We start from the raw sequence: 144,179 nt of genomic DNA on the forward strand, positions 1-144,179 counted from the left end.
AGGGAATGCTCAAAGCACCGACTGTAAGAAGAGTCTCTATTTTTGTACTTAAGGCGGCATTGTGCCTTTTGTATTTAATTCCGATGTAATTTCAGTGTTTCATCGTCAATGTGTATGACAAGGAATACATTGAACCTGCAGTGGTGTATCGGAAATTAATTCTGGCCTCACAGGGAATGCTCAAAGCACTAACTGTAAGAAGAGTCTGTATTCTTGTACTTAAGCCGGCATTGTGCCCTTTGTATTTAATTCCGATGCGATTTCTGTGATTCATAGTCAATGTGAAGATTCAAGGAATACTTCGAACCTGCAGTGGTGTATCGGAAACTAATATTGGACCCACAGGAAATGTTCAAAACACCGACAGTAAGAAGAGTCTTTATTCTTGTACTTAAGACGGCATTGTGCCTTTTGTATTTAATTCCGATGCGATTTCTGTGTTTCATCGTCAATGTGAAGGTCCAAGGAATACATTGAACCTGCAGTGGTGTATCGGAAACTAATACTGGTCTCACAGGAAAGGCTCAAAACACCGACTGTAAGAAGTATCTCTATTCTTGTACTTAAGGCGGCTTTGTGCCTTTTGCATTTACTTCCGATGCGATTACTGTGTTTCATAGTCAATGTGAAGGTCCAAGGAATACTTTGAACCTGCAGTGGTGTATCGGAAACTAATACTGGTCTCACAGGGTAAGCTCAATGCACCGGCTGTAAGAAGAGTCTCTATTCTTGTACTTAAGACGGCATTGTGCCTATTGTATTTAATTCCGATGCGATTTCTGTGTTTCATAGTCAATGTGAAGGTCCAAGGAATACCTTGAACCTGCAGTGGTGTATCGGAAATTAATACTGCTCTCAGAGGGAATGCTCAAAGCACCGACTGTAAGAAGAGTCTCTATTCTAGTAATTAAGGCGGCATTGTGCCTTTTGTATTTAGTTCCGATGCGATTTCTGTGTTTCATCGTCAATGTGTATGACAAGGAATACATTGAACCTGCAGTGGTGTATCGGAAACTCATACTGGTCTCACAGGAAAGGATCAAGGCACAGACTCTAAGAAGTCTCACTCTTCTAGCACTTAAGGCGGCATTGTGCCTTTTGTATTTAATTCGGATGTCATTTCAGTATTTCATCGTCATTGTGTATGTCCAAGGAATACATTGAACCTACAGTGGTGTATCGGAAACTAATACTGGTCTCACAGGGAATGCTCAAAGCACCGACTGTAAGAAGAGTCTCTATTTTTGTACTTAAGGCGGCATTGTGCCTTTTGTATTTAATTCCGATGTAATTTCAGTGTTTCATCGTCAATGTGTATGACAAGGAATACATTGAACCTGCAGTGGTGTATCGGAAATTAATTCTGGCCTCACAGGGAATGCTCAAAGCACTAACTGTAAGAAGAGTCTGTATTCTTGTACTTAAGCCGGCATTGTGCCCTTTGTATTTAATTCCGATGCGATTTCTGTGATTCATAGTCAATGTGAAGATTCAAGGAATACTTCGAACCTGCAGTGGTGTATCGGAAACTAATATTGGACCCACAGGAAATGTTCAAAACACCGACAGTAAGAAGAGTCTTTATTCTTGTACTTAAGACGGCATTGTGCCTTTTGTATTTAATTCCGATGCGATTTCTGTGTTTCATCGTCAATGTGAAGGTCCAAGGAATACATTGAACCTGCAGTGGTGTATCGGAAACTAATACTGGTCTCACAGGAAAGGCTCAAAACACCGACTGTAAGAAGTATCTCTATTCTTGTACTTAAGGCGGCTTTGTGCCTTTTGCATTTACTTCCGATGCGATTACTGTGTTTCATAGTCAATGTGAAGGTCCAAGGAATACTTTGAACCTGCAGTGGTGTATCGGAAACTAATACTGGTCTCACAGGGTAAGCTCAATGCACCGGCTGTAAGAAGAGTCTCTATTCTTGTACTTAAGACGGCATTGTGCCTATTGAATTTAATTCCGATGCGATTTCTGTGTTTCATAGTCAATGTGAAGGTCCAAGGAATACCTTGAACCTGCAGTGGTGTATCGGAAATTAATACTGCTCTCAGAGGGAATGCTCAAAGCACCGACTGTAAGAAGAGTCTCTATTCTTGTACTTAAGGCGGCATTGTGCCTTTTGTATTTCATTCCGATTCGATTTCTGTGTTTCATCGTCATGTGAAGGTTCTAGGAATACATTGAACCTGCAGTGGTGTATCGGAAACTATTACTGGCCTCACAGGGAATGCTCAAAGCACCGACTGTAAGAAGAGTCTCTATTCTTGTAATTAAGGCGGCATTGTGCCTTTTGTATTTAGTTCCGATGCGATTTCTGTGTTTCATCGTCAATATGTATGACAAGGAATACATTGAACCTGCAGTGGTGTATCGGAAACTCATACTGGTCTCACAGGAAAGGATCAAGGCACAGACTCTAAGAAGTCTCACTCTTCTTGCACTTAAGGCTGCATTGTGCCTTTTGTATTTAATTCCGATGTAATTTCAGTGTTTCATCGTCAATGTGTATGTCCAAGAAATACATTGAACCTACAGTCGTGTATCGGAAACTAATACTGGTCTCACAGGGAATGCTCAAAGCACTGACTGTAAGAAGAGTCTCTATTCTTGTACTTAAGGCAGCCTTGTGCCTTTTGTATTTAATTCCGATGCGATTTCTATGTTTCATAGTCAATGTGAAGGTCCAAGGAATACCTTGAACCTGCAGTGGTGTATCGGAAACATATACTGCTTTCAGAAGGAATGCTCAAAGCAGCGACTGTAAGAAGTGTCTCTATTCTTGTACTTAAGGCGGCATTGTGCCTTTTGTATTTAATTCCGATGTAATTTCAGTGTTTCATCGTCATTGTGTATGTCCAGGGAATACATTGAACCTGCGATGGTGTATCGGAAACTAATACTGGTCTCACAGGAAAGGATCAAGTCACAGACTGTAAGAAGTCTCACTCTTCTTGCACTTAAGGCAGCATTGTGCCTTTTGTATTTAATTCCGATGTAATTTCAGTGTTTCATCGTCAATGTGTATGTCCAAGGAATACATTGAACTTTCAGTGGTGTATCGGAAACTAATACTGGTCTCACAGGGAATGCTCAAAGCACCGACTGTAAGAAGAGTCTCTATTCTTGTAATTAAGGCGGCATTGTGCCTTTTGTATTTAATTCCGATGCGATTTCTGTGTTTCATAGTCAATGTGAAGGTCCAAGGAATACTTTGAACCTGCAGTGGTGTATCGGAGACTAATACTGGTCTCACAGGGAATGCTCAAAACACCGACTGTAAGAAGAGTCTCTATTCTTGTACTTAAGGCGGCATTGTGCCTTTTGTATTAAATTCCGATGCGATTTCTGTGTTTCATCGTCAATGTGAAGGTCCAAGGAATACATTGAACCTGCAGTGGTGTATCTGAAACTAATACTGGTCTCACAGGGAATGCTCAAAACACCGACGGTAAGAAGAGTCTCTATTCTTGTAATTAAGGCGGCATTGTGCCTTTTGTATTTAATTCCGATGCGATTTCTGTGTTTCTTCGTCAATGTGATGGTCCAAGGAATACATTGAACCTGCAGTGGTGTATCGGAAACTAATACTGGTCTCACAGGGAATGCTCAAAGCACCGACTGTAAGAGGAGTCTCTATACTTGTACTTAAGGCGGCATTGTGCTATTTGTATTTAATTCCGATGCGATTTCTGTGTTTCATAGTCAATGTAAAGGTCCAAGGAATGCCTTGAACCTGCAGTGGTGTATCGGAAACTAATACTGCTCTCAGAACGAATGCTTAAATCACCGACTGTAAGAAGTGTCTCTATTCTTGTACTTAAGGCGGCATTGTGCCTTTTGTATTTAATTCCGATGCGATTTCTGTGTTTCATCGTCAATGTGAAGTTCTAAGGAATACATTGTACCTGCAGTGGTGTATCGGATACTAATACTGGTCTCACAGGGAATGCTCAAATCACCGACTGTAAGAAGAGTTTCCATTCTTGTAATTAAGGCGGCATTGTGCCTTTTGTATTTAATTTCGATGCGATTTCTTTGTTTCATCGTCAATTTGAAGGTCCAAGGAATACATTGAACATGCAGTGGTGTATCCGAAACTAATAATGGTCTCACAGGAAAGGATCAAATAATGGACTCTAAGAAGTCTCACTCTTCTTGAATTAAGGCGGCATTGTGTCTTTTTTTTTTAATTCCGATGTAATTTCTGTGTTACATCGTCATTGTGTATGTCCAGGGAATACATTGAACCTGCAGTGGTGTATCGAAAACTAATACTGGTCTCACAGAGAATGCTCAAAGCACCGACTGTAAGAAGAGTCTCTATTCTTGTACTTAAGTCTTCCTTGTGCCTTTTGTATTTAATTCCGATGCGATTTCTGTGTTTCATAGTCAATGTGAAGGTCCAAGGAATACCTTGAACCTGCAGTGGTGTATCGGAAACTAAGAGTGCCCTCAGAGGCAATGCTCACAGCACCGACTGTAAGAAGTGTCTCTATTCTTGTTCTTAAAGCGGCATTGTGCCTTTTGTATATAATTCCGATGCGATTTCTATGTTTCATCGTTAATGTGAACGTCCAAGGAATACATTGAACTTGCAGTGGTGTATCGGAAACTATTACTGGTCTCACAGGGAATGCTCCAAGCACCGACTGTAAGAAGAGTCTCTATTCTTGTAATTAAGGCGGCATTGTGCCTTTTGTATTTAATTCCGATGCGATTTCTGTGTTTCATCGTCAATGTGAAGTTCCAAGGAATACATTGAACCTGCAGTGGTGTATCGGAAACTAATACTGGTCTCACAGGAAAGAATCGAGGCACAGACTCTAAGAAGTCTCACTCTTCTTTTAATTAAGGCGGCATTGTGCCTATAGTATTTAATTCCAATGCGATTTCTGTGTTTCATCGTCTATGTTAAGGTCCAAGGAATACATTGAACCTGCAGTGGTGTATCGGAAACTAATACTGGTCTCATAGGGAATGCTCAAAGCACCGACTGTAAGAAGAGTCTCTATTCTTGTAATTAAGGCGGCATTGTGCCTTTTGTATTTAATTCAGATGCGATTTCTGTGTTTCATCGTCAGTGTGATGGTCCAAGGAATACAATGAACCTGCAGTGGTGTATAGGAAACTCATACTGGTCTCACAGGGATTGCTCAAAGCACTGACGGTAAGAAGAGTCTCTATTCTTGTACTTAAGGCAGCCTTGTGCCTTTTGTATCTAATTCCGATGCGATTGCTGTGTTTCATCGTCAACGTGAAGGTCCGAGGAATACATTGAACCTGCAGTGGTGTATCGGAAACTAATGCTGGTCTCACAGGAAAAGATCAAGGCACAGACTCTAAGAAGTCTCACTCTTCTAGCACTTAAGGCGGCATTGTGCCTTTTGTATTTAATTCCGATGTAATTTCTGTGTTTCATCGTCAATGTGAAGGTCCAAGGAATACATTGAACCTGCATTGGTGTATCGAAAACCAATACTGGTCTCACAGAGAATGCTCAAAGCACCGACTGTAAGAAGAGTCTCTATTCTTGTACTTAAGGCGGCATTGTGCCTTTTGTATTTAATTCCGCTGCGATATCTGTGTTTCATACACAATGTGAATTTCCAAGGTATACTTTGAACCTGCAGTAGTGTATCGGAAACTAATACTGCTCTCAGAGGGAATGCTCAAAGCACCGACTGTAAGAAGTGTCTCTATTCTTGTACTTAAGGCGGCATTGTGCCTTTTGTATTTAATTCCGATGCTAATTCTGTGTTTCATAGTCAATGTGAAGGTCCAAGGAATACTTTGAACCTGCAGTGGTGTATCGGAAACTAATACTGGTCTCACAGGGAAAGCTCAAAGCACCGACTGTAAGACGAGTCTCTATTCTTGTACTTAAGTCTTCCTTGTGCATTTTGTATTTAATTCCGATGCGATTTCTGTGTTTCATAGTCAATGTGAAGGTCCAAGGAATACCTTGAACCTGCAGTGGTTTATCGGAAACTAATACTGCCCTTAGAGGCAATGCTCACAGCACCGACTGTAAGAAGTGTCTCTATTCTTGTACTTAAAGCGGCATTGTGCCTTTTGTATCTAATTCCGATGCGATTTCTGTGTTTCATAGTCAATGTGAAGTTCCAAGGAATACCTTGAACTGGCAGTGGTGTATCGGAAGCTAATACTGCTCTCAGAAGGAATGCTTGAATCACCGACTGTAAGAAGTGTCTCTATTCTTGTACTTAAGGCGGCATTGTGCCTTTTGTAATTAATTCCGATGCGATTTCTGTGTTTCATCGACAACGTGAAGGTCTAAGGAATACATTGTACCTGCAGTGGTGTATCGGATACTAATACTGGTCTCACAGGGAATGCTCAAAGCACCGACTGTAAGAAGAGTCTCTATTCTTGTAAGTAAGGCGGCATTGTGCCTTTTGTATTTAATTCAGATGCGATTTCTGTGTTTCATCGTCAGTGGGATGGTCCAATGAATACAATGAACCTGCAGTGGTGTATAGGAAACTCATACTGGTCTCACAGGGATTGCTCAAAGCACTGACGGTAAGAAGAGTCTCTATTCTTGTACTTAAGGCAGCCTTGTGCCTTTTGTATCTAATTCCGATGCGATTTCTGTGTTTCATCGTCAACGTGAAGGTCCGAGGAATACATTGAACCTGCAGTGGTGTATCGGAAACTAATGCTGGTCTCACAGGAAAAGATCAAGGCACAGACTCTAAGAAGCCTCACTCTTCTTGCATTAAGGCGGCATTGTGTCTTTTGTATTTAATTCCGATGTTATTTCTGTGTTTCATCGTCATTGTGTATATCCAGGGAATACATTGAACCTGCAGTGGTGTATTGGAAACTAATACTGGTCTCACAGGGAATGCTCAAATCACCGACTGTAAGAAGAGTCTCTATTCTTGTACTTAAGGCGGCATTGTGCCTTTTGTATTTAATTCCGATGCGATTTCTGTGTTTCATCGTCAATGTGAAGGTCCAATTAATACATTGAACCTGCAGTGGTGTATCGGAAACTAATACTGGTCTCACAGGGAATGCTCAAAGCTCCGACTGTAAGTAGAGTCGCTATTCTTGTACTTAAGGCGGCATTGTGCATTTTGTATTTAATACCGATGCGATTTCTGTGTTTCATCGTCAATGTGAAGGTCCGAGGAATACATTGAACCTGCAGTGGTGTATCGGAAACTAATGCTGGTCTCACAGGAAAGGATCAAGGCACAGACTCTACGAAGTCTCACTCTTCTAGCACTTAAGGCGGCATTGTGCCTTTTGTATTTAATTCCGATGTAATTTCTGTGTTTCATCGTCAATGTGAAGGTCCAAGGAATGCATTGAACCTGCAGTGGTGTATCGAAAACTAATACCGGTCTCACAGAAAATGCTCAAAGCATCGACTGTAAGAAGAGCCTCTATTCTTGTACTTAAGGCGGCATTGTGCCTTTTGTATTTAATTCCGATGTGATTTCTATGTTTCATAGTCAATGGGAAGGTCCAAGGAATACTTTGAACCTGCAGTGGTGTATTGGAAACTAATACTGGTCTCACAGGGAAAGCTCAAAGCACCGACTGTAAGAAGAGTCTCTATTCTTGTACTTAAGTCTTCCTTGTGCCTTTTGTATTTAATTCCGATGCGGTTTCTGTGTTTCATAGTCAATGTGAAGGTCCAAGGAATACCTTGAACCTGCAGTGGTGTATCGGAAACTAATACTGCCCTCAGAGGCAATGCTCAAAGCACCGACTATAAGAAGAGTCTCTATTCTTGTACTTAAGGCGGCATTGTGCCTTTTGTATTTAATTCCGATGCAATTTCTATGTTTCATCGTGAATGTGAACGTCCAAGGAATACATTGAACTTGCAGTGGTGTATCGGAAACTATTACTGGTCTCTCAGGTAATGCTCCAAGCACCGACTGTAAGAAGAGTCTCTATTCTTGTAATTAAGGCGGCATTGTGCCTTTTGTATTTAATTCCGATGCGATTTCTGTGTTTCATCGTCAATGTGAAGGTCCAAGAAATACATTGAACCTGCAGTGGTGTATCGGAAACTAATACTGGTCTCACAGGAAAGGATCAAGGCACAGACTCTAAGAAGTCTCACTCTTCTTGGAATTAAGGCGGCATTGTGCCTTTTTGTATTTAATCCGATGCGATTTCTGTGTTTCATCGTCAATGTGAAGGTCCAAGGAATACATTGAACCCGCAGTCGTGTATCGGAAACTAATACTGGTCTCACATTAAAGGATCAAAGCACAGATTCTAAGAAGTCTCACTCATCTTGCACTAAAGGCGGCATTGTGAATTTTGTATTTAATTACGATGTAATTTCAGTGTTTCATCATCAATGTTTAGGTCCAAGGAATACATTGAGCCTGCAGTGGTGCATCGGAAACTATTACTGGTCACACAGGGAGTGTTCAAGGCACAGACTGTAGAAGAGTTTCTGATCATGTACTTTACGCGGCATTGTGCTTCTTGTATTTAATTCCGATGCGATTTCTGTGTTTCATCGTCAATGTGAAGGTCCAAGAAATACATTGAACCTGCAGTGGTGTATCGGAAAATAATACTGGTCTCACAGGAAACGATCAAAGCACAGACACTAAGAAGTCTCACTCTTCTGGCACCTAAGGCGGCATTGTGCCTTTTGTATTTAATTCCGATGTAATTTGAGTGTTTCATCGTCAATGTGTATGTCCAAGGAATACATTGAACCTGCAGTGGTGTATCGGAAACTAATACTGGTCTCACAGGGAGTGTTCAAGGCCCAGACTGTAGAAGAGTTTCTGATCATGTACTTTACGCGGCATTGTGCTTCTTGTATTTAATTCCGATGCGATTTCTGTGTTTCTTCGTCAATGTGAAAGTCCAAGGAATACATTGAACCTACGGTGGTGTATCGCAAACTAATACTGGTCTCACAGGGAATGCTCAAAGCACCGACTGTAAGAAGAGTCTCTATTCTTATAATTAAGGCGGCATTTTGCCTTTTGTATTTAATTCTGATGCAATTTCTGTGTTTCATCGTCAATGTGATGGTCCAGGGAATACAATGAACCAGCAGTGGTGTATCGGAAACTTATACTGGTCTCACAGGAAAGGCTCAAAGAATGGACTCTAAGAAGTCTCACTCTTCTTGCATTAAGGCGGCATTGTGACTTTTGTATTTAATCCCGATGTAATTTCAGTGTTTCATCGTCATTGTGTATGTCCAAGAAATACATTGAGCCTGCAGTGGCGTATGGGAAACTAATACTGGTCTCACAGGGAATGCTCAAAGTACCGACTGTAAGAAGAGTCTCTATTCTTGTACTTAAGGCGGCTTTGTGCCTTTTGTATTTAAATCCGATGCGATTTATGTGTTTCATCGTCTATATGAAGGTCCAAGTAATACACTGAACCTGCAGTGGTGTATCGGAAACTAATACTGGTCTCACAGGGAATGCTCAAAGCACCGACTGTAAGAAGAGTCTCTATTCTTGTAGTTAAGGCGGCATTGTGCGTTTTGTATTTAACTCCAATGCGATTTCTGTGTTTCATAGTCAATGCGAAGGTCCAAGGAATACTTTGAACCTGCAGAGGTGTATCGAAAACTAATACTGGTCTCAAAAGGAATGCTCAAAGCACTGACTGTAAGAAGAGTCTCTATTCTTGTACTTAAGGCAGCCTTGTGCCTTTTGTATTTATTTCCGATGCGATTTCTGTGTTTCATAGTCAATGTGAAGGTCCAAGGAATACCTTGAACCTGCTGTGGTGTATCGGAAACTTATACTGCTCTCAGAAGGAATGCTCAAAGCACCGACTGTAAGAAGGGTCTCTCTGCTTGTACTTAAGGCGGCATTGTGCCTTTTGTATTTAATTCCGATGCGATTTCTGTGTTTCATCGTCAATGTGAAGGTCTAGGGAATACATTGTACCTGCAGTGGTGCATCGGATACTAATACTGGTCTCACAGGGAATGCTCAAAGCACCGACTGTAAGAAGAGTCTCCATTCTTGTAATTAAGGCGGTGTTGTGCCTTTTGTATTTAATTCCGATGCGATTTCTTTGTTTCATCGTCTATTTGAAGGTCCAAGGAATACATTGAACATGCAGTGGTGTATCAGAAACTAATACTGGTCTCACACGAAAGGATCAAAGAATGGACTCTAAGAAGTCTCACTCTTCTTGCATTAAGGCTGCATTGTGTCTTTTGTATTTAATTCCGATGTAATTTCAGTGTTTCATCGTCATTGTGTATGTCAAGGGAATTCATTGTATCTGCAGTGGTGTATTGCAAACTAATACTGATCTCACAGGGAATGCTCAAATCACCGACTGTAAGAAAAGTCTCTATTCTTTTACTTAAGGATGCATTGTGCATTTTGTATTTAATTCCGATGTAATTTCTGTGTTTCATCGTCAATGTGAAGGTCCAAGGAATACATTGAACCTGCAGTGGTGTATCGAAAACCAATACTGGTCTCACAGAGAACGCTCAAAGCACCGACTGTAAGAAGAGTCTCTATTCTTGTACTTAAGGCGGCATTGGGCCTTTTGTATTTAATTCCGCTGCGATTTCTGTGTTTCATACACAATGTGAAGGTCCAAGGTATATTTTGAACCTGCAGTAGTGTATCGGAAACTAATACTGCTCTCAGAGGGAATGCTCAAAGCACCGACTGTAAGAAGTGTCTCTATTCTTGTACTTAAGGCGGCATTGTGCTTTTTGTATTTAATTCCGATGCTATTTCTGTGTTTCATAGTCAATGTGAAGGTCCAAGGAATACTTTGAACCTGCAGTGGTGTATCGGAAACTAATACTGGTCTCACAGGGAAAGCTCAAAGCACCGACTGTAAGAAGAGTCTCTATTCTTGTACTTAAGTCTTCCTTGTGCCTTTTGTATTTAATTCCGATGCGATTTCTGTGTTTCATAGTAAATGTGAAGGTCCAAGGAATACCTTGAACCTGCAGTGGTGTATCGGAAACTAATACTGCCCTCAGAGGCAATGCTCACAGCACCGACTGTAAGAAGTGTCTCTATTCTTGTACTTAAAGCGGCATTGTGCCTTTTGTATTTAATTCCGATGCGATTTCTATGTTTCATCGCTAATGTGAACGTCCAAGGAATACATTGAACTTGCAGTGGTGTATCGGAAACTATTACTGGTCTCACAGGGAATGCTCCAAGCACCGACAGTAAGAAGAGTCTCTATTCTTGTAATTAAGGCGGCATTGTGCCTTTTGTATTTAATTCCGATGCGATTTCTGTGTTTCATCGTCAATGTGAAGTTCCAAGGAATACATTGAACCTGCAGTGGTGTATCGGAAACTAATACTGGTCTCACAGGAAAGAATCAAGGCACAGACTCTAAGAAGTCTCACTCTCCTTGGAATTCAGGCGGCATTGTGCCTTTTGTATTTAATTCCGATGCGATTTCTGTGTTTCATCGTCAATGTGAAGGTCCAATTAATACATTGAACCTGCAGTGGTGTATCGGAAACTAATACTGGTCTCACAGGGAATGCTCAAATCTCCGACTGTAAGTAGAGTCTCTATTCTTGTACTTAAGGCGGCATTGTGCATTTTGTATTTAATACCGATGCGATTTCTGTGTTTCATCGTCAATGTGAAGGTCCGAGGAATACATTGAACCTGCAGTGGTGTATCGGAAGCTAATACTGCTCTCAGAAGGAATGCTTAAATCACCGACTGTAAGAAGTGTCTCTATTCTTGTACTTAAGGCGGCATTGTGCCTTTTGTATTTAATTCCGATGCGATTTCTGTGTTTCATCGTCAATGTGAAGGTCTAAGGAATACATTGTACCTGCAGTGGTGTATCGGATACTAATACTGGTCTCACAGGGAATGCTCAAAGCACCGACTGTAAGAAGAGTATACATTCTTGTAATTAAGGCGGCATTGCGCCTTTTGTATTTAATTCCTATGCGATTTCTTTGTTTCATCGTCAATTTGAGGGTCCAAGGAATACATTGAGAATGCAGTGGTGTATCAGAAACTAATACTGGTCTCACAGGAAAGGATCAAAGAATGGACTCTAAGAAGTCTCACTCTTCTTGCATTAAGGCGGCATTGTGTCTTTTGTATTTAATTCCGATGTAATTTCTGTGTTTCATCGTCATTGTGTATATCCAGGGACTACATTGAACCTGCAGTGGTGTATTGGAAATTAATACTGGTCTCACAGGGAATGCTCAAATCACCGACTGTAAGAAGAGTCTCAATTCTTGTACTTAAGGCGGCATTGTGCCTTTTGTATTTAATTCCGATGCGATTTCTGTGTTTCATCGTCAATGTGAAGGTCCGAGGAATACATTGAACCTGCAGTGGTGTATCGGAAACTAATGCTGGTCTCACAGGAAAGGATCAAGGCACAGACTCTAAGAAGTCTCACTCTTCTAGCACTTAAGGCGGCATTGTGCCTTTTGTATTTAATTCCGATGTAATTTCTGTGTTTCATCGTCAATGTGAAGGTCCAAGGAATACATTGAACCTGCAGTGGTGTATCGAAAACTAATACTGGTCTCACAGAGAATGCTCAAAGCACCGACTGTAAGAAGAGCCTCTATTCTTGTACTTAAGGCGGCATTGTGCCTTTTGTATTTAATTCCGATGCGATTTCTGTGTCTCATAGACAATGTGAAGGTCCAAGGTATACTTTGAACCTGCAGTGGTGTATCGGAAACTAATACTGCCCTCAGAGGGAATGCTCAAAGCACCGACTGTAAGAAGTGTCTCTATTCTTGTACTTAAGGCGGCATTGTGCCTTTTGTATTTAATTCCGATGCGATTTCTATGTTTCATAGTCAATGGGAAGGTCCAAGGAATACTTTGAACCTGCAGTGGTGTATTGGAAACTAATACTGGTCTCACAGGGAAAGCTTAAACCACCGACTGTAAGAAGAGTCTCTATTCTTGTACTTAAGTCTTCCTTGTGCCTTTTGTATTTAATTCCGATACGGCTTCTGTGTTTCATAGTCAATGTGAAGGTCCAAGGAATACCTTGAACCTGCAGTGGTGTATCGGAAACTAATACTGCCCTCAGAGGCAATGCTCAAAGCACCGACTATAAGAAGTCTCTCTATTCTTGTACTTAAGGCGGCATTGTGCATTTTGTATTTAATTCCGATGCAGTTTCTATGTTTCATCGTGAATGTGAACGTCCAAGGAATACATTGAACTTTCAGTGGTGTATCTAAAACTATTACAGGTCTCTCAGGTAATGCTCCAAGCACCGACTGTAAGAAGAGTCTCTATTCTTGTAATTAAGGCGGCATTGTGCATTTTGTATTTAATTCCGATGCGATTTCTGTGTTTCATCGTCAATGTGAAGGTCCAAGAAATACATTGAACCTGCAGTGGAGTATCGGAAACTAATACTGGTCTCACAGGAAAGGATCAAGGCACAGACTCTAAGAAGTCTCACTCTTCTTGGAATTAAGGCGGCATTGTGCCTTTTGTATTTAATCCGATGCGATTTCTGTGTTTCATCGTCAATGTGAAGGTCCAAGGAATACATTGAACCTGCAGTCGTGTATCGGAAACTAATACTGGTCTCACATTAAAGGATCAAAGCACAGATTCTAAGAAGTCTCACTCATCTTGCACTAAAGGCGGCATTGTGCCTTTTGTATTTAATTCCGATGTAATTTCAGTGTTTCATCATCAATGTTTAGGTCCAAGGAATACATTGAGCCTGCAGTGGTGCATCGGAAACTAATACTGGTCACACAGGGAGTGTTCAAGGCACAGACTGTAGAAGAGTTTCTGATCATGTACTTTACGCGGCATTGTGCTTCTTGTATTTAATTCCGATGCGATTTCTGTGTTTCATCGTCAATGTGAGGGTCCAAGAAATACATTGAACCTGCAGTGGTGTATCGGAAAATAATACTGGCCTCACAGGAAACGATCAAAGCACAGACACAAAGAAGTCTCACTCTTCTGGCACCTAAGGCGGCATTGTGCCTTTTGTATTTAATTCCGATGTAATTTGAGTGTTTCATCGTCAATGTGTATGTCCAAGGAATACATTGAACCTGCAGTGGTGTATCGGAAACTAATACTGGTCTCACAGGGAGTGTTCAAGGCCCAGACTGTAGAAGAGTCTCTGATCTTGTACTTAACACGGCATTGTGCTTCTTGTATTTAATTCCGATGCGACTTCTGTGTTTCTTCGTCAATGTGAAAGTCCAAAAAATACATTGAACCTACAGTGGTGTATCGCAATCTAATACTGGTCTCACAGGGAATGCTCAAAGCACCGACTGTAAGAAGAGTCTCTATTCTTATAATTAAGGCGGCATTTTGCCTTTTGTATTTAATTCTGATGCAATTTCTGTGTTTCATCGTCAATGTGATGGTCCAAGGAATGCAATGAACCTGCAGTGGTGTATCGGAAACTAATACTGGTCTCACAGGAAAGGCTCAAAGAATGGACTCTAAGAAGTCTCACTCTTCTTGCATTAAGGCGGCATTGTGACTTTTGTATTTAATCCCGATGTAATTTCAGTGTTTCATCGTCATTGTGTATGTCCAAGGAATACATTGAGCCTGCAGTGGTGTATCGGAAACTAATACTGGTCTCACAGGGAATGCTCAAAGCACCGACTGTAAGAAGAGTCTCTATTCTTGTACTTAAGGCGGCATTGTGCCTTTTGTATTTAATTCCGATGCGATTTCTGTGTTTCATCGTCTATATGAAGGTCCAAGTAATACATTGAACCTGCAGTGGTGTATCGGAAACTAATACTGGTCTCACAGGGAATGCTCAAAGCACCGACTGTAAGAAGAGTCTCTATTCTTGTAGTTAAGGCGGCATTGTGCGTTTTGTATTTAACTCCAATGCGATTTCTGTGTTTCATAGTCAATGTGAAGGTCCAAGGAATACTTTGAACCTGCAGAGGTGTATCGAAAACTAATACTGGTCTCAAAAGGAATGCTCAAAGCACTGACTGTAAGAAGAGTCTCTATTCTTGTACTTAAGGCAGCCTTGTGCATTTTGTATTTAATTCCGATGCGATTTCTGTGTTTCATAGTCAATGTGAAGGTCCAAGGAATACCTTGAACCTGCAGTGGTGTATCGGAAACTTATACTGCTCTCAGAAGGAATGCTCAAAGCACCGACTGTAAGAAGTGTCTCTATTCTTGTACTTAAGGCGGCATTGTGCCTTTTGTATTTAATTCCGATGCGATTTCTGTGTTTCATCGTCAATGTGAATGTCTAGGGAATACATTGTACCTGCAGTGGTGCATCGGATACTAATACTGGTCTCACAGGGAATGCTCAAAGCACCGACTAAAAGAAGAGTCTCCATTCTTGTAATTAAGGCGGTGTTGTGCCTTTTGAATCTAATTCCGATGTGATTTCTTTGTTTCATCGTCCATTTGAAGGTCCAAGGAATACATTGAACATGCAGTGGTGTATCAGAAACTAATACTGGTCTCACACGAAAGGATCAAAGAATGGACTCTAAGAAGTCTCACTCTTCTTGCATTAAGGCTGCATTGTGTCTTTTGTATTTAATTCCGATGTAATTTCAGTGTTTCATCGTCATTGTGTATGTCCAGGGAATTCATTGTATCTGCAGTGGTGTATTGCAAACTAATACTGGTCTCGCAGGGAATGCTCAAATCACCGACTGTAAGAAAAGTCTCTATTCTTTTACTTAAGGCGGCATTGTGCATTTTGTATTTAATTCCGATGCGATTTCTGTGTTTCATCGTCAATGTGAAGGTCCAATTAATACATTGAACCTGCAGTGGTGTATCGGAAACTAATACTGGTCTCACAGGGAATGCTCAAAGCACCGACTGTAAGTAGAGTATTCTTGTACGTAAGGCGGCATTGTGCCTTTTGTATTTAATTCCGATGCGATTTCTGTGTTTCATCGTCAATGTGAAGGTCCAAGGAATACATTGAACCTGCAGTGGTGTATCGGAAACTTATGCTGGTCTCACAGGAAAGGATCAAGGCACAGACTCTAAGAAGTCTCACTCTTCTAGCACTTAAGGCGGCATTGTGCCTTGTGTATTTAATTCCGATGTAATTTCAGTAACTCATCGTCAATGTGTATGTCCAAGGAATACATTGAACCTACAGTGGTGTATCGGAAACTAATACTGGTCTCACAGGGAATGCTCAAAGCACCGACTGTAAGAAGAGTCTCTTTTCTTGTACTTATGGAGGCATTGTGCCCTTTGTATTTAATTCCGATGCGATTTCTGTGTTTCGTAGACAACGTGAATGTCCAAGGAATACTTTGAACCTGCAGTGGTGTATCGGAAACTAATACTGGTCTCAGAGGGAATGCTCAAAGCACCGACTGTAAGAAGTGTCTCTGTTCTTGTACTTAAGGCGGCATTGTGCCTTTTGTATTTAATTCCGATGCGATTTCTGTGTTTCATAGTCAATGTGAACGTCCAAGGAATACATTGAACCTGCAGTGGTGTATCGGAAACTATTACTGGTCTCACGGGTATGCTCCAAGCACCGACTGTAAGAAGAGTCTCTATTCTTGTAATTAAGGCGGCATTGTGCCTTTTGTATTTAATTCCGATGAGATTTCTGTGTTTCATCGTCAATGTGAAGGTCCAAGGAAGACATTGGACCTGCAGTGGTGTATCGGAAGCTAATACTGGTCTCACAGGAAATGCTCAAAACACCGACTGTAAGAAGAGTCTCTATTCATGTACTTAAGGCGGCTTTGTGCCTTTTGCATTTAATTCCGATGCAATTTCTGTGTTTCATAGTCGATGTGAAGGTCTATGGAATACTTTGAACCTGCAGTGGTGTATCGGAAACTAATACTGGTCTCACAGGGAATGCTCAAAGCACCGACTGTAAGAAGAGTCTCATTTCTTGTACTTAAGGCGCCATTGTGCCTTTTGTGTTTAATTCCGATGCGATTTCTGTATTTCATCGTGAATGTGAACGTCCAAGGAATACTTTGAACCTGCAGTGGTGTATCGGAAACTATTACTGGTCTCACAGGGAATGCTCAAAGCACCGACTGTAAGAAGAGTCTCTATTCTTGTACTTAAGGCGGCATTGTGCCTTTTGTATTTAATTCCGATGCAATTTCTGTTTTTTATCGTCAATGTGAGGGTCCAAGGAATACATTGAACCTGCAGTGGTGTATCGGAAACTAATACTGGACTCACAGGAAAGGATCAAAGAATGGACTCTATGAAGTCTCACTCTTCTGGCATTAAGGCGGCATTGTGTCTTTTGTATTTAATTCCGATGTAATTTCAGTGTTTCATCGTCATTGTATATGTCCAGGGAATACATTGAACCTGCAGTGGTGTATCGGAAACTAATACTGGTCTCACAGGGAATGCTCAATACTACGACTGTAAGAAGAGTCTCTATTCTTGTAATTAAGGCGGCATTGTGCCTTTTGTATTTAATTCCGATGCGATTTCTTTGTTTCATCGTCAATTTGAAGGTCCAAGGAATACATTGAACATGCAGTGGTGTATCGGAAACTAATGCTGGTCTCACAGGAAAGGATCAAGGCACAGACTCTAAGAAGTCTCACTCTTCTAGCACTTAAGGCGGCATTGTGAATTTCGTATTTAATTCCGATGTAATTTCAGTATCTCAACGTCAATGTGTATGTCCAAGGAATACATCGAACCTACAGTGGTGTATCGGAAACTATTACTGATCTCACAGGGAATGCTCAAAGCACCGGCTGTAAGAAGAGTCTCTTTTCTTGTACTTATGGCGTTATTGTGCCTTTTGTATTTAATTCCGATGCGATTTCTGTGTTTCATCGTCAATGTGAAGGTCCAAGGAATACAATGAACCTGCAGTGGTGTATCGAAAACTAATACTGGTCTCACAGGGAATGCTCAAAGCACCGACTGTAAGAAGAGTCTCTATTCTTGTACTTAATGAGGCATTGTGCCTTTTGTATTTAATTCCGATGCGATTTCTGTGTTTCATCGTCAATGTGAAGGTCCAACGAATACACTAAACCTGCAGTGGTGTATCGAAAACTAATACTGGTCTCACAGGGAATGCTCAAAGTACCGAATGTAAGAAGAGTGTCTACTCTTGTACTTAAGGCGGCATTGTGCCTTTTGTATTTAATCCCGATGCGATTTCTGTGTTTCATCGCCAATGTGAAGGTCCAAGGAATACATTGAACCTGCAGTGGTGTATCGGAAACTAATAATGGTCTCACAGGAAATGCTCAAAACACCGACTGTAAGAAGAGTCTCTATTCTTGTACTAAGGGCGGCTTTGTGCTTTTTGCATTTAATTCCGATGCGATTTCTGTGTCTCATAGTCAAAGTGAAGGTCCAAGGAATACTTTGAACCTGCAGTGGTGTATCGAAAGCTAATACTGGTCTCACAGGGAATGCTCAAAGCACCGACTGTAAGAAGAGTCTCTATTCTTGTACTTAAGGCGGCATTGTGGCTTTTGTATTTAATTCCCATGTAATTTCAGTGTTTCATCGTCAATGTTTACGTCCAAGGAATACACTGAACCTGCAGTGGTGTATTGGAATCTAATACTGGTCTCAGAGGGAATGCTCAAAGCACCAACTGTAAGAAGTGTCTCTACTCTTGTACTTAAGGCGGCATTGTGCCTTTTGTATTTAATTCCCATGCAATTTCTGTTTTTTATCGTCAATGTGAGGGTCCAAGGAATACATTGAACTTGCAGTGGTGTATCGGAAACTAAAACTGGACTCACAGGAAAGGATCAAAGAATGGACTCTATGAAGTCTCACTCTTCTTGCATTAAGGCGGCATTGTGTCTTTTGTATTTAATTCCGATGTAATTTCAGTGTTTCATCGTCATTGTGTATGTCCAAGGCATACATTGCACCTGCAGTGGTGTATCAGAAAGTAATACTGTTCTCACAGGGAATGCTCAAAGCACCGACTGTAGGAAGAGTCTCTATTCTTGTACTTAAGGCGGCATTGTGACTTTTGTATTTAATTCCGATGCGATTTCTGTGTTTCATCGTAAATGTGAAGGTCCATAGAATACATTGAACCTGCAGTGGTGTATCGGAAACTAATACTGGTTTCACAGGAAATGCTCAAAACACCAACTGTAAGAAAAGTCTCTATTCTTGTACTTAAGGCGGCATTGTGCCTTTTGTATTTAATTCCGATGCGATTTCTGTGTTTCTTCGCAAATGTGAAGGTCCAAGTAATACTTTGAAACTGCAGTGGTGTATCGGAAACTAATACTGGTCTCACAGGGAATGCTCAAAGCACTGACTGTAAGAAGAGTCTCTATTCTTGTACTTAAGGCGGCCTTGTGACTTTTGTATTTAATTCCGATGCGATTTCTGTGTTTCATAGTCAATGTGAAAGTCCATGGAATACATTGAACATGCGTTGGTGTATCGGAAACTAATACTGGTCTCACAGGAAAGGATCAAAGAATGGACTCTAAGAAGTCTCACTCTTCTTGCATTAAGGCGGCATTGTGTCTTTTGTATTTAATTCCGATGTAATCTCAGTGTTTCATTGTCATTGTGTATGTCCAGGGAATACATTGAACCTGCAGTGGTGTATCGGAAACTAATACTGGTCTCACAGGGAATGCTCAAAGCTACGACTGTAAGAAGAGTCTCTATTCTTGTAATTAAGGCGGCATTGTGCCTTTTGTATTTAATTCCGATGCGATTTCTTTGTTTCATCGTCAATTTGAAGGTCCAAGGAATACATTGAACATGCAGTGGTGTATCGGAAACTAATGCTGGTCTCACAGGGAATGCTCAGAGCACCGACTGTAAGAAGAGTCTCTATTCTTGTACTTAAGGCGGCATTGTGCCTTTTGTATTTAATTCCGATGCGATTTCTGTGTTTCATAGACAATGTGAAGGTCCAAGGAATACTTTGAACCTGCAGTGGTGTATTGGAAACTAACACTGCTCTCAGAGGGAACGCTCAACACACCGACTGTAAGAAGTGTCTCTATTTTTGTACTTAAGGCGGCATTGTGATTTTTGTATTTAATTCTGATGCGATTTCTGTGTTTCATAGTCAATGTGATGGTCCAAGGAATACTTTGAACCAGCAGTGGTGTATCGGAAACTAATACTGGTCTCACAGGGAAAGCTCAAAGCACCGACTGTAAGAAGAGTCTCTATTCTTGTACTTAAGTCTTCCTTGTGCCTTTTGTATTTAATTCCGATGAGATTTCTATGTTTCATAGTCAGTGAGAATGTGTAAGGAATACCTTGAACCTGCAGTGGTGTATCGGAAACTTATACTGCCCTCAGAGGCAACGCTCAAAGCACCGACCGTAAGAAGTGTCTCTGTTCTTGTACTTAAGGTGGCATTGTGCCTTTTGTATTTAATTCCGATGCAATTTCTATGTTTCATCGTGAATGTGAACGTCCAAGGAATACATTGAACATTCAGTGCTATATCGGAAACTAGTGCTGGTCTCACAGGGAATGTTCCAAGCACCAACTGTAAGAAGAGTCTCTATTCTTGTAGTTAAGGCGGCATTGTGCCTTTTGTATTTAATTCCGCTGCGATTTCTGTGTTTCATACTCAATGCGAAGGTCCAAGGAATACTTTGAACCTGCTGTGGTGTATCGGAAACTAATACTGGACTCATAGAAAATGCTCAAAACACCGACTCTAAGAAGAGTCTCTATTCCTGTACTTAAGGCGGCATTGTGCCTTTTGTATTTAATTCCGATGCGATTTCTGTGTTTCTTCGCAAATGTGAAGGTCCAAGGAATACATTGAACCTGCAGTGGTGTATCGGAAACTAATACTGGTCTCACATGAAAGGATCAAAGCACTGACTCTAAGAAGTCTCACTCTTCTTGCAATAAAGCGGCATTGTGCCTTTTGTATTTAATTCCAATGTAATTTCAGTGTTTGATCGTCAATGTGAATGTCCAAGGAATACATTGAACCTGCAGCTGTGTATCGGAAACTAATACTGGTCTCACAGGGAATGCTCAAAGCAACGACTGTAAGAAGAGTCTTCACTCCCGCACTTAAGGCGGTTTTGTGCCTTTTGTATTTAATTCCGATGCGATTTCTGTGTTTCATCGTCAATGTGAAGCTCCAAGGAATACATTGAATCTGAAGTGGTGTATCGGAAATTAATACTGGTCTCACAGGGAATGCTCCAAGCACCGACTGTAAGAAGAGTCTCTATTCTTGTACTTAAGGCTCCATTGTGCCTTTTGTATTTAATTCCGATGCGATTTCTGGGATTCATCGTCAATGTGAAGGTCCAAGGAATACATTGAACTTGCAGTGGTGTATCAGAAACTAATACTGGTCTCACAGGAAAGGATCAAAGCACAGACTCTAAGATGTCTCACTCTTCTTGCACTTAAGGCGGCGCTGTCCCTTTTGTATTTAATTCCGATGCGATTTCAGTGTTTCATCGTCAATGTGAAGGTCCAAGGAATACACTGAATCTCCAGTGGTGTATCGGAAACTAATACTGGTATCACAGGGAAAGCTCATAGCACCGACTGTAAGAAGAGTCTCTATTCTTGTACTTAGGGCGCCATAGTGCCTTTTTCATTTAATTCCGATGCGATTTCTGTGATTCATCGTCAATGTGAAGGTCCAAGTAATAGTTTGAAACTGCAGTGGTGTTTCTGAAACTAATACTGGTCTCACAGGATTGGATCAAAGCACAGACTCTAAGATGTCTCACTCTTCTTGCACTTAAGGCGGCGCTGTCCCTTTTGTATTTAATTCCGATGCGATATCAGTGTTTCATCGTCAATGTGAAGGTCCAAGGAATACACTGAATCTCCAGTGGTGTATCGGAAACTAATAGTGGTATCACAGGGAAAGCTCATAGCACTGACTGTAAGAAGAGTCTCTATTCTTGTACTTAGGGCGCCATTGTGCCTTTTGTATTTAATTCCGATGCGATTTCTGTGTTTCATCGTCAATGTGAAGGTCCAAGGAAAACATTGAACCTGAAGTGGTGTATCAGAAACTAATACCGGTCTCACAGGAATGCTGAAAGCATCGAGTGTAAGAAGAGTCTGTATTCTTGTACTTAAGGCGGCTTAGTGCCTTTTGAGTTTAATTCCGATACGATTTCTGTCTTTCGTATTCAATGTGACCGTCCAAGGAATACACTGAACGTGCAGTGGTGTATCGGAAACTAATACTGGTCTCACAGGAAAGGATCAAAGCACATATTCGAAGAAGTCTCACTCTTCTTGCAATTAAGGCGGCATTGTGCCTTTTGTATTTAATTCCAATGTAATTTCTGTGTTTGATCGTCAATGTGAATGTCCAAGGAATACATTGAACCTGCAGCTGTGTATCGGAAACTAATAGTTGTCTCACAGGGAATGCTCAAAGCAACGACTGTAAGAAGAGTCTCTATGCTTGTACTTAAGGCGGCTTTGTGCCTTTTGTATTTAATTCCGATGCGATTTCTATGTTTCACCTCAATGTGAAGATCCAAGGAATACAATGTACCTGCAGTGGTGTATCGGAATCTAATACTGGTCTCACAGGAAAGGATCAAAGCACTGACTCTAAGAAGTCTCACTCTTCTTGCAATTAAGGCGGCATTGTGCCTTTTGGATTTAATTGAAATGTAATTTCAGTGTTTGATCGTCAATGAGAATGTCCAAGGAATACATTGAACCTGCAGCTGTGTATCGGAAACTAATACTGGTCTCACAGGGAATGCTCGAACAACGACTGTAAGAAGAGTCTCTACTCCCTCACTTAAGGCGGTTTTGTGCCTTTTGTGTTTAATTCCGATGCGATTTCTGTGTTTCATCGTCAATGTGAAGCTCCAAGGAATACATTGATTCTGCAGTGGTGTATCGGAATCTAATACTGGTCTCACAGGGAATGCTCCAAGCACCGACTGTAAGAAGAGTCTCCATTCTTGTACTTAGGGCGCCATTGTGCCTTTTGTATTTAATTCCGATGCGATTTCTGTGATTCATCGTCAATGTGAAGGTCCAAGTAATAGTTTGAACCTGCAGTGGTGTATCAGAAACTAATACTGGTCTCACAGGAATGGATCAAAGCACACACTCTAAGAAGTCTTACTCTTCTTGCACTTAAGGCGGCATTGTCCCTTTTGTATTTAATTCCGATTCGATTTCAGTGTTTCATCGTCAATGTGAAGGTCCAAGCAATACATTGCACCTGCAGTGGTGTATCGGAAACTAATACTGGTCTCACTGGGAATACTCTTAGCACCGACTGTAAGAAAAGTCTCTATTCTTGTACTTAAGGCGGCATTGTGCCTATTGTATTTAATTCCGATGCGATTTCTGTGTTTCATCGTCAATGTGAACGTCCAAGGAATACATTGAACCTGCAGTGGTGTATCGGAAACTAATACAGGTCTCACAGGGAATGCTCAAAGCACCGACTCTAAGAAGAGTCTGTATTCTTGAACTTAAGGCAGCTTAGTACCTTTTGAGTTTAATTCCGATACGATTTCTGTCATTCATATTCAGTGTGATGGTTCAAGGAATACATTGAACGTGAAGTGGTGTATCGGAAAATAATACTGGTCTCACAGGAAAGGATCAAAGCACAGACTCTAAGAAGTCTCACTCTTCTTGCAATTAACGCGGCATTGTACCTTTTGTATTTAATTCCAATGTAATTTCAGTGTTTGATCGTCAATGTGAATGTCCAAGGAATTCATTGGCCCTGCAGCTGTGTATCGGAAACTAATACTGGTCTCACAGGGAAAGCTCATAGCACAGACTGTAAGAAGAGTCTCTATTCTTGTACTTAAGGCGGCATTGTGCCTTTTGTATTTTATTCCTATGCGATTTCAGTGTTTCATCGTCAATGTGAAGGTCCAAGGAATACATTGAACCTGCAGTGGTGTATCGGAAACTAATACTGGTCTCACAGGGAATGCTCAAAGCACCGACTGTAAGAAGAGTCTCTATTCTTGTACTTAAGGCGGCATTGTACCTTTTGTATTTATTTCTGATGCGATTTCTGTGTTTCATAGTCAATGTGAAGGTCCAAGGAATACTTTGAACCTGCAGTGGTGTATCGGAAACTAATACTGCTCTCAGAGGGAATGCTCAAAGCACCGACTGTAAGAAGTGTCTCTATTCTTGTACTTAAGGCGGCATTGTGCCTTTTGTATTTAATTCCGATGCGATTTCTGTGTTTCATAGTCAATGTGAAGGTCCAAGGAATACTTTGAACCTGCAGTGGTGTATCGGAAACTAATATTGGTCTCACAGGGAAAGCTCAAAGCACCGACTGTAAGAAGAGTCTCTATTCTTGTACTCAAGTCTTCCTTGTGCCTTTTGTATTTAATTCCGATGCGATTTCTATGTTTCATAGTCAATATGAAGGTCCAAGGAATACCTTGAACCTGCAGTGGTGTATCGGAAACTAATACTGGTCTCACAGGGAATGCTCAAAGCACCGACTGTAAGAAGAGCCTATATTCTTGTACTTAAGGCGGCTTTGTGCCTTTTGCATTTAATTCCGATGCGATTTCTGTGATTCATAGTCAATGTGAAGGTCCAAGGAATACTTTGAACCTGCAGTGGTGTATCGGAAACTAATACTTGTCTCACAGGGAATGCTCATGGCACCGACTGTAAGAAGAGTCTCTATTCTTGTTCTTAAGGTGGCATTGTGCCTTTTGTATTTAATTCCCATGTAATTTCAGTGTTTCATCGTCAATGTATTCGTCCAAGGAATACATTGAACCTGCAGTGGTGTATTGGAAACTAATACTGGTCTCACAGGGAATGCTCAAAGCACCGACTGTAAGAAGTGTCTCTATTCTTGTACTTAAGGCGGCATTGTGCCTTTTGTATTTAATTCCGATGCAATTTCTGTTTTTTATCGTCAATTTGACGGTCCAAGGAATACATTGAACCTGCAGTGGTGTATCGGAAACTAATACTGGACTCACAGGAAAGGATCAAATAATGGACTCTATGAAGTCTCACTCTTCTTGCATTAAGGCGGCATTGTGTATTTTGTATTTAATTCCGATGTAATTTCAGTGTTTCATCGTCAATGTTTACGTCCAAGGAATACATTGAACCTGCAGTGGTGTAACAGAAACTAATACTGGTCTCACAGGGAATGCTCAAAGCACCGACTGTAAGAAGAATCTTTATTCTTGTACTTCAGGCGGCATTGTGCATTGTGTATTTAATTCCCATGTAATTTCAGTGTTTCATCGTCAATGTTTACGTCTAAGGAATACATTGAACCTGCAAAGGTGTATTGGATACTAATACTGGACTCACAGGGAATGCTCAAAGCACCAACTGTAAGAAGTGTCTCTATTCTTGTACTTAAGGCGGCATTGTGCCTTTTGTATTAATTCCGATGTAATTGCTGTGTTTCATCGATAGTGTGAACGTCCAAGGAATACATTGAACCTGCAGTGGTGTATCGGAAACTATTACTGATCTCACAGGGAATGCTCAAAGCACCGACTGTAAGAAGAGTCTCTACTCTTGTTATTAAGGATGCATTGTGCCTTTTGTATTTAATTCCGATGCGATTTCTGTGTTTCATCGTCAATGTGAACGTCCAAGGAATACATTGACCCTGCAGTGGTGTATCGGAAACTAATACTGGTCTCACAGGAAAGGATCAAGGCACAGACCCTAAGAAGTCTCACTCCTGTAGCACTTAAGGCGGCATTGTGTCTTTTGTATTTAATTCCGATGTAATTTCAGTATTTCGTCGTCAATGTGTATGTCCAAGAAATACATTGAACCTTCAGTGGTGTATCGGAAACTAATACTGGTCTCACAGGGAATGCTCAAAGCACAACTGTAAGAAGAGCCTCTATTCTTGTACTTAAGGCGGCATTGTGCCTTTTGTATTTAAATCCGATGCGATTTCTGTGTTTCATCGTCAACGTGAAGGTTCAAGGAATACATTGAACCTGCAGTGGTGTATCGGAAACTAATACTGGTCTCACAGGGAATGCTCAAAACACCGACTGTAAGAAGAGTCTCTATTCTTGTACTTAAGGCGGCATTGTGCCTTTTGTATTTAATTCCGATGCAATTTCTGTTTTTTATCGTCAATGTGAGGATCCAAGGAATACATTGAACCTGCAGTGGTGTATCGGAAACTAATACTGAACTCACAGGAAAGGATCAAAAAATGGACTCTATGAAGTCTCACTCTTCTTGCATTAAGGCGGCATTGTGTCTTTTGTATTTAATTCCGATGTAATTTCAGTGTTTCATCGTCATTGTGTATGTCCAAGGAATACATTGAACCTGCAGTGGTGTATCGGAAACTAATACTGGTTTCACAGGGAATGCTCAAAGCACCGACTGTAAGAAGAGTCTCTATTCTTGTTCTTAAGGCGGCATTGTGCCCTTTGTATTTAATTCCGATGCGATTTCTGTGTTTCTTCGCAAATGTGAAGGTCCAAGGAATACATTGAACCTGCAGTGGTGTATCGGAAACTAATACTGGTCTCACAGGGAATGCTCAAAGCACAGACTGTATGAAGAGTCAGTGTTCTTGTACTTAAGGCGGCATTGTGCCTTTTGTATTTAATTCCGATGCGATTTTTGTTTTTCATCGTCAATGTGAAGGTCCAAGGAATACATTGAACCGGCAGTGGTGTATCGGAAACTAATACTGGTCTCACAGGAAAGGATCAAAGCACTGACTCTAAGAAGTCTCACTCTTCTTGCAATAAAGCGGCATTGTGCCTTTTGTATTTAATTCCAATGTAATTTCAGTGTTTGATCGTCAATGTGAATGTCCAAGGAATACATTGAACCTGCAGCTGTGTATCGGAAACTAATACTGGTCTCACAGGGAATGCTCAAAGCAACGACTGTAAGAAGAGTCTTCACTCCCGCACTTAAAGCGGTTTTGTGCCTTTTGTGTTTAATTCCGATGCGATTTCTGTGTTTCATCGTCAATGTGAAGGTCCAAGGAATACATTGAACTTGCAGTGGTGTATCAGATACTAATACTGGTCTCACAGGAACGGATCAAAGCACAGACTCTAAGATGTCTCACTCTTCTTGCACTTAAGGCGGCGCTGTCCCTTTTGTATTTAATTCCGATGCGATTTCAGTGTTTCATCGTCAATGTGAAGGTCCAAGGAATACACTGAATCTCCAGTGGTGAATCGGAAACTAATACTGGTATCACAGGGAAAGCTCATAGCATCGACTGTAGGAAGAGTCTCTATTCTAGTACTTAAGGCGGCTTTGTGCCTTTTGCATTTAATTAAGATGCGATTTCTGTGTTTCATAGTCAATGTGAAGGTCCAAGGAATACTTTGAAGCTGCAGTGGTGTATCGGAAACTAATACTGGTCTCACAGGGAATGCTCATAGCACCGACTGTAAGAAGAGTCTCTATTCTTGTTCTTAAGGCGGCATTGTGCCTTTTGTATTTATTTCCCATGTAATTTCAGTGTTTCATCGTCAATGTATTCGTCCAAGGAATACATTGAACCTGCAGTGGTGTATTGGAAACTAATACTGGTCTCACAGGGAATGCTCAAAGCACCGACTGTAAGAAGAGCCTCTATTCTTGTACTTAAGGCGGCATTGTGCCTTTTGTATTTAAATCCGATGCGATTTCTGTGTTTCATCGTCAATGTGACGGTCCAAGGAATACATTGAACATGCAGTGGTGTATCGGAAACTAATACTGGTCTCACAGGGAATGCTCAAAGCATCGACTGTAAGAAGAATCTCTATTCTTGTACTTAAGGCGGCATTGTGCATTTTGTATTTAATTCCCATGTAATTTCAGTGTTTCATCGTCAATGTTTACGTCTAAGGAATACATTGAACCTGCAGTGGTGTATTGGATACTAATACTGGACTCACAGGGAATGCTCAAAGCACCAACTGTAAGAAGTGTCTCTATTCTTGTACTTAAGGCGGCACTGTGCCTTTTGTATTTAATTCCGATGCGATTGCTGTGTTTCATCGATAGTGTGAACGTCCAAGGAATACATTGAACCTGCAGTGGTGTATCGGAAACTATTACTGGTCTCACAGGGAATGCTCAAATCACCGACTGTAAGAAGAGTCTCTATTCTTGTAATTAAGGCTGCATTGTGCCTTTTGTATTTAATTCCGATGCGATTTCTGTGTTTCATCGTCAATGTGAACGTCCAAGGAGTACATTAACCATGCAGTGGTGTATGGGAAACAAATACTGGTCTCACAGGAAAGGATCAAGGCACAGACTCTAAGAAGTCTCACTCCTGTAGCACTTAAGGCGGCATTGTGTCTTTTGTATTTAATTCCGATGTAATTTCAGTATTTCGTCGTCAATGTGTATGTCCAAGAAATACATTGAACCTGCAGTGGTGTATCGGAAACTAATACTGGTCTCACAGGGAATGCTCAAAGCACCGACTGTAAGAAGAGCCTCTATTCTTGTACTTAAGGCGGCATTGTGCCTTTTGTATTTAATTCCGATGCAATTTTTTTTTTTTTTTATCGTCAATGTGAGGATCCACGGAATACATTGAACCTGCAGTGGTGTATCGGAAACTAATACTGGACTCGCAGGAAAGGATCAAAAAATGGACTCTATGAAGTCTCACTCTTCTTGCATTAAGGTGGCATTGTGTCTTTTGTATTTAATTCTGATGTAATTTCAGTGTTTCATCGTCATTGTGTATGTCCAAGGAATACGTTGAACCTGCAGTGGTGTATCGGAAACTAATACTGGTTTCACAGGGAATGCTCAAAGCACCGACTGTAAGAAGAGTCTCTATTCTTGTTCTTAAGGCAGCATTGTGCCCTTTGTATTTCATTCCGATGCGATTTCTGTGTTTCTTCGCAAATGTGAAGGTCCAAGGAATACATTGAACCTGCAGTGGTGTATCGGAAACTAATACTGGTCTCACAGGGAATGCTCAAAGCACAGACTGTATGAAGAGTCTGTGTTCTTGTACTTAAGGCTACATTGTGCCTTTTGTATTTAATTCCGATGCGATTTTTGTGTTTCATCGTCAATGTGTAGGTCCAAGGAATACACTGAACCTGCAGTGGTGTATCGGAAACTAATACTGGTCTCACAGGAAAGGATCAAAGCACTGACTCTAATAAGTCTCACTCTTCTTGCAATAAAGCGGCATTGTGCCTTTTGTATTTAATTCCAATGTAATTTCAGTGTTTGATCGTCAATGTGAATGACCAAGGAATACATTGAACCTGCAGCTGTGTATCGGAAACTAATACTGGTCTCACAGGGAATGCTCAAAGCAACGACTGTAAGAAGAGTCTTCACTCCCGCACTTAAAGCGGTTTTGTGCCTTTTGTGTTTAATTCCGATGCGACTTCTGTGTTTCATCGTCAATGTCAAGGTCCAAGGAATACATTGAACTTGCAGTGGTGTATCAGAAACTAATACTGGTCTCACAGGAACGGATCAAAGCACAGACTCTAAGATGTCTCACTCTTCTTGCACTTAAGGCGGCGCTGTCCCTTTTGTATTTAATTCCGATGCGATTTCAGTGTTTCATCGTCAATGTGAAGGTCCAAGGAATACATTGAACCTGCATTGGTGTATCGGAAACTAATACTGGTCTCACAGGAAAGGATCAAAGCACTGACTCTAAGAAGTCCCACTCTTTTTGCAATTAAGGCGGCATAGTGCCTTTTGTATTTAATTCCGATGTAATTTCATTGTATCATCGTCAATGTGTATGTCCAAGGAATACATTGAACCTGCAGTGGTGTATCGGAAACTAATACTGGTATCACAGGGAAAGCTCATAGCATCGACTGTAAGAAGAGTCTCTATTCTAGTACTTAAGGCGGCATAGTGCCTTTTATATTTAATTCCGATGCGATTTCTGTGTTTCATCGTCAATGTGAAGGTCCAAGGAATACATTGAACCTGAAGTGGTGTATCGGAAACTAATACAGGTCTCACAGGAATGCTGAAAGCATCGACTGTAAGAAGAGTCTGTATTCTTGTACTTAAGGCGGCTTAGTGCATTTTGAGTTTAATTCCGATACGATTGCTGTCTTTCGTATTCAATGTGACCGTCCAAGGAATACATTGAACGTGCAGTGGTGTATCGGAAACTAATACTGGGCTCACAGGAAAGGATCAAGCACAGATTCTAAGCAGTCTCACTCTTCTTGCCATTAAGGCGGCATTGTGCCTTTTGTATTTAATTCCAATGTAATTTCAGTGTTTGATCGTCAATGTGAATGTCCAAGGAATACATTGAACCTGCAGCTGTGTATCGGAAACTAATACTGGTCTCACAGGGAATGCTCAAACAACGACTGTAAGAAGAGTCTCTACTCCCTCACTTAAGGCGGTTTTGTGCCTTTTGTATTTAATTCCGATGCGATTTCTGTGTTTCATCGTCAATGTGAAGCTCGAAGGAATAAATTGAATCTGCAGTGGTGTATCGGAATCTAATACTGGTCTCACAGGGAAAGCTCATAGCACAGACTGTAAGAAGAGTCTCTATTGTTGTACTTAAGGCGGCATTGTGCTTTTTGTATTTTATTCCTATGCGATTTCAGTGTTTCATCGTCAATGTGAAGGTCCAAGGAATACATTGAACCTGCATTGGTGTATCGGAAACTAATACTGGTCTCACAGGAAAGGATCAAAGCACTGACTCTAAGAAGTCCCACTCTTTTTGCAATTAAGGCGGCATAGTGCCTTTTGTATTTAATTCCGATGTAATTTCATTGTATCATCGTCAATGTGTATGTCCAAGGAATACATTGAACCTGCAGTGGTGTATCGGAAACTAATACTGGTCTCACAGGGAATGCTCAAAGCACCGACTGTAAGAAGACTCTCTATTATTGTACTTAAGGCGGCATTGTGCCTTTTGTATTTAATTCCGATGCGATTTCTGTGTTTCATCGTGAGTGTGAACGTCCAAGGAATACATTGAACCTGCAGTGGTGTATCATAAACTCTTACTGGTCTCACAGGGAATGCTCAAAGCACCGACTGTAAGAAGTGTCTCTATTCTTGTAATTAAGGCTGCATTGTGCCTTTTGTATTTAATTCCGATGCGATTTCTGTGTTTCATCGTCAATGTGAAGGTCCAAGGAATACATTGACCATGCAGTGGTGTATCGGAAACTAATACTGGTCTCTCAGGAAAGGATCAAGGCACAGATTCTAAGAAGTCTCACTCCTGTAGCACTTAAGGCGGCATTGTGTCTTTTGTATTTAATTCCGATGTAATTTCAGTATTTCGTCGTCAATGTGTATGTCCAAGAAATACATTGAACCTGCAGTGGTGTATCGGAAACTAATACTGGTCTCACAGGGAATGCTCAAAGCACCGACTGTAAGAAGAGTCTCTATTCTTGTAATTAAGGCTGCATTGTGCCTTTTGTATTTAATTCCGATGCGATTTCTGTGTTTCATCGTCAATGTGAAGGTTCAAGGAATACATTGCACCTGCAGTGGTGTATCGGAAACTAATACTGGTCTCACAGGGAATGCTCAAACTACGACTGTAAGAAGAGTCTCTACTCCCTCACTTAAGGCGGTTTTGTGCCTTTTGTATTTAATTCCGATGCGATTTATGTGTTTCATCGTCAATGTGAAGCTCCAAGGAATACATTGAATCTGCAGTGGTGTATCGGAATCTAATACTAGTCTCACAGGGAATGTTCCAAGCACCGACTGTTAGAAGAGTCTCCATTTTTGTACATAAGGTGCCATTGTGCCTTTTGTATTTAATTCCGATGCGATTTCTGTGATTCATCGTCAATGTGAAGGTCCAAGCAATAGATTGAACCTGCAGTAGTGTATCAGAAACTAATACTGGTCTCACTGGAATGGATCAAAGCACACACTCTAAGAAGTCTTACTCTACTTGCACTTAAGGCGGCAATGTCCCTTTTGTATTTAATTCCGATGCGATTTTTGTGTTTCATCGTCAATGTGAAGGTCGAAGGAATACATTGAACCTGCAGTGGTGTATCGGAAACTAATACTGGTCTCACAGGAAAGGATCAAAGCACTGACTCTAAGAAGTCGCACTCTTCTTGCAATAAAGCGGCATTGTGCCTTTTGTATTTAATTCACATGTAATGTCAGTGTTTGATCGTCAATGTGAATGTCCAAGGAATACATTGAACCTGCAGCTGTGTATCGGAAACTAATACTGGTCTCACAGGGAATGCTCAAAGCAACGACTGTAAGAAGAGTCTTCACTCCCGCACTTAAAGCGGTTTTGTGCCTTTTGTGTTTAATTCCGATGCGATTTCTGTGTTTCATCGGAAATGTGAAGCTCCAAGGAATACATTGAATCAGCAGTGGTGTATCGGAAATTAATTCTGGTCTCACAGGGAATGCTCCAAGCACCGACTGTAAGAAGAGTCTCTATTCTTGTACTTAAGGCTCCATTGTGCCTTTTGTATTTAATTCCGATGCGATTTCTGTGATTCATCGTCAATGTGAAGGTCCAAGGAATGCATTAAACTTGCAGTGGTGTATCAGAAACTAATACTGGTCTCACAGGAAAGGATCAAAGCACAGACCCTATGATGTCTCACTCTTCTTGCACTTAAGGCGGCGCTGTCCCTTTTGTATTTAATTCCGATGCGATTTCAGTGTTTCATCGTCAATGTGAAGGTCCAAGAAATACACTGAATCTCCAGTGGTGTATCGGAAACTAATACTGGTATCACAGGGAAAGCTCATAGCATCGACTGTAAGAAGAGTCTCTATTCTAGTACTTAAGGCGGCATTGTGCCTTTTGTATTTAATTCCAATGTAATTTCAGTGTTTGATTGTCAATGTGAATGTCCAAGGAATACATTGAACCTGCAGCTGTGTATCGGAAACTAATAGTTGTCTCACAGGGAATGCTCAAAGCAACGACTGTAAGAAGAGTCTCTATTCTTGTACTTAAGGCGGCTTTGTGCCTTTTGTATTTAATTCCGACGCGATTTCTGTGATTCATCGTCAATGTGAAGGTCCAAGCAATAGATTGAACCTGCAGTGGTGCATCAGAAACTAATACTGGTCTCACAGGAATGGATCAAAGCACACACTCTAAGAAGTCTTACTCTTCTTGCACTTATGGCGGCATTGTCCCTTTTGTATTTAATTCCGATGCGATTTCAGTGTTTCATCGTCAATGTAAAGGTCCTAGCAATACATTGCACCTGCAGTGGTGTATCGGAAACTAATACTGGTCTCACAGGGAATACTCATAGCACCGACTGTAAGAAAAGTCTCTATTCTTGTACTTAAGGCGGCATTGTGCCTTTTGTATTTAATTCCGATGCGATTTCTGTGTTTCATCGTCAATGTGAAGGTCCAAGGAATACATTGAACCCGCAGTGGTGTATCGTAAACTAATACAGGTCTCACAGGGAATGCTCAAAGCACCGACTGTAAGAAGAGTCTGTATTCTTGTACTTAAGGCAGCTTAGTGCCTTTTGAGTTTAATTCCGATACGATTTCTGTCTTTCATATTCAATGTGATGGTCCAAGGAATACATTTAACGTGCAGTGGTGTATCGGAAAATAATACTGGTCTCACAGGAAAGGATCAAAGCACAGACTCTAAGAAGTGTCACTCTTCTTGCAATTACGGCGGCATTGTACCTTTTGTATTTAATTCCAATGTAATTTCAGTGTTTGATCGTCAATGTGAATGTCCAAGGAATTCATTGAACCTGCAGCTGTGTATCGGAAACTAATACTGGTCTCACAGGGAAAGCTCATAACACAGACTGTAAGAAGAGTCTCTATTCTTGTACTTTTGGCGGCATTGTGCCTTTTGTATTTTATTCCTATGCGATTTCAGTGTTTCATCGTCAATGTGAAGGTCCAAGGAATACATTGAACCTGCAGTGGTGTATCGGAAACTAATACTGGTCTCACAGGAAAGGATCAAAGCACTGACTCTAAGAAGTCTCACTCTTCTTGCAATTAAGGCGGCATAGTGCCTTTCGTATTTAATTCCGATGTAATTTTATTGTATCATCGTCAATGTGTATTTAATTCCGATGCGATTTCAGTGTTTCATCGTCAATGTGAAGGTCCAAGGAATACACTGAATCTCCAGTGTTGTATCGGAAACTAATACTGGTATCACAGGGATAGCTCATAGCACCGACTGTAAGAAGAGTCTCTATTCTAGTACTTAAGGCGGCATTGTGCCTTTTATATTTACTTCCGATGCGATTTCTGTGTTTCATCGTCAATGTGAAGGTCCAAGGAATACATTGAACCTGAAGTGGTGTATCGGAAACTAATACAGGTCTCACAGGAATGCTGAAAGCATCGACTGTAAGAAGAGTCTGTATTCTTGTACTTAAGGCGGCTTAGTGCCTTTTGAGTTTAATTCCGATACCATTTCTGTCTTTCGTATTCAATGTGACCGTCCAAGGAATACATAGAACGTGCAGTGGTGTATCGGAAACTAATACTGGTCTCACAGGAAAGGATCAAAGGACAGATTCTAAGAAGTCTCACTCTTCTTGCAATTAAGGCGGCATTGTGCCTTTTGTATTTAATTCCAATGTAATTTCAGTGTTTGATCGTCAATGTGAATGTCCAAGGAATACATTGAACCTGCAGCTGTGTATCGGAAACTAATACTGGTCTCACAGGGAATGCTCAAACAACGACTGTAAGAAGAGTCTCTACTCCCTCACTTAAGGCGGTTTTGTGCCTTTTGAATCTAATTCCGATGCGATTTCTGTGTTTCATAGTCAATGTGAAGGTCCAAGGAATACTTTGAACCTGCAGTGGCGAATCGGAATCTAATACTGGTCTCAAAGGGAATGCTCAAAGCACCGACTGTAAGAAGAGTCTCTATGCTTGTACTTAAGGCGGCATTGTGCCTTTTGTATTTAATTCCGATGCGATTTCTGTGTTTCATCGTCAATGTGAAGGTCCAAGGAATACATTGAACCTGCAGTGGTGTATCGGAAACTATTACTGGTCTCACAGGGAATGCTCAAAGCACCGACTGTAAGAAGAGTTTCTATTCTTGTAATTAAGGCTGCATTGTGCCTTTTGTATTTAATTCCGATGCGATTTCTGTGTTTCATCGTCAATGTAAAGGTCCAAGGAATACATTGACCCTGCAGTGGTGTATCGGAAATTAATACTGGTCTCAAAGGGAAGGGTCAAGGCACAGACTCTAAGAAGTCTCACTGCTGTAGCACTTAAGGCGGAATTGTGTCTTTTGTATTTCATTCCGATGTAATTTCAGTATTTCGTCGTCAATGTGTATGTCCAAGAAATACATTGAACCTGCAGTGGTGTATCGGAAACTAATACTGGTCTCACAGGGAATGCTCAAAGCACCGACTGTAAGAAGAGCCTCTATTCTTGTACTTAAGGCGGCATTGTGCCTTTTGTATTTAAATCCGATGCGATTTCTGTGTTTCATCGTCAATGTGAAGGTTCAAGGAATACATTGCGCCTGCAGTGGTGTATCGGAAACTAATACTGGTCTCACAGGGAATGCTCAAAACACCGACTGTAAGAAGAGTCTCTATTCTTGTACTTAAGGCGGCATTGTGCCTTTTGTATTTAATTCCGATGCAATTTCTGTTTTTTATCGTCAATGTGAGGATCCAAGGAATACATTGAACCTGCAGTGCTGTATCGGAAACTAATACTGGACTCACAGGAAAGGAACAAAGAATGGACTCTATGAAGTCTCACTCTTCTTGCATTAAAGCGGCACTGTGTCTTTTGTATTTAATTCCGACATAATTTCAGTGTTTCATCGTCATTGTGTATGTCCAAGGAATACATTGCACCTGCAGTGGTGTATCAGAAAGTAATACTAGTCTCACAGCAAATGCTCAAAGCACCGACTGTAAGAAGAGTCTCTATTTTTGTACTTAAGGCGGCATTGTGCCTTTTGTATTTAATTCCGATGCGATTTCTGTGTTTCTTCGCAAATGTGAAGGTCCAAGGAATACATTGAACCTGCAGTGGTGTATCGGAAACTAATACTGGTCTCACAGATAATGCTCAAAGCACAGACTGTATGAAGAGTCTGTGTTCTTGTACTTAAGGCGGCATTGTGCCTTTTGTATTTAATTCCGATGCGATTTCTGTGTTTCATCGTCAATGTGAAGGTCCAAGGAATACATTGAACCTGCAGTGGTGTATCGGAAACTAATACTGGTCTCACAGGAAAGGATCAAAGCACTGACTCTAAGAAGTCTCACTCTTCTTGCAATAAAGCGGCATTGTGCCTTTTGTATTTAATTCCAATGTAATTTCAGTGTTTGATCGTCAATGTGAATGTCCAAGGAATACATTGAACCTGCAGTGGTGTATCGGAAATTAATACTGGTCTCACAGGGAATGCTTCAAGCACCGACTGTAAGAAGAGTCTCTATTGTTGTACTTAAGGTTCCATTGTGCCTTTTGTATTTAATTCCGATGCGATTTCTCTGATTCAACGTCAATGTGAAGGTCCAAGGAATACATTGAACTTGCAGTGGTGTATCAGAAACTAATACTGGTCTCACTGGAAAGGATCAAAGCACAGACTCTAAGATGTCTCACTCTTCTTGCACTTAAGGCAGCGCTGTCCCTTTTGTACTTAATTCCGATGCGATTTCAGTGTTTCATCGTCAATGTGAAGGTCGAAGGAATACACTGAATCTCCAGTGGTATATCGGAAACTAATACTGGTATCACAGTTAAAGCTCATAGCACCGACTGTAAGAAGAGTCTCTATTCTAGTACTTATGGCGGCATTGTGCCTTTTATATTTAATTCCGATGCGATTTCTGTGTTTCATCCTCAATGTGAAGGTCCAAGGAATACATTGAACCTGAAGTGGTGTATCGGAAACTAATACAGGTCTCACAGGAATGCTGAAAGAATCGACTGTAAGAAGAGTCTGTATTCTTGTACTTAAGGCGGCTTAGTGCCTTTTGAGTTTAATTCCGATACGATTTCTGTCTTTCGTATTCAATGTGACCGTCCAAGGAATACATTGAACGTGCAGTGGTGTATCGGAAACTAATACTGGTCTCACAGGAAAGGATCAAAGCACAGATTCTAAGAAGTCTCACGCTTCTTGCAATTAAGGCGGCATTGTGCCTTTTGTATTTAATTCCAATGTAATTTCAGTGTTTGATCGTCAATGTGAATGTCCAAGGAATACATTGAACCTGCAGCTGTGTATCGGAAACTAATAGTTGTCTCACAGGGAATGCTCAAAGCAACGACTGTAAGAAGAGTCTCTATTCTTGTACTTAAGGCGGCTTTGTGCCTTTTGTATTTAATTCCGATGCGATTTCTGTGTTTCATCGTCAATGTGAAGGACCAAGGAACACATTGAACCTGCAGTGGTGTATCGGAAACTAATACTGGTCTCACAGGAAAGGATCAAAGCACTGACTCTAAGAAGTCTCACTCTTCTTGCAATTAAGGCGGCATTGTGCATTTTGTATTTAATTGAAATGTAATTTCAGTGTTTGATCGTCAATGTGAATGTCCATGGAATACATTGAACCTGCAGCTGTGTATCGGAAACTAATACTGGTCTCACAGGGAATGCTCAAACAACGACTGTAAGAAGAGTCTCTACTCCCTCACTTAAGGTGGTTTTGTGCCTTTTGTATTTAATTCCGATGCGATTTCTGTGTTTCATCGTCAATGTGAATCTCCAAGGAATACATTGAATCTGCAATTTTGTATCGGAATCTAATACTGGTCTCACAGGGAATGCTCCAAGCACCGACTGTTAGATGAGTCTCTATTCTTGTACTTAAGGCGGCATTGTGCCTTTTGTATTTAATTCCGATGCGATTTCTGTGCTTCATCGTGAGTATGAACGTCCAAGGAATACATTGAACCTGCAGTGGTGTATCGGAAACTATTACTGGTCTCACAGGGAATGCTCAAAGCACCGACTGTAAGAAGAGATTCTATTCTTGTAATTAAGGCTGCATTGTGCCTTTTGTATTTAAATCCGATGCGATTTCTGTGTTTCATCGTCAATGTAAAGGTCCAAGGAATACATTGACCCTGCAGTGGTGTATCGGAAACTAATACTGGTCTCACAGGGAAGGATCGAGGCACTGACTCTAAGAAGTCTCACTGCTGTAGCACTTAAGGCGGCATTGTGTCTTTTGTATTTATTTCCGATGTAATTTCAGTATTTCGTCGTCAATGTGTATGTCCAAGAAATACATTGAACCTGCAGTGGTGTATCGGAAACTAATACTGGTCTCACAGGGTATGCTCAAAGCACCGACTGTAAGAAGAGTCTCTATTCTTGTACTTAAGGCGGCATTGTGCCTTTTGTATTTAATTCCGATGCAATTTCTGTTTTTTATCGTCAATGTGAGGATCCAAGGAATACATTGAACCTGCAGTGCTGTATCGGGAACTAATACTGGACTCACAGAAAAGGATCAAAGAATGGACTCTATGAAGTCTCACTCTTCTTGCATTAAAGCGGCACTGTGTCTTTTGTATTTAATTCCGACGTAATTTCAGTGTTTCATCGTCATTGTGTATGTCCAAGGAATACATTGCACCTGCAGTGGTGTATCAGAAAGTAATACTGGTCTCACAGGGAATGCTCAAAGCACCGACTGTAAGAAGAGTCTCTATTCTTGTACTTAAGGCGGCATTGTGCCTTTTGTATTTAATTCCGATGCGATTTCTGTGTTTCATTGTCAGTGTGAAGGTCCAAGGAATACATTGAACCTGCAGTGGTGTATCGGAAACTTATACTGCTTTCACAGGGAATGCTCAAAACACCAACTGTAAGAAGAGTCTCTATTCTTGTACTTAAGGCGGCATTGTGCCCTTTGTATTTAATTCCGATGCGATTTCTGTGTTTCTTCGCAAATGTGAAGGTCCAAGGAATACATTGAACCTGGAGTGGTGTATCAGAAACTAATACTGGTCTCACAGGGAATGCTCAAAGCACAGACTGTATGAAGAGTCTGTGTTCTTGTACTTAAGGCGGCATTGTGCCTTTTGTATTTAATTCCGATGCGATTTCTGTGTTTCATCGTCAATGTGAAGGTCCAAGGAATACATTGAACCTGCAGTGGTGTATCGGAAACTAATACTGGCCTCACAGGAAAGGATCAAAGCACTGACTCTAAGAAGTCTCACTCTTCTTGCAATAAAGCGGCATTGTGCCTTTTGTATTTAATTCCGATGTAATTTCAGTGTTTGATCGTCAATGTGAATGTCCAAGGAATACATTGAACCTGCAGTGGTGTATCGGAAATCAATACTGGTCTCACAGGGAATGCTCCGAGCACCGACTGTAAGAAGAGTCTCTATTGTTGTACTTAAGGCTCCATTGTGCCTTTTGTATTTGATTCCGATGCGATTTCTGTGATTCATCGTCAATGTGAAGGTCCAAGGAATACATTGAACTTGCAGTGGTGTATCAGAAACTAATACTGGTCTCACTGGAAAGGATCAAAGCACAGACTCTTAGATGTCACACTCTTCTTGCACTTAAGGCGGCGCTGTCCCTTTTGTATTTAATTCCGATGCGATTTCAGTGTTTCATCGTCAATGTGAATGTCCAAGGAATACACTGAATCTCCAGTGGTATATCGGAAACTAATACTGGTATCACAGGGAAAGCTCATAGCACCGACTGTAAGAAGAGTCTCTATTCTAGTACTTAAGGCGGCATTGTGCCTTTTGTATTTAATTCCTATGCGATTTCTGTGTTTCATCGTCAATGTGAAGGACCAAGAAATACATTGAACCTGCAGTGGTGTATCGGAAACTAATACTGGTCTCACAGGAAAGGATCAAAGCACTGACTCTAAGAAGTCTCACTCTTCTTGCAATTAAGGCGGCATTGTGCATTTTGTATTTAATTGAAATGTAATTTCAGTGTTTGATCGTCAATGTGAATGTCCAAGGAATACATTGAACCTGCAGCTGTGTATCGGAAACTAATACTGGTCTCACAGGGAATGCTCAAACAACGACTGTAAGAAGAGTCTCTACTCCCTCACTTAAGGCGGTTTTGTGCCTTTTGTATTTAATTCCGATGCGATTTCTGTGTTTCATCGTCAATGTGAATCTCCAAGGAATACATTGAATCTGCAATTTTGTATCGGAATCTAATACTGGTCTCACAGGGAATGCTCCAAGCACCGACTGTTAGATGAGTCTCTATTCTTGTACTTAAGGCGCCATTGTGCCTTTTGTATTTAATTCCGATGCGATTTCTGTGATTCATCGTCAATGTGAAGGTCCAAGCAATAGATTGAACCTGCAGTGGTGTATCAGATCTAATACTGGTCTCACAGGAATGGATCAAAGCACACACTCTAAGAAGTCTTACTCTTCTTGCACTTAAGGCGGCATTATCCCTTTTGTATTTAATTCCGATGCGATTTCAGTGTTTCTTCGTCAATGTGAAGGTCCTAGCAATACATTGCACCTGCAGTGGTGTATCGGAAACTAATACTGGACTCACAGGGAATACTCATAGCACCGACTGTAAGAATAGTCTCTATTCTTGTACTTAAGGCGGCATTGTGACTTTTGTATTTAATTCCGATGCGATTTCTGTGTTTCATATTCAATGTGATGATCCAAGGAATACATTGAACGTGCAGTGGTGTATCGGAAAATAATACTGGTCTCACAGGAAAGGATCAAAGCAAAGACTCTTAGAAGACTCACTCTTCTTGCAATTAAGGCGGCATTGTGCCTTTTGTATTTAATTCCAATGTTATTTCAGTGTTTGATCGTCAATGTGAATGTCCAAGGAATTCATTGAACCTGCAGCTGTGTATCGGAAACTAATACTGGTCTCACAGGGAAAGCTCATAGCACAGACTGTAAGAAGAGTCTCTATTCTTGAACTTAAGGCGGCATTGTGCCTTTTGTATTTTATTCCTATGCGAATTCAGTGTTTCATCGTCAATGTGAAGGTCCAACGAATACATTGAACCTGCAGTGGTGTATCGGAAACTAATACTGGTCTCACAGGAAAGGATCAAAGCACTGACGCTAAGAAGTCTCACTCTTCTTGCAATTAAGGCGGCATAATGCCTTTTGTATTTAATTCCGATGTAATTTCATTGTATCATCGTCAATGTGTATGTCCAAGTAATACATTGAACCTGCAGTGGTGTAACGGAAACTAATACTGGTCTCACAGGGAATGCTCAAAGCACCGACTGTAAGAAGACTCTCTATTCTTGTACTTAAGGCGGCATTGTGCCTTTTGTATTTAATTCCGATGCGATTTCTGTGTTTCATCGTCAATGTGAAGGTCCAAGGAATACATTGAACCTGCAGTGGTGTATCGGAAACTAATACTGGTCTCAGAGGGAATGCTCAAATCACCGACTGTAAGAAGAGTCTCTATTCTTCTACTTAAGGCGGCATTGTGCCTTTTGAATTTAATTCCGATGCGATTTCTGTGTTTCATAGTCAATGTGAAGGTCCAAGGAATACTTTGAACTTGCAGTGGTGAATCGGAAACTAATACTGGTCTCAAAGGGAATGCTCAAGCACCGACTGTAAGAAGAGTCTCTATGCTTGTACTTAAGGCGGCATTGTGCCTTTTGTATTTAATTCCGATGCGATTTCTGTGTTTCATCGTGAGTGTGAACGTCCAAGGAATACATTGAACCTGCAGTGGTGTATCGGAAACTATTACTGGTCTCACAGGGAATGCTCAAAGCACCGACTGTAAGAAGAGTCTCTATTCTTGTAATTAAGGCTGCATTGTGCCTTTTGTATTTAATTCCGATGCGATTTCTGTGTTTCATCGTCAATGTAAAGGTCCAAGGAATACATTGACCCTGCAGTGGTGTATCGGAAACTAATACTGGTCTCACAGGAAAGGATCAAGGCACAGACTCTAAGAAGTCTCACTGCTGTAGCACTTAAGGCGGCATTGTGTCTTTTGTATTTAATTCCGATGTAATTTCAGTATTTCGTCGTCAATGTGTATGTCCAAGAAATACATTGAACCTGCAGTGGTGTATCGGAAACTAATACTGGTCTCACAGGGAATGCTCAAAGCGCCGACTTTAAGAAGAGCCTCTATTCTTGTACTTAAGGCGGCATTGTGCCTTTTGTATTTAAATCCGATGCGATTTCTGTGATTCATCGTCAATGTGAAGGTTCAAGGAATACATTGCACCTTCAGTGGTGTATCGGAAACTAATACTGGTCTCACAGGGAATGCTCAAAACACCGACTGTAAGAAGAGTCTCTATTCTTGTACTAAAGGCGGCATTGTGCCTTTTGTATTTAATTCCGATGCATTTTCTGTTTTTTATCGTCAATGTGAGGATCCAAGGAATACATTGAACCTGCAGTGCTGTATCGGAAACTAATACTGGACTCACAGGAAAGGATCAAAGAATGGACTCTATGAAGTCTCACTCTTCTTGCATTAATTCGGCATTGTGTCTTTTGTATTTTATTCCGAAGTAATTTTAGTGTTTCATCGTCATTGTGTATGTCCAAGGAATACATTGCACCTGCAGTGGTGTATCAGAAAGTAATACTGGTCTCACAGGGAATGCTCAAAGCACCGACTGTAAGAAGAGTCTCTATTCTTGTACTTAAGGCGGCATTGTGCCTTTTGTATTTAATTCCGATGCGATTTCTGTGTTTCATCGTCAGTGTGAAGGTCCAAGGAATACATTGAACCTGCATTGGTGTATCGGAAACTAATACTGGTTTCACAGGGAATGCTCAAAACACCAACTGTAAGAAGAGTCTCTATTCTTGTACTTAAGGCGGCATTGTGCGTTTTGTATTTAATTCCGATGCGATTTCTGTGTTTCTTCGCAAATGTGAAGGTCCAAGGAATACATTGAACCTGCAGTGGTGTATCGGAAACTAATACTGGTCTCACAGGGAATGCTCAAAGCACAGACTGTATGAAGAGTCTGTGTTCTTGTACTTAAGGCGGCATTGTGCCTTTTGTATTTAATTCCGATGCGATTTCTGTGTTTCATCGTCAATGTGAAGGTCCAAGGAATACATTGAACCTGCAGTGGTGTATCGGAAACTAATACTGGTCTCACAGGAAAGGATCAAAGCACTGACTCTAAGAAGTCTCACTCTTCTTGCAATAAAGCGGCATTGCGCCTTTTGTATTTAATTCCAATGTAAATTCAGTGTTTGATCGTCAATGTGAATGTCCAAGGAATACATTGAACCTGCTGCTGTGTATCGGAAACTAATACTGGTCTCACAGGGAATGCTCAAACAACGACTGTAAGAAGAGTCTCTTCTCCCTCACTTAAGGCGGTTTTGTGCCGTTTGTATTTAATTCCAATGCGATTTCTGTGTTTCATCGTCATTGTGAAGCTCCAAGGAATACATTGAATCTGCAGTGGTGTATCGGAATCAAATACTGGTCTCACAGGGAATGCTCCAAGCACCGAATGTTAGAAGAGTCTCTATTCTTGTACTTAAGGCGCCATTGTGCCTTTTGTATTTAATTCCGATGCGATTTCTGTAATTCATCGTCAATGTGAATGTCCAAGCATTAGATTGACCCTGCAGTGGTGTATCAGAAACTAATACTGGTCTCACAGGAATGGATCAAAGCACACACTCTAAGAAGTCTTACTCTTCTTGCACTTAAGGCGGCATTGTCCCTTTTGTATTTAATTCCGATGCGATTTCAGTGTTTCATCGTCAATGTGAAGGTCCAAGGAATACATTGAACCAGCAGTGGTGTATCGGAAACTAATACAGGTCTCACAGGGAATGCTCAAAGCACCGACTGTAAGAAGAGTCTCTATTCTTGTACTTAAGGCGGCATTGTGCATTTTGTATTTAATTCCGATGCGATTTCTGTGTTTCATCGTCAATGTGAAGGTCCAAGGAATACATTGAACCAGCAGTGGTGTATCGGAAACTAATACAGGTCTCACAGGGAATGCTCAAAGCACCGACTGTAAGAAGAGTCTGTATTCTTGTACTTAAGGCGGCTTAGTGCCGATTGAGTTTAATTCCGATACGATTTGTGTCTTTCATATTCAATGTGATGGTCCAAGGAATAAATTGAACGTGCAGTGGTGTATCGGAAAATAATACTGGTCTCACAGGAAAGGATCAAAGTAAAGACTCTAAGAAGTCCCACTCTTCTTGCAATTAAAGCGGCATTGTGCCTTTTGTATTTAATTCCAATGTAATTTCAGTGTTGTATCGTCAATGTGAATGTCCAAGGAATTCATTGAACCTGCGACTGTGTATCGGAAATTAATACTGGTCTCACAGGGAAAGATCATAGCACAGACTGTAAGAAGAGTCTCTATTCTTGTACTTAAGGCGGCATTGTGCCTTTTGTATTTTATTCCTATGCGATTTCAGTGTTTCATCGTCAATGTGAAGGTCCAAGGAATACATTGAACCTGCAGTGGTGTATCGGAAACTAATACTGGTCTCACAGGAAAGGATCAAAGCACTGACTCTAAGAAGTCTCACTCTTCTTGCAATGAAGGCGGCATAGTGCCTTTTGTATTTAATTCCGATGTAATTTCATTGTATCATCGTCAATGTGTATGTCCAAGGAATACATTGAACCTGCAGTGGTGTAACGGAAACTAATACTGGTCTCACAGGGAATGCTCAAAGCACCGACTGTAAGAAGACTCTCTATTCTTGTACTTAAGGCGGCATTGTGCCTTTTGTATTTAATTCCGATGCGATTTCTGTGTTTCATCGTCTATGTGAAGGTCCAAGGAATACATTGAACCTGCAGTGGTGTATCGGAAATTAATACTGGTCTCAGAGGGAATGCTCAAATCACCGACTGTAAGAAGAGTCTCTATTCTTGTACTTAAGGCGGCATTCTGCCTTTTGAATTTAATTCCGATGCGATTTCTGTGTTTCATAGTCAATGTGAAGGTCCAACGAACACTTTGAACCTGCTGTGGTGAATCGGAAACTAATACTGGTCTCAAAGGGAATGCTCAAAGCACCGACTGTAAGAAGTGTCTCTATGCTTGTACTTAAGGCGGCATTGTGCCTTTTGTATTTAATTCCGATGCGATTTCTGTGTTTCATCGTCAATGCGAAGGTCCAAGGAATACTTTGAACCTGCAGTGGTGTACGGAAACTAATACAGCTCTCAGAGGGAATGCTCAAAGCACCGACAGCAAGAAGAGTCTCTATTCTTGTACCTAAGGTGGCATTGTGCCTTTTGTATTTAATTCCGATGCGATTTCTGTGTTTCATCGTCAATGTGAATCTCCAAGGAATACATTGAACCTGCAGTGGTGTATCGGAAACTAATACTGGTCTCACAGGGAATGCTCAAAGCACCGACTGTAAGAAGAGTCTCTATTCTTGTACTTAAGGCGGCATTGTCCCTTTTGTATTTATTTCTGATGCGATTTCTGTGTTTCATAGTCAATGTGAGGGTCCAAGGAATACTTTGAACCTGCAGTGGTGTATCGGAAACTAATACTGCTCTCAGAGGGAATGCTCAAAGCACCGACTGTAATAAGTGTCTTTATTATTGTACTTAAGGCGGCATTGTGCCTTTTGTATTTAATTCCGATGCGATTTCTGTGTTTCATAGTCAGTGTGAAGGTCCAAGGAATACTTGGAACCTGCAGTGGTGTATTTGAAACTAATACTGGTCTCACAGGGAATGCTCATAGCACCGACTGTAAGAAGAGTCTCTATTCATATAATTAAGGTGGCATTGTGCTTTTTGTATTTAATTCCGATGCGATTTCTGTGTTTCATCGTCAATGTGAAGGTCCAAGGAATGCATTGAACCTGCAGTGGTGTATCGGAAACTAATACTGGTCTCACAGGGAATGCTGAAAGCACCGACTGTAAGAAGAGTCTCTAATCTTGTACATAAGGCGTCATTGAGCTTTTTGTATTTATTTCCGATGCGATTTCTATGTTTCATATTCAATGTGAAGGTCCAAGGAATACTTTGAACCTGCAGTGGTGTATCGGAAACTGACACTGCTCTCAGATGGAATGCTCAAAGCACCGACTGTAAGAAATGTCTCTATTCTTGTACCTAAGGCATCATTGTGCCTTTTGTATTTAATTCCAATGCGATTTCTGTGTTTAATAGTGAATGTGAGGGTCCAAAGAATACCTTGAACCTGCAGTGGTGTATCAGAAACTAATACAGCTCTCAGAGGTAATGCTCAAAGCACCGACTGTAAGAAGTGTCTCTATTCTTGTACTTAAGGCGGCATTGTGCCTTTTGTATTTAATTCCGATGCGATTTCGGTGTTTCACCGTGAATGTGGACGTCCAAGGAATACATTGAAGCTGCAGTGGTGTATCGGAAACTATTACTGGTCTCACAGGGAATGCTCAAAGCACCGACTGTAAGAAGAGGCTCTATTCTAGTAATTAAGGCGGCAGTGTGCCTTTTGTATTTAATTCCGATGCGATTTCTGTGTTTCATGATCAATTTGAAAGTCCAAGGGATACATTGAAAATGCAGTGGTGTATCGGAAACTAATACTGGCTTCTCAGGAAAGGATCATGGCACAGACTCTAAGGAGTCCCACTCTTCTAGCACTTAAGGCGGCATTGTGCCTTTTGTATTTAATTCCGATGTAATTTCAGTATTTCATCGTCAATGTGTATGTCCAAGGAACACATTGAACCTGCAGTGGTGTATCGGAAACCAATACTGGTCTCACAGGGAATGCTCAAAGCACCGACTGTAAGAAGAACCTCCATTGTTGTACTTAAGGCGGCATTGTGCCTTTTGTATTTATTTCCGATGCAATTTCTGTGTTTCATCGTCAATGTGAAGGTCCAAGGAATACATTGAACCTGCAGTGGTGTATCGGACACTAATACTGGTCTTTCAGGGAATGCTCAAAGCACCGACTGTAAGAAGAGTCTCTATTCTTGTAATTAACGTGGCATTGTGCCTTTTGTATTGAATTCCGATGCGATTTCTGTGTTTCATCGTCAATGTGAAGGTCCAAGGAACGCATTGAAACTGCAGTGGTGAATCGGAAACTAATACCGGTTTCCCAATTAATGCTCAAAGCACCGACAGTAAGAAGAGTTTCTATTCTTTTACTTAAGGCGGCATTGTGCCTTTTGTATTTAATTCCGATGCAATTTCTGTGTTTCATCGTGAATGTGAAGGTCCAAGGAATTCATTGAACCTGCAGTGGTGTATCGGAAACTAATACTGGTCTCACAGGAAACGATCAAAGCACAGACAATAAGAAGTCTCACTCTTCTTGCACTTAAGGCGGAATTGAGCATTTTTTATTTAATTCCGATCTAATTTCTGTGTTTCATCGTCAATGTGTATGTCCAAGGAATACAGTCAACCTGCAGTGGTGTATCGGAAACTAATACTGGTCTCACAGGGAGTGCTCAAAACACCGACTGTAAGAAGAGTCTCTATTCTTGTACTTATGGAGGCATTGTGCCTTTTGTATTTAATTCCGATGCGATTTCTGTGTTTCATCGTCAATGTGAAGGTCCAAGGAATACATTAAACCTGCAGTGGTCTAATGAAAACTAATACTGGTCTCACAGGAAAGGATCAAAGCACAGACTATAAGAAGTCTCACTCTTCTTGCACTTAAGGCGGCATTGAGCCTTTTTTATTTAATTCCGATCTAATTTCAGTGTTTCATCGTCAATGTGTATGTCCAAGGAATACATTGAACCTGCAGTGGTGTATCGCAAACTAATACTGGTCTCACAGGGAGTACTCAAAACACCGACTGTAAGAAGAGTCTCTATTCTTGTACTTATACAGGCATTGTGCCTTTTGTATTTAATTCCGATGCGATTTCTGTGTTTCATAGTCAATGTGAAGGTCCAAGGAAAACATAGAACCTGCAGTGGTGTATCGGAAACTAATACTGGTCTCACAGGAAACGATCAAAGCACAGACAATAAGAAGTCTCACTCTTCTTGCACTTAAGGCGGAATTGAGCATTTTTTATTTAATTCCGATCTAATTTCTGTGTTTCATCGTCAATGTGTATGTCCAAGGAATACAGTCAACCTGCAGTGGTGTATCGCAAACTAATACTGGCCTCACAGGGAGTGCTCAAAACACCGGCTGTAAGAAGAGTCTCTATTCTTGTACTTATGGAGGCATTGTGCCTTTTGTATTTAATTCCGATGCGATTTCTGTGTTTCATCGTCAATGTGAAGGTCCAAGGAATACATTGAACCTGCAGTGGTGTATCGGAAACTAATACTGGTCTCACAGGAAATGATCAAAGCACAGACTCTAAGAAGTCTCTCTCTTCTTGCACTTAAGGCGGCATTGAGCCTTTTTTATATAATTCCGATCTAATTTCAGAGTTTCATCGTCAATGTGTATGTCCAAGGAATACATTGAACCTGCAGTGGTGTATCGGAAACTAATACTGGTCTCACAGGGAGTGCTCAAAACACCGACTGTAAGAAGAGTCTCTACTCTTGTACGTATGGAGGCATTGTGCCTTTTGTATTTAATTCCGTTGCGCTTTCTGTGTTTCATCGGCAATGTGAAGGTCCAAGGAACACATTGAAATTGCAGTGGTGTATCGGAAACTAATACTGGTCTCACAGGAAAGGATCAAAGCACAGACTATAAGAAGTCTCACTCTTCTTGCACTTAAGTCGGCTTGTGCGTTTTGTATTTAATTCCGATGCGATTTCTGTGTTTCATCGTCAATGTGAAGGTCCAAGGAATACATTGTAATTGCAGTGGTGTATCGGAAACTAATACTGGTCTCACAGGAAAGGATCAAAGCACAGACTATAAGAAGTCTCACCCTTCTTGCACTTAAGGCGGCATTGAGCCTTTTTTATTTAATTTCGATCTAATTTCAGTGTTTCATCGTCAATGTGTATGTCCAAGGAATACATTGAACCTGCAGTGGTGTATCGCAAACTAATACTGGTCTCACAGGGAGTGCTCAAAACACCGACTGTAAGAAGAGTCTCTATTCTTGTACTTATGGAGGCATTGTGCCTTTTGTATTTAATTCCGATGCGATTTCTGTGTTTCATCGTCAATGTGAAGGTCCAAGGAATACATTGTAATTGCAGTGGTGTATCGGAAACTAATACTGGTCTCACAGGAAAGGATCAAAGCACAGACTATAAGAAGTCTCACCCTTCTTGCACTTAAGGCGGCATTGAGGATTTTTTATTTAATTCCGATCTAATTTCAGTGTTTCATCGTCAATGTGTATGTCCAAGGAATACATTGAACCAGCAGTGGTGTATCGCAAACTAATACTGGTCTCACAGGGAGTGCCCAAAACACCGACTTTAAGAAGAGTCTCTATTCTTGTACTTATGGAGGCATTGTGCCCTTTGTATTTAATTCCGATGCGATTTCTGTGTTTCATCGTCAATGTGAAGGTCCAAGGAATACATTGAACCTGCCGTGGTGTATCGGAAACTAATACTGGTCTCACAGGAAAGGATCAAAGCACAGACTATAACAAGTCTCACCCTTCTTGCACTTAAGGCGGCATTGAGCCTTTTTTATTTAATTCCGATCTAATTTCAGTGTTTCATCATCAATGCGTATGTCCAAGGAATACATCGAACCTGCAGTGGTGTATCGCAAACTAATACTGGTCTCACAGGGAGTGCTCAAAACACTGACTGTAAGAAGAGTCTCTATTCCTGTATTTATGGAGGCATTGTGCCTTATGTATTTAATTCCGATGCGATTTCTGTGTTTGATCGTCAATGTGAAGGTCCAAGGAAAACATAGAACCTCCAGTGGTGTATCGGAAACTAATACTGGTCTCACAGGAAAGGATCAAAGCACAGACTATAAGAAGTCTCACTCTTCTTGCACTTAAGGCGGAATTGAGCATTTTACATTTAATTCCGATCTAATTTCTGTGTTTCATCGACAATGTGTATGTCCAAGGAATACAATCAACCTGCAGTGGTGTATCGCAAACTAATACTGGTCTCACAGGGAGTGCTCAAAACACCGACTGTAAGAAGAGTCTCTATTCTTGCACTTATGGAGGCATTGTGCCTTTTGTATTTAATTCCGATGCGATTTCTGTGTTTCATCGTCAATGTGAAGGTCCAAGGAATACATTGAACCTGCAGTGGTCTAATGAAAACTAATACTGGTCTCACAGGAAAGGATCAAAGCACAGACTATAAGAAGTCTCACTCTTCTTGCACTTAAGGCGGCATTGAGCCTTTTTTATTTAATTCCGATCTAATTTCAGTGTTTCATCGTCAATGTGTATGTCCAAGGAATACATTGAACCTGCAGTGGTGTATCGCAAACTAATACTGGTCTCACAGGGAGTACTCAAAACACCGACTGTAAGAAGAGTCTCTATTCTTGTACTTATGGAGGCATTGTGCCTTTTGTATTTAATTCCGATGCGATTTCTGTGTTTCATAGTCAATGTGAAGGTCCAAGGAAAACATTGAACCTGCAGTGGTGTATCGGAAACTAATACTGGTCTCACAGGAAAGGATCAAAGCACAGAATCTAAGAAGTCCCACTCTTCTTGCACTTAAGGCGGCATTGAGCATTTTTTATTTAATTCCGATCTAATTTCAGTGTTTCATCGTCTGTGTGTATGTCCAAGGAATACATCGAACCTGCAGTGGTGTATCGCAAACTAATACTGGTCTCACAGGGAGTGCTCAAAACACCGACTGTAAGAAGAGTCTCTGTTCTTCTACTTATGGAGGCTTTGTGCCTTTTGTATTTAATTCCGATGCTATTTCTGTGTTTCATCGTCAATGTGAAGGTCCAAGGAATACATTGTAATTGCAGTGGTGTATCGCAAACTAATACTGGTCTCACAGGGAGTGCTCAAAACACCGACTGTAAAAGAGTCTCTATTCTTGTACTTATGGAGGCATTGTGCCTTTTGTATTTAATTCCGATGCGATTTCTGTGTTTCATCGTCAATGTGAAGGTCCAAGGAATACATTGCACCTGCAGTGGTGTATCGGAAACTAATACTGGTTTCACAGGAAAGCATCAAAGCACAGACTCAAAGAAGTCTCACTCTTCTTGCACTTAAGGCGGCATTGAGCCTTTTTTATTTAATTCCGATCTAATTTCAGTGTTTCATCGTCAATATGTATGTCCAAGGAATACATTGAACCTGCAGTTATGTATCGCAAACTAATACTGGTCTCACAGTGAGTGCTCAAAACACCGACTGTAAGAAGAGTCTCTATTCTTGTACTTATGGAGGCATTGTGCCTTTTGTATTTAATTCCGATGCGATTTCTGTGCTTCATCGTCAATGTGAAGGTCCAAGGAATACATTGAACCTGCAGTGGTGTATCGGAAACTAATACTGGTCTCACAGGAAAGGATCAAAGCACAGACCCTAAGAAGTCTCATTCTTCTTGCACTTAAGGCGGCATTGAGCCTTTTTCATTTAATTCCGATCTAATTTCAGAGTTTCATCGTCAATGTGTAGGTCCCAGGAATACATTGAACCTGCAGTGGTGTATCGCAAACTAATACTTGTCTCACAGGGAGTGCTCAAAACACCGACTGTAAGAAGAGCCTCTATTCTTGTACGTATGGAGGCATTGTGCCTTTTGTATTTAATTCCGATGCGATTTCTGTGTTTCATCGTCAATGTGAAGGTCCAAGGAATACATTGAAATTGCAGTGGTGTATCGGAAATTAATACTGGTCTCACAGGAAAGGATCAAAGCACAGACTATAAGAAGTCCCACCCTTCTTGCACTTAAGGCGGCATTGAGCCTTTTTTATTTAATTCCGATCTAATTTCAGTGTTTCATCGTCAATGTGTATGCCCAAGTAATACATCGAACCTGCAGTGGTGTATCGCAAACTAATACTGGTCTCACAGGGAGTGCTCAAAACACCGACTGTAAGAAGAGTCTCTATTCTTGTACTTATGGAGGCATTGTGCCTTTTGTATTTAATTCCGATGCGATTTCTGTGTTTCATCGTCAATGTGAAGGTCCAAGGAATACATAGAACCTGCAGTGGTGTATCGGAAACTAATACTGGTCTCACAGGAAAGGATCAAAGCACAGACTCTAAGAAGTCTCACTCTTCTTCCACTTAAGGCGGCATTGAGCCTTTTTTGTTTAATTCCGATCTAATTTCTGTGTTTCATCGTCAATGTGTATGTCCACGGAATACAGTCAACCAGCAGTGGTGTATCGCAAACTAATACTGGTCTCACAGGGAGTGCTCAAAACACCGACTGTAAGAAGAGACTATATTCTTGTACTTATGGAGGCATTGTGCCTTTTGTTTTTAATTCCGATGCGACTACTGTGTTTCATCGCCAATGTGAAGGTCCAAGGAACACATTGAAATTGCAGTGGTGTATCGGAAACTAATACTGGTCTCACAGGAAAGGATCAAAGCACAGACTATAAGAAGTCTCACTGTTCTTGCACATAAGTCGGCATTGTGCCCTTTGTATTTAATTCCGATGCGATTTCTGTGTTTCATCGTCAATGTGAATGTCCAAGGTATACGTTGAAATTGCAGTGGTGTATCGGAAACTAATACTGGTCTCACAGGAAAGGATCTAAGCACAGACTATAAGAAGTCTCACCCTTCTTGCACTTAAAGCGGCATTGAGCCTTTTTTATTTAATTCCAATCTATTTTCAGTGTTTCATGGTCAATGTGTATGTCCAAGGAATACATTGAACCTGCAGTGGTGTATCGCAAACTAATACTGGTCACACAGGGAGTGCTCTAAACACCGACTGTATGAAGAGTCTCTATTCTTGTACTTATGGAGGCATTGTGCCTTTTGTATTTAATTCCGATGCGAATTTCTGTGTTTCATCGTCAATGTGAAGGTCCAAGGAATACATAGAACCTGGAGTGGTGTATCGGAAACTAATACTGGTCTCGCAGGAAAGGATCAAAGCACAGACTATAAGAAGACTCACTCTTCTTGCACTTAAGTCGGCATTGTGCTTTTGTATTTAATTCCGATACGATTTCTGTGTTTCATCGCCAATGTGAAGGTCCAAGGAATACATTGTAATTGCAGTGGTGTATCAAAAACTAATACTGGTCTCACAGGAAAGGATCAAAACACAGACTATAAGAAGTCTCACCCTTCTTGCACTTAAGGCGGCATTGAGCCTTTTTTATTTAATTCCGATCTAATTTCAGTGTTTCATCGTCAATGTGTATGTCCAAGGAATACATTGAACCTGCAGTGGTGTATCGCAAACTAATACTGGTCTCACAGGGAGTGCTCAAAACACCGACTGTAAGAAGAGTCTCTATTCTTGTACTTATGGAGGCATTGTGCCTTTTGTATTTAATTCCGATGCGATTTCTGTGTTTCATCGTCAATGTGAAGGTCCAAGGAATACATTGTAATTGCAGTGGTGTATCGGAAACTAATACTGGTCTCACAGGAAAGGATCAAAGCACAGACTATAAGAAGTCTCACCCTTCTTGCACTTAAGGCGGCATTGAGGATTTTTTATTTAATTCCGATCTAATTTCAGTGTTTCATCGTCAATGTGTATGTCCAAGGAATACATTGAACCAGCAGTGGTGTATCGCAAACTAATACTGGTCTCACAGGGAGTGCCCAAAACACCGACTTTAAGAAGAGTCTCTATTCTTGTACTTATGGAGGCATTGTGCCCTTTGTATTTAATTCCGATGCGATTTCTGTGTTTCATCGTCAATGTGAAGGTCCAAGGAATACATTGAACCTGCCGTGGTGTATCGGAAACTAATACTGGTCTCACAGGAAAGGATCAAAGCACAGACTATAACAAGTCTCACCCTTCTTGCACTTAAGGCGGCATTGAGCCTTTTTTATTTAATTCCGATCTAATTTCAGTGTTTCATCATCAATGCGTATGTCCAAGGAATACATCGAACCTGCAGTGGTGTATCGCAAACTAATACTGGTCTCACAGGGAGTGCTCAAAACACTGACTGTAAGAAGAGTCTCTATTCCTGTATTTATGGAGGCATTGTGCCTTATGTATTTAATTCCGATGCGATTTCTGTGTTTGATCGTCAATGTGAAGGTCCAAGGAAAACATAGAACCTCCAGTGGTGTATCGGAAACTAATACTGGTCTCACAGGAAAGGATCAAAGCACAGACTATAAGAAGTCTCACTCTTCTTGCACTTAAGGCGGAATTGAGCATTTTATATTTAATTCCGATCTAATTTCTGTGTTTCATCGACAATGTGTATGTCCAAGGAATACAATCAACCTGCAGTGGTGTATCGCAAACTAATACTGGTCTCACAGGGAGTGCTCAAAACACCGACTGTAAGAAGAGTCTCTATTCTTGCACTTATGGAGGCATTGTGCCTTTTGTATTTAATTCCGATGCGATTTCTGTGTTTCATCGTCAATGTGAAGGTCCAAGGAATACATTGAACCTGCAGTGGTCTAATGAAAACTAATACTGGTCTCACAGGAAAGGATCAAAGCACAGACTATAAGAAGTCTCACTCTTCTTGCACTTAAGGCGGCATTGAGCCTTTTTTATTTAATTCCGATCTAATTTCAGTGTTTCATCGTCAATGTGTATGTCCAAGGAATACATTGAACCTGCAGTGGTGTATCGGAAACTAATACTGGTCTCACAGGAAAGGATCAAAGCACAGAATCTAAGAAGTCTCACTCTTCTTGCACTTAAGGCGGCATTGAGCATTTTTTATTTAATTCCGATCTAATTTCAGTGTTTCATCGTCTGTGTGTATGTCCAAGGAATACATCGAACCTGCAGTGGTGTATCGCAAACTAATACTGGTCTCACAGGGAGTGCTCAAAACACCGACTGTAAGAAGAGTCTCTGTTCTTCTACTTATGGAGGCTTTGTGCCTTTTGTATTTAATTCCGATGCTATTTCTGTGTTTCATCGTCAATGTGAAGGTCCAAGGAATACATTGTAATTGCAGTGGTGTATCGCAAACTAATACTGGTCTCACAGGGAGTGCTCAAAACACCGACTGTAAAAGAGTCTCTATTCTTGTACTTATGGAGGCATTGTGCCTTTTGTATTTAATTCCGATGCGATTTCTGTGTTTCATCGTCAATGTGAAGGTCCAAGGAATACATTGCACCTGCAGTGGTGTATCGGAAACTAATACTGGTTTCACAGGAAAGCATCAAAGCACAGACTCAAAGAAGTCTCACTCTTCTTGCACTTAAGGCGGCATTGAGCCTTTTTTATTTAATTCCGATCTAATTTCAGTGTTTCATCGTCAATATGTATGTCCAAGGAATACATTGAACCTGCAGTTATGTATCGCAAACTAATACTGGTCTCACAGTGAGTGCTCAAAACACCGACTGTAAGAAGAGTCTCTATTCTTGTACTTATGGAGGCATTGTGCCTTTTGTATTTAATTCCGATGCGATTTCTGTGCTTCATCGTCAATGTGAAGGTCCAAGGAATACATTGAACCTGCAGTGGTGTATCGGAAACTAATACTGGTCTCACAGGAAAGGATCAAAGCACAGACCCTAAGAAGTATCATTCTTCTTGCACTTAAGGCGGCATTGAGCCTTTTTCATTTAATTCCGATCTAATTTCAGAGTTTCATCGTCAATGTGTAGGTCCCAGGAATACATTGAACCTGCAGTGGTGTATCGCAAACTAATACTTGTCTCACAGGGAGTGCTCAAAACACCGACTGTAAGAAGAGCCTCTATTCTTGTACGTATGGAGGCATTGTGCCTTTTGTATTTAATTCCGATGCGATTTCTGTGTTTCATCGTCAATGTGAAGGTCCAAGGAATACATTGAAATTGCAGTGGTGTATCGGAAATTAATACTGGTCTCACAGGAAAGGATCAAAGCACAGACTATAAGAAGTCCCACCCTTCTTGCACTTAAGGCGGCATTGAGCCTTTTTTATTTAATTCCGATCTAATTTCAGTGTTTCATCGTCAATGTGTATGCCCAAGTAATACATCGAACCTGCAGTGGTGTATCGCAAACTAATACTGGTCTCACAGGGAGTGCTCAAAACACCGACTGTAAGAAGAGTCTCTATTCTTGTACTTATGGAGGCATTGTGCCTTTTGTATTTAATTCCGATGCGATTTCTGTGTTTCATCGTCAATGTGAAGGTCCAAGGAATACATAGAACCTGCAGTGGTGTATCGGAAACTAATACTGGTCTCACAGGAAAGGATCAAAGCACAGACTCTAAGAAGTCTCACTCTTCTTCCACTTAAGGCGGCATTGAGCCTTTTTTGTTTAATTCCGATCTAATTTCTGTGTTTCATCGTCAATGTGTATGTCCACGGAATACATTCAACCAGCAGTGGTGTATCGCAAACTAATACTGGTCTCACAGGGAGTGCTCAAAACACCGACTGTAAGAAGAGACTATATTCTTGTACTTATGGAGGCATTGTGCCTTTTGTTTTTAATTCCGATGCGACTACTGTGTTTCATCGCCAATGTGAAGGTCCAAGGAACACATTGAAATTGCAGTGGTGTATCGGAAACTAATACTGGTCTCACAGGAAAGGATCAAAGCACAGACTATAAGAAGTCTCACTGTTCTTGCACATAAGTCGGCATTGTGCCCTTTGTATTTAATTCCGATGCGATTTCTGTGTTTCATCGTCAATGTGAATGTCCAAGGTATACGTTGAAATTGCAGTGGTGTATCGGAAACTAATACTGGTCTCACAGGAAAGGATCTAAGCACAGACTATAAGAAGTCTCACCCTTCTTGCACTTAAAGCGGCATTGAGCCTTTTTTATTTAATTCCAATCTATTTTCAGTGTTTCATGGTCAATGTGTATGTCCAAGGAATACATTGAACCTGCAGTGGTGTATCGCAAACTAATACTGGTCACACAGGGAGTGCTCTAAACACCGACTGTATGAAGAGTCTCTATTCTTGTACTTATGGAGGCATTGTGCCTTTTGTATTTAATTCCGATGCGAATTTCTGTGTTTCATCGTCAATGTGAAGGTCCAAGGAATACATAGAACCTGGAGTGGAGTATCGGAAACTAATACTGGTCTCGCAGGAAAGGATCAAAGCACAGACTATAAGAAGACTCACTCTTCTTGCACTTAAGTCGGCATTGTGCTTTTGTATTTAATTCCGATACGATTTCTGTGTTTCATCGCCAATGTGAAGGTCCAAGGAATACATTGTAATTGCAGTGGTGTATCAAAAACTAATACTGGTCTCACAGGAAAGGATCAAAACACAGACTATAAGAAGTCTCACCCTTCTTGCACTTAAGGCGGCATTGAGCCTTTTTTATTTAATTCCGATCTAATTTCAGTGTTTCATCGTCAATGTGTATGTCCAAGGAATACATTGAACCTGCAGTGGTGTATCGCAAACTAATACTGGTCTCACAGGGAGTGCTCAAAACACCGACTGTAAGAAGAGTCTCTATTCTTGTACTTATGGAGGCATTGTGCCTTTTGTATTTAATTCCGATGCGATTTCTGTGTTTCATCGTCAATGTGATGGTCCAAGGAATACTTTGAAATTGCAGTGGTGTATCGGAAACTAATACTGGTGTCACAGGAAAGGATCAAAGCACAGACTATAAGAAGTCTCACTCTTCTTGCACTTAAGTCGGCATTGTGCCTTTGTATTTAATTCCGATACGATTTCTGTGTTTCATCGCCAATGTGAAGGTCCAAGGAATACATTGTAATTGCAGTGGTGTATCAAAAACTAATACTGGTCTCACAGGAATGGATCAAAACACAGACTATAAGAAGTCTCACCCTTCTTGCACTTAAGGCGGCATTGAGCCTTTTTTATTTAATTCCGATCTAATTTCAGTGTTTCATCGTCAATGTGTATGTCCATGGAATACATTGAACCTGCAGTGGTGTATCGCAAACTAATACTGGTCTCACAGGGAGTGCTCAAAACACCGACTGTAAGAGGAGTCTCTATTCTTGTACTTATGGAGGCATTGTGCCTTTTGTATTTAATTCCGATGCAATTTCTGTTATTCATCGTCAATGTGACGGTCCAAGGAATACATTGAAATTGCAGTGGTGTATCGGAAACTAATACTGGTCTCACAGGAAAGGAACAGGGCACAGACTATAAGAAGTCTCACTCTTCTTGCACTTAAGTCTGCATTGTGCCTTTTGTATTTAATTCCGATGCGATATCTGTGTTCATCGTCAATTTGAAGGTCCAAGGAATACATTGAAATTGCAGTGGTGTATCGGAAACTAATACTGGTCTCACAGGAAAGGATCAAAGCACAGACTATAAGAAGTCTCACCCTTCTTGCACTTAAGGCGGCATTGAGCCTTTTTTATTTAATTCCGATCTAATTTCAGTGTTTCATCGTCAATGTGTATGTCCAAGGAATACATTGAACCTGCAGTGGTGTATCGCAAACTAATACTGGTCTCACAGGGAGTGCTCAAAACACCGACTGAAAGAAGAGTCTAAATTCTTGTACTTATGGAGGCATTGTGCATTTTGTATTTAATTCCGATGCGATTTCTGTGTTTCATCGTCAATGTGAAGGTCCAAGGAATACGTTGAACCTGCAGTGGTGTATCGGAAACTAATACTGGTCTCACAGGAAAGGATCAAAGCACAGACTCTAAGAAGTCTCACTCTTCTTGCACTTAAGGCGGCATTGAGCCTTTTTTATTTAATTTCGATCTAATTTCAGTGTTTCATCGTCAATGTGAACGTCCAAGGAATACATAGAACCTGCAGTGGTGTATCGGAAACTAATACTGGTCTCACAGGAAAGGATCAAAGTACAGACTATAAGAAGTCTCACTCTTCTTGCACTTAGGTCGGCATTGTGCCTTTTGTATTTAATTCCTATGCGATTTCTGTGTTTCATCGTCAATGTGAAGGTCCAAGGAATACACTGAAATTGCAGTGGTGTATCGGAAACTAATACTGGTCTCACAGGAAAGGATCAAAGCACAGACTATAAGAAGTCCCACCCATCTTGCACATAAGGCGGCATTGAGCCTTTTTTATTTAATTTCGATCTAATTTCAGTGTTTCATCGTCAATGTGAACGTCCAAGGAATACATAGAACCTGCAGTGGTGTATCGGAAACTAATACTGGTCTCACAGGAAAGGATCAAAGCACAGACTATAAGAAGTCTCACTCTTCTTGCATTTAAGGTGGCATTGTGCCTTTTGTATTTAATTCTGATGCGATTTCTGTGTTTCATCGTCAATGTGAAGGTCCAAGGAATACATTGAACCTGCAGTGGTGTATCGGAAACTAATACTGGTCTCACAGGAAAGGATCAAAGCACAGACTCTAAGAAGTCTCACTCTTCTTCCACTTAAGGCGGCATTGAGCCTTTTTTACTTAATTACAATCTAATTTCTGTGTTTCATCGTCAATGTGTATGTCCAAGGAATACATTCAACCTGCAGTGCTGTATCGCAAACTAATACTGGTCTCACAGGGAGTGCTCAAAACACCGACTGTAAGAAGAGTCTCTATTCTTGTACTTATGGAGGCATTGTGCCTTTTGTATTTAATTCCGATGCGATTTCTGTGGTTCATCGGCAATGTGTAGGTCCAAGGAGCACATTGAAATTGCAGTGGTGTATCGGAAACTAATACTGGTCTCACAGGAAAGGATCAAAGCACAGACTATAAGAAGTCTCAATCTTCTTGCACTTAAGTCGGCATTGTGCCTTTTGTATTTAATTCCTATGCGATTTCTGTGTTTCATCGTCAATGTGAAGGTCCAAGGAATACACTGAAATTGCAGTGGTGTATCGGAAACTAATACTGGTCTCACAGGAAAGGATCAAAGCACAGACTATAAGAAGTCCCACCCATCTTGCACATAAGGCGGCATTGAGCCTTTTTTATTTAATTTCGATCTAATTTCAGTGTTTCATCGTCAATGTGAACGTCCAAGGAATACATAGAACCTGCAGTGGTGTATCGGAAACTAATACTGGTCTCACAGGAAAGATCAAAGCACAGAGTATAAGAAGTCTCACTCTTCTTGCATTTAAGGTGGCATTGTGCCTTTTGTATTTAATTCTGATGCGATTTCTGTGTTTCATCGTCAATGTGAAGGTCCAAGGAATACATTGACCCTTCAGTGGTGTATCGGAAACTAATACTGGTCTCACAGGAAAGGATCAAAGCACAGACTCTAAGAAGTCTCACTCTTCTTCCACTTAAGGCGGCATTGAGCCTTTTTTACTTAATTACAATCTAATTTCTGTGTTTCATCGTCAATGTGTATGTCCAAGGAATACATTCAACCTGCAGTGCTGTATCGCAAACTAATACTGGTCTCACAGGGAGTGCTCAAAACACCGACTGTAAGAAGAGTCTCTATTCTTGTACTTATGGAGGCATTGTGCCTTTTGTATTTAATTCCGATGCGATTTCTGTGGTTCATCGGCAATGTGAAGGTCCAAGGAGCACATTGAAATTGCAGTGGTGTATCGGAAACTAATACTGGTCTCACAGGATAGGATCAAAGCACAGACGAAAAGAAGTCTCACTTTTCTTGCACATAAGTCGGAATTGTGCCTTTTGTATTTAATTCCGATGCGATTTCTGTGTTTCATCGTCAATGTGAAGGTCCAAGGAATACATTGAAATTGCAGTGGTGTATCTGAAACTAATACTGGTCTCACACGAAAGGATCAAAGCACACACTATTAGAAGTCTCATCCTTCTTGCACTTATGGCGGCATTGAGCATTTTTTATTTAATTCCAATCTAATTTCAGTGTTTCATCGTCAGTGTGTATGTCCAAGGAATACCTTGAACCTGCAGTGGTGTATCGCAAACTAATACTGGTCTCACAGGGAGTGCTCAAAACACCGACTGTAAGAAGAGTCTCTATTCTTGTACTTATGGAGGCATTGTGCCTTTTGTATTTAATTCCGATGCGATTTCGGTGTTTCATCGTCAATGTGAAGGTCCAAGGAATACATTGTAATTGCAGTGGTGTATCGGAAACTAATACTGGTCTCACAGGAAAGGATCAAAGCACAGACTATAAGAAGTCTCACCCTTCTTGCTCTTAAGGCGGCATTGAGACTTTTTTATTTAATTCCGATCTAATTTCAGTGTTTCATCGTCAATGTGTATGTCCAAGGAATACATTGAACCTGCAGTTCTGTATCGCAAACTAATACTGGTCTCACAGGGAGTGCTCAAAACACCGACTGTAAGAAGAGTCTCTATTCTTGTACTTATGGAGGCATTGTGCCTTTTGTATTTAATTCCGATGCGATTTCTGTGTTTCATCGTCAATGTGAAAGTCCAAGGAATACATAGAACCTGCAGTGGTGTATCGGAAACTTCTACTGGTCTCACAGGAAAGGATCAAAGCACAGACTATAAGAAGTCTCACTCTTCTTGCACTTAAGTCGGCATTGTGCCTTTTGTATTTAATTCCGAGGCGATTTCTGTGTTTCATCGTCAATGTGAAGGTCCAAGGAATTCATTAAAATTGCAGTGGTGTATCGGAAACTAATACTGGTCTCACAGGAAAGGATCAAAGCACAGACTCTAAGGAGTCTCACCCTTCTTGCACTTAAGGCGGCATTGAGCCTTTTTTATTTAATTCCGATCTAATTTCAGTGTTTCATCGTCAATGTCTATGTCCAAGGAATACATTGAACCTGCAGTGGTGTATCGCAAACTAATACTGGTCTCACAGGGAGTGCTGAAAACTCCGACTGTAAGAAGAGTTTCTATTCTTTTACTTATGTAGGCATTGTGCTTTTTGCATTTAATTCCGATGCGATTTCTGTGTTTCATCGTCAATGTGAAGGTCCAAGGAATACATAGAAATTGCAGTGGTGTATCGGAAACTAATACTGGTCTCACAGGAAAGGATCAAAGCACAGACTATAAGAAGTCTCACTCTTCTTGCACTTAAGTCGGCATTGTGCCTTTTGTATTTAATTCCGATGCGATTTCTGTGTTTCATCGTCAATGTGAAGGTCCATGGAATACATTGAAATTGCAGAGGTGTATCGGAAAGTAATACTGGTCTCACAGGAAAGGATCATAGCACAGACTATAAGAAGTCTCACCCTTCTTGCACTTAAGGCGACGTTGAGCCTTTTTTATTTAATTCCGATCTAATTTCAGTGTTTCATCGTCAATGTGTATGTCCAAGGAATACATTGAATCTGCAGTGATGTATCGCAAACTAATACTGGTCTCACAGGGAGTGCTCAAAACACCGACTGTAAGAAGAGTCTCTATTCTTGTACTTATGGAGGCATTGTGCCTTTTGTATTTAATTCCGATGCGATTTATATGTTTCATCGTCAATGTGAAGGTCCAAGGAATACATAGAACCTGCAGGGGTGTATCGGAAACTAATACTGGTCTCACACGAAAGGATCAAAGCACGACTCTAAGAAGTCTCACTCTTCTTGCACTTAAGGTGGCATTGTGCCCCTTGTATTTAATTCTGATGCGATTTCTATGTTTCATCGTCAAAGTGAAGGTCCAAGGAATACATTGAACCTGCAGTGGTGTATCGAAAACTAATACTGGTCTCACAGGAAAGGAACAAAGCACAGACTATAAGAAGTCTCACTCTTCTGCACTTAAGGCGGCATTGAGCCTTGTTTATTTAATTCTGATCTAATTTCTGTGTTTCATCGTCAATGTGTATGTCCAAGGAATACATTGAAGCTGCAGTGGTGTATCGCAAACTAATACTGGTCTCACAGGGAGTGCTCAAAACACCGACTGTAGGAAGAATCTCTATTCTTGTACTTATGGAGGCATTGTGCCTTTTGTATTTAATTCCGATGCGATTTCTGTGTTTCATCGTCAATGTGAAGGTCCAAGGAATACATTGAAATTGCAGTGGTGTATGGGAAACTAATACTGGACTCACAGGAAAGGATCAAAGCACAGACTATAAGAAGTCTCACTCTTCTTGCACTTAAGTCAGCATTGTGCCTTTTGTATTTAATTCCGATGCGATTTCTGGGTTTCATCGTCAATGTGAAGGTCCAAGGAATACATTGAAATTGCAGTGGTGTATCGGAAACTAATACTGGTCTCACAGGAAAGGATCAAAGCACAGACTATAAGAAGTCTCACCCTTCTTGCACTTAAGGCGGCATTGAGCCTTTTTAATTTAATTCCGATCTAATTTCAGTGTTTCATCGTCAATGTATATGTCCAAGGAATACATTGAACCTGCAGTGGTGTATCGGAAACTAATACTGGTCTCAAAGGAAAGGATCAAAGCACAGACTATAAGAAGTCTCACTCTTCTTGCACTTAAGGCGGCATTGATTCTTTTTTATTTAATTCCGATCTAATTTCAGTGTTTCATTGTCAATGTGTATTTCCAAGGAATACATTGAACCTGCAGTGGTGTATCGCCAACTAATACTGGTCTCACAGGGAGTGCTCAAAACACCGACTGTAAGAAGAGTCTCTATTCTTGTACTTATGGAGGCATTGTGCCTTTTGTATTTAATTCCGATGCGATTTCTGTGTTTCATCGTCAATGTGAAGGTCCAAGGAATACAATGTAATTGCAGTGGTGTATCGGAAACTAATACTGGTCTCACAGGAAAGGATCAAAGCACAGACTATAAGAAGTCTCACCCTTCTTGCACTTAAGGCGGCATTGAGGCTTTTTTATTTAATTCCGATCTAATTTCAGTGTTTCATCGTCAATGTGTATGTCCAAGGAATACATTGAACCTGCGGTGGTGTATCGCAAACTAATACTGGTCTCACAGGGAGTGCTCAAAACACCGTCTGTAAGAAGAGTCTCTATTCTTGTACTTATGGAGGCATTGTGCCTTTTGTATTTAATTCCGATGCGATATCTGTGTTTCATCGTCAATGTGAAGGTCCAAGGGATACATAGAACCTGCAGTGGTGTATCGGAAACTAATACTGGTCTCACACGAAAGGATCAAAGCACAGACTATCAGAAGTCTCACTCTTCTTGCACTTAAGGCGGCATTGAGCGTTTTTTATTTGATTCCGATCTAATTTCAGTGTTTCATCGTCAATGTGTATTTCCAAGGAATACATTGAACCTGCAGTGGTGTATCGCAAACAAATACTGGTCTCACAGGGAGTGCTCAAAACACCGACTGTAAGAAGAGTCTCTATTCTTGTACTTATGGAGGCATTGTGCCTTTTGTAGTTAATTCCGATGCGATTTCTGTGTTTCATCGTCAATGTGAAGGTCCAAGGAATACATTGAATTGCAGTGGTGTATCGGAAACTAATACTGGTCTCACAGGAAAGGATCAAGGCACAGACCATAAGAAGTCTCACTCTTCTTGCACTTAAGTCGGCATTGTGCCTTTTGTATTTAATTCCGATCTAATTTCAGTGTTTCATCGCCAAGGTGTATGTCCAAGGAATACATTGAACTTGCAGTGGTGTATCGCAAACTAATACTGGTCTCACAGGGAGTGCTCAAAACACCGACTGTAAGAAGAGTCTCTATTCTTGTACTTATGGAGGCATTGTGCCTTTTGTATTTAATTCCGATGCGATTTCTGTGTTTCATCGTCAATGTGAAGATCCAAGGAATACATTGTAATTGCAGTGGTGTATCGGAAACTAATACTGGTCTCACAGGAAAGGATCAAAGCACAGACTATAAGAAGTCTCACCCTTCTTGCACTTAAGGCGGCATTGAGGCTTTTTTATTTAATTCCGATCTAATTTCAGTGTTTCATCGTCAATGTGTATGTCCAAGGAATACATTGAACCTGCAGTGGTGTATCGCAAACTAATACTGGTCTCACAGGGAGTGCTCAAAACACCGACTGTAAGAAGAGTCTCTATTCTTGTACTTATGGAGGCATTGTGCCTTTTGTATTTAATTCCGATGCGATATCTGTGTTTCATCGTCAATGTGAAGGTCCATGGAATACATAGAACCTGCAGTGGTGTATCGGAAACTAATACTGGTCTCACAGGAAAGGATCAAAGCACAGACTATAAGAAGTCTCACTCTTCTTGCACTTAAGGCGGCATTGAGCCTTTTTTATTTAATTCCGATCTAATTTCAGTGTTTCATCCTCAATGTGGATTTCCAAGGAATACATTGAACCTGCAGTGGTGTATCGCAAACTAATACTGGTCTCACAGGGAGTGCTCTAAACACCGACTGTAAGAAGAGTCTCTATTCTTGTACTTATGGAGGCATTGTGCCTTTTGTATTTAATTCCGATGCGATATCTGTGTTTCATCGTCAATGTGAAGGTCCAAGGAATACATAGAACCTGCAGTGGTGTATCGGAAACTAATACTGGTCTCACACGAAAGGAACAAAGCACAGACTATAAGAAGTCCCACTCTTCTTGCACTTAAGGCGGCATTGAGCCTTTTTTATTTTATTCCGATCTAATTTCAGTGTTTCATCGTCAATGTGTATTTCCAAGGAATACATTGAACCTGCTGTGGTGTATCGCAAACTAATACTGGTCTCACAGGGAGTGCTCAAAACATCGACTGTAAGAAGAGTCTCTATTCTTGTACTTATGGAGGCATTGTGCCTTTTGTATTTAATTCCGATGCGATTTCTGTGTTTCATCGTCAATGTGAAGGTCCAAGGAATACATTGGAATTGCAGTGGTGTATCGGAAACTAATTCTGGTCTCACAGAAAAGGATCAAAGCACAGACAATAAGAAGTCTCACTCTTCTTGCACTTAAGGCGGCATTGAGCCTTTTTTATTTAATTCCGATCTAATTTCAGTGTTTCATCGTCAATGTGTATTTCCAAGGAATACATTGAACCTGCAGTGGTGTATCGCCAACAAATACTGGTCCCACAGGGAGTGCTCAAAACACCGACTGTAAGAAGAGTCTCTATTCTTGTACTTATGCAGGCATTGTGCCTTTTGTATTTAATTCCGATGCGATTTCTGTGTTTCATCGTCAATGTGAAGGTCCAAGGAATACATTGAAATTGCAGTGGTGTATCGGAAACTAATACTGGTCTCACAGGAAAGGATCAGAGCACAGACTATAAGAAGTCTCACTCTTCTTGCACTTAAGTCGGCATTGTGCCTATTGTATTTAATTCCGATGCGATTTCTGGGTTTCATCGTCAATGTGAAGGTCCAAGGAATACATTGAAATTGCAGTGGTGTATCGGTCACTAATACTGGACTCACAGGAAAGGATCAAAGCACAGGCTATAAGAAGTCTCACCCTTCTTGCACTTAAGGCGGCATTGAGCCTTTTTTATTTAATTCCGATCTAATTTCAGTGTTTCGTCGTCAATGTATATGTCCAAGGAATGCATTGAACCTGCAGTGGTGTATCGCAAACTAATACTGGTCTCACAGGGAGTGCTCAAAACACCGACTGTAAGAAGAGTCTCTATTCTTGTACTTATGGAGGCATGTGCCTTTTCTATTTAATTCCGATGCGATTTCTGTTTTTCATCGTCAATGTGAAGGTCGAAGGAATACATAGAACCTGCAGTGGTGTATCGGAAACTAATACTGGTCTCACACGAAAGGATCAAAGCACAGACTATAAGAAGTCTCACCCTTCTTGCACTTAAGGCGGCATTGAGCCTTTTTTATTTAATTCCGATCTAATTTCAGTGTTTCATCGTCAATGTGTATGTCCAAGGAATACATTGAACCTGCAGTGGTGTATCGGAAACTAATACTGGTCTCACAGGGAGTGCTCAAAACACCGACTGTAAGAAGAGTCTCTATTCTTGTACTTATGGAGGCATTGTGCCTTTTGTATTTAATTCCGATGCGATATCTGTGTTTCATCGTCAATGTGAAGGTCCAAGGAATACATAGAACCTGCAGTGGTGTATCGGAAACTAATACTGGTCTCACAGGAAAGGATCAAAGCACAGACTATAAGAAGTCTCACTCTTCTTGCACTTAAGGCGGCATTGAGCCTTTTTTAATTAATTCCGATCTAATTTCAGTGTTTCTTCGTCAATGTGTATTTCCAAGGAATACATTGAACCTGCAGTGGTGTATCGCAAACTAATACTGGTCTCACAGGGAGTTCTCAAAACACCGACTGTAAGAAGAGTCTCTATTCTTGTACTTATGGAGGCATTGTGCCTTTTGTATTTAATTCCGATGCGATATCTGTGCTTCATCGTCAATGTGTAGGTCCAAGGAAAACATAGAACCTGCAGTGGTGTATCGGAAACTAATACTGGTCTCACACGAAAGGAACAAAACACAGACTATAAGAAGCCCAACTCTTCTTGCACTTAAGGCGGCATTGAGCCTTTTTAATTTAATTCCGATCTAATTTCAGTGTTTCATCGTCAATGTGTATTTCCAAGGAATACATTGAACCTGCAGTGGTGTATCGGAAACTAATACTGGTCTCACAGGGAGTGCTCAAAACACCGACTGTAAGAAGAGTCTCTATTCTTGTACTTATGGAGGCATTGTGCCTTTTGTATTTAATTCCGATGCGATTTCTGTGTTTCATCGTCAATGTGAAGGTCCAAGGAATACATTGAAATTGCAGTGGTGTATCGGAAACTAATACTGGTCTCACAGGAAAGGATCAAAGCACAGACTATAAGAAGTCTCACCCTTCTTGCACTTAAGGCGGCATTGAGCCTTTTTTATTTAATTCCGATCTAATTTCAGTGTTTCATCGTCAATGTGTATGTCCAAGGAATACATTGAACTTGCAGTGGTGTACCGCAAACTAATACTGGTCTCACAGGGAGTGCTCAAAACACCGACTGTAAGAAGAGTCTCTATTCTTGTACTTATGGAGGCAATGTGCCTTTTGTATTTGATTCCGATGCGATTTCTGTGTTTCATCGTCAATGTGAAGGTCCAAGGAATACATAGAACCTGCAGTGGTGTATCGGAAACTAATACTGGTCTCACAGGAAAGGATCAAAGCACAGACTATAAGAAGTCTCACTCTTCTTGCACTTAAGGCGGCATTGAGCCTTTTTTATTCAATTCCGATTTAATTTCAGTGTTTCATCGTCAATGTGTATTTCCAAGGAATACATTGAACCTGCAGTGGTGTATCGCCAACTAATACTGGTCTCACAGGGTGTGCTCAAAACACCGACTGTAAGAAGAGTCTCTATTCTTGTACTTATGGAGGCATTGTGCCTTTTGTATTTAATTCCGATGCGATTTCTGTGTTTCATCGTCAATGTGAAGGTCCAAGGAATACATTGAAATTGCAGTGGTGTATCGGAAACTAATACTGGTCTCACAGGAAAGGATCAGAGCACAGACTATAATAAGTCTCACTCTTCTTGCACTTAAGACGGCATTGTGCCTTTTGTATTGAATTACGATGCGATTTCTGGGTTTCATCGTCAATGCGAAGGTCCAAGGAATACATTGAAATTGCAGTGGTGTATCGGTAACTAATACTGGTCTCACAGGAAAGGATCAAAGCACAGACTATAAGAAGTCTCACCCTTCTTGCACTTAAGGCGGCATTGAGCCTTTTTTATTTAATTCCGATCTAATTTCAGTGTTCCATCGTCAATGTGTATGTCCAAGGAATACATTCAATCTGCAGTGGTGTATCGCAAACTAATACTGGTCTCACAGGGAGTGCTCAAAGCACCGACTGTAAGAAGAGTCTCTATTCGTGTACTTATGGAGGCATTGTGCCTTTTGTATTTAATTCCGATGCGATTTCTGTGTTTCATCGTCAATGTGAACGTCCAAGGAATACATTGAAATTGCTGTGGTGTATCGGAAACTAATACTGGTCTCACAGGAAAGGATCAAAGCACAGACTATGAGAAGTCTCAACCTTCTTGCACTTAAGGCGGCATTGAGCCTTTTTTATTTAATTCCGATCTAATTTCAGTGATTCATCGTCAATGTGTATGTCCAAGGAATGCATTGAACCTGCAGTGGTGTATCGCAAACTAATACTGGTCTCACAGGGAGTGCTCAAAGCACCGACTGTAAGATGAGTCTCTATTCTTGTACTTATGGAGGCATTGTGCCTTTTCTATTTAATTCCGATGCGATTTCTGTGTTTCATCGTCAATGTGAAGGTCCAAGGAATACATTGAAATTGCAGTGGTGTATCGGAAACTAATACTGGTCTCACAGGAAAGGATCAAAGCACAGACTATAAGAAGTCTCACTCTTCTTGCACTTAAGTCGGCATTGTGCCTTTTGTATTTAATTCCGATGCGATTTCTGTGTTTCATCGTCAATGTGAAGGTCCATGGAATACATTAAATTGCAGTGGTGTATCGGAAACTAATACTGGTCTCACAGGAAAGTATCAAAGCACAGACTCTAAGAAGTCTCACCCTTCTTGCACTTAACGCGGCATTGAGCCTTTTTTATTTAATTCCGATCTAATTTCAGTGTTTCATCGTCAATGTGTATGTCCAAGGAATACATTGAACCTGCAGTGGTGTATCGCAAACTAATACTGGTCTCACAGGGAGTGCTCAAAACACCGACTGTAAGAAGAGCCTCTATTCTTGTACTTATGGAGGCATTGTGCCTTTTGTATTTAATTCCGATGCGATTTCTGTGTTTCATCGTCAATGTGAAGGTCCAAGGAATACATAGAATCTGCAGTGGTGTATCGGAAACTAATACTGGTCTCACAGGAAAGGATCAAAGCACAGACTATAAGAAGTCTCACTCTTCTTGCACTTAAGGCGGCATTGAGCCTTTTTTATTTAATTCCGATCTAATTTCAGTGTTTCATCGTCAATGTGTATTTCCAAGGAATACATTGAACCAGCAGTGGTGTATCGCAAACTAATACTGGTCACACAGGGAGTGCTCAAAACACCGACTGTAAGAAGAATCTATATTCTTGTACTTATGGAGGCATTGTGCCTTTTGTATTTAATTCCGATGCGATTTCTGTGTTTCATCGTCAATGTGAAGGTCCAAGGAATACACAGAACCTGCAGTGGTGTATCGGAAACTAATACTGGTCTCACAGGAAAGGATCAAAGCACAGACTATAAGAAGTCTCACTCTTCTTGCACTTAAGGCGGCATTGAGCCTTTTTTATTTAATTCCGATCTAATTTCAGTGTTTCATTGTCAATGTGTATTTCCAAGGAATACATTGAACCTGCAGTGGTGTATCGCCAACTAATACTGGTCTCACAGGGAGTGCTCAAAACACCGACTGTAAGAAGAGTCTCTATTCTTGTACTTATGGAGGCATTGTGCCTTTTGTATTTAATTCCGATGCGATTTCTGTGTTTCATCGTGAATGTGAAGGTCCAAGGAATACATTGAAATTGCAGTGGTGTATCGGAAACTAATACTGTCTCAGAGGAAAGGATCAAAGCACAGACTATAAGAAGTCTCACCCTTCTTGCACTTAAGGCGGCATTGAGGATTTTTTATTTAATTCCGATCTAATTTCAGTGTTTCATCGTCAATGTGTATGTCCAAGGAACACATTGAACCTGCAGTGGTGTATCGCAAACTAATACTGGTCCCACAGGGAGTGCTCAAAACACCGACTGTAAGAAGAGTCTCTATTCTTGTACTTATGGAGGCATTGTGCCTTTTGTATTTAATTCCGATGCGATTTCTGGGTTTCATCGTCAATGTGAAGGTCCAAGGAATACATTGAAATTGCAGTGGTGTATCGGAAACTAATACTGGTCTCACAGGAAAGGATCAAAGCATAGACTATAAGAAGTCTCAACCTTCTTGCACTTAAGTCGGCATTGAGCCTTTTTTATTTAATTCCGATCTAATTTCAGTGTTTCATCGTCAATGTGTATGTCCAAGGAATACATTGAACCTGCAGTGGTGTATCGCAAACTAATACTGGTCTCACAGGGAGTGCTCAAAGCACCGACTGTAAGAAGAGTCTCTATTCTTGTACTTATGGAAGCATTGTGCCTTTTGTATTTAATTCCGATGCGATATCTGGGTTACATCGTCAATGTGAAGGTCCAAGGAATACATTGAAATTGCTGTGGTGTATCGGAAACTAATACTGGTCTCACAGGTAAGGATCAAAGCACAGACTATAAGAAGTCTCACCCTTCTTGCACTTAAGGCGGCATTGAGCCTTTTTTATTTAATTCCGATCTAATTTCAGTGTTTCATTGTCAATGTGTATGTCCAAGGAATACATTGAACCTACAGTGGTATATCGCAAACTAATACTGGTCTCACAGGGAGTGCTCAAAACACCGACTGTAAGAAGAGTCTCTATTCTTATACTTATGGAGGCATTGTCCCTTTTGTATTTAATTCCGATGCGATTTCTGTGTTTCATCGTCAATGTGAAGGTCCAAGGAATACATTGAAATTGCAGTGGTGTATTGGAAACTAATACTGGTCTCACAGGAAAGGATCAAAGCACAGACTATAAGAAGTCTCACCCTTCTTGCACTTAAGGCGGCATTGAGACTTTTTTACTTAATTCCGATCTAATTTCAGTGTTTCATCGTCAATGTGTATGTCCAAGGAATACATTGAATCTGCAGTGGTGTATCGCAAACTAATACTGGTCTCACAGGGAGTGCTCAAAACACCGACTGTAAGAAGAGTCTCTATTCTTGTACTTATGGAGGCATTGTGCCTTTTGTATTTAATTCCGATGCGATTTCTGTGTTTCATCGTCAATGTCAAGGTCCAAGTAATACATAGAACCTGCAGTGTTGTATCGGAAACTAATACTGGTCTCACACGAAAGGATTAAAGCACAGACTATAAGAAGTCTCACTCTTCTTGCACTTAACGCGGCATTGTGCCTTTTGTATTTAATTCTGATGCGATTTCTGTGTTTCATCGTCAATTTGAAATTCCAAGGAATACATTAAAATTGCAGTGGTGTATCGGAAACTAATACTGGTCTCACAGGAAAGGATCAAAGCACAGACTCTAAGAAGTCTCAACCTTCTTGCACTTAAGGCGGCATAGAGCCTTTTTTATTTAATTCCGATCTAATTTCAGTGTTTCATCGTCAATGTGTATGTCCAAGGAATACATTGAACCTGCAGTGGTGTATCGCAAACTAATACTGGTCTCACAGGGAGTGCTCAAAGCACCGACTGTAAGAAGAGTCACTATTCTTGTACTTATGGAGGCATTGTGCCTTTTGTATTTAATTCCGATGCGATATCTGGGTTACATCGTCAATGTGAAGGTCCAAGGAATACATTGAAATTGCAGTGGTGTATTGGAAACAAATACTGGTCTCACAGGAAAGGATCAAAGCACAGACTATAAGAAGTCTCACCCTTCTTGCACTTAAGGCGGCATTGAGACTTTTTTACTTAATTCCGATCTAATTTCAGTGTTTCATCGTCAATGTGTATGTCCAAGGAATACATTGAACCTGCAGTGGTGTATCGCAAACTAATACTGGTCTCACAGGGAGTGCTCAAAACACCGACTGTAAGAAGAGGCTCTATTCTTGTACTTATGGAGGCATTGTGCCTTTTGTATTTAATTCCGATGCGATTTCTGTGTTTCATCGTCAATGTGAAGGTCCAAGTAATACATAGAACCTGCAGTGGTGTATCGGAAACTAATACTGGTCTCACAGGAAAGGATCAAAGCACAGACTATAAGAAGTCTCACTCTTCTTGCACTTAAGGCGGCATTGAGCCTTTTTTATTCAATTCCGATTTAATTTCAGTGTTTCATCGTCAATGTGTATTTCCAAGGAATACATTGAACCTGCAGTGGTGTATCGCCAACTAATACTGGTCTCACAGGGAGTGCTCAAAACACCGACTGTAAGAAGAGTCTCTATTCTTGTACTTATGGGGGCATTGTGCCTTTTGTATTTAATTCCGATGCGATTTCTGTGTTTCATCGTCAATGTGAAGGTCCAAGGAATACATTGAAATTGCAGTGGTGTATCGGAAACTAATACTGGTCTCACAGGAAAGGATCAGAGCACAGACTATAAGAAGTCTCACTCTTCTTGCACTTAAGACGGCATTGTGCCTTTAGTATTGAATTACGATGCGATTTCTGGGTTTCATCGTCAATGTGAAGGTCCAAGGAATACATTGAAATTGCAGTGGTGTATCGGTAACTAATACTGGTCTCACAGGAAAGGATCAAAGCACAGACTATAAGAAGTCTCACCCTTCTTGCACTTAAGGCGGCATTGAGCCTTTTTTATTTAATTCCGATCTAATTTCAGTGTTTCATCGTCAATGTGTATGTCCAAGGAATACATTCAATCTGCAGTGGTGTATCGCAAACTAATACTGGTCTCACAGGGAGTGCTCAAAGCACCGACTGTAAGAAGAGTCTCTATTCTTGTACTTATGGAGGCATTGTGCCTTTTGTATTTAATTCCGATGCGATTTCTGTGTTTCATCGTCAATGTGAACGTCCAAGGAATACATTGAAATTGCAGTGGTGTATCGGAAACTAATACTGGTCTCACAGGAAAGGATCAAAGCACAGACTATGAGAAGTCTCAACCTTCTTGCACTTAAGGCGGCATTGAGCCTTTTTTATTTAATTCCGATCTAATTTCAGTGTTTCATCGTCAATGTGTATGTCCAAGGAATGCATTGAACCTGCAGTGGTGTATCGCAAACTAATACTGGTCTCACAAAGAGTGCTCAAAGCACCGACTGTAAGAAGAGTCTCTATTCTTGTACTTATGGAGGCATTGTGCCTTTTCTATTTAATTCCGATGCGATTTCTGTGTTTCATCGTCAATGTGAAGGTCCAAGGAATACATTGAAATTGCAGTGGTGTATCGGAAACTAATACTGGTCTCACAGGAAAGGATCAAAGCACAGACTATAAGAAGTCTCACTCTTCTTGCACTTAAGTCGGCATTGTGCCTTTTGTATTTAATTCCGATGCGGTTTCTGTGTTTCATCGTCAATGTGAAGGTCCATGGAATACATTAAATTGCAGTGGTGTATCGGAAACTAATACTGGTCTCACAGGAAAGTATCAAAGCACAGACTATAAGAAGTCTCACTCTTCTTGCACTTAAGGCGGCATTGAGCCTTTTTTATTTAATTCCGATCTAATTTCAGTGTTTCATCGTCAATGTGTATTTCCAAGGAATACATTGAACCAGCAGTGGTGTATCGCAAACTAATACTGGTCACACAGGGAGTGCTCAAAACACCGACTGTAAGAAGAATCTATATTCTTGTACTTATGGAGGCATTGTGCCTTTTGTATTTAATTCCGATGCGATTTCTGTGTTTCATCGTCAATGTGAAGGTCCAAGGAATACATTGAATTGCAGTGGTGTATCGGAAACTAATACTGGTCTCACAGGAAAGGATCAAGGCACAGACTATAAGAAGTCTCACTCTTCTTGCACTTAAGTCGGCATTGTGCCTTTTGTATTTAATTCCGATGCGATTTCTGTGTTTCATCGTCAATGTGAAGGTCCAAGGAATACACAGAACCTGCAGTGGTGTATCGGAAACTAATACTGGTCTCACAGGAAAGGATCAAAGCACAGACTATAAGAAGTCTCACTCTTCTTGCACTTAAGGCGGCATTGAGCCTTTTTTATTTAATTCCGATCTAATTTCAGTGTTTCATTGTCAATGTGTATTTCCAAGGAATACATTGAACCTGCAGTGGTGTATCGCCAACTAATACTGGTCTCACAGGGAGTGCTCAAAACACCGACTGTAAGAAGAGTCTCTATTCTTGTACTTATGGAGGCATTGTGCCTTTTGTATTTAATTCCGATGCGATTTCTGTGTTTCATCGTGAATGTGAAGGTCCAAGGAATACATTGAAATTGCAGTGGTGTATCGGAAACTAATACTGGTCTCACAGGAAAGGATCAAAGCACAGACTATAAGAAGTCTCACTCTTCTTGCCCTTAAGTCGGCATTGTGCCTTTAGTATTTATTTCCGATGCGATTTCTGGGTTTCATCGTCAATGTGAAGGTCCAAGGAATACATTTAAATTGCAGTGGTGTATCGGAAACTAATACTGGTCTCACAGGAAAGGATCAAAGCACAGACTATAAGAAGTCTCACCCTTCTTGCACTTAAGGCGGTATTGAGCCTTTTTTTTTTAATTCCGATCTAATTTCAGTGTTTCATCGTCAATGTGTATGTCCAAGGAATACATTGAACCTGCAGTGGTGTATCGCAAACTAATACTGGTCTCACAGGGAGTGCTCAAAGCACCGACTGTAAGAAGAGTCTCTATTCTTGTACTTATGGAGGCATTGTGCCTTTTGTATTTAATTCCGATGCGATATCTGGGTTACATCGTCAATGTGAAGGTCCAAGGAATACATTGAAATTGCTGTGGTGTATCAGAAACTAATACTGGTCTCACAGGTAAGGATCAAAGCACAGACTATAAGAAGTCTCACCCTTCTTGCACATAAGGCGGCATTGAGCCTTTTTTATTTAATTCCGATCTAATTTCAGTGTTTCATTGTCAATGTGTATGTCCAAGGAATACATTGAACCTACAGTGGTGTATCGCAAACTAATACTGGTCTCACAGGGAGTGCTCAAAACACCGACTGTAAGAAGAGTCTCTATTCTTATACTTATGGAGGCATTGTCCCTTTGGTATTTAATTCCGATGCGATTTCTGTGTTTCATCGTCAATGTGAAGGTCCAAGGAATACATTGAAATTGCAGTGGTGCATTGGAAACTAATACTGGTCTCACAGGAAAGGATCAAAGCACAGACTATAAGAAGTCTCACCCTTCTTGCACTTAAGGCGGCATTGAGACTTTTTTACTTAATTCCGATCTAATTTCAGTGTTTCATCGTCAATGTGTATGTCCAAGGAATACATTGAACCTGCAGTGGTGTATCGCAAACTAATACTGGTCTCACAGGGAGTGCTCAAAACACCGACTGTAAGAAGAGTCTCTATTCTTGTACTTATGGAGGCATTGTGCCTTTTGTATTTAATTCCGATGCGATTTCTGTGTTTCATCGTCAATGTGAAGGTCCAAGTAATACATAGAACCTGCAGTGTTGTATCGGAAACTAATACTGGTCTCACACGAAAGGATTAAAGCACAGACTATAAGAAGTCTCACTCTTCTTGCACTTAACGCGGCATTGTGCCTTTTGTATTTATTCTGATGCGATTTCTGTGTTTCATCGTCAATTTGAAATTCCAAGGAATACATTAAAATTGCAGTGGTGTATCGGAAACTAATACTGGTCTCACAGGAAAGGATCAAAGCACAGACTCTAAGATGTCTCACTCTTCTTGCACTTTAGGCGGCATTGAGCCTTGTTTATTTAATTCCGATCTAATTTCTGTGTTTCATCGTCAATGTGTATGTCCAAGGAATACATTGAACCTGCAGTGGTGTATCGCAAACTAATACTGGTCTCACAGGGAGTGCTCAAAGCACCGACTGTAAGAAGAGTCTCTATTCTTGTACTTATGGAGGCATTGTGCCTTTTGTATTTAATTCCGATGCGATATCTGGGTTACATCGTCAATGTGAAGGTCCAAGGAATACATTGAAAATGCTGTGGTGTATCGGAAACTAATACTGGTCTCACAGGTAAGGATCAAAGCACAGACTATAAGAAGTCTCACCCTTCTTGCACTTAAGGCGGCATTGAGCCTTGTTTATTTAATTCCGATCTAATTTCTGTGTTTCATCGTCAATGTGTATGTCCAAGGAATACATTGAACCTGCAGTGGTGTATCGCAAACTAATACTGGTCCCACAGGGAGTGCTCAAAACACCGACTGTAAGAAGAGTCTCTATTCTTGTACTTATGGAGGCATTGTGCCTTTTGTATTTAATTCCGATGCGATTTCTGGGTTTCATCGTCAATGTGATGGTCCAAGGAATACATTGAAATTGCAGTGGTGTATCGGAAACTAATACTGGTCTCACAGGAAAGGATCAAAGCATAGACTATAAGAAGTCTCAACCTTCTTGCACTTAAGGCGGCATTGAGACTTTTTAATTTAATTCCGATCTAATTTCAGTGTTTCATCGTCAATGTGTATGTCCAAGGAATACATTGAACCTGCAGTGGTGTATCGCAAACTAATACTGGTCTCACAGGGAGTGCTCAAAGCACCGACTGTAAGAAGAGTCTCTATTCTTGTACTTATGGAGGCATTGTGCCTTTTGTATTTAATTCCGATGCGATATCTGGGTTACATCGTCAATGTGAAGGTCCAAGGAATACATTCAAATTGCTGTGGTGTATCGGAAACTAATACTGGTCTCACAGGTAAGGATCAAAGCACAGACTATAAGAAGTCTCACCCTTCTTGCACTTAAGGCGGCATTGAGCCTTTTTTATTTAATTCCGATCTAATTTCAGTGTTTCATTGTCAATGTGTATGTCCAAGGAATACATTGAACCTACAGTGGTGTATCGCAAACTAATACTGGTCTCACAGGGAGTGCTCAAAACACCGACTGTAAGAAGAGTCTCTATTCTTATACTTATGGAGGCATTGTCCCTTTTGTATTTAATTCCGATGCGATATCTGGGTTTCATCGTCAATGTGAAGGTCCAAGGAATACATTGAAATTGCAGTGGTGTATCGGAAACTAATACTGGTCTCACAGGAAAGGATCAAAGCATAGACTATAACAAGTCTCAACCTTCTTGCACTTAAGGCGGCATTGAGCCTTTTTTATTTAATTCCGATCTAATTTCAGTGTTTCATCGTCAATGTGTATGTCCAAGGAATACATTGAACCTGCAGTGGTGTATCGCAAACTAATACTGGTCTCACAGGGAGTGCTCAAAGCACCGACTGTAAGAAGAGTCTCTATTCTTGTACTTATGGAGGCATTGTGCCTTTTGTATTTAATTCCGATGCGATATCTGGGTTACATCGTCAATGTGAAGGTCCAAGGAATACATTGAAATTGCTGTGGTGTATCGGAAACTAATACTGGTCTCACAGGTAAGGATCAAAGCACAGACTATAAGAAGTCTCACCCTTCTTGCACTTAAGGCGGCATTGAGCCTTTTTTATTTAATTCCGATCTAATTTCAGTGTTTCATTGTCAATGTGTATGTCCAAGGAATACACTGAACCTACAGTGGTGTATCGCAAACTAATACTGGTCTCACAGGGAGTGCTCAAAACACCGACTGTAAGAAGAGTCTCTATTCTTATACTTATGGAGGCATTGTCCCTTTTGTATTTAATTCCGATGCGATTTCTGTGTTTCATCGTCAATGTGAAGGTCCAAGGAATACATTGAAATTGCAGTGGTGTATTGGAAACTAATACTGGTCTCACAGGAAAGGATCAAAGCACATACTATAAGAAGTCTCACCCTTCTTGCACTTAAGGCGGCATTGAGACTTTTTTACTTAATTCCGATCTAATTTCAGTGTTTCATCGTCAATGTGTATGTCCAAGGAATACATTGAACCTGCAGTGGTGTATCGCAAACTAATACTGGTCTCACAGGGAGTGCTCAAAACACCGACTGTAAGAAGAGTCTCTATTCATGTACTTATGGAGGCATTGTGCCTTTTGTGTTTAATTCCGATGCGATTTCTGTGTTTCATCGTCAATGTGAAGGTCCAAGTAATACATAGAACCTGCAGTGTTGTATCGGAAACTAATACTGGTCTCACACGAAAGGATTAAAGCACAGACTATAAGAAGTCTCACTCTTCTTGAACTTAAGTCGGCATTGTGCCTTTTGTATTTAATTCCGATGCGATTTCTGTGTTTCATCGTCAATGTGAATGTCCAAGGAATACATTAAAATTGCAGTGGTGTATCGGAAACTAATACTGGTCTCACAGGAAAGGATCAAAGCACAGACACTAAGAAGTCTCACTCTTCTTGCACTTAAGGCGGCATTGAGCCTTGTTAATTTAATTCCGATCTAATTTCTGTGTTTCATCGTCAATGTGTATGTCCAAGGAATACATTGAAGCTGCTGTGGTGTATCGCAAACTAATACTGGTCTCACATGGAGTGCTCAAAACACCGACTGTAAGAAGAGTCTCTATTCTTGTACTTATGGAGGCATTGTGCCTTTTGTATTTAATTCCGATGCGATTTCTGTGTTTCATCGTCAATGTGAAAGTCCAAGGAATACATTGAAATTGCAGTGGTGTATCGGAAACTAATACTGGTCTCACAGGAAAGGATCAAAGCACACACTATAAGAAGTCTCACTCTTCTTGCACTTAAGTCGGCATTGTGCCTTTTGTATTTAATTCCGATGCGATTTCTGTGTTTCATCGTCAATGTGAAGGTCCAAGGAATACATTGAAATTGCAGTGGTGTATCGGAAACTAATACTGGTCTCACAGGAAAGGATCAAAGCACAGACTCTAAGAAGTCTCACTCTTCTTGCACTTAAAGCGGCATTGAGCCTTTTTTATTTAATTCCGATCTAATTTCTGTGTTTCATCGTCAATGTGTATGTCCAAGGAATACATTGAACCTGCAGTGGTGTATCGCAAACTAATACTGGTCTCACAGGGAGTGCTCAAAACACCGACTGTAAGAAGAGTCTCTATTCTTGTACTTATGGAGGCATTGTGCCATTTGTATTTAATTCCGATGCGATTTCTGTGTTTCATCGTCAATGTGAAGGTCCAAGGAATACATTGAACTTGCAGTGGTGTATCGGAAACTAATACCGGTCTCACAGGAAAGGATCAAAGCACAGACTGTAAGAAGTCTCACTCTTCTTGCACTTAAGTCGGCATTGTGCCTTTTGTATTTAATTCCGATGCGATTTCTGTGTTTCATCGTCAATGTGAAGGTCCAAGGAATACATTAAAATTGCAGTGGTGTATCGGAAACTAATACTGGTCTCACAGGAAAGGATCAAAGCACAGACTCTAAGAAGGTTCACCCTTCTTGCACTTAAGGCGGCATTGAGCCTTTTTTATTTAATTCCGATCTAATTTCAGTGTTTCATCGTCAATGTGTATGTCCAAGGAATAAATTGAACCTGCAGTGGTATATCGCAAACTAATACTGGTCTCACAGGGAGTGCTCAAAACACCGACTGTAAGAAGAGTCTCTACTCTTGTACTTATGGAGGCATTGTGCCTTTTGTATTTAATTCCGATGCGATTTCTGAGTTTCATCGTCAATGTGAAGGTCCAAGGAATACATAGAATCTGCACTGGTGTATCGGAAACTAATACTGGTCTCACAGGAAAGGATCAAAGCACAGACTATAAGAAGTCTCACTCTTCTTGCACTTAAGGCGGCATTGAGCCTTTTTTATTTAATTCCGATCTAATTTCAGTGTTTCATCGTCAATGTGTATTTCCAAGAAATACATTGAACCTGCAGTGGTGTATCGCAAACTAATACTGGTCTCACAGGGAGTGCTCGAAACACCGACTGTAAGAAGAGTCCCTATTCTTGTACTTATGGAGGCATTGTGCCTTTTGTATTTAATTCCGATGCGATTTGTGTTTTTCATCGTGAACGTGAAGGTCCAAGGAATACATTGAAATTGCAGTGGTGTATCGGAAACTAATACTGGTCTCACAGGAAAGGATCAAAGCAAAGACTATAAGAAGTCTCACTCTTCTTGCACTGAAGTCGGCATTGTGCCTTTTGTATGTAATTCCGATGCGATTTCTGTGTTTCATCGTCAATGTGAAGGTCAAAGGAATACATTGAAATTGCAGTGGTGTATCGGAAACTAATACTGGTCTCACAGGAAAGGATCAAAGCACAGACTATAAGAAGTCTCAACCTTCTTGCACTTAAGGCGGCATTGTGCCTTTTTTATTTAATTCCGATCTAATTTCAGTGTTTCATCGTCAATGTGTATGTCCAAGGAATACATTGAACCTGCAGTGGTGTATTGCAAACTAACACTGGTCTCACAGGGAGTGCTCAAAGCACCGACTGTAAGAAGAGTCTCTATTCTTGTACTTATGGAGGCATTGTGCCTTTTGTATTTAATTCCGATGCGATTTCTGTGTTTCATCGTCAATGTGAAGGTCCAAGGAATACATTGAAATTGCAGTGGTGTATCGGAAACTAATACTGGTCTCACAGGAAAGGATCAAAGCACAGACACTAAGAAGTCTCACTCTTCTTGCACTTAAGGCGGCATTGAGCCTTGTTTATTTAATTACGATCTAATTTCTGTGTTTTATCGTGAATGTGTATGTCCAAGGAATACATTGAAGCTGCTGTGGTGTATCGCAAACTAATACTGGTCTCACATGGAGTGCTCAAACCACCGACTGTAAGAAGTGTCTCTATTCTTGTACTTATGGAGGCATTGTGCCTTTTGTATTTAATTCCGATGCGATTTCTGTGTTTCATCGTCAATGTGAAGGTCCAAGGAATACATTGAAATTGCAGTGGTGTATCGGAAACTAATACTGGTCTCACAGGAAAGGATCAAAGCACACACTATAAGATGTCTCACTCTTCTTGCACTTAAGTCGGCATTGTGCATTTTGTATTTAATTCCGATGCGATTTCTGTGTTTCATCGTCAATGTGAAGGTCCAAGGAATACATTGTAATTGCAGTGGTGTATCGGAAACTAATACTGGTCTCACAGGAAAGGATCAAAGCACAGACTATAAGAAGTCTCACCCTTCTTGCACTTAAGGCGGCATTGAGCTGTTTTATTTGATTCCGATCTAATTTCAGTGTTTCATCGTCAATGTGTATGTCCAAGGAATACATTGAACCTGCAGTGGTGTATCGCAAACTAATACTGGTCTCAAAGGGAGTGCTCAAAACACCGACTGTAAGAAGAGTCTCTATTCTTGTACTTATGGAGGCATTGTGCCTTTTGTATTTAATTCCGATGCGATTTCTGTGTTTCATCGTCAATGTGAAGGTCCAAGGAATTCATAGAACCTGCAGTGGTGTATGGGAAACTAATACTGGTCTCACACGAAAGGATCAAAGCACAGACTATAAGAAGTCTCTCTCTTCTTGCACTTAAGGCGGCATTGTGCCTTTTGTATTTAATTCTGATGCGATTTCTGTGTTTCATCGTCAATGTGTAGGTCCAAGGAATACATTGAACCTGCAGTTGTGTATCATAAACTAATACTGGTCTCACAGGAAAGGATCAAAGCACAGACTCTAAGAAGTCTCACTCTTCTTGCACTTAACGCGGCATTGAGCCTTTTTTATTTAATTCCGATCTAATTTCTGTGTTTCATCGTCAATGTGTATGTCCAAGGAATACATTGAACCTGCAGTGATGTATCGCAAACTAATACTGGTCTCACAGGGAGTGCTCAAAACACCGACTGTAAGAAGAGTCTCTATTCTTGTAGTTATGGAGGCATTGTGCCATTTGTATTTAATTCCTATGCGATTTCTGTGTTTCATCGTCAATGTGAAGGTCCAAGGAATACATTGAACTTGCAGTGGTGTATCGGAAACTAATACCGGTCTCACAGGAAAGGATCAAAGCATAGACTGTAAGAAGTCTCACTCTTCTTGCACTTAAGTCGGCATTGTGCCTTTTGTATTTAATTCCGATGCGATTTCTGTGTTTCATCGTCAATGTGAAGGTCCAAGGAATACATTAAAATTGCAGTGGTGTATCGGAAACTAATACTGGTCTCACAGGAAAGGATCAAAGCACAGACTCTAAGAAGTCTCACCCTTCTTGCACTTAAGGCGGCATTGAGCCTTTTTTATTTAATTCCGACCTAATTTCAGTGTTTCATCGTCAATGTGTATGTCCAAGGAATAAATTGAACCTGCAGTGGTGTATCGCAAACTAATACTGGTCTCACAGGGAGTGCTCAAAACACCGACTGTAGGAAGAGTCTCTATTCTTGTACTTATGGAGGCATTGTGCCTTTTGTATTTAATTCCGATGCGATTTCTGAGTTTCATCGTCAATGTGAAGGTCCAAGGAATACATAGAATCTGCAGTGGTGTGTCGGAAACTAATACTGGTCTCACAGGAAAGGATCAAAGCACAGACTATAAGAAGTCTCACTCTTCTTGCACTCAAGGCGGCATTGAGCCTTTTTTATTTAATTCCGATCTAATTTCAGTGTTTCATCGTCAATGTGTATTTCCAAGGAATACATTGAACCTGCAGTGGTGTATCGCAAACTAATACTGGTCTCACAGGGAGTGCTCAAAACACCGACTGTAACAAGAGTCTCTATTCTTGTATTTATGGAGGCATTGTGCCTTTTGTATTTAATTCCGATGCGATTTCTGTTTTTCATCGTGAACGTGAAGGTCCAAGGAATACATTGAAATTGCAGTGGTGTATCGGAAACTAATACTGGTCTCACAGGAAAGGATCAAAGCACAGACTATAAGAAGTCTCACTCTTCTTGCACTTAAGTCGGCATTGTGCCTTTTGTATATAATTCCGATGCGATTTCTGTGTTTCATCGTCAATGTGAACGTCCAAGGAATACATTGAAATTGCAGTGGTGTATCGGAAACTAATACTGGTCTCACAGGAAAGGATCAAAGCAAAGACTATAAGAAGTCTCACTCTTCTTGCACTTAAGTCGGTATTGTGCCTTTTGTATTTAATTCCGATGCGATTTCAGGGTTTCATCGTCAATGTGAAGGTCCAAGGGATACATTGAAATTGCAGTGGTGTATCGGAAACTAATACTGGTCTCACAGGGAAGGATCAAAGCACAGACTATAAGAAGTCTCACTCTTCTTGCACTTATGTCGGCATTGTGCCTTTTGTATTTAATTCCGATGCGATTTCTGGGTTTCATCGTCAATGTGAAGGTCCAAGGGATACATTGAAATTGCAGTGGTGTATCGGAAACTAATACTGGTCTCACAGGGAAGGATCAAAGCACAGACTATAAGAAGTCTCACCCTTCTTGCACTTAAGGTGGCATTGAGCCTTTTTTATTTAATTCCGATCTAATTTCAGTGTTTCATCGTCAATGTGTATGTCCAAGGAATACATTGAACCTGCAGTGGTGTATCGCAAACTAATACTGGTCTCACAGGGAGTGCTCAAAACACCGACTGGAAGAGGAGTCTCTATTCTTGTACTTATGGAGGCATTGTGCCGTTTGTATTTAATTCCGATGCGATTTCTGTGTTTCATCGTCAATGTGAAGGTCCAAGGAATACATTGAAATTGCAGTAGTGTATCGGAAACTAATACTGGTCTTACAGGAAAGGATCAAAGCACAGACTATAAGAAGTCTCAACCATCTTGCACTTAAGGTGGCATTGAGCCTTTTTTATTTAATTCCGATCAAATTTCAGTGTTTCATCGTCAATGTGTGTGTCCAAGGAATACATTGAACCTGCTGTGGTGTATTGCAAACTAATACTGGTCTCACAGGGAGTGCTCAAAGCACCGACTGTAAGAAGGGTCTCTATTCTTGTACTTATGGAGGCATTGTGCCTTTTGTATTTAATTCCGATGCTATTTCTGTGTTTCATCGTCAATGTGAAGGTCTAAGGAATACATAGAAATTGCAGTGGTGTATCGGAAACTAATACTGGTCTCACAGGAAAGGATCAAAGCACAGACTATAAGAAGTCTCACTCTTCTTGCACTTATGTCGGCATTGTGCCTTTTGTATTTAATTCCGATGCGATTTCTGGGTTTCATCGTCAATGTGAAGGTCCAAGGAATACATTGAAATTGCAGTGGTGTATCGGAAACTAATACTGGTCTCACAGGAAAGGATCAAAGCACAGACTATAAGAAGTCTCACCCTTCTTGCACTTAAGGCGGCATTGAGCCTTTTTTATTTAATTCCGATCTAATTTCAGTGTTTCATGGTTAATGTGTATGTCCAAGGAATACATTGAACCTGCAGTGGTGTATCGCAAACTAATACTGGTCTCACAGGGAGTGCTCAAAACACCGACTGTAAGAAGAGTCTCTACTCTTGTACTTATGGAGGCATTGTGCCTTTTGTATTTAATTCCGATGCGATTTCTGAGTTTCATCGTCAATGTGAAGGTCCAAGGAATACATAGAATCTGCACTGGTGTATCGGAAACTAATACTGGTCTCACAGGAAAGGATCAAAGCACAGACTATAAGAAGTCTCACTCTTCTTGCACTGAAGTCGGCATTGTGCCTTTTGTATATAATTCCCATGCGATTTCTGTGTTTCATCGTCAATGTGAAGGTCCAAGGAATACATTGAAATTGCAGTGGTGTATCGGAAACTAATACTGGTCTCACAGGAAAGGATCAAAGCACAGACTATAAGAAGTCTCAACCTTCTTGCACCTAAGGCGGCATTGGGCCTTTTTTATTAAATTCCGATCTAATTTCAGTGTTTCATCGTCAATGTGTATGTCCAAGGAATACATTGAACCTGCAGTGGTGTATTGCAAACTAACACTGATCTCACAGGGAGTGCTCAAAGCACCGACTGTAAGAAGAGTCTCTATTCTTGTACTTATGGAGGCATTGTGCCTTTTGTATTTAATTCCGATGCGATTTCTGTGTTTCATCGTCAATGTGAAGGTCCAAGGAATACATTGAAATTGCAGTGGTGTATCGGAAACTAATACTGGTCTCACAGGAAAGGATCAAAGCACAGACACTAAGAAGTCCCACTCTTCTTGCACTTAAGGCGGCATTGAGCATTGTTTATTTAATTCCGATCTAATTTCTGTGTTTTATCGTCAATGTGTATGTCCAAGGAATACATTGAAGCTGCTGTGGTGTATGGCAAACTAATACTGGTCTCACATGGAGTGCTCAAAACACCGACTGTAAGAAGTGTCTCTATTCTTGTACTTATGGAGGCATTGTGCCTTTTGTATTTAATTCCGATGCGATTTCTGTGTTTCATCGTCAATGTGAAGGTCCAAGGAATACATTGAAATTGCAGTGGTGTATCGGAAACTAATACTGGTCTCACAGGAAAGGATAAAAGCACACACTATAGGATGTCTCACTCTTCTTGCACTTAAGTCGGCATTGTGCCTTTTGTATTTAATTCCGATGCGATTTCCGTGTATCATCGTCAATGTGAAGGTCCAAGGAATACATTGAAATTGCAGTGGTGTATCGGAAACTAATACTGGTCTCACAGGAAAGGATCAAAGCACAGACTATATGAAGTCTCACCCTTCTTGCACTTAAGGCGGCATTGAGCCTTTTTTATTTAATGCTGATCTAATTTCAGTGTTTCATCGTCAATGTGTATGTTCAAGGAATACATTGAACCTGCAGTGGCGTATCGCAAACTAATACTGGTCTCACAGGGAGTGCTCAAAACACCGACTGTAAGAAGAGTCTCTATTCTTGTACTTATGGAGGCATTGTGCCTTTTGTATTTAATTCCGATGCGATTTCTGTGTTTCATCGTCAATGTGAAGGTCCAAGGAATTCATAGAACCTGCAGTGGTGTATGGGAAACTAATACTGGTCTCACACGAAAGGATCAAAGCACAGACTATAAGAAGTCTCTCTCTTCTTGCACTTAAGGCGGCATTGTGCCTTTTGTATTTAATTCTGATGCGATTTCTGTGTTTCATCGTCAATGTGTAGGTCCAAGGAATACATTGAACCTGCAGTTGTGTATCGGAAACTAATACTGGTCTCACAGGAAAGGATCAAAGCACAGACCCTAAGAAGTCTCACTCTTCTTGCACTTAAAGCGGCATTGAGCCTTTTTTATTTAATTCCGATCTAATTTCTGTGTTTCATCGTCAATGTGTATGTCCAAGGAATACATTGAACCTGCAGTGGTGTATCGCAAACTAATACTGGTCTCACAGGGAGTGCTCAAAACACCGACTGTAAAAAGAGTCTCTATTCTTGTAGTTATGGAGGCATTGTGCCATTTGTATTTAATTCCGATGCGATTTCTGTGTTTCATCGTCAATGTGAAGGTCCAAGGAATACATTGAACTTGCAGTGGTGTATCGGAAACTAATACCTGTCTCACAGGAAAGGATCAAAGCACAGACTGTAAGAAGTCTCACTCTTCTTGCACTTAAGTCGGCATTGTGCCTTTTGTATTTAATTCCGATGCGATTTCTGGGTTTCATCGTCAATGTGAAGGTCCAAGGGATACATTGAAATTGCAGTGGTGTATCGGAAACTAATACTGGACTCACAGGAAAGGATCAAAGCACAGACTCTAAGAAGTCTCACCCTTCTTGCACTTAAGGCGGCATTGAGCCTTTTTTATTTAATTCTGATCTAATTTCAGTGTTTCATCGTCAATGTGTATGTCCAAGGAATAAATTGAACCTGCAGTGGTGTATCGCAAACTACTACTGGTCTCACAGGGAGTGCTCAAAACACCGACTGTTGGAAGAGTCTCTATTCTTGTACTTATGGAGGCATTGTGCCTTTTGTATTTAATTCCGATGCGATTTCTGAGTTTCATCGTCAATGTGAAGGTCCAAGGAATACATAGAATCTGCAGTGGTGTATCGGAAACTAATACTGGTCTCACAGGAAAGGATCAAAGCACAGACTATAAGAAGTCTCACTCTTCTTGCACTCAAGGCGGCATTGAGCCTTTTTTATTTAATTCCGATCTAATTTCAGTGTTTCATCGTCAATGTGTATTTCCAAGGAATACATTGAACCTGCAGTGGTGTATCGCAAACTAATACTGGTCTCACAGGGAGTGCTCAAAACACCGACTGTAAGAAGAGTCTCTACTCTTGTACTTATGGAGGCATTGTGCCTTTTGTATTTAATTCCGATGCGATTTCTGAGTTTCATCGTCAATGTGAAGGTCCAAGGAATACAAAGAATCTGCACTGGTGTATCGGAAACTAATACTGGTCTCACAGGAAAGGATCAAAGCACAGACTATAAGAAGTCTCACTCTTCTTGCACTGAAGTCGGCATTGTGCCTTTTGTATATAATTCCGATGCGATTTCTGTGTTTCATCGTCAATGTGAAGGTCCAAGGAATACATTGAAATTGCAGTGGTGTATCGGAAACTAATACTGGTCTCACAGGAAAGGATCAAAGCACAGACTATAAGAAGTCTCAACCTTCTTGCACTTAAGGCGGCATTGAGCCTTTTTTATTTAATTCCGATCTAATTTCAGTGTTTCATCGTCAATGTGTATGTCCAAGGAATACATTGAACCTGCAGTGGTGTATTGCAAACTAACACTGATCTCACAGGGAGTGCTCAAAGCGCCGACTGTAAGAAGAGTCTCTATTCTTGTACTTATGGAGGCATTGTGCCTTTTGTATTTAATTCCGATGCGATTTCTGTGTTTCATCGTCAATGTGAAGGTCCAAGGAATACATTGAAATTGCAGTGGTGTATCGGAAACTAATACTGGTCTCACAGGAAAGGATCAAAGCACAGACACTAAGAAGTCCCACTCTTCTTGCACTTAAGGCGGCATTGAGCATTGTTTATTTAATTCCGATCTAATTTCTGTGTTTTATCGTCAATGTGTATGTCCAAGGAATACATTGAAGCTGCTGTGGTGTATGGCAAACTAATACTGGTCTCACATGGAGTGCTCAAAACACCGACTGTAAGAAGTGTCTCTATTCTTGTACTTATGGAGGCATTGTGCCTTTTGTATTTAATTCCGATGCGATTTCTGTGTTTCATCGTCAATGTGAAGGTCCAAGGAATACATTGAAATTGCAGTGGTGTATCGGAAACTAATACTGGTCTCACAGGAAAGGATCAAAGCACACACTATAGGATGTCTCACTCTTCTTGCACTTAAGTCGGCATTGTGCCTTTTGTATTTAATTCCGATGCGATTTCCGTGTATCATCGTCAATGTGAAGGTCCAAGGAATACATTGAAATTGCAGTGGTGTATCGGAAACTAATACTGGTCTCACAGGAAAGGATCAAAGCACAGACTATATGAAGTCTCACCCTTCTTGCACTTAAGGCGGCATTGAGCCTTTTTTATTTAATGCTGATCTAATTTCAGTGTTTCATCGTCAATGTGTATGTTCAAGGAATACACTGAACCTGCAGTGGCGTATCGCAAACTAATACTGGTCTCACAGGGAGTGCTCAAACACCGACTGTAAGAAGAGTCTCTATTCTTGTACTTATGGAGGCATTGTGCCTTTTGTATTTAATTCCGATGCGATTTCTGTGTTTCATCGTCAATGTGAAGGTCCAAGGAATACATTGTAATTGCAGTGGTGTATCGGAAACTAATACTGGTCTCACAGGAAAGGATCAAAGCACAGACTATAAGAAGTCTCACCCTTCTTGCACGTAAGGCGGCATTGAGCTTTTTTATTTGATTCCGATCTAATTTCAGTGTTTCATCGTCAATGTGTATGTCCAAGGAATACATTGAACCTGCAGTGGTGTATCGCAAACTAATACTGGTCTCACAGGGAGTGCTCAAAACACCGACTGTAAGAAGAGTCTCTATTCTTGTACTTATGGAGGCATTGTGCCTTTTGTATTTAATTCCGATGCGATTTCTGTGTTTCATCGTCAATGTGAAGGTCCAAGGAATTCATAGAACCTGCAGTGGTGTATGGGAAACTAATACTGGTCTCACACGAAAGGATCAAAGCACAGACTATAAGAAGTCTCTCTCTTCTTGCACTTAAGGCGGCATTGTGCCTTTTGTATTTAATTCTGATGCGATTTCTGTGTTTCATCGTCAATGTGTAGGTCCAAGGAATACATTGAACCTGCAGTTGTGTATCGGAAACTAATACTGGTCTCACAGGAAAGGATCAAAGCACAGACTCTAAGAAGTCTCACTCTTCTTGCACTTAAAGCGGCATTGAGCCTTTTTTATTTAATTCCGATCTAATTTCTGTGTTTCATCGTCAATGTGTATGTCCAAGGAATACATTGAACCTGCAGTGGTGTATCGCAAACTAATACTGGTCTCACAGGGAGTGCTCAAAACACCGACTGTAAGAAGAGTCTCTATTCTTGTAGTTATGGAGGCATTGTGCCATTTGTATTTAATTCCGATGCGATTTCTGTGTTTCATCGTCAATGTGAAGGTCCAAGGAATACTTTGAACTTGCAGTGGTGTATCGGAAACTAATACCGGTCTCACAGGAAAGGATCAAAGCACAGACTGTAAGAAGTCTCACTCTTCTTGCACTTAAGTCGGCATTGTGCCTTTTGTATTTAATTCCGATGCGATTTCTGTGTTTCATCGTCAATGTGAAGGTCCAAGGAATACATTAAAATTGCAGTGGTGTATCGGAAACTAATACTGGTCTCACAGGAAAGGATCAAAGCACAGACTCTAAGAAGTCTCACCCTTCTTGCACTTAAGGCGGCATTGAGCCTTTTTTATTTAATTCTGATCTAATTTCAGTGTTTCATCGTCAATGTGTATGTACAAGGAATAAATTGAACCTGCAGTGGTGTATCGCAAACTACTACTGGTCTCACAGGGAGTGCTCAAAACACCGACTGTAGGAAGAGTCTCTATTCTTGTACTTATGGAGGCATTGTGCCTTTTGTATTTAATTCCGATGCGATTTCTGAGTTTCATCGTCAATGTGAAGGTCCAAGGAATACATAGAATCTGCAGTGGTGTATCGGAAACTAATACTGGTCTCACAGGAAAGGATCAAAGCACAGACTATAAGAAGTCTCACTCTTCTTGCACTCAAGGCGGCATTGAGCCTTTTTTATTTAATTCCGATCTAATTTCAGTGTTTCATCGTCAATGTGTATTTCCAAGGAATACATTGAACCTGCAGTGGTGTATCGCAAACTAATACTGGTCACACAGGGAGTGCTCAAAACACCGACTGTAAGAAGAATCTATATTCTTGTACTTATGGAGGCATTGTGCCTTTTGTATTTAATTCCGATGCGATTTCTGTGTTTCATCGTCAATGTGAAGGTCCAAGGAATACATTGAATTGCAGTGGTGTATCGGAAACTAATACTGGTCTCACAGGAAAGGATCAAGGCACAGACTATAAGAAGTCTCACTCTTCTTGCACTTAAGTCGGCATTGTGCCTTTTGTATTTAATTCCGATGCGATTTCTGTGTTTCATCGTCAATGTGAAGGTCCAAGGAATACACAGAACCTGCAGTGGTGTATCGGAAACTAATACTGGTCTCACAGGAAAGGATCAAAGCACAGACTATAAGAAGTCTCACTCTTCTTGCACTTAAGGCGGCATTGAGCCTTTTTTATTTAATTCCGATCTAATTTCAGTGTTTCATTGTCAATGTGTATTTCCAAGGAATACATTGAACCTGCAGTGGTGTATCGCCAACTAATACTGGTCTCACAGGGAGTGCTCAAAACACCGACTGTAAGAAGAGTCTCTATTCTTGTACTTATGGAGGCATTGTGCCTTTTGTATTTAATTCCGATGCGATTTCTGTGTTTCATCGTGAATGTGAAGGTCCAAGGAATACATTGAAATTGCAGTGGTGTATCGGAAACTAATACTGGTCTCACAGGAAAGGATCAAAGCACAGACTATAAGAAGTCTCACTCTTCTTGCCCTTAAGTCGGCATTGTGCCTTTAGTATTTAATTCCGATGCGATTTCTGGGTTTCATCGTCAATGTGAAGGTCCAAGGAATACATTTAAATTGCAGTGGTGTATCGGAAACTAATACTGGTCTCACAGGAAAGGATCAAAGCACAGACTATAAGAAGTCTCACCCTTCTTGCACTTAAGGCGGCATTGAGCCTTTTTTTTTTAATTCCGATCTAATTTCAGTGTTTCATCGTCAATGTGTATGTCCAAGGAATACATTGAACCTGCAGTGGTGTATTGCAAACTAATACTGGTCTCACAGGGAGGGCTCAAAACTCCGACTGTAAGAAGAGTCTCTATTCTTGTACTTATAGAGGCCTTGTGCCTTTTGTATTTAATTCCGATGCGATTTCTGTGTTTCATCGTCAATGTGAAGGTCCAAGGAATACATTGTAATTGCAGTGGTGTATCGGAAACTAATACTGGTCTCAGAGGAAAGGATCAAAGCACAGACTATAAGAAGTCTCACCCTTCTTGCACTTAAGGCGGCATTGAGGCTTTTTTATTTAATTCCGATCTAATTTCAGTGTTTCATCGTCAATGTGTATGTCCAAGGAACACATTGAACCTGCAGTGGTGTATCGCAAACTAATACTGGTCCCACAGGGAGTGCTCAAAACACCGACTGTAAGAAGAGTCTCTATTCTTGTACTTATGGAGGCATTGTGCCTTTTGTATTTAATTCCGATGCGATTTCTGGGTTTCATCTTCAATGTGAAGGTCCAAGGAATACATTGAAATTGCAGTGGTGTATCGGAAACTAATACTGGTCTCACAGGAAAGGATCAAAGCATAGACTATAAGAAGTCTCACCCTTCTTGCACTTAAGGCGGCATTGAGCCTTTTTTATTTAATTCCGATCTAATTTCAGTGTTTCATCGTCAATGTGTATGTCCAAGGAATACATTGAACCTGCAGTGGTGTATCGCAAACTAATACTGGTCTCACAGGGAGTGCTCAAAGCACCGACTGTAAGAAGAGTCTCTATTCTTGTACTTATGGAGGCATTGTGCCTTTTGTTTTTAATTCCGATGCGATATCTGGGTTACATCGTCAATGTGAAGGTCCAAGGAATACATTGAAATTGCTGTGGTGTATCGGAAACTAATACTGGTCTCACAGGTAAGGATCAAAGCACAGACTATAAGAAGTCTCACCCTTCTTGCACTTAAGGCGGCATTGAGCCTTTTTTATTTAATTACGATCTAATTTCAGTGTTTCATTGTCAATGTGTATGTCCAAGGAATACATTGAACCTACAGTGGTGTATCGCAAACTAATACTGGTCTCACAGGGAGTGCTCAAAACACCGACTGTAAGAAGAGTCTCTATTCTTATACTTATGGAGGCATTGTCCCTTTTGTATTTAATTCCGATGCGATTTCTGTGTTTCATCGTCAATGTGAAGGTCCAAGGAATACATTGAAATTGCAGTGGTGTATTGGAAACTAATACTGGTCTCACAGGAAAGGATCAAAGCACAGACTATAAGAAGTCTCACCCTTCTTGCACTTAAGGCGGCATTGAGACTTTTTTACTTAATTCCGATCTAATTTCAGTGTTTCATCGTCAATGTGTATGTCCAAGGAATACATTGAACCTGCAGTGGTGTATCGCAAACTAATACTGGTCTCACAGGGAGTGCTCAAAACACCGACTGTAAGAAGAGTCTCTATTCTTGTACTTATGGAGGCATTGTGCCTTTTGTATTTAATTCCGATGCGATTTCTGGGTTTCATCGTCAATGTGAAGGTCCAAGGAATACATTGAAATTGCAGTGGTGTATCGGAAACTAATACTGGTCTCACAGGAAAGGATCAAAGCATAGACTATAAGAAGTCTCAACCTTCTTGCACTTAAGGCGGCATTGAGCCTTTTTTATTTAATTCCGATCTAATTTCAGTGTTTCATCGTCAATGTGTATGTCCAAGGAATACATTGAACCTGCAGTGGTGTATCGCAAACTAATACTGGTCTCACAAGGAGTGCTCAAAGCACCGACTGTAAGAAGAGTCTCTATTCTTGTACTTATGGAGGCATTGTGCCTTTTGTATTTAATTCCGATGCGATATCTGGGTTACATCGTCAATGTGAAGGTCCAAGGAATACATTGAAATTGCTGTGGTGTAACGGAAACTAATACTGGTCTCACAGGTAAGGATCAAAGCACAGACTATAAGAAGTCTCACCCTTCTTGCACTTAAGGCGGCATTGAGCCTTTTTTATTTAATTCCGATCTAATTTCAGTGTTTCATTGTCAATGTGTATGTCCAAGGAATACATTGAACCTACAGTGGTGTATCGCAAACTAATACTGGTCTCACAGGGAGTGCTCAAAACACCGACTGTAAGAAGAGTCTCTATTCTTATACTTATGGAGGCATTGTCCCTTTTGTATTTAATTCCGATGCGATTTCTGTGTTTCATCGTCAATGTGAAGGTCCAAGGAATACATTGAAATTGCAGTGGTGTATTGGAAACTAATACTGGTCTCACAGGAAAGGATCAAAGCACAGACTATAAGAAGTCTCACCCTTCTTGCACTTAAGGCGGCATTGAGACTTTTTTACTTAATTCCGATCTAATTTCAGTGTTTCATCGTCAATGTGTATGTCCAAGGAATACATTGAACCTGCAGTGGTGTATCGCAAACTAATACTGGTCTCACAGGGAGTGCTCAAAACACCGACTGTAAGAAGAGTTTCTATTCTTGTACTTATGGAGGCATTGTGCCTTTTGTATTTAATTCCGATGCGATTTCTGTGTTTCATCGTCAATGTGAAGGTCCAAGTAATACATAGAACCTGCAGTGGTGTTTCGGAAACTAATACTGGTCTCACAGGAAAGGATCAAAGCACAGACTATAAGAAGTCTCACTCTTCTTGCACTTAAGGCGGCATTGAGCCTTTTTTATTCAATTCCGATTTAATTTCAGTGTTTCATCGTCAATGTGTATTTCCAAGGAATACATTGAACCTGCAGTGGTGTATCGCCAACTAATACTGGTCTCACAGGGAGTGCTCAAAACACCGACTGTAAGAAGAGTCTCTATTCTTGTACTTATGGAGGCATTGTGCCTTTTGTATTTAATTCCGATGCGATTTCTGTGTTTCATCGTCAATGTGAAGGTCCAAGGAATACATTGAAATTGCAGTGGTGTATCGGAAACTAATACTGGTCTCACAGGAAAGGATCAGAGCACAGACTATAAGAAGTCTCACTCTTCTTGCACTTAAGACGGCATTGTGCCTTTTGTATTGAATTACGATGCGATTTCTGGGTTTCATCGTCAATGTGAAGGTCCAAGGAATAAATTGAAATTGCAGTGGTGTATCGGTAACTAATACTGGTCTCACAGGAAAGGATCAAAGCACAGACTATAAGAAGTCTCACCCTTCTTGCACTTAAGGCGGCATTGAGCCTTTTTTATTTAATTCCGATCTAATTTCAGTGTTTCATCGTCAATGTGTATGTCCAAGGAATACATTCAATCTGCAGTGGTGTATCGCAAACTAATACTGGTCTCACAGGGAGTGCTCAAAGCACCGACTGTAAGAAGAGTCTCTATTCTTGTACTTATGGAGGCATTGTGCCTTTTGTATTTAATTCCGATGCGATTTCTGTGTTTCATCGTCAATGTGAAGGTCCAAGGAATACATTGAATTGCAGTGGTGTATCGGAAACTAATACTGGTCTCACAGGAAAGGATCAAGTCACAGACTATAAGAAGTCTCACTCTTCTTGCACTTAAGTCGGCATTGTGCCTTTTGTATTTAATTCCGATGCGATTTCTGTGTTTCATCGTCAATGTGAAGGTCCAAGGAATACACAGAACCTGCAGTGGTGTATCGGAAACTAATACTGGTCTCACAGGAAAGGATCAAAGCACAGACTATAAGAAGTCTCACTCTTCTTGCACTTAAGGCGGCATAGAGCCTTTTTTATTTAATTCCGATCTAATTTCAGTGTTTCATTGTCAATGTGTATTTCCAAGGAATACATTGAACCTGCAGTGGTGTATCGCCAACTAATACTGGTCTCACAGGGAGTGCTCAAAACACCGACTGTAAGAAGAGTCTCTATTCTTGTACTTATGGAGGCATTGTGCCTTTTGTATTTAATTCCGATGCGATTTCTGTGTTTCATCGTGAATGTGAAGGTCCAAGGAATACATTGAAATTGCAGTGGTGTATCGGAAACTAATACTGGTCTCACAGGAAAGGATCAAAGCACAGACTATAAGAAGTCTCACTCTTCTTGCCCTTAAGTCGGCATTGTGCCTTTAGTATTTAATTCCGATGCGATTTCTGGGTTTCATCGTCAATGTGAAGGTCCAAGGAATACATTTAAATTGCAGTGGTGAATCGGAAACTAATACTGGTCTCACAGGAAAGGATCAAAGCACAGACTATAAGAAGTCTCACCCTTCTTGCACTTAAGGCGGCATTGAACATTTTTTTTTTAATTCCGATCTAATTTCAGTGTTTCATCGTCAATGTGTATGTCCAAGGAATACATTGAACCTGCAGTGGTGTATTGCAAACTAATACTGGTCTCACAGGGAGGGCTCAAAACTCCGACTGTAAGAAGAGTCTCTATTCTTGTACTTATGGCGGCATTGTGCCTTTTGTATTTAATTCCGATGCGATTTCTGGGTTTCATCGTCAATGTGAAGGTCCAAGGAATACATTGAAATTGCAGTGGTGTATCGGAAACTAATACTGGTCTCACAGGAATGGATCAAAGCATAGACTATAAGAAGTCTCAACCTTCTTGCACTTAAGGCGGCATTGAGCCTTTTTTATTTAATTCCGATCTAATTTCAGTGTTTCATCGTCAATGTGTATGTCCAAGGAATACATTGAACCTGCAGTGGTGTATCGCAAACTAATACTGGTCTCACAGGGAGTGCTCAAAGCACCGACTGTAAGAAGAGTCTCTATTCTTATACTTATGGAGGCATTGTCCCTTTTGTATTTAATTCCGATGCGATTTCTGTGTTTCATCGTCAATGTGAAGGTCCAAGGAATACATTGAAATTGCAGTGGTGTATTGGAAACTAATACTGGTCTCACAGGAAAGGATCAAAGCACAGACTATAAGAAGTCTCACCCTTCTTGCACTTAAGGCGGCATTGAGACTTTTTTACTTAATTCCGATCTAATTTCAGTGTTTCATCGTCAATGTGTATGTCCAAGGAATACATTGAACCTGCAGTGGTGTATCGCAAACTAATACTGGTCTCACAGGGAGTGCTCAAAACACCGACTGTAAGAAGAGTCTCTATTCTTGTACTTATGGAGGCATTGTGCCTTTTGTATTTAATTCCGATGCGATTTCTGTGTTTCATCGTCAATGTGAAGGTCCAAGTAATACATAGAACCTGCAGTGTTGTATCGGAAACTAATACTGGTCTCACACGAAAGGATTAAAGCACAGACTATAAGAGGTCTCACCCTTCTTGCACTTAACGCGGCATTGTGCCTTTTGTATTTAATTCTGATGCGATTTCTGTGTTTCATCGTCAATTTGAAATTCCAAGGAATACATTAAAATTGCAGTGGTGTATCGGAAACTAATACTGGTCTCACAGGAAAGGATCAAAGCACAGACTCTAAGAAGTCTCACTCTTCTTGCACTTTAGGCGGCATTGAGCCTTGTTTATTTAATTCCGATCTAATTTCTGTGTTTCATCGTCAATGTGTATGTCCAAGGAATACATTGAACCTGCAGTGGTGTATCGCAAACTAATACTGGTCTCACAGGGAGTGCTCAAAGCACCGACTGTAAGAAGAGTCTCTATTCTTGTACTTATGGAGGCATTGTGCCTTTTGTATTTAATTCCGATGCGATATCTGGGTTACATCGTCAATGTGAAGGTCCAAGGAATACATTGAAATTGCTGTGGTGTATCGGAAACTAATACTGGTCTCACAGGTAAGGATCAAAGCACTGACTATAAGAAGTCTCACCCTCCTTGCACTTAAGGCGGCATTGAGCCTTGTTTATTTAATTCCGATCTAATTTCTGTGTTTCATCGTCAATGTGTATGTCCAAGGAATACATTGAACCTGCAGTGTCGTATCGCAAACTAATACTGGTCCCACAGGGAGTGCTCAAAACACCGACTGTAAGAAGAGTCTCTATTCTTGTACTTATGGAGGCATTGTGCCTTTTGTATTTAATTCCGATGCGATTTCTGGGTTTCATCGTCAATGTGAAGGTCCAAGGAATACATTGAAATTGCAGTGGTGTATCGGAAACTAATACTGGTCTCACAGGAAAGGATCAAAGCATAGACTATAAGAAGTCTCAACCTTCTTGCACTTAAGGCGGCATTGAGCCTTTTTTATTTAATTCCGATCTAATTTCAGTGTTTCATCGTCAATGTGTATGTCCAAGGAATACATTGAACCTGCAGTGGTGTATCGCAAACTAATACTGGTCTCACAGGGACTGCTCAAAGCACCGACTGTAAGAGGAGTCTCTATTCTTGTACTTATGGAGGCATTGTGCCTTTTGTATTTAATTCCGATGCGATATCTGTGTTTCATCGTCAATGTGAAGGTCCAAGGAATACATTGAAATTGCAGTGGTGTATTGGAAACTAATACTGGTCTCACAGGAAAGGATCAAAGCACAGACTATAAGAAGTCTCACCCTTCTTGCACTTAAGGCGGCATTGAGACTTTTTTACTTAATTCCGATCTAATTTCAGTGTTTCATCGTCAATGTGTATGTCCAAGGAATACATTGAACCTGCAGTGGTGTATCGCAAACTAATACTGGTCTCACAGGGAGTGCTCAAAACACCGACTGTAAGAAGAGTCTCTATTCTTGTACTTATGGAGGCATTGTGCCTTTTGTATTTAATTCCGATGCGATATCTGGGTTTCATCGTCAATGTGAAGGTCCAAGGAATACATTGAAATTGCAGTGGTGTATCGGAAACTAATACTGGTCTCACAGGAAAGGATCAAAGCATAGACTATAAGAAGTCTCAACCTTCTTGCACTTAAGGCGGCATTGAGCCTTTTTTATTTAATTCCGATCTAATTTCAGTGTTTCATCGTCAATGTGTATGTCCAAGGAATACATTGAACCTGCAGTGGTGTATCGCAAACTAATACTGGTCTCACAGGGAGTGCTCAAAGCACCGACTGTAAGAAGAGTCTCTATTCTTGGACTTATGGAGGCATTGTGCGTTTTGTATTTAATTCCGATGCGATATCTGGGTTACATCGTCAATGTGAAGGTCCAAGGAATACATTGAAATTGCTGTGGTGTATCGGAAACTAATACTGGTCTCACAGGTAAGGATCAAAGCACAGACTATAAGAAGTCTCACCCTTCTTGCACTTAAGGCGGCATTGAGCCTTTTTTATTTAATTCCGATCTAATTTCAGTGTTTCATTGTCAATGTGTATGTCCAAGGAATACATTGAACCTACAGTGGTGTATCGCAAACTAATACTGGTCTCACAGGGAGTGCTCAAAACACCGACTGTAAGAAGAGTCTCTATTCTTATACTTATGGAGGCATTGTCCCTTTTGTATTTAATTCCGATGCGATTTCTGTGTTTCATCGTCAATGTGAAGGTCCAAGGAATACATTGAAATTGCAGTGGTGTATTGGAAACTAATACTGGTCTCACAGGAAAGGATCAAAGCACAGACTATAAGAAGTCTCACCCTTCTTGCACTTAAGGCGGCATTGAGACTTTTTTACTTAATTCCGATCTAATTTCAGTGTTTCATCGTCAATGTGTATGTCCAAGGAATACATTGAACCTGCAGTGGTGTATCGCAAACTAATACTGGTCTCACAGGGAGTGCTCAAAACACCGACTGTAAGAAGAGTCTCTATTCTTGTACTTATGGAGGCATTGTGCCTTTTGTATTTAATTCCGATGCGATTTCTGTGTTTCATCGTCAATGTGAAGGTCCAAGTAATACATAGAACCTGCAGTGTTGTATCGGAAACTAATACTGGTCTCACACGAAAGGATTAAAGCACAGACTATAAGAAGTCTCACTCTCCTTGCACTTAAGTCGGCATTGTGCCTTTTGTATTTAATTCCGATGCGATTTCTGTGTTTCATCGTCAATGTGAATGTCCAAGGAATACATTAAAATTGCAGTGGTGTATCGGAAACTAATACTGGTCTCACAGGAAAGGATCAAAGCACAGACACTAAGAAGTCTCACTCTTCTTGCACTTAAGGCGGCATTGAGCCTTGTTTATTTAATTCCGATCTAATTTCTGTGTTTCATCGTCAATGTGTATGTCCAAGGAATACATTGAAGCTGCTGTGGTGTATCGCAAACTAATACTGGTCTCACATGGAGTGCTCAAAACACCGACTGTAAGAAGAGTCTCTATTCTTGTACTTATGGAGGCATTGTGCCTTTTGTATTTAATTCCGATGCGATTTCTGTGTTTCATCGTCAATGTGAAGGTCCAAGGAATACATTGAAATTGCAGTGGTGTATCGGAAGCTAATACTGGTCTCACAGGAAAGGATCAAAGCACACACTATAAGAAGTCTCACTCTTCTTGCACTTAAGTCGGCATTGTGCCTTTTGTATTTAATTCCGATGCGATTTCTGTGTTTCATCGTCAATGTGAAGCTCCAAGGAATACATTGAAATTGCAGTGGTGTATCGGAAACTAATACTGGTCTCACAGGAAAGGATCAAAGCACAGACTATATGAAGTCTCACCCTACTTGCACTTAAGGCGGCATTGAGCCTTATTTATTTAATTCTGATCTAATTTCAGTGTTTCATCGTCAATGTGTATGTTCAAGGAATACATTGAACCTGCAGTGGCGTATCGCAAACTAATACTGCTCTCACAGGGAGTGCTCAAAACACCGACTGTAAGAAGAGTCTCTATTCTTGTACTTATGGAGGCATTGTGCCTTTTGTATCTAATTCCGATGCGATTTCTGTGTTTTATCGTCAATGTGAAGGTCCAAGGAATACATTGTAATTGCAGTGGTGTATCAGAAACTAATACTGGTCTCACAGGAAAGGATCAAAGCAAAGACTATAAGAAGTCTCACCCTTCTTGCACTTAAGGCGGCATTGAGCTTTTTTATTTAATTCCGATCCAATTTCAGTGTTTCATCGTCAATGTGTATGTCCAAGGAATACATTGAACATGCAGTGGTGTATCGCACACTAATACTGGTCTCACAGGGAGTGCTCAAAACACCGACTGTAAGAAGAGTCTCTATTCTTCTACTTATGGAGGCATTGTGCCTTTTATATTTCATTCCGATGCGATTTCTGTGTTTCATCGTCAATATGAAGGTCCAAGGAATTCATAGAACCTGCAGTGGTGTATCGGAAACTAATACTGGTCTCACACGAAAGGATCAAAGCACAGACTATAAGAAGTCTCTCTGTTCTTGCACTTAAGGCGGCATTGTGCCTTTTGTATTTAATTCTGATGCGATTTCTGTGTTTCATCGTCAATGTGTAGGTCCAAGGAATACATTGAACCTGCAGTGGTGTATCGGAAACTAATACTGGTCTCACAGGAAAGGATCAAAGCACAGACTCTAAGAAGTCTCACTCTTCTTGCACTTAAAGCGGCATTGAGCCTTTTTTATTTAATTCCGATCTAATTTCTGTGTTTCATCGTCAATGTGTATGTCCAAGGAATACATTGAACCTGCAGTGGTGTATCGCAAACTAATACTGGTCTCACAGGGAGTGCTCAAAACACCGACTGTAAGAAGAGTCTCTATTCTTGTACTTATGGAGGCATTGTGCCATTTGTATTTAATTCCGATGCGATTTCTGTGTTTCATCGTCAATGTGATGGTCCAAGGAATACATTGAACTTGCAGTGGTGTATCGGAAACTAATACCGGTCTCACAGGAAAGGATCAAAGCACAGACTGTAAGAAGTCTCACTCTTCTTGCACCTAAGTCGGCATTGTGCCTTTTGTATTTAATTCCGATGCGATTTCTGTGTTTCATCGTCAATGTGAAGGTCCAAGGAATACATTAAAATTGCAGTGGTGTATCGGAAACTAATACTGGTCTCACAGGAAAGGATCAAAGCACAGACTCTAAGAAGGTTCACCCTTCTTGCACTTAAGGCGGCATTGAGCCTTTTTTATTTAATTCCGACCTAATTTCAGTGTTTCATCGTCAATGTGTATGTCCAAGGAATAAATTGAACCTGCAGTGGTATATCGCAAACTAATACTGGTCTCACAGGGAGTGCTCAAAACACCGACTGTAAGAAGAGTCTCTACTCTTGTACTTATGGAGGCATTGTGCCTTTTGTATTTAATTCCGATGCGATTTCTGAGTTTCATCGTCAATGTGAAGGTCCAAGGAATACATAGAATCTGCACTGGTGTATCGGAAACTAATACTGGTCTCACAGGAAAGGATCAAAGCACAGACTATAAGAAGTCTCACTCTTCTTGCACTTAAGGCGGCATTGAGCCTTTTTTATTTAATTCCGATCTAATTTCAGTGTTTCATCGTCAATGTGTATTTCCAAGAAATACATTGAACCTGCAGTGGTGTATCGCAAACTAATACTGGTCTCACAGGGAGTGCTCGAAACACCGACTGTAAGAAGAGTCTCTATTCTTGTACTTATGGAGGCATTGTGCCTTTTGTATTTAATTCCGATGCGATTTCTGTTTTTCATTGTGAACGTGAAGGTCCAAGGAATACATTGAAATTGCAGTGGTGTATCGGAAACTAATACTGGTCTCACAGGAAAGGATCAAAGCAAAGACTATAAGAAGTCTCACTCTTCTTGCACTGAAGTCGGCATTGTGCCTTTTGTATATAATTCCGATGCGATTTCTGTGTTTCATCGTCAATGTGAAGGTCAAAGGAATACATTGAAATTGCAGTGGTGTATCGGAAACTAATACTGGTCTCACAGGAAAGGATCAAAGCACAGACTATAAGAAGTCTCAACCTTCTTGCACTTAAGGCGGCTTTGAGCCTTTTTTATTTAATTCCGATCTAATTTCAGTGTTTCATCGTCAATGTGTATGTCCAAGGAATACATTGAACCTGCAGTGGTGTATTGCAAACTAACACTGGTCTCACAGGGAGTGCTCAAAGCACCGACTGTAAGAAGAGTCTCTATTCTTGTACTTATGGAGGCATTGTGCCTTTTGTATTTAATTCCGATGCGATTTCTGTGTTTCATCGTCAATGTGAAGGTCCAAGGAATACATTGAAATTGCAATGGTGTATCGGAAACTAATACTGGTCTCACAGGAAAGGATCAAAGCACAGACACTAAGAAGTCCCACTCTTCTTGCACTTAAGGCGGCATTGAGCCTTGTTTATTTAATTCCGATCTAATTTCTGTGTTTTATCGTCAATGTGTATGTCCAAGGAATACATTGAAGCTGCTGTGGTGTATCGCAAACTAATACTGGTCTCACATGGAGTGCTCAAAACACCGACTGTAAGAAGTGTCTCTATTCTTGTACTTATGGAGGCATTGTGCCTTTTGTATTTAATTCCGATGCGATTTCTGTGTTTCATCGTCAATGTGAAGGTCCAAGGAATACATTGAAATTGCAGTGGTGTATCGGAAACTAATACTGGTCTCACAGGAAAGGATCAAAGCACACACTACAAGATGTCTCACTATTCTTGCACTTAAGTCGGCATTGTGCCTTTTGTATTTAATTCCGATGCGATTTCTGTGTTTCATCGTCAATGTGAAGGTCCAAGGAATACATTGTAATTGCAGTGGTGTATCGGAAACTAATACTGGTCTCACAGGAAAGGATCAAAGCACAGACTATAAGAAGTCTCACCCTTCTTGCACTTAAGGCGGCATTGAGCTGTTTTATTTGATTCCGATCTAATTTCAGTGTTTCATCGTCAATGTGTATGTCCAAGGAATACATTGAACCTGCAGTGGTGTATCGCAAACTAATACTGGTCTCAAAGGGAGTGCTCAAAACACCGACTGTAAGAAGAATCTCTATTCTTGTACTTGTGGAGGCATTGTGCCTTTTGTATTTAATTCCGATGCGATTTCTGTGTTTCATCGTCAAAGTGAAGGTCCAAGGAATTCATAGAACCTGCAGTGGTGTATGGGAAACTAATACTGGTCTCACACGAAAGGATCAAAGCACAGACTATAAGAAGTCTCTCTCTTCTTGCACTTAAGGCGGAATTGTGCCTTTTGTATTTAATTCTGATGCGATTTCTGCGTTTCATCGTCAACGTGTAGGTCCAAGGAATACATTGAACCTGCAGTGGTGTATCGGAAGCTAATACTGGTCTCACAGGAAAGGATCAAAGCACAGACTCTAAGAAGTCTCACTCTTCTTGCACTTAAAGCGGCATTGAGCCTTTTTTATTTAATTCCGATCTAATTTCTGTGTTTCATCGTCAATGTGTATGTCCAAGGAATACATTGAACCTGCAGTGGTGTATCGCAAACTAATACTGGTCTCACAGGGAGTGCTCAAAACACCGACTGTAAGAAGAGTCTCTATTCTTGTACTTATGGAGGCATTGTGCAATTTGTATTTAATTCCGATGCGATTTCTGTGTTTCATCGTCAATGTGATGGTCCAAGGAACACATTGAACTTGCAGTGGTGTATCGGAAACTAATACCGGTCTCACAGGAAAGGATCAAAGCACAGACTGTAAGAAGTCTCACTCTTCTTGCACTTAAGTCGGCATTGTGCCTTTTGTATTTAATTCCGATGCGATTTCTGTGTTTCATCGTCAATGTGAAGGTCCAAGGAATACATTAGAATTGCAGTGGTGTATCGGAAACTAATACTGGTCTCACAGGAAAGGATCAAAGCACAGACTCTAAGAAGGTTCACCCTTCTTGCACTTAAGGCGGCATTGAGCCTTTTTTATTTAATTCCGACCTAATTTCAGTGTTTCATCGTCAATGTGTATGTCCAAGGAATAAATTGAACCTGCAGTGGTATATCGCAAACTAATACTGGTCTCACAGGGAGTGCTCAAAACACCGACTGTAAGAAGAGTCTCTACTCTTGTACTTATGGAGGCATTGTGCCTTTTGTATTTAATTCCGATGCGATTTCTGAGTTTCATCGTCAATGTGAAGGTCCAGGGAATACATAGAATCTGCACTGGTGTATCGGAAACTAATACTGGTCTCACAGGAAAGGATCAAAGCACAGACTATAAGAAGTCTCACTCTTCTTGCACTTAAGGCGGCATTGAGACTTTTTTATTTAATTCCGATCTAATTTCAGTGTTTCATCGTCAATGTGTATGTCCAAGGAATACATTGAACCTGCAGTGGTGTATTGCAAACTAACACTGGTCTCACAGGGAGTGCTCAAAGCACCGACTGTAAGAAGAGTCTCTATTCTTGTACTTATGGAGGCATTGTGCCTTTTGGATTTAATTCCGATGCGATTTCTGTGTTTCATCGTCAATGTGAAGGTCCAAGGAATTCATTGAAATTGCAGTGGTGTATCGGAAACTAATACTGGTCTCACAGGAAAGGATCAAAGCACAGACACTAAGAAGTCCCACTCTTCTTGCACTTAAGGCGGCATTGAGCCTTGTTTATTCAATTCCGATCTAATTTCTGTGTTTTATCGTCAATGTGTATGTCCAAGGAATACATTGAAGCTGCTGTGGTGTATCGCAAACTAATACTGGTCTCACATGGAGTGCTCAAAACACCGACTGTAAGAAGTGTCTCTATTCTTGTACTTATGGAGGCATTGTGCCTTTTGTATTTAATTCCGATGCGATTTCTGTGTTTCATCGTCAATGTGAAGGTCCAAGGAATACATTGAAATTGCAGTGGTGTATCGGAAACTAATACTGGTCTCACAGGAAAGGATCAAAGCACACACTATAAGATGTCTCACTCTTCTTGCACTTAAGTCGGCATTGTGCCTTTTGTATTTAATTCCGATGCGATTTCTGTGTTTCATCGTCAATGTGAAGGTCCAAGGAATACATTGTAATTGCAGTGGTGTATCGGAAACTAATACTGGTCTCACAGGAAAGGATCAAAGCACAGACTATAAGAAGTCTCACCCTTCTTGCACTTAAGGCGGCATTGAGCTGTTTTATTTGATTCCGATCTAATTTCAGTGTTTCATCGTCAATGTGTATGTCCAAGGAATACATTGAACCTGCAGTGGTGTATCGCAAACTAATACTGGTCTCAAAGGGAGTGCTCAAAACACCGACTGTAAGAAGAGTCTCTATTCTTGTACTTATGGAGGCATTGTGCCTTTTGTATTTAATTCCGATGCGATTTCTGTGTTTCATCGTCAAAGTGAAGGTCCAAGGAATTCATAGAACCTGCAGTGGTGTATGGGAAACTAATACTGGTCTCACACGAAAGGATCAAAGCACAGACTATAAGAAGTCTCTCTCTTCTTGCACTTAAGGCGGAATTGTGCCTTTGGTATTTAATTCTGATGCGATTTCTGCGTTTCATCGTCAACGTGTAGGTCCAAGGAATACATTGAACCTGCAGTTGTGTATCGGAAACTAATACTGGTCTCACAGGAAAGGATCAAAGCACAGACTCTAAGAAGTCTCACTCTTCTTGCACTTAAAGCGGCATTGAGCCTTTTTTATTTAATTCCGATCTAATTTCTGTGTTTCATCGTCAATGTGTATGTCCGAGGAATACATTGAACCTGCAGTGATGTATCGCAAACTAATACTGGTCTCACAGGGAGTGCTCAAAACACCGACTGTAAGAAGAGTCTCTATTCTTGTAGTTATGGAGGCATTGTGCCATTTGTATTTAATTCCTATGCGATTTCTGTGTTTCATCGTCAATGTGAAGGTCCAAGGAATACATTGAACTTGCAGTGGTGTATCGGAAACTAATACCGGTCTCACAGGAAAGGATCAAAGCATAGACTGTAAGAAGTCTCACTCTTCTTGCACTTAAGTCGGCATTGAGCCTTTTTTATTTAATTCCGATCTAATTTCAGTGTTTCAACGTCAATGTGTATTTCCAAGGAATACATTGAAGCTGCAGTGGTGTATCGCAAACTAATACTGGTCTCACAGGGAGTGCTCAAAACACCGACTGTAAGAAGAGTCTCTATTCTTGTACTTATGGAGGCATTGTGCCTTTTGTATTTAATTCCGATGCGATTTCTGTTTTTCATCGTGAACGTGAAGGTCCAAGGAATACATTGAAATTGCAGTGGTGTATCGGAAACTAATACTGGTCTCACAGGAAAGGATCAAAGCACAGACTATAAGAAGTCTCACTCTTCTTGCACTTAAGTCGGCATTGTGCCTTTTGTATATAATTCCGATGCGATTTCTGTGTTTCATCGTCAATGTGAACGTCCAAGGAATACATTGAAATTGCAGTGGTGTATCGGAAACTAATACTGGTCTCACAGGAAAGGATCAAAGCACAGACTATATGAAGTCTCAACCTTCTTGCACTTAAGGCGGCATTGAGCCTTTTTTATTTAATTCCGATCTAATTTCAGTGTTTCATCGTCAATGTGTATGTCCAAGGAATACATTGAACCTGCAGTGGTGTATTGCAAACTAATACTGGTCTCACAGGGAGTGCTCAAAGCACCGACTGTAAGAAGAGTCTCTATTCTTGTACTTATGGAGGCATTGTGCCTTTTGTATTTAATTCCGATGCGATTTCTGTGTTTCATCGTCAATGTGAAGGTCCAAGGAATACATTGAAATTGCAGTGGTGTATCGGAAACTAATACTGGTCTCACAGGAAAGGATCAAAGCAAAGACTATAAGAAGTCTCACTCTTCTTGCACTTAAGTCGGCATTGTGCCTTTTGTATTTAATTCCGATGCGATTTCTGGGTTTCATCGTCAATGTGAAGGTCCAAGGGATACATTGAAATTGCAGTGGTGTATCGGAAACTAATACTGGTCTCACAGGGAAGGATCAAAGCACAGACTATAAGAAGTCTCACCCTTCTTGCACTTAAGGTGGCATTGAGCCTTTTTTATTTAATTCCGATCTAATTTCAGTGTTTCATCGTCAATGTGTATGTCCAAGGAATACATTGAACCTGCAGTGGTGTATCGCAAACTAATACTGGTCTCACAGGGAGTGCTCAAAACACCGACTGGAAGAGGAGTCTCTATTCTTGTACTTATGGAGGCATTGTGCCGTTTGTATTTAATTCCGATGCGATTTCTGTGTTTCATCGTCAATGTGAAGGTGCAAGGAATACATTGAAATTGCAGTAGTGTATCGGAAACTAATACTGGTCTTACAGGAAAGGATCAAAGCACAGACTATAAGAAGTCATAACCATCTTGCACTTAAGGTGGCATTGAGCCTTTTTTATTTAATTCCGATCAAATTTCAGTGTTTCATCGTCAATGTGTGTGTCCAAGGAATACATTGAACCTGCTGTGGTGTATTGCAAACTAATACTGGTCTCACAGGGAGTGCTCAAAGCACCGACTGTAAGAAGGGTCTCTATTCTTGTACTTATGGAGGCATTGTGCCTTTTGTATTTAATTCCGATGCTATTTCTGTGTTTCATCGTCAATGTGAAGGTCCAAGGAATACATAGAAATTGCAGTGGTGTATCGGAAACTAATACTGGTCTCACAGGAATGGATCAAAGCACAGACTATAAGAAGTCTCACTCTTCTTGCACTTATGTCGGCATTGTGCCTTTTGTATTTAATTCCGATGCGAATTCTGGTTTTCATCGTCAATGTGAAGGTCCAAGGAATACATTGAAATTGCAGTGGTGTATCGGAAACTAATACTGGTCTCACAGGAAAGGATCAAAGCACAGACTATAAGAAGTCTCACCCTTCTTGCACTTAAGGCGGCATTGAGCCTTTTTTATTTAATTCCGATCTAATTTCAGTGTTTCATCGTCAATGTGTATGTCCAAGGAATACATTGAACCTGCAGTGGTGTATCGCAAACTAATACTGGTCTCACAGGGAGTGCTCAAAACACCGACTGTAAGAAGAGTCTCTACTCTTGTACTTATGGAGGCATTGTGCCTTTTGTATTTAATTCCGATGCGATTTCTGTGTTTCATCGTCAATGTGAAGGTCCAAGGAATACATTGAAATTGCAGTGGTGTATCGGAAACTAATACTGGTCTCACAGGACAGGATCAAAGCACAGACTATAAGAAGTCTCAACCTTCTTGCACTTAAGGCGGCATTGAGCCTTTTTTATTTAATTCCGATCTAATTTCAGTGTTTCATCGTCAATGTGTATGTCCAAGGAATACATTGAACCTGCAGTGGTGTATTGCAAACTAACACTGATCTCACAGGGAGTGCTCAAAGCACCGACTGTAAGAAGAGTCTCTATTCTTGTACTTATGGAGGCATTGTGCCATTTGTATTTAATTCCGATGCGATTTCTGTGTTTCATCGTCAATGTGAAGGTCCAAGGAATACACTGAAATTGCAGTGGTGTATCGGAAACTAATACTGGTCTCACAGGAAAGGATCAAAGCACAGACACTAAGAAGTCCCACTCTTCTTGCACTTAAGGCGGCATTGAGCATTGTTTATTTAATTCCGATCTAATTTCTGTGTTTTATCGTCAATGTGTATGTCCAAGGAATACATTGAAGCTGCTGTGGTGTATGGCAAACTAATACTGGTCTCACATGGAGTGCTCAAAACACCGACTGTAAGAAGTGTCTCTAATCTTGTACTTATGGAGGCATTGTGCCTTTTGTATTTAATTCCGATGCGATTTCTGTGTTTCATCGTCAATGTGAAGGTCCAAGGAATACATTGAAATTGCAGTGGTGTATCGGAAACTAATACTGGTCTCACAGGAAAGGATCAAAGCACACACTATAAGATGTCTCACTCTTCTTGCACTTAAGTCGGCATTGTGCCTTTTGTATTTAATTCCGATGCGATTTCCGTGTATCATCGTCAATGTGAAGGTCCAAGGAATACATTGAAATTGCAGTGGTGTATCGGAAACTAATACTGGTCTCACAGGAAAGGATCAAAGCACAGACTATATGAAGTCTCACCCTTCTTGCACTTAAGGCGGCATTGAGCCTTTTTTATTTAATGCTGATCTAATTTCAGTGTCTCATCGTCAATGTGTATGTTCAAGGAATACATTGAACCTGCAGTGGCGTATCGCAAACTAATACTGGTCTCACAGGGAGTGCTCAAAACACCGACTGTAAGAAGAGTCTCTATTCTTGTACTTATGGAGGCATTGTGCCTTTTGTATTTAATTCCGATGCGATTTCTGTGTTTCATCGTCAATGTGAAGGTCCAAGGAATACATTGTAATTGCAGTGGTGTATCGGAAACTAATACTGGTCTCACAGGAAAGGATCAAAGCACAGACTATAAGAAGTCTCACCCTTCTTGCACTTAAGGCGGCATTGAGCTTTTTTATTTGATTCCGATCTAATTTCAGTGTTTCATCGTCAATGTGTATGTCCAAGGAATACATTGAACCTGCAGTGGTGTATCGCAAACTAATACTGGTCTCACAGGGAGTGCTCAAATCACCGACTGTAAGAAGAGTCTCTATTCTTGTACTTATGGAGGCATTGTGCTTTTTGTATTTAATTCCGATGCGATTTCTGTGTTTCATCGTCAATGTGAAGGTCCAAGGAATTCATAGAACCTGCAGTGGTGTATGGGAAACTAATACTGGTCTCACACGAAAGGATCAAAGCACAGACTATAAGAAGTCTCTCTCTTCTTGCACTTAAGGCGGCATTGTGCCTTTTGTATTTAATTCTGATGCGATTTCTGTGTTTCATCGTCAATGTGTAGGTCCAAGGAATACATTGAACCTGCAGCTGTGTATCGGAAACTAATACTGGTCTCACAGGGAGTGCTCAAAACACCGACTGTAAGAAGAGTCTCTATTCTTGTACTTATGGAGGCATTGTGCCTTTTGTATTTAATTCCGATGCGATTTCTGTGTTTCATCGTCAATGTGAAGGTCCAAGGAATACATTGTAATTGCAGTGGTGTATCGGAAACTAATACCGGTCTTACAGGAAAGGATCAAAGCACAGACTGTAAGAAGTCTCACTCTTCTTGCACTTAAGTCGGCATTGTGCCTTTTGTATTTAATTCCGATGCGATTTCTGTGTTTCATCGTCAATGTGAAGGTCCAAGGAATACATTAAAATTGCAGTGGTGTATCGGAAACTAATACTGGTCTCACAGGAAAGGATCAAAGCACAGACTATAAGAAGTCTCAACCTTCTTGCACTTAAGGCGGCATTGAGCCTTTTTTATTTAATTCCGATCTAATTTCAGTGTTTCATCGTCAATGTGTATGTCCAAGGAATACATTGAACCTGCAGTGGTGTATTGCAAACTAATACTGGTCTCACAGGGAGTGCTCAAAGCACCGACTGTAAGAAGAGTCTCTATTCTTGTACTTATGGAGGCATTGTGCCTTTTGTATTTAATTCCGATGCGATTTCTGTGTTTCATCGTCAATGTGAAGGTCCAAGGAATACATTGAAATTGCAGTGGTGTATCGGAAACTAATACTGGTCTCACAGGAAAGGATCAAAGCAAAGACTATAAGAAGTCTCACTCTTCTTGCACTTAAGTCGGCATTGTGCCTTTTGTATTTAATTCGATGCGATTTCTGGGTTTCATCGTCAATGTTAAGGTCCAAGGAATACATTGAAATTGCAGTGGTGTATCGGAAACTAATACTGGTCTCACAGGGAAGGATCAAAGCACAGACTATAAGAAGTCTCACCCTTCTTGCACTTAAGGCGGCATTGAGCCTTTTTTATTTAATTCCGATCTAATGTCAGTGTTTCATCGTCAATGTGTATGTCCAAGGAATACATTGAACCTGCAGTGGTGTATCGCAAACTAATACTGGTTTCACAGGGAGTGCTCAAAACACCGACTGTAAGAAGAGTCTCTATTCTTGTACTTATGGAGGCATTGTGCCTTTTGTATTTACTTCCGATGCGATTTCTGTGTTTCATCGTCAATGTGAAGGTCCAAGGAGTACATAGAACCTGCAGTGGTGTATCGGAAACTAATACTGGTCTCACACGAAAGGATCAAAGCACAGACTATAAGAAGTCTCACTCTTCTTGCACTTAAGGCGGCATTGAGCCTTTTTTATTTAATTCCGATCTACTTTCAGTGTTTCATCGTCAATGTGTATGTCCAAGGAATACATTGAACCTGCAGTGGTGTAACGCAAACTAATACTGGTCTCACAGGGAGTGCTCAAAACACCGACTGTAAGAAGAGTCTCTATTCTTGTACTTATGGAGGCATTGTGCCTTTTGTATTTAATTCCGATGCGATTTCTGTGTTTCATCGTCAATGTGAAGGTCCAAGGAATACATTGAATTGCAGTGGTGTATCGGAAACTAATACTGGTCTCACAGGAAAGGATCAAGGCACAGACTATAAGAAGTCTCACTCTTCTTGCACTTAAGTCGGCATTGTGCCTTTTGTATTTAATTCCGATCTAATTTCAGTGTTTCATCGTCAATGTGTATTTCCAAGGAATACATTGAACCTGCAGTGGTGTATCGCAAACTAATACTGGTCTCACAGGGAGTGCTCAAAACACCGACTGTAAGAAGAGTCTCTATTCTTGTACTTATGGAGGCATTGTGCCTTTTGTATTTAATTCCGATGCGATTACTGTGTTTCATCCTCAATGTGAAGGTCCAAGGAATACATTGAATTGCAGTGGTGTATCGGAAACTAATACTGGTCTCACAGGAAATGATCAAGGCACAGACTATAAGAAGTCTCACTCTTCTTGCACTTAAGTCGGCATTGTGCCTTTTGTATTTAATTCCGATGCGATTTCTGTGTTTCATCGTCAATGTGAAGGTCCAAGGAATACATTGAAATTGCAGTGGTGTATCGGAAACTAATACTGGTCTCACAGGAAAGGATCAAAGCTCAGACTATAAGGAGTCTCACCCTTCTTGCACTTAAGGCGGCATTGAGCCTTTTTTATTTAATTCCGATCTAATTTCAGTGTTTCATCGTCAATGTGTATATCCAAGAAATACATTGAACCTGCAGTGGTGTATCGCAAACTAATACTGGTCTCACAGGGAGTGCTCAAAACACCGACTGTATGAAGAGTCTCTATTCTTGTACTTATGGAGGCATTGTAACTTTTGTATTTAATTCCGATGCGATTTCTGTGTTTCATCGTCAATGTGAAGGTCCAAGGAATACATAGAACCTGCAGTGCTGTATCGGAAACTAATACTGGTCTCACACGAAAGGATCAAAGCACAGACTATGAGAAGTCTCACTCTTCTTGCACTTAAGGCGGCATTGTGCCTTTTGTATTTAATTCTGATGCGATTTCTGTGTTTCATCGTCAATGTGAAGGTCCAAGGAATACATTGAACATGCAGTGGTGTATCGGAAACTAATACTGGTCTCACAGGAAAGGATCAAAACACAGACTCTAAGAAGTCTCACTCTTCTTGCACTTAAAGTCGCATTGAGCCTTTTTTATTTAATTCCGATCTAATATCTGTGTTTCATCGTCAATGTGTATGTCCAAGGAATACATTGAACCTGCAGTGGTGTATCGCAAACTAATATTGGTCTCACAGGGAGTGCTCAAATCACCGACTGTAAGAAGCGTCTCTATTCTTGTACTTATGGAGGCATTGTGCCTTTTGTATTTAATTCCGATGCGATTTCTGTGTTTCATCGTCAATGTGATGGTCCAAGGAATACATTGAAATTGCAGTGGTGTATCGGAAACTAATACTGGTCTCACAGGAAAGGATCAGAGCACAGACTATAAGAAGTCTCACTCTTCTTGCACTTAAGTCGGCATTGTGCCTTTTGCATTTAATTCCGATGCGATTTCTGTGTTTCATCGTCAATATGAAGGTCCAAGGCATACATTAATATTGCAGTGGTGTATCGGAAACTAATACTGGTCACACAGGAAAGGATCAAAGCACAGACTCTAAGAAGTCTCACCCTTCTTGCGCTTAAGGCGGCATTGAGCCTTTTTTATTTAATTCCGATCTAATTTCAGTGTTTCATCGTCAATGTGTAAGTCCAAGGAATACATTGAACCTGCAGTGGTGTATCGCAAACTAATACCGGTCTCACAGGGAGTGCTCAAAGCACCGACTGTAAGAAGAGTCTCTATTCTTGTACTTATGGAGGCAATGTGCCTTTTGTATTTAATTCCGATGCTATTTCTGTGTTTCATCGTCAATGTGAAGATCCAAGGAATACATAGAACCTGCAGTGGTGTATCGGAAACTAATCCTGGTCTCACAGGAAAAGATCAACGCACAGACTATAAGAAATCTCACTCTTCTTGCACTTAAGGCGGCATTGAGCCTTTTTTATTTAATTCCGATCTAATTTCAGTGTTTCATCGTCAATGTGTATTTCCAAGGAATACATTGAACCTGCAGTGGTGTATCGCCAACTAATACTGGTCTCACAGGGAGTGCTCAAAACACCGACTGTAAGAAGAGTCTCTATTCTTGTACTTATGGAGGCATTGTGCCTTTTGTATTTTATTCTGATGCGATTTCTGTGTTTCATCGTTAATGTGAAGGTCCAAGGAATACATTGAATTGCAGTGGTGTATCGGAAACTAATACTGGTCTCACGGGAAAGGATCAAGGCACAGACTATAAGAAGTCTCACTCTTCTTGCACTTAAGTCGGCATTGTGCCTTTTATATTTAATTCCGATGCGATTTCAGTGTTTCATCGTCAATGTGAAGGTCCAAGGAATACATTGAAATTGCAGTGGTGTATCGGAAACTAATACTGGTCTCACAGGAAAGGATCAAAGCACAGACTATAAGAAGTCTCACCCCTCTTGCACTTAAGGCGGCATTGAGGCTTTTTTACTTAATTCCGATCTAATTTCAGTGTTTCATCGTCAATGTGTATGTCCAAGGAATACATTGAACCAGCGGTGGTGTATCGCAAACTAATACTGGTCTCACAGGGAGTGCTCAAAACACCGACTGTAAGAAGAGTCTCTATTCTTTTACTTATGGAGGCATTGTGCCTTTTGTATTTAATTCCGATGCGATTTCTGTGTTTCATCGTCGATGTGAAGGTCCAAGGAATACATAGAACCTGCAGTGGTGTATCGGAAACTAATTCTGGTCTCACAGGAAAGGATCAATACACAGACTATAAGAAGTCTCACTCTTCTTGCACTTAAGTCGGCATTGTGCCTTTTGTATTTAATTCCGATGCGATTTCTGTGTTTCATCGTCAATGTGAAGGTCCAAGGAATACATTGAAATTGCAGTGGTGTATCGGAAACTAATACTGGTCTCACAGGAAAGGACAAAGCACAGACTATAAGAAGTCTCACCCTTCTTGCACTTAAGGCGGCATTGAGCCTTTTTTATTTAATTCCGATCTAATTTCAGTGTTTCATCGTCAATGTGTATGTCCAAGGAATACATTGAACCTGCAGTGGTGTATCGCAAACTAATACTGGTCTCACAGGGAGTGCTCAAAACACCGACTGTAAGAAGAGTCTCTATTCTTGTACATATGGAGGCATTGTGCCTTTTGTATTTAATTCCTATGCGATTTCTGTGTTTTATCGTGAATGTGAAGGTCCAAGGAATACATTGAAATTGCAGTGGTGTATCGGAAACTAATACTGGTCTCACAGGAAAGGATCAAGGCACAGACTATAAGAAGTCTCACTCTTCTTGTACTTAAGTCGGCATTGTGCCTTTTGTATTTAATTCCGATGCGATTTCTGTGTTTCATCGTCAATGTGAAGGTCCAAGGAATACATTGAAATTGCAGTGGTGTATCGGAAACTAATACTGGTCTCACAGGAAAGGATCAAAGCACAGACTATAAGAAGACTCACCCTTCTTGCACTTAAGGCGCAATTGAGCCTTTTTTATTTAATTCCGATCAAATTTCAGTGTTTCATCGTCAATGTGTATGTCCAAGGAATACATTGAACCTGCAGTGGTGTATCGCAAACTAATACTGGTCTCACAGGGAGTGCTCAAAACACCGACTGTAAGAAGAGTCTCTATTCTTGTACTTATGGAGGCATTGTGCCTTTTGTATTTAATTCCGATGCGATTTCTGTGTTTCATCGTCAATGTGAAGGTCCAAGGAATACATTGAATTGCAGTGGTGTATCGGAAACTAATACTGGTCTCACAGGAAATGATCAAGGCACAGACTATAAGAAGTCTCACTCTTCTTGCACTTAAGTCGGCATTGTGCCTTTTGTATTTAATTCCGATGCGATTTCTGTGTTTCATCGTCAATGTGAATGTCCAAGGAATACATTGAAATTGCAGTGGTGTATCGCAAACTAATACTGGTCTCACAGGGAGTGCTCAAAACACCGACTGTAAGAAGTGTCTCTATTCTTGTACTTATGGAGGCATTGTGCCTTTTGTATTTGATTCCGATGCGATTTCAGTGTTTCATCGTCAATGTGAAGGTCCAAGGAATACATAGAACCTGCAGTGGTGTATCGGAAACTAATACTGGTCTCACAGGAAACGATCAAAGCACAGACTATAAGAAGTCTCACTCTTCTTGCACTTAAGGCGGCATTGAGCCTTTTTTATTTAATTCCGATCTAATTTCAGTGTTTCATCGTCAATGTGTATATCCAAGAAATACATTGAACCTGCAGTGGTGTATCGCAAACTAATACTGGTCTCACAGGGAGTGCTCAAAACACCGACTGTATGAAGAGTCTCTATTCTTGTACTTATGGAGGCATTGTGAATTTTGTATTTAATTCCGATGCGATTTCTGTGTTTCATCGTCAATGTGAAGGTCCAAGGAATACATAGAACCTGCAGTGCTGTATCGGAAACTAATACTGGTCTCACACGAAAGGATCAAAGCACAGACTATGAGAAGTCTCACTATTCTTGCACTTAAGGCGGCATTGTGCCTTTTGTATTTAATTCTGATGCGATTTCTGTGTTTCATCGTCAATGTGAAGGTCCAAGGAATACATTGAACATGCAATGGTGTATCGGAAACTAATACTGGTCTCACAGGAAAGGATCAAAGCACAGACTCTAAGAAGTCTCACTCTTCATGCACTTAAGGCGGCATTGAGCCTTTTTTACTTAATTCCGATCTAATTTCAGTGTTTATCGTCAATGTGTATGTCCAAGGAATACATTGAACCTGCAGTGGTGTATCGCAAACTAATACTGGTCTCACAGGGAGTGCTCAAAACACCGACTGTAAGAAGAGTCTCTATTCTTGTACTTATGGAGGCATTGTGCCTTTTGTATTTAATTCCGATGCGATTTCTGTGTTTCATCTTCAATGTGTAGGTCCAAGGAATACATCGTAATTGCAGTGGTGTATCGGAAACTAATACTGGTCTCACAGGAAAGGATCAAAGCACAGACTATAAGAAGTCTCACCCTTCTTGCACTTAAGGCGGCATTGAGGCTTTTTTATTTAATTCCGATCTAATTTCAGTGTTTCATCGTCAATGTGTATGTCCAAGGAATACATTGAACCTGCAGTGGTGTATCACAAACTAATACTGGTCTCACAGGGAGTGCTCAAAACACCGACTGTAAGAAGAGTCTCTATTCTTGTAGTTATGGAGGCATTGTGCCTTTTGTATTTAATTCCGATGCGATTTCTGTGTTTCATCGTCAATGTGAAGGTCCAAGGAATACATAGAACCTGCAGTGGTGTATCGCAAACTAGTACTGGTCTCATACGAAAGGATCAAAACACAGACTATAAGAAGTCTCACTCTTCTTGCACTTAAGGCGGCATTGTGCCTCTTGTATTTAATTCTGATGCGATTTCTGTGTTTCATCGTCAATGTGTAGGTCCAAGGAATACATTGAACCTGCAGTGGTGTATCGGAAACTAATACTGATCTCACAGGAAAGGATCAAAGCACAGACTCTAAGAAGTCTCACTCTTGTTGCACTTAAGTCGGCATTGTGCCTTTTTTATTTAATTCCGATGCGATTTCTGTGTTTCATCGTCAATGTGAAGGTCCAAGGAATACATTGAAATTGCAGTGGTGTATCGGATACTAATACTGGTCTCACAGGAATGGATCAAAGCACAGACTATAAGAAGTCTCACTCTTCTTGCACTTAAGTCGGCATTGTGCCTTTTGTATTTAATGCCGATGCGATTTCTGTGTTTCATCGTCAATGTGAAGGTCCAAGGAATACATTGAAATTGCAGTGGTGTATCGGAAACTAATACTGGTCTCACAGGAAAGGATCAAAGCACAGACTATAAGAAGTCTTATTCTTCTTGCACTTATGGCGGCATTGAGCCTTGTTTATTTAATTCCGATTTAATTTCAGTGTTTATCGTCAATGTGTATGTCCAAGGAATACATTAAACCTGCAGTGGTGTATCGCAAACTAATACTGGTCTCACAGGGAGTGCTCAAAACACCGACTGTAAGAAGAGTCTCTATTCTTGTACTTATGGAGGCATTGTGCCTTTTGTATTTAATTCCGATGCGATTTCTGTGTTTCATCTTCAATGTGAAGGTCCAAGGTATACATCGTAATTGCAGTGGTGTATCGGAAACTAATACTGGTCTCACAGGAAAGGATCAAAGCACAGACTATAAGAAGTCTCACCCTTCTTGCACTTAAGGCGGCATTGAGGCTTTTTTATTTAATTCCGATCTAATTTCAGTGTTTCATCGTCAATGTGTATGTCCAAGGAATACATTGAACCTGCAGTGGTGTATCACAAACTAATACTGGTCTCACAGGGAGTGCTCAAAACACCGACTGTAAGAAGAGTCTCTATTCTTGTACTTATGGAGGCATTGTGCCTTTTGTATTTAATTCCGTTGCGATTTCTGTGTTTCATCGTCAATGTGAAGGTCCAAGGAATACATAGAACCTGCAGTAGTGTATCGCAAACTAATACTGGTCTCACACGAAAGGATCAAAACACAGACTATAAGAAGTCTCACTCTTCTTGCACTTAAGGCGGCATTGTGCCTCTTGTATTTAATTCTGATGCGATTTCTGTGTTTCATCGTCAATGTGAAGGCCCAAGGAATACATTGAACCTGCAGTGGTGTATCGGAAACTAATACTGGTCTCACAGGAAAGGATCAAAGCACAGACTCTAAGAAGTCTCACTCTTGTTGCACTTAAGTCGGCATTGTGCCTTTTGTATTTAATTCCGATGCGATTTCTGTGTTTCATCGTCAATGTGAAGGTCCAAGGAATGAATTGAAATTACAGTGGTGTATCGGAAACTAATACTGGTCTCACAGGAAAGGATCAAAGCACAGACTATAAGAAGTCTCACCCCTCTTGCACTTAAGGCGGCATTGAGCCTTTTTTATTTAATTCCGATCTAATTTCAGTGTTTCATCGTCAATGTGTATGTCCAAGGAGAACATTGAACCTGCAGTGGAGTATCGCAAACTAATACTGGTCTCACAGGGAGTGCTCAAAACACCGACTGTACGAAGAGTCTCTATTCTTGTACTTATGGAGGCATTGTGCCTTTTGTATTTAATTCCGATGCGATTTCAGTGTTTCATCGTCAATGTGAAGGTCGAAGGAATTCAAGAACCTGCAGTGGTGTATCGGAAACTAATACTGGTCTCACACGAAAGGATCAAAGCACAGACTATAAGAAGTCTCACTCTTCTTGCACTTAAGGCGGCATTGTGCCTTTTGCATTTGTTTCTAATGCGATTTCTGTGTTTCATCGTCAATGTGAAGGTCCAAGGAATACATTGAACCTGCAGTGGTGTATCGGAAACTAATACTGGTCTCACAGGAAAGCATCAAAGCACAGACTCTAAGAAGTCTGACTCTTCTTGCACTTAAGGCGGAATTGAGCCTTTTTTATTTAATTCCGATCTAATTTCCGTGTTTCATCGTCAATGTGTATGTCCAAGGAATACATTGAACCTGCAGTGGTGTATCGCAAACTAATACTGGTCTCACAGGGAGTGCTCAAAACACCGACTGTAAGAAGAGTCTCTATTCTTGTACTTATGGAGGCATTGTGCCCTTTGTATTTAATTCCGATGCGATTTCTGTGTTTCATCGTCAATGTGAAGGTCCAAGGAATACATAGAACCTGCAGTGGTGTATCGGAAACTAATACTGGCCTCACAGGAAAGGATCAATGCACCGACTCTAAGAAGTCTCACTCTTCTTGCACTTAAAGCCGCATTGAGCCTTCTTTATTTACTTCCGATCTAATTTCTGTGTTTCATCGTCAATGTGAAGGTCCAAGGAATACAAGAACCTGCAGTGGTGTATCGCAAACTAATACTGGTCTCACACGAAAGGAATAAAGCACAGACTATAAGAAGTCTCACTCTTCTTGCACTTAAGGCGGCATTGTGCCTTTTGCATTTAATTCTGATGCGATTTCTGTGTTTCATCGTCAATGAGAAGGTCCAAGGAATACATTGAACCTGCAGTGGTGTATCGCAAACTAGTAGTGGTCTCACAGGGAGTGCTCAAAACACCGACTGTAAGAAGAGTCTCTATTCTTGTACTTATGGAGGCATTGTGCCTTTTGTATTTAATTCCGATGCGATTTCTGTGTTTCATCATCAATGTGAAGGTGCAAGGAATACATTGAACCTGCAGTGGTGTATCGGAAACTAATACTGGTCTCACAGGAGAGGATCAAAGCACAGACTCTATGAAGTCTCGCTCTTCTTGCACTCAAGGTGGCATTGAGCCTTTTTTATTTAATTCCGATCTAATTTCAGTGTTTCATCGTCAATGTGTATGTCCAAGGAATACATTGAACCTGCAGTGGTGTATCGCAAACTAGTACTGGTCTCACAGGGTGTACTCAAAACACCGACTGTAAGAAGAGTCTCTATTCTTGTACTTATGGAGGCATTGTGCCTTTTGTATTTAATTCCGATGCGATTTCTGTGTTTCATCTTCAATGTGAAGGTCCAAGGAATACATTGAACCTGCAGTGGTGTATCGGAAACTAATACTGGTCTCACAGGAAAGGATCAAAGCACAGAGTCTATGAGGTCTCACTCTTCTTGCACTTAAGGCGGCATTGAGCCTCTTTTTTTAATTCCGATTTAATTTCAGTGTATCATCGTCAATGTGTACGTCCAAGGAATACTTTGAACCTGCAGTGGTGTATCGCAAACTAGTACTGGTCTCACAGAGAGTGCCCAAAACACCGACTGTAAGAAGAGTCTCTATTCTTGTACTTATGGCGGCATTGTGCCTTTTGTATTTAATTCCGATGCGATTTCTGTGTTTCATCGTCAATGTGAAGGTCCAAGAAATACATTGAACCTGCAGTGGTGTATCGGAAACTAATACGGGTCTCACAGGAAAGGATCAAAGCACAGACTATAAGAAGTCTCACTCTTCTTGCACTTAAGGCGGCATTGTGCCTTTTGTATTTAATACTGATGCGATTTCTGTGTTCCATCGTCAATGTGAAGGTCCAAGGAACACATTGAACCTGCAGTGGTGTATCGCAAACTAATACTGGTCTCACAGGGAGTGCTCAAAACACCGACTGTAAGAAGAGTCTCTATTCTTGTACTTATGGAGGCATTGTGCTATTTGTATTTAATTCCGATGCGATTTCTGTGTTTCATCGTCAATATGAAGGTCCAAGGAATACAAGAACCTGCAGTGGTGTATCGGAAACTAATACTGGTCTCACACGAAAGGATCAAAGCACAGACTATAAGAAGTCTCACTCTTCTTGCACTTAAGGCGGCATTGTGCCTTTTGCTTTAAATTCTGATGCGATTTCTGTGTTTCATCGTCAATGTGAAGGTACAAGGAATACATTGAACCTGCAGTGGTGTATCGGAAACTAATACTGGTCTCACAGGAAAGGATCAAAGCACAGACTCTAAGAAGTCTGACTCTTCTTGCACTTGAGGCGGCATTGAGTCTTTTTTATTTAATTCCGATCTAATTTCCGTGTTTCATCGTCAATGTGTATGTCCAAGGAATACATTGAACCTGCAGTGGTGTATCGCAAACTAGTACTGGTCTCACAGGGAGTGCTCAAAACACCGACTGTAAGAAGAGTCTCTATTCTTGTACTTATGGAGGCATTGTGCCTTTTGTATTTAATTCCGATGCGATTTCTGTGTTTCATCGTCAATGTGAGGGTACAAGGAATACATTGAAATTGCAGTGGTGTATCGGAAACTAATACTGGTCTCACAGGAAAGGTTCAAAGCACAGACTATAAGAAGTCTCACTCTTCTTGCCCTTAAGTCGGCATTGTGCCTTTTGTATTTAATTCCGATGCGATTTCTGTGTTTCATCGTCAATATGAAGGTCCAAGGAATACATTGAAATTGCAGTGGTGTATCGGAAACTAATACTGGTCTCACAGGAAAGGATCAAAGCACAGACTATAAGAAGTCTCACCCTTCTTGCACTTAAGGCGGCATTGAGCATTTTTTATTTAATTCCGATCTAATTTCAGTGTTTCATCGTCAATGTGTATGTCCAAGGAATACATTGAACCTGCAGTGGTGTATCGCAAACTAATACTGGTCTCACAGGGAGTGGTCAAAACACCGACTGTAAGAAGAGTCTCTATTCTTGTACTTATGGAGGCATTGTGCCTTTTGTATTTAATTCCGATGCGATTTCTGTGTTTCATCGTCACATTTGAAGGTCCAAGGAATACATAGAACCTGCAGTGGTGTATCGGAAACTAATACTGGTTTAACAGGAAACGATCAATGCACAGACTGTAAGAAGTCTCACTCTACTTGCACTTAAGGCGGCATTGAGCCTTTTTTATTTAATTCCGATCTAATTTCAGTGTTTCATCGTCAATGTGTATTTCCAAGGAATACATCGAACCTGCAGTGGTGTATCGCAAACTATGACTGGTCTCACAGGGAGTGCTCAAAACACCGACTGTAAGAAGAGTCTCTATTCTTGTACTTATGGAGGCATTGTGCCTTTTGTATTTAATTCCGATGCGATTTCTGTGTTTCATCGTCAATGTGAAGGTCCAAGGAATACATTGAACCTGCAGTGGTGTATCGGAAACTAATACTGGTCTCACAGGAAAGAATCAAAGCACAGACTCTATGAAGTCTCGCTCTTCTTGCACTTAAGGTGGCATTGAGCCTTTTTTATTTAATTCCGATCTAATTTCAGTGTTTCATCGTCAATGTGTATGTCCAAGGAATACATTGAACCTGCAGTGGTGTATCGCAAACTAGTACTGGTCTCACAGGGAGTACTCAAAACACCGACTGTAAGAAGAGTCTCTATTCTTGTACTTATGGAGGCATTGTGCCTTTTGTATTTAATTCCGATGCGATTTCTGTGTTTCATCGTCAATGTGAAGGTCCAAGGAATACATTGAACCTGCAGTGGTGTATTGGAAACTAATACTGATCTCACAGGAAAGGATCAAAGCACAGAGTCTAAGAGGTCTCACTCTTCTTGCACTTAAGGCGGCATTGAGACTTTTTTACTTCATTCCGATCTAATTTCAGTGTTTCATCGTCAATGTGTATGTCCAAGGAATACTTTGAACTTGCAGTGGTGTATCGCAAACTGGTACTGGTCTCACAGGGAGTGCTCAAAACACCGACTGTAAGAAGAGTCTCTATTCTTGTGCTTATGGCGGCATTGTGCCTTTTGTATTTAATTCCGATGCGATTTCTGTGTTTCATCGTCAATGTGAAGGTCCAAGGAATACATTGAACCTGCAGTGGTGTATTGGAAACTAATACTGATCTCACAGGAAAGGATCAAAGCACAGAGTCTAAGAGGTCTCACTCTTCTTGCACTTAAGGCGGCATTGAGACTTTTTTACTTCATTCCGATCTAATTTCAGTGTTTCATCGTCAATGTGTATGTCCAAGGAATACTTTGAACTTGCAGTGGTGTATCGCAAACTGGTACTGGTCTCACAGGGAGTGCTCAAAACACCGACTGTAAGAAGAGTCTCTATTCTTGTGCTTATGGCGGCATTGTGCCTTTTGTATTTAATTCCGATGCGATTTCTGTGTTTCATCGTCAATGTGAAGGTCCAAGGAATACATTGAACCTGCAGTGGTGTATCGGAAACTAATACTGGTCTCACAGGAAAGGATCAAAGCACAGACTATAAGAAGTCTCACTCTTCTTGCACTTAAGGCGGCATTGTGCCTTTTGTATTTAATTCTGATGCGATTTCTGTGTTTCATCGTCAATGTGAAGGTCCAAGGAATACATTGAACCTGCAGTGGTGTATCGGAAACTAATACTGGTTTCACAGGAAAGGATAAAAGCACAGACTCTAAGAAGTCTCACTCTACTTGCACTTAAGGCGGCATTGAGCCCTTTTTATTTAATTCCGATCTAATTTCTGTGTTTTATCGTCAATGTGTATGTCCAAGGAATACATTAAACCTGCAGTGGTGTATCGCAAACTAATACTGGTCTCACAGGGAGTGCTCAAAACACCGACTGTAAGAAGAGTCTCTATTCTTGTACTTATGGAGGCATTGTGCCTTTTGTATTTAATTCCGATGCGATTTCTGTGTTTCATCGTCAATGTGAAGGTCCAAGGAATACATTGAACCTGCAGTGGTGTATCGGAAACTAATACTGGTCTCACAGGAAAGGACCAAAGCACTGACTCTAAGAAGTCTCACTCTTCTTGCACTTAAGACGGCATTGAGCCTTTTCTGTTTAATTCCGATCTAATTTCAGTGTTTCATCGTCAATGTGTATGTCCAAGGAATACATTGAACCTGCAGTGGTGTATCGCAAACTAATACTGGTCTCACAGGGAGTGCTCAAAACACCGTCTGTAAGAAGAGTCTCTATTCTTGTACCTATGGAGGCATTGTGCCTTTTGTATTTAATTCCGATGTGATTTCTGTGTTTCATCGTCAATGTGAAGGTCCAAGGAATACATAGATCCTGCAGTGGTGTATCGGAAACTAATACTGGTCTCACAGGAATGGATCAAATCACAGACTATAAGAAGTCTCACTCTTCTTGCACTTAAGGCGGCATTGTGCCTTTTGTATTTAATTCTGATGCGATTTCTGTGTTTCATCGTCAATGTGAAGGTCCTAGGGATACATTGAACCTGCAGTGGTGTATCGGAAACTAATACTGGTCTCACAGGGAGTGCTGAAAACAGCGAGTGTAAGATGAGTCTCTATTCTTGTACTTATGGAGGTATTAAGCCTTTTGTATTTAATTCCGATGCGATTTCTGTGTTTCATCGTCAATGTGAAGGTACAAGGAATACATTGATATTGCAGTGGTGTATCGGAAACTAATAATGGTCTCACAGGAAAGGATCAAAGCACAGACAATAAGAAGTCTCACTCTTCTTGCACATAAGTCGGCATTGTGCCTTTTGTATTTAATTCCCATGCGATTTCTGTGTTTCATCGTCGATATGAAGGTCCAAGGAATACATTGAAATTGCAGTGGTGTATCGGAAAACTAATACTGGCCTCACAGGAAAGGATCAAAGCACAGACTATAAGAAGTCTCACCCTTCATGCACTTAAGGCGGCATTGAGCCCTTTTTATTTAATTCCGATCTAATTTCAGTGTTTCATCGTCAATGTGTATGTCCAAGGAATACATTGAACCTGCAGTGGTGTAACGCAAACTAATACTGGTCTCACAGGGAGTGCTCAAAACACCGACTGTAAGAAGAGTCTCTATTCTTGTACTTATGGAGGCATTGTGCCTTTTGTATTTGATTCCGATGCGATTTCTGTGTTTCATCGTCAATGTGAAGGTCCAAGGAATACATTGAACCTGCAGTGGTGTATTGGAAACTAATACTGGTCTCACAGGAAAGGATCAAAGCACAGACTATAAGAAGTCTCACTCTTCTTGCACTTAAGGCGGCATTGTGCCTTTTGTATTTAATTCTGATGCGATTTCTGTGTTTCATCGTCAATGTGAAGGTCCAAGGAATACATTGAACCTGCAGTGGTGTATCGGAAACTAATACTGGCCTCACAGGAAAGGATAAAAGCACAGACTCTAAGAAGTCTCACTCCTCTTGCACTTAAGGCGGCATTGAGCCCTTTTTATTTAATTCCGATCTAATTTCTGTGTTTTTTCGTCAATGTGTATGTCCAAGGAATACATTAAACCAGCAGTGGTGTATCGCAAACTAATACTGGTCTCACAGGGAGTGCTCAAAACACCGACTGTAAGAAGAGTCTCTATTCTTGTACTTATGGAGGCATTGTGCCTTTTGTATTTAATTCCGATGCGATTTCTGTGTTTCATCGTCAATGTGAAGGTCCAAGGAATACATTGAACCTGCAGTGGTGTATCGAAAACTAATACTGGTCTCACAGGAAAGGATCAAAGCACTGACTCTAAGAAGTCTCACTCTTCTTGCACTTAAGACGGCATTGAGCCTTTTTTGTTTAATTCCGATCTAATTTCAGTGTTTCATCGTCAATGTGTATGTCCAAGGAATACATTGAACCTGCAGTGGTGTATCGCAAACTGATACTGGTCTCACAGGGAGTGCTCAAAACACCGACTGTAAGAAGAGTCTCTATTCTTGTACTTATGGAGGCATTGTGCCTTTTGTATTTAATTCCGATGTGATTTCTGTGTTTCATCTTCAATGTGAAGGTCCAAGGAATACATAGATCCTGCAGTGGTGTATCGGAAACTAATACTGGTCTCACAGGAATGGATCAAATCACAGACTATAAGAAGTCTCACTCTTCTTGCACTTAAGGCGGCATTGTGCCTTTTGTATTTAATTCTGATGCGATTTCTGTGTTTCATCGTCAATGTGAAGGTCCAAGGAATACATTGAACCTGCAGTGGTGTATCGCAAAGTTATACTGGTCTCACAGGGAGTGCTGAAAACAGTGAGTGTAAGATGAGTCTCTATTCTTGTACTTATGGAGGCATTAAGCCTTTTGTATTTAATTCCGATGCGATTTCTGTGTTTCATCGTCAATGTGAAGGTCCAAGGAATACATTGAAATTGCAGTGGTGTATCGGAAACTAATACTGGTCTCACAGGAAAGGATCAAAGCACAGACTATAAGATGTCTCACTCTTCTTGCACTTAAGTCGGCAATGTGCCTTTTGTAATTAATTCCGATGTGATTTCTGTGTTTCATCGTCAATGTGAACGTCCAAGGAATACATTGAAATTGCAGTGGTGTATCGGAAACTAATACTGGTCTCAAAGGAAAGGATCAAAGCACAGACTATAAGAAGTCTCACCCTTCTTGCACTTAAGGCGGCATTGAGCCTTTTTTGTTTAATACTGAACTAATTTCAGTGTTTCATCGTCAATGTGTATGTCCAAGGAATACATTGAACCCGCAGTGCTGTATCGCAAACTAATACTGGTCTCACAGGGAGTGCTCAAAACACCGACTGTAAGAAGAGTCTCTATTCTTGTACTTATGGAGGCATTGTGCCTTTTGTATTTAATTCCGATGCGATTTCTGTGTGTCATCGTCAATGTGAAGGTCCAAGGAATACATAGAACCTGCAGTGGTGTATCGGAAACTAATACTGGTCTCACAGGAAAGGATCAAATCACAGACTATAAGTAGTCTCACTCTTCTTGCGCTTAAGTCGGCATTGTGCCTTTTGTATTTAATTGCGATGCGATATCTGTGTTTCATCGTCAATATTAAGGGCCAAGGAATACATTGAAATTGCAGTGGTGTATCGGAAACTAATACTGGCCTCACAGGAAAGGATCAAAGCACAGACTATAAGAAGTCTCACCCTTCGTGCACTTAAGGCGGCATTGAGCCTTTTTTATTTAATTCCGATCTAATTTCAGTGTTTCATCGTCAATGTGTATGTCCAAGGAATACATTGAACCTGCAGTGGTGTAACGCAAACTAATACTGGTCTCACAGGGAGTGCTAAAACACCGACTGTAAGAAGAGTCTCTATTCTTGTACTTATGGAGGCATTGTGCCTTTTGTATTTGATTCCGATGCGATTTCTGTGTTTCATCGTCAATGTGAAGGTCCAAGGAATACATTGAACCTGCAGTGGTGTATCGGAAACTAATACTGCTCTCACAGGAAAGGATCAAAGCACAGACTCTAAGAAGTCTCACTCTTCTTGCACTTAAGGCGGCATTGAGCCTTTTTTGTTTAATTCCGATCCAATTTCAGTGTTTCATCGTCAATGTGTATGTCCAAGGAATACATTGAACCTGCAGTGGTGTATCGCAAACTAATACTGGTCTCACAGGGAGTGCTCAAAACACCGATTGTAAGAAGAGTCTCTATTCTTGTACTTATGGAGGCATTGTGCCTTTTGTATTTAATTCCGATGTGATTTCTGTGTTTCATCGTCAGTGTGAAGGTCCAAGGAATACATAGAACCTGCAGTGGTGTATCGGAAACTAATACTGGTCTCACAGGAAAGGATCAAATCACAGACTATAAGAAGTCTCACTCTTCTTGCACTTAAGGCGGCATTGTGCCTTTTGTATTTAATTCTGATGCGATTTCTGTGTTTCATCGTCAATGTGAAGGTCCAAGGAATACATTGAACCTGCAGTGGTGTATCGAAAACTAATACTGGTCTCACAGGAAAGGATCAAAGCACTGACTCTAAGAAGTCTCACTCTTCTTGCACTTAAGACGGCATTGAGCCTTTTTTGTTTAATTCCGATCTAATTTCAGTGTTTCATCGTCAATGTGTATGTCCAAGGAATACATTGAACCTGCAGTGGTGTATCGCAAACTGATACTGGTCTCACAGGGAGTGCTCAAAACACCGACTGTAAGAAGAGTCTCTATTCTTGTACTTATGGAGGCATTGTGCCTTTTGTATTTAATTCCGATGTGATTTCTGTGTTTCATCTTCAATGTGAAGGTCCAAGGAATACATAGATCCTGCAGTGGTGTATCGGAAACTAATACTGGTCTCACAGGAATGGATCAAATCACAGACTATAAGAAGTCTCACTCTTCTTGCACTTAAGGCGGCATTGTGCCTTTTGTATTTAATTCTGATGCGATTTCTGTGTTTCATCGTCAATGTGAAGGTCCAAGGAATACATTGAACCTGCAGTGGTGTATCGCAAAGTTATACTGGTCTCACAGGGAGTGCTGAAAACAGTGAGTGTAAGATGAGTCTCTATTCTTGTACTTATGGAGGCATTAAGCCTTTTGTATTTAATTCCGATGCGATTTCTGTGTTTCATCGTCAATGTGAAGGTCCAAGGAATACATTGAAATTGCAGTGGTGTATCGGAAACTAATACTGGTCTCACAGGAAAGGATCAAAGCACAGACTATAAGATGTCTCACTCTTCTTGCACTTAAGTCGGCAATGTGCCTTTTGTAATTAATTCCGATGTGATTTCTGTGTTTCATCGTCAATGTGAACGTCCAAGGAATACATTGAAATTGCAGTGGTGTATCGGAAACTAATACTGGTCTCAAAGGAAAGGATCAAAGCACAGACTATAAGAAGTCTCACCCTTCTTGCACTTAAGGCGGCATTGAGCCTTTTTTGTTTAATACTGAACTAATTTCAGTGTTTCATCGTCAATGTGTATGTCCAAGGAATACATTGAACCCGCAGTGCTGTATCGCAAACTAATACTGGTCTCACAGGGAGTGCTCAAAACACCGACTGTAAGAAGAGTCTCTATTCTTGTACTTATGGAGGCATTGTGCCTTTTGTATTTAATTCCGATGCGATTTCTGTGTGTCATCGTCAATGTGAGGTCCAAGGAATACATAGAACCTGCAGTGGTGTATCGGAAACTAATACTGGTCTCACAGGAAAGGATCAAATCACAGACTATAAGTAGTCTCACTCTTCTTGCGCTTAAGTCGGCATTGTGCCTTTTGTATTTAATTGCGATGCGATATCTGTGTTTCATCGTCAATATTAAGGGCCAAGGAATACATTGAAATTGCAGTGGTGTATCGGAAACTAATACTGGCCTCACAGGAAAGGATCAAAGCACAGACTATAAGAAGTCTCACCCTTCGTGCACTTAAGGCGGCATTGAGCCTTTTTTATTTAATTCCGATCTAATTTCAGTGTTTCATCGTCAATGTGTATGTCCAAGGAATACATTGAACCTGCAGTGGTGTAACGCAAACTAATACTGGTCTCACAGGGAGTGCTAAAACACCGACTGTAAGAAGAGTCTCTATTCTTGTACTTATGGAGGCATTGTGCCTTTTGTATTTGATTCCGATGCGATTTCTGTGTTTCATCGTCAATGTGAAGGTCCAAGGAATACATTGAACCTGCAGTGGTGTATCGGAAACTAATACTGCTCTCACAGGAAAGGATCAAAGCACAGACTCTAAGAAGTCTCACTCTTCTTGCACTTAAGGCGGCATTGAGCCTTTTTTGTTTAATTCCGATCCAATTTCAGTGTTTCATCGTCAATGTGTATGTCCAAGGAATACATTGAACCTGCAGTGGTGTATCGCAAACTAATACTGGTCTCACAGGGAGTGCTCAAAACACCGATTGTAAGAAGAGTCTCTATTCTTGTACTTATGGAGGCATTGTGCCTTTTGTATTTAATTCCGATGTGATTTCTGTGTTTCATCGTCAGTGTGAAGGTCCAAGGAATACATAGAACCTGCAGTGGTGTATCGGAAACTAATACTGGTCTCACAGGAAAGGATCAAATCACAGACTATAAGAAGTCTCACTCTTCTTGCACTTAAGGCGGCATTGTGCCTTTTGTATTTAATTCTGATGCGATTTCTGTGTTTCATCGTCAATGTGAAGGTCCAAGGAATACATTGAACCTGCAGTGGTGTATCGGAAACTAATACTGGTCTCACAGGAAAGAATCAAAGCACAGACTCTAAGAAGTCTCACTCTTCTTGCACTTAAGGCGGCATTGAGCCTTTTTTATTTAATTCCGATCTAATTTCTGTGTTTCATCGTCAATGTTTATGTCCAAGGAATACATTGAACCTGCAGTGGTGTATCGCAAACTAATACTGGTCTCACAGGGAGTGCTCAAAACAGCGACTGTAAGAAGAGTCTCTATTCTTGTACTTATGGAGGCATTAAGCCTTTTGTATTTAATTCCGATGCGATTTCTGTGTTTCATCGTCAATGTGAATGTACAAGGAATACTTTGAAATTGCAGTGGTGTATCGGAAACTAATACTGGTCTCACAGGAAAGGATCAAAGCACAGACTATAAGGAGTCTCACTCTTCTTGCACTTAAGGCGGCATTGTGCCTTTTGTATTTAATTCCGATGCGATTTCTGTGTTTCATCGTCAATGTGAAGGTACAAGGAATACATTGAAATTGCAGTGGTGTATCGGAAACTAATACTGGTCTCACAGGAAAGGATCAAACACAGACTATAAGAAGTCTCACTCTTCTTGCACTTAAGTCGGCATTGTGCCTTTTGTATTTAATTCGGATGTGATTTCTGTGTTTCATCGTCAATATGAAGGGCCAAGGAATACATTGAAATTGCAGTGGTGTATCGGAAACTAATACTGGCCTCACAGGAAAGGATCAAAGCACAGACTATAAGAAGTCTCACCCTTCTTGCACTTAAGGCGGCATTGAGCCTTTTTTATTTAATTCCGATCTAATTTCTGTGTTTCATCGTCAATGTGTATGTCCAAGGAATACATTGAACCTGCAGTGGTGTATCGCAAACTAATACTGGTCTCACTCGGAGTGCTCAAGACACCGACTATAAGAAGAGTCACTATTCTTGTACTTATGGAGGCATTGTGCCTTTTGTATTTAATTCCGATGCGATTTCTGTGTTTCATCGTCAATGTGAAGGTCCAAGGAATACATTGAACCTGCAGTGGTGTATCGGAAACTAATACTGGTCTCACAGGAAAGGCTCAAAGCACAGACTCTAAGAAGTCTCACTCTTCTTGCACTTACGGCGGCATTGAGCCTTTTTTGTTTAATTCCGATCTAATTTCAGTGTTTCATCGTCAATGTGTATGTCCAAGGAATACATTGAACCTGCAGTGGTGTATCGCAAACTAATACTGGTCTCACAGGGAGTGCTCAAAACACCGATTGTAAGAAGAGTCTCTATTCTTGTACTTATGGAGGCATTGTGCCTTTTGTATTTAATTCCGATGTGATTTCTGTGTTTCATCGTCAATGTGAAGGTCCAAGGAATACATAGAACCAGCAGTGGTGTATCGGAAACTAATACTGGTCTCACAGGAAAGGATCAAATCACAGACTATAAGAAGTCTCACTCTTCTTGCACTTAAGGCGGCATTGTGCCTTTTGTATTTAATTCTGATGCGATTTCTGTGTTTCATCGTCAATGTGAAGGTCCAAGGAATACATTGAACCTGCAGTGGTGTATCGGAAACTAATACTGGTCTCACAGGAAAGAATCAAAGCACAGACTCTAAGAAGTCTCACTCTTCTTGCACTTAAGGGGGCATTGAGCCTTTTTTATTTAATTCCGATCTAATTTCTGTGTTTCATCGTCAATGTGTATGTCCAAGGAATACATTGAACCTGCAGTGGTATATCGCAAACTAATACTGGTCTCACAGGGAGTGCTCAAAACAGCGACTGTAAGAAGAGTCTCTATTCTTGTACTTATGGAGGCATTAAGCCTTTTGTATTTAATTCCGATGCGATTTCTGTGTTTCATCGTCAATGTGAAGGTACAAGGAATACATTGAAATTGCAGTGGTGTATCGGAAACTAATACTGGTCTCACAGGAAAGGATCAAAGCACAGACTATAAGAAGTCTCGCTCTTCTTGCACTTAAGTCGGTATTGTGAATTTTGTATTTAATTCCCATGCGATTTCTGTGTTTCATCGTCGATATGAAGGTCCAAGGAATACATTGAAATTGCAGTGGTGTATCGGAACCTAATACTGGTCTCACAGGAAAGGATCAAAGCACAGACTGTAAGAAGTCTCACCCTTCTTGCACTTAAGGCGGCATTGAGCCTTTTTTATTTAATTCTGATCTAATTTCAGTGTTTCATCGTCAATGTGTATGTCCAAGGTATACATTGAACCTGCAGTGGTGTATCGTAAACTAATACTGGTCTCACAGGGAGTGCTCAAAACACCGACTGTAAGAAGAGTCTCTACTCTTGTACTTGTGGAGGCATTGTGCCTTTTGTATTTAATTCCGATGCGATTTCTGTGTTTCATCGTCAATGTGGAGGTCCAAGGAATACATAGAACGTTTAGTGGTGTATCGGAAACTAATACTGGTCTCACAGGAAAGGATCAAAGCACAGACTCTAAGAAGTCTCACTATTCTTGCACTTAAGGCGGCATTGAGCCTTTTTTATTTAATTCCGATCTAATTTCAGTGTTTCATCGTCAATGTGTATGTCCAAGGAATACATTGAACCTGCAGTGGTGTATCGCAAACTAATACTGGTCTCACAGGGAGTGCTCAAAACACCGACTGTAAGAAGAGTCTCTATTCTTGTACATATGGAGGTATTGTGCCTTTTGTATTTAATTCCGATGCGATTTCTGTGTTTCATCGTCAATGTGAAGGTCCAAGGAATACATAGAACCTGTAGTGGTGTATCGGAAACTAATACTGGCCTCACAGGAAAGGATCAATGCACCGACTCTAAAAAGTCCCACTCTTCTTGCACTTATGGCGGCATTGTGCCTTTTGTATTTAATTCCGATGCGATTTCTGTGTTTCATCGTCAATGAGAAGGTCCAAGGAATACATTGAACCTGCAGTGGTGTATCGCAAACTAATACTGGTCTCACAGGGAGTGCTCAAAACACCGACTGTAAGAAGAGTCTCAATTTTTGTACTTATGGAGGCATTGTGCCTTTTGTATTTAATTCCGATGCGATTTCTGTGTTTCATCGTCAATGTGAAGGTCCAAGGAATACATTGAACCTGCAGTGGTGTATCGGAAACTAATACTGGTCTCACAGAAAAGGATCAAAGCACAGACTCTAAGAAGTCTCACCCTTCTTGCACTTAAGGCGGCATTGAGCCTTTTTTATTTAATTCAGATCTAATTTCAGTGTTTCATCGTCAATGTGTATGTCCAAGGAATACATTGAACCTGCAGTGGTGTATCGTAAACTAATACTGGTCTCACAGGGAGTGCTCAAATCACCGACTGTAAGAAGAGTCTCTATTCTTGGACTTATGGAGGCATTGTGCCTTTTGTATTTAATTCCGATGCGATTTCTGTGTTTCATCGTCAATGTGAAGTCCAAGGAAAACATTGAACCTGCAGGGGTGTATCGGAAACTAATACTGGTCTCACAGGAAAGGATCAAAGCACAGACTCTAAGAAGTCTCACTCTTCTTGCACTTAAGGCGGCATTGTGCCTTTTGTATTTAATTCCGATGTGATTTCTGTGTTTCAACGCTAATGAGCAGGTCCAAGGAAAACATTGAACCTGCAGTGGTGTATCGGAAACTAATACTGGTCTCACAGGAAAGGATCAAAGCACAGACCCTAAGAAGTCTCACTTTTCTTGCACTTAAGGCGGCTTTGAGCCTTTTTATTTTATTCCGATCTAATTTCAGTGTTTCATCGTCAATGTGTATGTCCAAGGAATACATTGATCCTGCAGTGGTGTATCGCAAACTAGTACTGGTCTCACAGGGAGTGCTCAAAACACCGACTGTAAGAAGAGCCTCTATTCTTGTACTTATGGAGGCATTGTGCCTTTTGTATTTAATTCCGATGCGATTACTGTGTTTCATCGTCAATGTGAAGGTCCAAGGAATACATTGAACCTGCAGTGGTGTATCTGAAACTAATACTGGACTCACAGGAAAGGATCAAAGCACAGACTCTAAGAAGACTCACTCTTCTTGTAATTAAGGCGGCATTGAGCCTTTTTTATTTAATTCCGATCTAATTTCAGTGTTTCATCGTCAATGTGTATGTCCAAGGAATCCATTGAACCTGCAGTGGTGTATCGCAAACTAATACTGGTCTCACAGGGAGTGCTCAAAACACCGACTGTAAGAAGAGTCTCTATTCTTGTACTTATGGAGGCATTGTGCTTTTTGTACTTAATTCCGATGCGATTTCTGTGTTTCATCGTCAATGTGAAGGTCCAAGGAATACATAGAACCTGCAGTGGTGTATCGGAAACTAATACTGGTCTCACAGGAAAGGATCAATGCACAGACTCTAAGTAGTCTCACTCTTCTTGCACTTAAGGCGGCATTGTGCCTTTTGTATTTAATTCCGATGCGATTTCTGTGTTTCATCGTCAATGAGAAGGTACAAGGAATACATTGAACCTGCAGTGGTCTGTCGGAAACTAATACTGGTCTCACAGGAAAGGATCAAAGCACAGACTCTAAGAAGTCTCACTCTTCTTGCACTTAAGGCGGCATTGAGTTTTTTTATTTAATTCCGATCTAATTTCAGTGTTTCCTCGTCAATGTGTATGTTCAAGGAATACATTGAACCTGCAGTGGTGTATCGCAAACTAGTCATGGTCTCACAGGGAGTGCTCAAAACACCGACTGTAAGATGAGTCTCTATTCTTGTACTTATGGAGGCATTGTGCCTTCTGTATTTAATTCCGATGCGATTTCTGTGTTTCATCGTCAATGTGAAGGTCCAAGGAATACATTGAACCTGCAGTGGTGTATCGGAAACTAATACTGTTCTCGAAGGAAAGGATCAAAGCACAGACTCTAAGAAGTCTCACTCTTCTTGCACTTAAGGCGGCATTGAGCCTTTTTTATTTAATTCCGATCAATTTGAGTGTTTCATCGTCAATGTGTATGTCCAAGGAATACATTGAACTTGCAGTGGTGTATCGCAAACTAATACTGGTCTCACAGGGAGTGCTCAAAACACCGACTGTAAGAAGAGTCTCTATTCTTGTACTTATGGAGGCATTGTGCCTTTTGTATTTAATTCCGATGCGATTTCTGTGTTTCATCGTCAATGTGAAGGTCCAAGGAATACATTGAACCTGCAGTGGTGTATCGGAACCTAATACTGGTCTCACAGGAAAGGATCAAAGCACAGACTCTAAGAAGTCTCACTCTTCTTGCACTTAAGGCGGCATTGAGCCTTTTTTATTTAATTCCGATATAATTTCAGTGTTTCATCGTCAATGTGTATGTCCAAGGAATACATTGAACCTGCAGTGGTGTATCGTAAACTAATACTGGTCTCACAGGGAGTGCTCAAATCACCGACTGTAAGAAGAGTCTCTATTCTTGTACTTATGGAGGCATTGTGCCTTTTGTATTTAATTCCGATGCGATTTCTGTGTTACATCGTCAATGTGAAGGTCCAAGGAATACTCAGAACCTGCAGTGGTGTATCGGAATCTGATACTGGTCTCACAGGGAGTGCTCAAAACACCGACTGTAAGAAGAGTCTCTATTCTTGTACTTATGGAGGCATTGTGATTTTGTATTTAATTCCGATGAGATTTCTGTGTTTCATCGTCAACGTGAAGGTCCAAGGAATACATAGAACCTGCAGTGGTGTATCGGAAACTAATACTGGTCTCACAGGAAAGGATCAATGCACAGACTCTAAGAAGTCTCACTCTTCTTGCACTTAAGGCGGCATTGTGCCTTTTGTATTTAATTCCGATGCAATTTCTGTGTTTTTTTTTTCGTCAATGTGAAGGTCCAAGGAATACATTGAACCTGCAGTGGTGTATCGGAAACTAATACTGGTCTCACAGGAAAGGATCAAAGCACAGACTCTAAGAAGTCGTTCTCCTTTTGTACTTAAGGTGGCATTGTGCCTTTTGTTTTTAATTCCGATGTAATATCAGTGTTTCATCGTCAATGTGTATGTAAAAGGAATACATTGAACCTGCAGTGGTGTATCGGAAACTAATACTGGTCTCATAGGAAATGATCAAAGCACAGACTATAAGAAGTTTCACTCCTTTTGCACTTAAGGTGGCATTGTGCCTTTTGTATTTAATTCCGCTGTGATTTCTGTGTTTCAACGCTAATGAGCAGGTCCAAGGAAAACATTGAACCTGCAGTGGTGTATCGGAAACTAATACTGGTCTCACAGGAAAGGATCAAAGCACAGACCCTAAGAAGTCTCACTTTTCTTGCACTTAAGGCGGCATTGAGCCTTTTTATTTAATTCCGATCTAATTTCAGTGTTTCATCGTCAATGTGTATGTCCAAGGAATACATTGATCCTGCAGTGGTGTATCGCAAACTAGTACTGGTCTCACAGGGAGTGCTCAAAACACCGACTGTAAGAAGAGTCTCTATTCTTGTACTTATGGAGGCATTGTGCCTTTTGTATTTAATTCCGATGCGATTACTGTGTTTCATCGTCAATGTGAAGGTCCAAGGAATACATTGAACCTGCAGTGGTGTATCTGAAACTAATACTAAACTCACAGGAAAGGATCAGAGCACAGACTCTAAGAAGACTCACTCTTCTTGCAATTAAGGCGGCATTGAGCCTTTTTTATTTAATTCCGATCAAATTTCAGTGTTTCATCGTCAATGTGTATGTCCAAGGAATACATTGAACCTGCAGTGCTGTATCGCAAACTAATACTGGTCTCACAGGGAGTGCTCAAAACACCGACTGTAAGAAGAGTCTCTATTCTTGTACTTATGGAGGCATTGTGCCTTTTGTATTTAATTCCGATGCGATTTCTGTGCTTCATCGTCAATGTGAAGGTCCAAGGAATACATAGATCCTGCAGTGGTGTATCGGAAACTAATACTGGTCTCACAGGAAAGGATCAATGAACAGACTCTAAGAAGTCTCACTCTTCTTGCACTTAAGGCGGCATTGTGCCTTTTGTATTTAATTCCGATGCGATTTCTGTGTTTCATCGTCAATGAGAAGGTCCAAGGAAAACATTGAACCTGCAGGGGTGTATCGGAAACTAATACTGGTCTCACAGGAAAGAATCAAAGCACAGACTCTAAGAAGTCTCACTCTTCTTGCACTTAAGACGGCATTGAGCCTTTATTATTTAATTCCGATCTAATTTCAGTGTTTCATCGTCAATGTGCATGTCCAAGGAATACATTGAACCTGCAGTGGTGTATCGAAAAACTAATACTGGTCTCACAGGCAGTGCTCAAAACACCGACTGTAAGAAGAGTCTCTATTCTTGTACTTATGGAGGCATTGTGCCTTTTGTATTTAATTCCGATGCGATTACTGTGTTTCATCGTCAATGTGAAGGTCCAAGGAATACATTGAAACTGCAGTGGTGTATCTTAAACTAATACTGGACTCACAGGAAAGGATCAAAGCACAGACTCTAAGAAGACTCACTCTTCTTGTAATTAAGGCGGCATTGAGCCTTTTTTATTTAATTCGGATCTAATTTCAGTGTTTCATCGTCAATGTGTATGTCCAAGGAATCCATTGAACCTGCAGTGGTGTATCGCAAACTAATACTGGTCTCACAGGGAGTGCTCAAAACACCGACTGTAAGAAGAGTCTCTATTCTTGTACTTATGGAGGCATTGTGCTTTTTGTATTTAATTCCGATGCGATTTCTGTGTTTCATCGTCAATGTGAAGGTCCAAGGAATACATAGAACCTGCAGTGGTGTATCGGAAACTAATACTGGTCTCACAGGAAAGGATCAATGCACAGACTCTAAGTAGTCTCACTCTTCTTGCACTTAAGGCGGCATTGTGCCTTTTGTATTTAATTCTGATGCGATTTCTGTGTTTCATCGTCAATGAGAAGGTACAAGGAATACATTGAACCAGCAGTGGTCTGTCGGAAACTAATACTGGTCTCACAGGAAAGGATCAAAGCACAGACTCTAAGAAGTCTCACTCTTCTTGCACTTAAGGCGGCATTGAGCTTTTTTTATTTAATTCCGATCTAATTTGAGTGTTTCATCGTCAATGTGTATGTCCAAGGAATACATTGAACCTGCAGTGGTGTATCGTAAACTAATACTGGTCTCACAGGGAGTGCGCAAATCACCGACTGTAAGAAGAGTCTCTATTCTTGTACTTATGGAGGCATTGTGCCTTTTGTATTTAATTCCGATGCGATTTCTGTGTCTCATCGTCAATGTGAAGGTCCAAGGAATACTCAGAACCTGCAGTGGTGTATCGGAAACTGATACTGGTCTCACAGGGAGTGCTCAAAACACCGACTGTAAGAAGAGTCTCTATTCTTGTACTTATGGAGGCATTGTGCCTTTTGTATTTAATTCCGATGAGATTTCTGTGTTTCATCGTCAACGTGAAGGTCCAAGGAATACATAGAACCTGCAGTGGTGTATCGGAAACTAATACTGGTCTCACAGGAAAGGATCAATGCACAGACTCTAAGAAGTCTCACTCTTCTTGCACTTAAGGCGGCATTGTGCCTTTTGTATTTAATTCCGATGCAATTTCTGTGTTTCATCGTCAATGTGAAGGTCCAAGGAATACATTGAACCTGCAGTGGTGTATCGGAAACTAATACTGGTCTCACAGGAAAGGATCAAAGCACAGACTCTAAGAAGTCGCTCTCCTTTTGTACTTAAGGTGGCATTGTGCCTTTTGTTTTTAATTCCGATGTAATATCAGTGTTTCATCGTCAATGTGTATGTAAAAGGAATACATTGAACCTGCAGTGGTGTATCGGAAACTAATACTGGTCTCATAGGAAATGATCAAAGCACAGACTATAAGAAGTCTCACTCCTTTTGCACTTAAGGTGGCATTGTAACTTTTGTATTTAATTCCGATGCGATTTCTGTGTTTCATCGTCAATGTGAAGGTCCAAGGAATACATAGAACCTGCAGTGGTGTATCGGAAACTAATACTGGTCTCACAAGAAAGGATCAATGCACAGACTCCAAGAAGTCTCACTCTTCTTGCACTTAAGGCGGCATTGTGCCTTTTGTATTTAATTCCGATGCGATTTCTGTATTTCATCGTCAATGATAAGGTCCAAGGAATACATTGAACCTGCAGTGGTGCATCGGAAACTAATACTGGTCTCACAGGAAAGGATCAAAGCACAGACTCTAAGAAGTCTCACTCTTCGTGCACTTAAGATGGCATTGAGCCTTTTTTATTTAATTCCGACCTAATTTCAGTGTTTCATCGTCAATGTTTATGTCCCATTAATACATTGAACGTGCAGTGGTGTATCGCAAACTAGTACTGGTCTCACAGGGAGTGCTCAAAACACCGACTGTAAGAAGAGTCTCTATTCTTGTACTTATGGAGGCATTGTGCCTTTTGTATTTAATTCCGATGCGATTTCTGTGTTTCATCGTCAATGTGGAGGTCCAAAGAATACATTGAACCTGCAGTGGTGTATCGGAAACTAATACTGGTCTCACAGGAAAGGATCAAAGCACAGACTCTAAGAAGTCTCACTCTTCTTGCACTTAAGGCGGCATTGAGCCTTTTTTATTTAATTCCGATCTAATTTCAGTGCTTCATCGTCGATGTGAATGCCCAAGGAATACATTGAACCTGCAGTGGTGTATCGCAAACTAATACTGGCCTCACAGGAAGTGCTCAAAACACCGACTGTAAGAAGAGTCTCTATTCTTGTACTTATGGCGGCATTGTGCCTTTTGTATTTAATTCCGATGCGATTTCTGTGTTTCATCGTCAATGTGAAAGTCCAAGGAATACATTGAACCTGCAGTGGTGTATCGGAAACTAATACTGGTCTCACAGGAAAGGATCAAAGCACAGACTCTAAGAAGTCTCACTCTTCATTGCACTTAAGGCGGCATTGAGCCTTTTTTATTTAATTCCGATCTAATTTCAGTGTTTCATCGTCAATGTGTATGTCCAAGGAATACATTGAACCTGCAGTGGTGTATCGCAAACAAATACTGGTCTCACAGGGAGTGCGCAAAACACCGACTGTAAGAAGAGTATCTATTCTTGTACTTATGGAGGCATTGTTCCTTTTGTATTTAATTCCGATGCGATTTCTGTGTTTCATCGCCAATGTGAAGGTCCAAGGAATACATTGAACCTGCAGTGGTGTATCGGAAACTAATACTGGTCTCACAGGAAGGGATAAGAGCACAGATTCTAAGAAGTCTCACTCTTCTTGCACTTAAGGCGGCATTGAGCCTTTTTTATTTAATTTCGATCTAATTTCAGTGTTACATCGTCAATGTGTATGTCCAAGGAATACATTGAACCTGCAGTGGTGTATCGCAAACTAATACTGGTCTCACAGGGAGTGCTCAAAACACCGACTGTAAGAAGAGTCTCTATTATTGTACTTATGGAGGCAATGTGCCTTTTGTATTAAATTCCGATGCGATTTCTGTGTTTCATTGTCAATGTGAATGTCCAAAGTATACATTGAACCTGCAGTGGTGTATCGGAGACTAATACTGGTCTCACAGGAAAGGAACAAAGCACAGACTCTAAGAAGTCACACTCTTCATTGCACTTAAGGCGGCATTGAGCCTTTTTTATTTAATTCCGATCTAATTTCAGTGTTTCATCGTCAATGTGTATGTCCAAGGAATACATTGAACCTGCAGTGGTGTATCGCAAACAAATACTGGTCTCACAGGGAGTGCTCAAAACACCGACTGTAAGAAGAGTATCTATTCTTGTACTTATGGAGGCATTGTTCCTTTTGTATTTAATTCCGATGCGATTTCTGTGTTTCATTGCCAATGTGAAGGTCCAAGGAATACATTGAACCTGCAGTGGTGTATCGGAAACTAATACTGGTCTCACAGGAAAGGATAAGAGCACAGACTCTAAGAAGTCTCACTCTTCTTGCACTTAAGGCGGCATTGAGCCTTTTTTATTTAATTTCGATCTAATTTCAGTGTTTCATCGTCAATGTGTATGTCCAAGGAATACATTGAACCTGCAGTGGTGTATCGAAAACTAATACTGGTCTCACAGGGAGTGCTTAAAACACCGACTGTAAGAAGAGTCTCTACTCTTGTACTTATGGAGGCATTGAGCCTTTTTTATTTAATTCCGATCTAATTTCAGTGTTTCATCGTCAATGTGTATTTCCAAGGAATACATTGAACCTGCAGTGGTGTATCGCCAACTAATACTGCTCTCACAGGGAGTGCTCAAAACACCGACTGTAAGAAGAGTCTCTATTCTTGTACTTATGGAGGCATTGTGCCTCTTGTATTTAATTCCGACGCGATTTCTGTGTTTCATCGTCAATGTGAAGGTCCAAGGAATACATAGAACCTGCAGTGGTGTATCGGAAACTAATACTGGTCTCACAGGAAAGGATCAAAGCACAGACTCTAAGAAGTCTCACTCTTCTTGCACTAAAGGCGGCATTGAGCCTTTTTTATTTAATTCCGATCTAATTTCAGTGTTTCATTGTCAATGTGTATGTCCAAGGATTACATTGAACCTGTAGTGGTGTATCGCAAACTAATACTGGTCTCACAGGGAGTGCTCAAACCACCGAGTGTAAGAAGAGTCTCTATTCTTGTACTTAAGAGGCATTGTGCATTTTGTATTTAATTCCGATGCGATTTCTGTGTTTCATCGTCAATGTGAATGTCCAAGGAATACATTGAACCTGCAGTGGTGTATCGGAAACTAATACTGGTCTCACAGGAAAGGATCAAAGCACTGACTCTAAGAAGTCTCACTCTTCTTGCACTTAAGGCGGCATTCAGCCTTTTTTATTTAATTCCGATCTAATTTCTGCGTTTCATCGTCAATGTGTATGTCCAAGGAATACATTGGACCTCCAGTGGTGTATCGCAAACTAATACTGGTCTCACAGGGAGTGCTCAAAACACCGACTGTAAGAAGAGTCTCTATTCTTGTACTTATGGCGGCATTGTGCCTTTTGTATTTAATTCCGATGCGATTTCTGTGTTTTATCGTCAATGTGAAGGTCCAAGGAATACATTGAAACTGCAGTGGTGTATCGGAAACTAATACTGGTCTCACAGGAAAGGATCAAAGCACAGACTCTAGGAAGTCTCACTCTTCTTGCACTTAAGGCGGCATTGAGCCTTTTTTATTTAATTCCGATCCAATTTCAGTGTTTCATCGTCAATGTGTATGTCCAAGGAATACATTGAACCTGCAGTGGTGTATCGCAAACTAATACTGGTCTCACAGGGAGTGCTCAAATCACCGACTGTAAGAAGAGTCTCCATTCTTGTACTTATGGAGGCATTGTGCCTTTTGTATTTAATTCCGATGCGATTTCTGTGTTTCATCGTCAATGTGAAGGTCCAAGGAATATATTGAACCTGCAGTGGTGTATCGGAAAGTAATACTGGTCTCACAGGAAAGGATCAATGCACAGACTCTAAGAAGTCTCACTCTTGTTACACTTAAGGCGGCATTGGGCCTATTTTATTTAATTCCGATCTCATTTCAGTGTTTCATCGTCAATGTGTATGTCCAAGGAACACATTGAACCTGCAGTGGTGTATCGCAAACAAATACTGGTCTCACAGGGAGTGCTCAAAACACCGACTGTAAGAAGAGTATCTATTCTTGTACTTATGGAGGCATTGTTCCTTTTGTATTTAATTCCGATGCGATTTCTGTTGTTCATCGCCAATTTGAAGGTCCAAGGAATACATTGAACCTGCAGTGGTGTATCGGAAACTAATACTGGTCTCACAGGAAAGGATAAGAGCACAGACTCTAAGAAGTCTCACTCTTCTTGCACTTAAGGCGGCATTCAGCCTTTTTTATTTAATTTCGATCTAATTTCAGTGTTTCATCGTCAATGTGTATGTCCAAGGAATACATTGAACCTGCAGTGGTGTATCGCAAACTAATACTGGTCTCACAGGGAGTGCTCAAAACACCGACTGTAAGAAGAGTCTCTATTCTTGTACTTATGGAGGCAATATGTCTTTTGTATTTAATTCCGATGCGATTTCTATGTTTCATCGTCAATGTGAAGGTCCAAGGAATACATTGAACCTGCAGTGGTGTATCGGAGACTAATACTGGTCTCACAGGAAAGGATCAAAGCACAGACTCTCAGAAGTCTTACTCTTCTTGCACTTAAGGAGGCATTGAGCCTTTTTTATTTAATTCCGATCTAATTTCAGTGTTTCATCGTCAATGTGTATGTCCAAGGAATACATTGAACCTGCAGTGGTGTATCGCAAACTAATACTGGTCTCACAGGGAGTGCTCAAAACACCGACTGTAAGAAGAGTCTCTATTCTTGTACTTATGGAGGCATTGAGCCTTTTTTATTTAATTCCGATCTAATTTCAGTGTTTCATCGTCAATGTGTATTTCCAAGGAATACATTGAACCTGCAGTGGTGTATCGCCAACTAATACTGGTCTCACAGGTTGTGCTCAAAACACCGACTGTAAGAAGAGTCTCTATTCTTGTACTTATGGAGGCATTGTGCCTTTTGTATTTAATTCCGATGCGATTTCTGTGTTTCATCGTCAATGTGAAGGTCCAAGGAATACATAGAACCTGCAGTGGTGTATCGGAAACTAATACTGGTCTCACAGGAAAGGATCAAAGCACAGACTCTAAGAAGTCTCACTCTTCTTGCACTTAAGGCGGCATTGAGCCTTTTTTATTTAATTCCGATCTAATTTCAGTGTTTCATCGTCAATGTGTATGTCCAAGGATTACATTGAACCTGCAGTGGTGTATCGCAAACTAATACTGGTCTCACAGGGAGTGCTCAAACCACCGACTGTAAGAAGGGTCTCTTTTCTTGTACTTAAGAGGCATTGTGCCTTTTGTATTTAATTCCGATGCGATTTCTGTGTTTCATCGTCAATGTGAAGGTCCAAGGAATACATTGAACCTGCAGTGGTGTATCGGAAACTAATACTGGTCTCACAGGAAAGGATCAAAGCACAGACTCTAAGAAGTCTCACTCTTCTTGCACTTAAGGCGGCATTTAGCCTTTTTTATTTAATTCCGATCTAATTTCAGTGTTTCATCGTCAATGTGTATGTCCAATGAATACATTGACCCTGCACTGGTGTATCGCAAACTAATACTGGTCTCACAGGGAGTGCTCAAAACACCGACTGGAAGAAGAGTCTCTATTCTTGTACTTATGGAGGCATTGTGCCTTTTGTATTTAATTCCGATGCGATTTC

This window comes from Schistocerca americana, chromosome 7 (assembly GCF_021461395.2).
Source record: "Schistocerca americana isolate TAMUIC-IGC-003095 chromosome 7, iqSchAmer2.1, whole genome shotgun sequence".
Classification (NCBI taxonomy): Eukaryota; Metazoa; Arthropoda; class Insecta; order Orthoptera; family Acrididae; genus Schistocerca; species Schistocerca americana.